Source organism: Tauraco erythrolophus, chromosome 3 (assembly GCF_009769465.1).
Source record: "Tauraco erythrolophus isolate bTauEry1 chromosome 3, bTauEry1.pri, whole genome shotgun sequence".
In the NCBI taxonomy this organism is placed as follows: Eukaryota; Metazoa; Chordata; class Aves; order Musophagiformes; family Musophagidae; genus Tauraco; species Tauraco erythrolophus.
Genome location: NC_141467.1, coordinates 85,189,292 through 85,333,470, shown reverse-complemented (window position 1 = coordinate 85,333,470; position 144,179 = coordinate 85,189,292). Strand labels below are relative to the sequence as shown.

At 40.4% G+C, this 144,179-nt stretch overlaps 2 protein-coding genes across 2 annotated transcripts in view; both read left to right on the top strand.

Moving 5' to 3' along the window:
• Positions 1-3,845, top strand: part of EIF3E (eukaryotic translation initiation factor 3 subunit E) — a 24,861-nt gene extending 21,016 nt beyond the window's left edge. Inside the window, exons 11-13 of the mRNA XM_086608786.1 lie at positions 2,110-2,212; positions 2,460-2,594; positions 3,680-3,845. Of these exons, the coding sequence (XP_086464912.1) occupies positions 2,110-2,212; positions 2,460-2,594; positions 3,680-3,718 (277 nt within the window). The 3' untranslated portion in view covers positions 3,719-3,845. The remainder of the gene's footprint in view (positions 1-2,109; positions 2,213-2,459; positions 2,595-3,679) is intronic.
• Positions 3,846-27,848: 24,003 nt separating this feature from the next.
• RSPO2 (R-spondin 2) lies at positions 27,849-138,927 on the top strand. Its single transcript, XM_086609514.1, has 5 exons — positions 27,849-27,942; positions 86,416-86,604; positions 98,092-98,235; positions 99,276-99,464; positions 138,818-138,927. Exons 1-5 carry the CDS (start codon positions 27,849-27,851, stop codon positions 138,925-138,927), a joined length of 726 nt encoding a protein of 241 aa, XP_086465640.1.
• The last annotated feature ends 5,252 nt before the right edge of the window (positions 138,928-144,179 follow it).

Sequence of the window (144,179 nt, the reverse complement as noted above, 5' to 3'; positions counted from 1 at the left end):
ACCGAATTACAGCTGAGCAGGACCCGCTGCAATGTTTCATTGTGCTGCTTAAGGCCTTATCTAGTTGTCTTGACTATTACCGAACATAGAGGTTCCATGCTTTAATACCAAAGGTAGATTGCTTAATCCCCAGTGTAGTGGCAGTAGCCATTCTTGTGATCATCTGGAGGAGGAACTATTTTATCGGAATCCTATTGATGCTTCTAAAAAAGAAATATGAGAATTCCCCTAATACACATACCCCTTAGGCCATGTTCTTTTGGTTTGAAATTTATTTAGTTTCAAGTCACATGCTTAACATCACTGATTCAAAGATAGAAAGCAATTTGTAGCTTATTCCTGTGGTAATACCTCTCTTATTCTGTCTAGATGACTGATGATTCCACAAGAATTTACATCCATCTTCTGTTCTCTTGTCTACCTTAACTCTCTACAATTGCTAATTCAACCACAGATTAACAGGTCTAGTGGAACAGTAGCAACCGTGGTTGGATTCTACTTCCCCTTGCTTTGCCAAACTCCAGATACTTTGTTGCCTGTTTGTTGTGTTGTTTCACTGCAGTGTGTTCAGTGTAAGTCCAATGTGTTGAGGGTGTTTTTTTTTTTTGCTGTTCACCTCACTTTGTGATGAAAAATGGAATTTACTTTTTATAGCTGGGAAAAGAGCAAGAGATCAAGAACGTAAGGAGAGAAGACTGTATAAGCTAGACTATAGATAGTCTAGCTAGGTGGGCGAGGTAATAATGGATATACAGTATTTGCTTAACACTAGTAATCATCAAGAGAGGAAAGAGCTCTTTCAGCTAGAGAAAAATATGTTGATGCAAGATGCTGTAAAATGGTGAGAAATTGACCTCTTGTGCAACTTGACATAGCCAGCTGTCTTTTTGGTCATATCTGTAGCCCTTACCTCATGTTTGTTACCTTATTCTGAAAGCTGATGGAATAATGAGCATTACAAATGTCCTGTATGAGCCAGCTGCCAGCAGGAAGCTAAAGGAGTTGGCTGCAAAGCCACAGGAAACACCATCAGAAGGAATTATTCCTGGACAAGAGTGCTTGTTTAATAATTTTTCTTTCTCTATCCTCCCTCACAATCCCTTCTTGAAATTGCAAGAAGCTTGAGCATAGTGTATGTGTCACATCTTCTATACTAAACTCTTGTCTCATGGCTCTTGTTCCTGAAACTTCAGGGTGAAGTTTATTGCAAAGTAAGCTACTGAGAGACACTTTCCTTGACTATTTAGTCTAAACTTTCATGACTGCTGACTGGATTTAAATAAGAGAGAGTTGGGGCTGTTCAGCCTGGAGAAGAGAAAGCTCCGGGGTGATCTTATAGCAGCTTTCCAGTACCTAAAGGGGGCCTACAGGAAAGCTGGAGAGGGACTTTTTACAAGGGTGTGTAGTGATAGGACAAGGGGCAATGGATTTAAACTGAAAGAGGGGACATTTAGATTAGACATAAGGAAGAAATTTTTCTCTCAGAGGGTGGTGAGGCAGTGGAACAGGTTGCCCAGAGAAGTTGTAGATGCCCCATCCCTGGAAGTGTTCAAGGCCAGATTGGATGAGGCTTTGGGCAAGCTGGTGTAGTGGAGGGTTTCCCTGCCCATGTCAGGGGGGTTGGAACTAGATGATCTTTAAGGTCCCTTCCAACCCTAACCATTCTATGATTCTATGATTCAGTTCATTTGTACTCTTTACAATGATGGCTGCTGTGTTATGTTGTAATGAGATCACTTGACTGACAAGTTTCCAAAGAGTGTTTATGGAGGCAAAGTTTAATAGGAATATATAAAAATTTTGAGGGTTGAGATTTAAGTGCAAGATGTAGTTCCAAACAACTAAGTATATACTTTCAGGACGTGAATTCCTAATTTACATTTTCCCAGCGTAAAGCAGTGGGGGTGGGAGATGTGCAGGAGTGCACATATGTAAGCTTTAGAGTCACTTCAGTCAAATGTAAGTGTGCTTCCCAGGTATGTGATATTATTGAATACAAGTCTTGGGCTGTGCTAAACTTGGTGTTGACTTAACTTGCATTCCCTAGTCATGTTTACCAACACCAGAGGGATTGTATTTCACCTTTTGATTAAGTCTGTTTTCTTTTAGCATGTTGGCAGATAAACTAAATATGACTCCTGAAGAAGCGGAAAGATGGATTGTCAATCTAATTCGAAATGCGCGATTAGATGCCAAACTGGATTCAAAGCTGGTAAGACTGTATAGATGGATCCAGGTGAATTGGTCACATTTTTCATTAAATTTATTTTACCTATTCAGGAACAGTGAATTCTAATTTTTGCTGTGTTTCTTTGCCCATAAAGTGTAGTAGACTTCATTTATTCTTTTTTGACCCTGTCTGTAAGATGATTTGTGAAAACTCGGAAAGCAGAGCATTAGATTAACAATCACTTAGAATGCATATGCCTTTAAATTTGCTGTATCTTTCCTATTTTTAGGGCCATGTAGTCATGGGCAACAATGCAGTTTCACCTTATCAACAAGTGATTGAAAAGACCAAAAGCCTCTCTTTTCGTAGTCAAATGTTGGCTATGAACATTGAGAAGAAATTGAATCAGAGCGGTAGATCTGAGGTTAGTATAAGTTATGTTTTATGAATTCCTACTACCTTTTTTTGTGGAAAAATATTTAAATAATTCTTAACCTGTTCCTTAATTCATCAAATGTACTTCTAGTTCTGGCACCAGCTATTAAATTAAAAAGATTTATTTTCTTATAGTGGGAATTAGACAGTGATTCTCGTCTTCTTGCATATCTTCTCATCACTAGATATTCCTTTTTTTGCGTGTGTAACTAAGTGTGTTTCTGTCATTATTTGATTCTCTAATTTCTTTAAATGATCCCCTTCACCACCTGAAAAGGGCTAGTTTTGAAGGGTGACACTCATAAAAGTAGTTGTATTACTCTTTTTCAAGTGGGTTGTACTTGAAAAGTCTATATATTATTGAGACAAGGATGAATGATGCTTAAGACTGGAACGTGAAGGAGGAGTTCTGCAAAACCCTGTTAAACCCATTTAATGAAATACTAGAGAATATAATTAGGTCAGCCAGAGACTTAAGTAGAGCTAGTGAAAATATGGAAGTTGGCAAGATCATCTGGTCTTGCCTCTGTCCACTTTACAACATGGGAAATTTTGTGAGAGAGAACAACAGTGTAAGGTAGATGACTCTGAGGTCCACTAAGGACCCAGCCATACATACTTAAAATGAAAAAAAACCAAAACATGCATTAAAAGAACTTAAAGTTTTACTAGGCTTCCTCACTGCTTGGCTGAAATATTAATAGAAGTTGGACACACAGTGGTGGATTAGTTTATTCTGTTAAAGGGAAGCCACGTGAAACTTATGTGATATTTTCCTTAAAAAAATACACCTGCCAAATTATATTTATTTTGGAGTCTTATGGAACTTTTCCTCTTTGAAACTGCTAACTTGGGGGACTGAGGTTGTACAACTTAATTACAGCATGTATTTCTGTTATATCAACACTTGCTTTAAACTTGTAGGGTATCCTTTACTGATTAACAATATTGCTGCTAATTAGCCATATATCAGTATTATAAATTTTTTGAGTAATTTCTCATAAGTTTCAGTAACCAACAGATAATATAGTAATTTCTCTTCTATTGATGCTTATTTATTTATTTATTCTTTAGGCACCTAACTGGGCTACTCAAGACTCTGGCTTCTACTGAGATACTTCTGCAGAGAGGGGGGAAATAAATTTTCATTTGACTGAAAAGCACATAAATATGTAACTTTTTTGAGGAAAGGTAATTGTGTTCCATGTAACATTATTTGAATAAAATTGGCTAATTTTAACAGTCTGTGCATCTCTAACTTTTTTTAGATACTTAATAATGTTGTATAGGGGCTTTTTAGCATAATGGGGTTCCGAAGCCTTTTGGATCACAGTTTGCAAAATTTAAAGTGTTGATTGTGTTAGATTTGTTTGTACTGAAAGATGCTGTTGCTCTCAGAGCTGTCTTGAGTTTGGGAATGTGGAGTTATGGTAATTTATTTCTATTGCAAATGTCAAGCATAAAACTAAAAGCAAATGGGACAAATGGTTCCCCACCAAACATTTGGCCAAACAGAAAACTTTTTCTTCACTTCATTGTTTTTGTTTGTCACAGAAGGAAGTTGGTAGAGTGAAGGCACGTGTAGCCTATGCCTTTTATGAAACCTAACATAACCTACATGTGTAATCTACATCTAGTTTGGGTAGACCTGTGTGCTTATGCTTCAGAATTTTTCCTATTCTAAATCTCATTTTTACTCTTGCCCAGTTTTGGAAGCTTTCTGGAGCAGAGTTTTTTGTTTCAGGGGGTGGGGGGGGTGGGAGGGAGAGTCTTTCCAAAGGTCTGGCTAATTTGCTGGGTATGGTTTAAAGCTTTTTATTTTGAAGTCTGAGGTTCTTAAGATTCACGATGCAAACATGAAGCAATAAAACCCTGTATTGTTCAACTATTGTAGTTTGAAGGGGTTTTTTTTTAGGTTTCTGGCTTTTTTCAGCCCATTTGTCATACATTCTGCAGTGCAAAGGTGCTAAGGAAACCCAGGGAATTATCATAGTACCTCTAAGCCCCATAACACTCCTCTTGTCCAAACACCTTGTGCTGCACAACTGTTTCTGCCTTTGAAGAACTGATCTTCTCATATTCACATTGTTTATTGTGCTTATTTTTAGTCTTACGACTGTCAAAACAGTTGTGCTGGCCTAGCAGATGGAATTTAAGAAGCGGTGGAAGCTACCAGTTAAAGGTAGATGGTTACTTGACTATCTACAACAATGCGAAAAGCTGGTCTACAGTACAAGGATTCACGTGTAGGTTTGGTTCCTATGATGGGAACAAAGAGACTGAATCAGAGCTGAAGTTAGCAAGTTGACTTTGGAGAGCAGAGTTTCCTAAGGCTGAGCATGCTTTTTATGCAATGTTTCTTATTGTTCCTCAAGCTTTCTCTCAAGAGATTATTCTAAAATGAGTGTTTTGGGGCTGTAATGACACAGAACAAATCTACAGTTTGCAATTTAGTCAATCTAGATTGTGTAATAACCACGTTCCCTGTTTGATAACACAGGGAATCACAGAAGTGCCGTTGTATAATAGTTAAAGAATTTTTAAATGAGACAAAATTGGAATGTTGTTTGTAAACAGCAGAGAACTGGCCTTTCCTTTTGACAGGAAGAATTTACTTAAATAGTCAGATCTCATCTCGGGGTCACAATACTGTTATCATAGCTTTCCATTCTGTTTTTCTGTTTTTTCATCTGTCAGGTACACACACATAGATACGTGCAGATTGTTCCACTGCTTAAATTCTGAGTAGTTTCCCTCAGATATTCATATAACAGATGTTTCACTGAACAGTTTTGAGGCTTGAGAATTTTTTTGCCATGTGCAAACCTTAAAGGAAAACTTCAGTTCAAAATGGTTACAGTACCTTCTGTAAATGGATTGTGCATCAAAATGTTGTGTTGTCCCTACACTTGATTCCTGCACTAACAGGCTACTTAAATTTTGTAATTACATCTTAATGGGCTCAGTTCAGCTCACAAAACCCCAGCACTTCTACATTCACATGCAGTAAATGATCATGACTCTTTTTTTTTTTTTTTTGATGCTTTCCTGGAAGTTCAAAGTGTGAAGTTTATTCAGCTTGTTGTAGATATAAAGCTAATGCTTTCATGGGTTAACTTTTGTTTCTTGGAGAGGGGTGGTAGATGAGGAGTGTCTTGGTTTTGCACTAGCATTTAAGTCCTGATACAGTGATCACTGGAGCCACTGACTTAAGTACCCAGTCAGATAGGTTTCGGAACAGGAGTTCAAAATGAGGATTCATAATGAATTTCCAGAAAAGACATTTGCTAGTCATTTCACTACAGTAGAAATCATAAAAATTCAGAGCTAACTATATTCACTGGTGATATCTCAGGTACCTGCAGGTATGTTGTGCGTAATGTTTCCAATTTTCTGAAATTCTGATTTCAGATAAGGGGTTTTTTTTAAACAAGTGATATATTATTATTTATTATGTTTGGAGAAGAGTGTGTGTGTTCTGAAGCCTATCTGCTGTTATGCAGTTAGGGTAACGTTGCTAAAATCATTCTATTAAATTGCACAGGTCTCACCTGGTTTTGATGGGTGAAAGGAGAATGCCTCATTCCAGTTGTTGTATCCTGTGGTCTATGAAGGGCTTTAGTTCCTGTTTGCTCTTTGCTGAAGTAAACCTACTGTGTGCTTTCAGTGGCCTAGTAAAAATTTAGTCCCCTATTTTTTTTTTTCTGTGTGTGCCAGCACTGCTATTCAGAGAGGAAAGTTTTGTTGACCCTAAATCTCAAAGTATGATCCCTCTCATGGGATGCACATGATGGTGCTGTGACAGTGCTCTGCCCTGCCGATGCTTGCCCAGTGGCTTTTCTGCATGGCTGCATGTGTGCTCAGCAGAGCCTGTTGCCATGGATATTGATAACATCCCGTCTTCCCTGCATGGTGAACCTAGGATGTCTTCACAAAATAACCAAGTTGCAATGCAATTACACAGGGAGGGGAGGGCAAAAGAGGAAAGGCAAAGCGTGTCCTCAGCTGAAGGATGATGCTGGCCAGAGAGTGAGTTTGCAGTAGGTTGGCAGAAGATGAAACTTCAAGAATGACAACTGTGAATTCTGTCATAACTTTCCATTGACTAAGCTTTAGCAATCTCATTAGTAGCAATATTCTATAAACATCCAAGAATAGTTGTTCTCCTTTTTAAATTACATGAAGATAAGATCCACTTTGTGCCTCTTGTTTTGGCTTTGCTTTTGCAAATATTTTCATAGTAACTGCTAAAAGAAGCCCTTGGAAAGGGGAGGGGAAGACTGTGAGGAAGACTGTTTTAAGACTTCCAACTTTCCCTTTTTTTTATTTTTCTTGGAAGGGAGAAAGACAAGAAAGGTGGAAGATGGGGAAATCTTGTACTTTCCCTGCTGCAAGAACTCTTTTTGAAGAATGTTGGCTTGTTTTTTTCAGTAAACTTGTTGAGCAGGTACAATGTTACATTGTCAAGTTTCCTTGTTTTGTAGAAAAATAAAGATTTTCTTTCTAAAGTTTAAAGAGAAAACTTGTTTAACATGTAAAGCTCTAATTCTCTGGGCATTAAAAAGTTTTGTTTCTATTCTTATTTAGATAAGATGTGGTGTTATGTTTGTAATTTTTTAAATAAAATTTTTAATAGTTTCAATAGATGTCTTCCCAATTCCTGTTCAAGAAACGCCATCAGAAGTTAAGCCTGCAACAGCCCTTCAAGGATCTTTAATTAAAAGAGGAGGGGAGTGGGAAGTGGAACTATGCTGGTTCTGGTAATGGGTTCCTTTTATAGCATGTACCAGTGGAAGAATGGTGTAAGGAACTCCTAATCTTCTCTGTAATTAGCTGATAATTAATTATGTGACCTTTAATATCCAAGAGGACAGCAAAATCAGATGCCTGTGAGCTGTATGTTAAAATAAAGGTTTAAACAAAATCCCACCAGCAGCTTGGAAAGGCAGATGTATTATTCTCTACTCCAAGTCATCCAAGACTGTGCTCTGTCAACAAAAAGCACTGACTGCTGGAGTTGTAAGTCAGAACCAGGAATAAGTGAATAGAGGAGGTCAGCGGAAAGCACTGAGAGCACAGCGTTGCTGAAAAGTGGACTTGGCTTTCCTTGATCCTTTTGTAGCTGTCAGCAGGGAATTTGGTATATGTACTGTCTTTGTAAATAAACAAGATGGCAACAGATGGATACCTACCTCCTTAGAGCAAAATGATGCAGCAAAGAAGTGCTCAAGGCCAGGTTGGATGAGGCTCTGAGCAACCTAGTGTAGTAGAAGGTGTCCCTGCCCATGGCAGGGAGGTTGGAACTAGGTGATCTCTGAGGTCCCTTCCAACCCTAACCATTCTATAACTTCTGAGGCCAGTGGGTAATGGCATGGTATGCTGATTAGTACTGGGAAAAGACTGCCAGTAAACTATACAGGAGATGCATATGAGCTCTCTGCAGCTGGATTCATGAATTCAGTGTCCATGGAAAGGATAATAAATGGCAGCAGGAGCAGAGTTGTGAAACTGATTAATTACCATGACTGAGCAGCCGGCTGATGGGCTGTAAAATAACTTTCTTTACTTGTATAATGCAGTCCTGATAAAGCAAAGGATGTGAAAATGCCAAACTGCAAGCCTCCTAATGAATGTTTTCATTTTGTAGGAGAGTGAGCAACGCTTTGCAAAGAGCAAAACCATCTTTGACTTATAGGTATCCAAAGACACTTGCATGAAGTCGTTCAAGTGGTTTCTTAGCAGCCTGGGCTAGGGAGTAAGCTGTGTCTCAGCATCTTCCTTGACTCCACACACACCTTTGCATTATTTGTTTCTTGCTCAATGTAACATCAGTGATAGGGCATTTTGAATTCAGGATTAGATTTTTGGAAAAGGAGAAATAATTTTTGTGTGTAATACAGGAAATCTTTGAGTTTTGAGCAGTATACAGAATAGAGAGTGACCTGTTTTTTTCTTTTCTGCAGGTTTATTTTTGACCTAACTAGTACTGTTCGTTCAGTGCCATGCCTTTCTTACTGTGTATGTAGGAAAAAGCTTGTTTCAACTTCTTTTCCTCTCCCTTCCTCGCTTCGTACCACCTTATCCCCCAAGGATCTGAAACTCTCTTAGGGCAGACAGCTTCCAAGGCTTTGAAAATGTTTATCGGAAATTACTAGTACAAAAAATACAATCCAGTACGTTGTATGATTTGAACATAAAGCAAGTGTTACCAAGAATGGGAAAAGTCAGAGAATTTCTGCAAGGCTACAGAAGGTTCAAATTAAGTTAGAAGAAACAAGGACACTCATCTATTTTGGCTTTCAGCATGATTAGATATTAGTTTCTTGTACAAATTTGATTAGTGTTTTTGAAGAATTTACAGTTTCAGCTAAAATTACTTGCACAGCTCAAAGGTACTAATAATTTGCAGCACCCTGCCCCACCAAGTAAACTGAATTTGTGAGAGGTTAAACGCTTGTGATTGTTGAGGTGTTACTGGTATGTCCAACTGTAGATTGAGGAACTTAATTTAGACAACCACATTTTTTCAAATCTTGGCTATGTTTTGCAAAGTGCCGTAGAAGCCTTTTGGCTAAAAGGTGCTTTATTTTGATAGTACAGTGAAGGAATACCCCTGATGTGAAATGAGCTTTCTGTGTTAACTTTACTCAATCTATCTAAAAAAACTATCCGACTACATCTTGTTATATAATTTATCTATCAATCCTGTCAAAAAGAAGAGCTTATGTTACTTGGAGGGCCTTCATGCCAATTCCGAAATGAAAAGCAATGCGCACTGCCAGTACAGCAATTGCCTGCAGGCTTATTGAATTTCGTTCTTCACTCCTACTCACCACCAAAACCAGCTCAGAAAATAAAGAAAAATCTCCAAAACGGAATTTCGGGGGGGGGGGAGGGGGGGAGTGGGAAAGTAAAATTATGTTAAAAATTATTAATGAGCTATACTATATGTGCTTTACTCATGTATAGAGCCACACTGAGAGGGACTGATGAACACGTAGGCAGAAGGAACCACAGAGAGATGTATGTTGTGTTTGTTTAAGCCCACGTATTCCAGTACCGCACCACATTCTCTTCATCTTCACTTGCTTTACAGATTCTGAGTTTATCCTGTGGAGAGAGCCAACACAGCCCTCCTCTCTTTCACCCCCTCCATGTGTTAACTCTACACTTGTGAGAAAAGTAAATAGGATGTAAAAGGATATCTATCAGCTGGCAGGATCCATCTGTTTAACTAACGGTGTCCATTGATTTGTGCAGGACGCATCAACTCAAAATCGCCAGTTCCAGAGCAGCGAGGAATCAGACACGGTATATTCCAACTCCCCCTCCATGAGTTTTTCCAACTCTATCATTCTCAAGCTGAGTATGGACTCATGTGAGGGAGTAAAGATAAAGGATGCGGAGGGAAGCCATGGAGGGAAGCTTCCACTCCAGGAGAATGTTTGAAAGGGATGTCCAAAGAAACAGGACATAGCAAGTGGAGGAGAAGCCTGGGGAAAGTACTAAGACTGTGTGAAACAACGTGAAGCATGTTACCGAAAGAGAGAGAAAAGTTGTCAGCTAAGAAGATCAAAAAGTACTAAGCAAAGTTAAGAGGAAGTTAGAGCAGAGGTGCAAACAAAATAAGAGTTGTTGATGGCAGTGAATATGGGGGAGAAGTGTTAAATTTGCATCCATGTATGAGACTTGTCAGCCAATGACACTGATTGAAATGTAATTTCTAAATATCTGTCGGTTTTAGTTAGTGGTAATGATGGGGATACGAGAGCTGGACAAAGCGTAGTGGGAAAAGAAAGAGGATAAAATAGGCTCTGATGTTTATCTCTTAATTTTATCTGTTTTCTGTGTGTTGGCTCATTAGGAATCCTGCCTGCCTGCCAAAAGAGAAACCATTTTGGGTTTGCATAGTTGCAGCCATATCGGGGAAAAGAGATACAGTGTCCTCCCTGAAAAATTTTGTTTTCTCTCTAATGTAAGATAAGATATTTTGGGCACACTGTGCTGTTTGCATGAAAATATTACAGTTGAGGAGTTAAATGGCAGAAATAGAAAAGGAATAATAAGCTTGAGGAAAGTAGTCTGGTTGGCAGCTTATTGGAGGTTTTGGTTAGTAGTTATAACAATCCAAAGGCTTCTAGTACCACAAGCGTCTTTATTTTCTTTTTGGTTTATTTGTGATGAGAGAAGAATGACAGAAAAGATCCAATTTTAAATTTCCAACATACTTACATTTTTTTTCTCTCGTGTTTGGAAGGATGATTTATTAAGTGACACTGAAGCAGGCCTGCCGCTGGGGGAATGGCACACTGCAGCTCTTGCTATCCATCGGACAAAGGCTCCAAGCTAGAATTTGCATAAGAGCTCTTATACAAAATGCCACAAATAAATAGCATGATATGGGGATGGCTGAGAGCAAGAAGTTGCAGCAGTCCAAACCCCCCAGAGCTAGGGGAGAAGTCTGGCTGAATGGGAAGAGAATACTTCCCATACTGGGGCAGCCTGCCAGGAACCATAAGAATCATTTTGTTATTTCTAGATTGATCTAAAATGAGGACAGAGCACAGTTGTTCCGAGCGCTATAGGTGGCTTCTGTGTCTTGATGCTGTCAAACGGCCTGGAATATTGAACTAGAAATGTAGCTGTTGTGTTAGGAGCTTCCAACCCCAGATCTGCTTTCAGGATCCTTCCACAAGCCCTTCCAGATGCATCTATCAAACTGGTGAATGGACAAGGTACAAAGTTCACTGAAGAATCAGCACCTTAAGCCAATTCTTTAGATCCATGTGATCTACCCATAAAACTTTTCGTAAATAGCTGTGCGTGAACAGGGCTTGGACAATCTAAAGCTTTCATGGAGCTAAGGATGTACTCCACAAAAGAGTTATGTGACCCGTACCAGCTGGAGTTACCTGATGTAGATACCAGTAGCAGTGAGGATGCTACGCTGCAGGACTTGGCGCAGATTAGGAATCTCAGGAAGGTCTCAGTGTCCTTAGCAGGTGTGCACAGCCCACGGTGAAGTCCGTATCATTGGTGCTCCTCTATTACCTGTCTGCTGGCTTGCACTTGCAGCTTCACTTGCAGCACAGGTTTAATGTGTGTGCTAAAAACTACAGCAGTGTTAGGATTGCCCTGTAAATATCAAAAAGGACATGCCATGGCTGCTACAGCAGTATTGTCCTGGCTTCACTGGGCGTTCTCAAAATTGTCTGTCTGGCTTTCAAGTGAACAGCATAGCTAATTTACCTTTACATCTGGCATCAAGTCTATGGGAGGTTTCCAGCAACGTTTCCTTGGATCCTCTAAGAATTAGAGTATGGTGTTTTCTTGACTTTTAATTTTTGTTTTCAACCATAACGCTATTGTTGAAGAAACCAGAAGGAAGAAATGTGTTAGTTAACACACGAGTGTTGGTTTAACAGGCAGAAATATGTAAGAACAGTCAGGATTCATCCATCTTTCTTTAGCAAGACAGTGCCATCACAGTAATCTGGGAATCTTTTTGATAACTGTTACACCATTTGTCACCAGTAGAATCCCTGTGTGATCCCACGGGATGTACTGGTGATAGAAATTCCTCCTTTTGCTTTCAGGTGCCTACATCTAAAATTTAAACCTGCAGTGGCTTCCACAGCTGCAATCTAACCCTTGAGACTTCTGAATTCCCCACGTGGCTTCTACACGTGTATATCTTTTGGGGGGTAGAATTTTCCCAATGTTGCGCATGCAGGCTGGGCTTTGCAAGAGCTGGCGGAGTGTTCCTTTGCCTGCTGTGCACTTGGCATCCATCCTGCGTGGTGGGCACTCTGAATGCACTGTGAGACCTGGTTAACAGGAAAACAAACAAAAGACGAAGAGGGATGTATATGTGCTGTATAGCCTGAGCACATGCCTGAGGCACTCAGCGGCAGGCTGAAGTCCCTCCTTTTCCTGATTTAGAACAAGGATTTGAACCTCAATATCTCTCCTCTTAAGAAAGCATCAGGGTGGCTTTTCCTTTTTCTGTTTTCATGCTTCCCAAATGACTTCTGGAGCAGGTCTGCCCCAGCAAGTTTGAGAGTTGTTCCCTTATAATTGATGTTGAAGTGCTTTATTCAAAGCAAACCAGCCATCTCTAGGAGAAAGGAGCCAGTAACCCAAAAGCGAATACTTTCTGTACCTCGAATAGAAAACAGTGCAGTTTATGGAGAGGTTTTGGTTTAACCAAAACTCCCCAGCAGTGTAAACAGAGTGACAAAGTGGATTTATTTTGACTGAGATATCAGCTAGTGGTATCTGAGACATATGAGATATCAGCAACGGGAATCGTTCTCAGCATAGCTATGCTAATCGCTGACTTCAGGTGCTTGGCTCAAAGAGTAGCTTTCTTCTACGATTTGTTTAAACAATTTACACAGTATTGCAGGATTTTTCTTATATGTCCACAGTCTCACGCTAGACATGTATGACATAGATAGTTTGGGGTTTTTTAATATATATACATGTATATATATATAGGGTTTTTTAACTAAAAATATTCAATTATTTTCATTAGCTGCTCTGGCATGTTTTATCTGTTAAGGTACTACTCGCTTTTATGAAAACTCTGTTTCCAGAGTATCTGGCTGGAAGATTTAAAAAGCAAATCATAAAACTCAATAAACTTCTCAGTCAATATTGTACATATTACAGCATCAAGTGCAAAAACAGTTGCAGACAATTTGGAATTTAATTCAAAATGCTGCAGCTACCTCAGCCAAATTTCTGATGTAGTATAAGCAGACTCTACCAGGTTAGGTGTTAAAATAATATTTGTCATGTAGTTTTGATATGGCCTCTGTTCTGCTGGATCTGGGATTGTATGTTCATGACGATTTATCAGCCTGATTAGATTGTCCACAACCAGGCCCAGATCTTTTGTCCTTGGAGTTCCTAAGCAGTCTCAGGCCTGTGTCCACTGCACTTGGCCTTTCTGTGCCAGCTTAGAACAAATACCATTCATTTCCTCAGTTTGAGAGAGGCATGGACTTATTGGAGTGAGTCCAGTGGAAGGCCATAAAGATGATTGAGGGACTGGAGTATCTCACGTAAAGGAGAGGCTGAGAGAGCTGAGACTCTTCAGCCTAGAGAAGAGAGAGCTCAGGAGGATCTTATTCGTGTGTATAAATGAATACCTGATGGGAGGGAATGAAGAAGAGGGAGCCATAATTCTCAGTAGTGCCCAGTGACAGGATGAGAGGCAATGGCACAAGATAAATTCAATCTGAACACAAAAAATCACTTTTTTACTCTGAGGAAGGTCAAATACTAGTGCAGGTTGCACAGAGAGTCTCCCTCCTTGGAGATATTCAAAAGCCATCTGGGCAACCAGCTCTAGGTGTCCCTGCTTGAGCAGGGGGCTTGGAGCAGATGACCTCCAGAGGTCCCTTCCAGCATCAACCATACTGCGATTTTGCCATAATCCCCTTGTACATGAGACAGCTGAATGGAAATGTGCCAGTACCAAACAGTGCAGCTTGTTCATATTTAATTAAAAAATACAACAGGACCATGCAGCTATGCCAGACCTAAAGTCAGAACTTTAGCCCCAGAACTTACTAGGAGTGCATTCTCCAAGTCTGGCATGATATGCTCTGTCTTGCCTTGGATGGAGGTCGAAGATCACCACTAGTACCAACCACCCACACAAGGACAATAGTTGGGAATGTCCAAAATAAATTGCTCCCAGCAACTACAATATGAGCATGATCAGGATCTGGCACAGGACTGGCCAATTCTGATGAAGGTCTAGAAGAAAGTTTGGTTTGATGGGTTCTCTGGAGACAGAGGACTATCCTACTTCTGTTGTGAACATCTGAGTCATACCCTGGGCATGAACATGAACGGAAGGGATTCTGAAGGAATCATCTTCATTCAAAGGTAGTTTGCATTTTGCATTTCTCAGGATGGAATCACAATATAAGAATGACATATGACCAGAGTGAGGGAGTGAGAAAACCATCAGTGCTATGGAGAGGTCAGCTCTTAACTCTTGCCAGCAGTTTCATGCTTTTACTCTATTGCTACTGTTATCACTGGTAAAAAAAGATGATTTGGTGTTTTCCCACCTCATGAGTTTAGGATAAGCTCTTCAAAAGCTCTCCTCCCTTTCCATATTCCTCTTTAACAATGGTTGATTTTACAGTTGTGAGTTGTGATTTTCCTTTCTTTCAAGTGCGCTGCTGCCGGCTGGGCAACAGCTCCTGCTCTGGGTGCCCTCCGCAGCCAACGCTGTTAGCCTTTCTCCAGGCCTCTTCCCAACAGGTGGTGAGCAGTTTGGATAAAAAGCAAGCAGGACAGCCTTTCCTGACAAAACTGGGTGTTGTGACCCTGTCAGCCTGGTCTCAGACCTCTTCTGTGCCCACTGCTTTGTGCTCCGGGCAGATCCCATCCAGGCACACGGTGGCAATCCTGAGAATTCAAATGCAGGCACAGACACAGCAAACATTTCTTATTACAAAAAGAAGAGTATGGGACAACTAACCTAGCTAGGCTGGTTTTATATGCCTCTCCCTGCCTTTCTTTTCCACCCTCTCCCTGCAGACGATCATAATTTAAGCATCAAACATCTGACAAAACACCTGGAGTGACAAATGTGAGTTTTAACCCACAGTAGCACAGCGGTGTCCACCTGACGTTTCGCAGAACAGCAGCCGCCTTGGCTGACCCAGCAAGCGGGCACTTTGCTGTATCCGTGTATCAAGTGATACTAGGGAAGCAGACACCAATGCAAAGCATTTCGGTCTGGGCGCCCTTCAGCTTGGCTGACGCGGTGATTTTCCTGTCCTGGGGGGTTCCGCCGCAGCCCGAGGCTGCCCAGGTGTGTCAGGGTGTGGGAACAAGGCTCAGCCAATGCTGCTAGTGCCCCTTTGCTTTCTGACTGTTTTCTCATGCTTGACTTGTGAAGGGCATTTTTTAAAAGTCATGAAAGGTTAGGTAGCTGCAAGCCAGCCATCCAGAGACCTCTGCTTCCCTCACAAATGCCCAGAAGCCGCCCTGTGTTTGATCAACGGAGCTTCTCAGGAAATTGCTGAAGGAGTCCCGGTGCAGGTCTCGGTTGCCTGCAGGTGACGTTAAGATCCAGGGTGGCAGGGAGGCAGTAACTGGTGAATGTACGTGTATATCTTTTGGGGGGTAGAAGCCAGAACCCGAGGCATGGCTCTTTCCTAGGCTGTGGGCTCCTTTCTTCTGCTTCTCTTTAGTCTAACAAATCCTGATTTCCTTCCTGCATGAGGGCCCAGCTGCCACGGGGATGGTATGGATCACCTCCTGCCCACCCTGCCTTCCCTTTCCGATTGCCTAGGATACATTGAGAGACATAGGTTATGGTATCGTCAGTCTAACGAGGGGTAATGCTCAGACGTTGAGTAGAATGAGCAAACTGTCACTGGCTGTATCTTCAACAAAGTCACTGCAGCTGTGTTTTGGAAGGAAACCATCCAGAGATTTTCTCAGGATGCGTCTGATAAATCACACTGACAAGGCTCGGAGGATAGGCTGAAAATACTGATACACGTTTCGTGCTTGTTTTAGATTTAAGTTTCAGAATGTTTCTGTCAGAGAGGGTCTTGGCTTTCCACATTTGTGGGTTTGAGGTAGAAGCAAAGCTCTGTTCCTCCAGGATCTTTGAAATCGAGGTAAATGATGCCAAATGATGAGTTCAAAGCCTCCAGGTGAGAAGCAAGCCAAGAGAGGTTTTTTTAATTATTGTTATTTTGTTTTGGATTTAGGTGCATCAATTTAGGTGAAATTTAGTTGCAGACGTTCAAATACGTTTCACTTGATTGATCTTTAAAGTTCTTCAGGGATTTAGCCCCTAGTTTCTATCCCATATATATATATGGTATAAGGTATCTTATCTTTTCCTAATATTGAAAAAACATCTCAAGTTTTGAAGGTGACGCTTTGCTCAGGGAACAGCAGTAGCACAAGATGAATTCACTTTTAAAAGTCCCTTGCCTGAAACCATCCCAGCCACATCCCTCAGGCTGGGCAGATAAAAATGTGGATTTTGATACCGCAACAATTGCTTACAGTGCAAGATGCTGTTCCCCAGAAGCACTAAGCAGTGGGGAGTGGACTTAGGCCCAGTGTTATTATTAGTTGTATGTACCAAGCCAGCTATCAGTCAGAAAGTATTCAGCTGACAGCTGTGGGCCAAACCAGGACTGGGGTGAAGGAAGGTTTGGGGGTGTCATGAGGGCATTGCAGATGATCAGTAGCTGTTTTCAGACTGAGTCATGTGATTTGTAATATTCCCTTTGTTAATTGTCATGCTGGCTAAAATCTCAAACCGTGTGTTTTCCCCAGAGAGAGGAGCTGACATTAAATAATGATGAAAATCATCACTGAGGTCCAACCAATCCGAAAATATCCATTAAAGTGATGATAAAAACTTCAGTGTTGAGTTGAGGGAAAGCAAAGTGAAATATATGTGTTTGGCATGGTCTCGCTTATCCTCCTGCTTTAAAGGGCTCAGTGGAGAAAACAAAAAGAGTCCAAAGGAAAGTAGAAATTAAAGGCGGACAATGTCTTCAAGATTACCATATGTATTATTCTGCCAGCACAGGACTGAGTCCTTTAATACTTATTTAAACCTCTCAGTCCCTGATGAGCATGATTTATGGGCTTTCTTCTGATCAACAGAAGATAGGCATGGTTAAAGTCTAAAGCTACTTACATACTGTGGTTCGTGCTTTTGGCTGCAGATGTCCCCTTCTCAGCCCCCGGGTATTGTTGAAATGGCAGGCATCACGGTTTCTCTGCCCGATTTTCTAACTTCATCTCACTCTGGAAAAATGATGAGTTTAAATTTGCACTTTTTTTTTCCCTTATGATTTAACTCTGTCTTACTATAAGAACAGAAATGAGTCAGGTTTTTGTTCCAGAAGAAAGGTATGATACATCTTTCCAAAACTTGCAATGAAGCAAAAGCTGGCAGTCAGTTTCCATCGTGATTAGCAGGGCATAGAGCCCAAGCAAAACAGGATTCTAGTGTGGCTTATGCACTTTTTGAAATTAAAAGCTGTATTTTGTGGCTCTCAAGTTCTGAAAATATGTCTTCAGATACATCTGTGCAATTCCTCTGACAAAACTGAATGTAAAATACTGTTTTCTGGTCCTTTCGCTGAAAACCTTCGTGTCGGTCCTTAGATGTTTGTTGCAAGACGATGAGCAGGGCTGGCATCCTGAGCGCAGTGAGATCATAGACCCGGTTCCTATTCGTGTCACTATCTGTTGCTCCTTTTGTGTAGGATTATCTACTGATTCAGGCTTCTTTCTGAGCTGGACTAAAGGAGGTGACAGTGTTTCAGAGAGAATTCTCAAGAGTTCTCTTTTAATTTGTTTTCCTGAGCTTTGTTTGTTGGATGTATATGACAATGTGTAATCAATGATGTGACAGTGGAGAAGCATAATATTCTGCAGATTATAAAAGTGTCTTGAACATATGCTTTTATATTAATGCAGGCAATTTTACTTCTGAAACTCTCTGTAGGTTAACTACACAAATTGTTAGGACTGTATCTGAGGATTCTTAGCTGTCCAAAATTCTTTTAAACTCATTTATTATCATTTGGCAGAGATACTTCTTGTATATTCCAACAAATATTGCAATAGCTTTATTGCTAAATAGATACGCAGGAGAAAGCATGTGCTTAACATCACAACAGTTAACACTTGGCCTTTATTAACGTTAAGTAGTAAATGTCCCTAAATTACACTTGGAAGACATCTCTAAAACCAGTTACTAAACTAGAAGGTTATTTAGACAAGATGTGGAATATAAAATATGTCTGTGCTGAACAATGCTTCTGTTACAAGAAAATACTCTGCAAATTCTGACAATTCAATTTAAGAGTTTCCATCATATCACTTTCCTCTTAATAAGGGATCATTTTGAGAGCCACTTTTGATTATCAGTGCTCATGGTGGTAACAGTTCTGTGTTTTCAGGTGCTCAATCATCTTTGCTCCTCTTTCCTTCTGTGATCAACAGAAACAGTGGGAAAACAAAGTAGGTGTCTCAAAGAGATAGGCCTAATTTTTTTAAAATACCTTATTTTCACTATCTTATGTGTAGGTGATAAAGAAACAGAGGAAGTGCAAAGCAGAAATAAAAGCTAAACATACATTTAAAATATAATATAAAATATAATATATATACCATATATAAGTATATATATGCAAATAAACATAGAAGTATATATATTCACTTATAAAAGGCAACCTATAAGAAGATGAGGTGCACAGAGAAAAGCCAAGGGACAATGGTGCAATGGTCGCAGTTTGCAATAAGGAAAGGTCTCTCTGGATATATGGAAAAAATTTTCACCGTGAGAGTGGACAAGAACTGGAAGAGGTCACCCAGAGAGGCTGTGGAATCTTCCGTCTTGAACATTTTCAAAACTCAGCTGGACAAGGCCCTCAGCAACCTGACCTAACTCTGAAGTTAGCTCTGCTTTAAGCAAGAAGTTGGACAGACGATCTTCCAAGGTCCCTTCCAAACTCAGTTACTGTATGATTTTGTGTGGGTGGGTTTGTGTGTGTATGAGAGATGAAGCAGTGATTGCGTAAAGCTTAGGGCAGAAGATGTAAAATCTGTGTAAAAGTATGTTAAAAGCTATGTAAAAACCAGTTCACGTTTCATCTTTGCATTCCACAGGTCCTTGTGAAGCTGCTTTTCTGAGGCCATATTAGACCAAATTTAAACTCATACATACGTGTTGCAAACCTCTACTCTACAGTTAAGAGTGCAATGAAAAGTAAAAAGAAAAAGCCTGAACTGAGTTGGTATACATTAATTTTTTAGTCATATTTTCATCCATATGGTGGCAAACTGAAATCACCCTTCTCCAAAAGAAGTGAGTTATCTGCAGCTGCCAAACTGGAGTTTGAACTCTCACCTTCAGAACATGACATCCACACATGAGCACACTGGCTCTTGCACACTCCAAGTGAAGTACGGTGTCCACAGCTGGCAGGCAGGCACTGGTTGTCTTGTGCCAGTCCAAATCGGGAGAGGAGGATACACGTAATTTGGAACACATTTTTCTTATTACTTTTTCTCTGTTTCTTTTTTTTTTTTTTTTTAACAGAAAGAACTGGAAATTAAACTCAAGAGAGCTACAAAAGTTATTTTAGAGATGTTACCCCTTCTTTCCATTTGCTTCTCTGAGCCCTTAATGAAAACACACAGCTTTAATGAATTTGTTCTTCTTCAGGCAAAATGCTCATGGATACTGCTGGAAATGTTGCATGAGCAAAGCCTGCACAAGCAGGTCAAAAGCTGAGGATTTTGATCATGTTTCAGAGAGGGAGGAGAGTCAGAAGGGAGACAATCTTTGATCCCCTACTCAATATGTAATATAATTTAGTTGGATTTGCTTCTAATCACAGTCTCTTAATATCTACAGTCTTCCTCCATAAGACATTGGGTATTTTTGCTGAGACAAGACATTTTTTAAAATTAGCCTAGTCTGAAATCTCTGTAGCCCAATAGAAGAATTCAGGATAGTCTCGCTTCATGGGTTTTACACAGATAATAATTTTTAAAGAACATCATAGCTTGAAATTAAAAATGGAACGATTGCTTCAATCATTTTATTGTTTCAAACCAGAGACAATTTTATGAGAGGTTTTTTGTGCACTGTGGATATTGCAGAGGTACTAGGTGGCCAGCCAGGGTTTGAAGGGAAGCTACATGGGTGCCTAAAAGGTGCACAGGGCAGCCTTCTCACCCTGTTTTGGGAGCTTATGGTTTTTATAGGGTTGCCAAATCATCCAGCTTGGCAGGGACCTTGGGAGGTCCCTAGTGTGACCTCTTGCTAAAAGCAAGATCAGCAGAGTTCAGAGCCAATTGTTCAAGGAAGGTGAGTCCACAGCTTCTCTGGGCAAACCTCTTCCAGTGATTATTCATCCTTACAGAGAAAATTATTTTCTTTATAGCCAGTGCAAACCTCTCCTGTTTCAGTGTATGCCCTCTGTAAGGGTCCTGGCTCCACCTGCTCAGTAACCTCCTTGTAGGACTGGGAAGGAGCTCTGAGGTCTCCCCAAAACCACCTCTTAAGGACAAACAAGCCCAGCTCCCTCAGCTTTGCCTCATAGGGCTAGTGCTCCAGCTCCCAAACACATTAGTGGCCGTCCAGTGGTCTTGCTCTGATTTTGGAGAGGCTCAAAACTGGGCACAATATTCTGGAATTAATATTATGATTTTAGATCAAATTAATGGATTAAGTGTATTTTAAGAATTTAAAGGAGGTAAAGATTGACTAGGAAATAAAGAGTTGGAAGCTGCATTGCGTATAAATTTAATTCTTTTTTGAAGCTTAGATATAAATCTTACCAGAATGTATCCTTTCTTTCACTGAAAATAAAGATACATCTTCTCTACTTCAGTGTAAAGCTACAAAAACTACATGTTATTGCTGAGACCCTGTGCTTAGGAAAGATAATGACTTCAGTCATTAAAGGAGATGAATTGCCCAGCTATAAGAATAGGGAGAAATTTATTTTAAAATAAACTTTGGTATTGTTCGTTTCAAAATGTGTCTCTGCTACACGATGAAGTTAGGACACTTACAGATCACATCCTGTGGAGCCCAATAAACAATGGAAAGGTTCAATTACTTCATATTGCAAAAGCAGTAGTGCTTTGGCTTTAACACAGCTGAAGTGTAGAAGGTAAGATCTTTTACAGTCAGTGAAACCTCTGTGGAGTATAACACATAAAACTGAATTTTCAATGAACAGAACTCTAGTTCTATAAAATAATATGTTTTCAGAACAGTGTATAATGAATCATCTCAGCATTGTTCAAGTGCATTAATTTGGCTGCTGAGACTTTTGAGTAACTTATCTAAACTACCCCCCTTCCCAGCTATCCACACAGCTAAAGCTGTTGCCCAGACTCTTATCATCTGGTATTTCAGTCATCACCACATCATCTTGTCAGGCCTGGACTAACGTGTTCTTTCTGTGACCATGTCCATCGAACACACTATTGCTCAGATAATTTTCCCAGTTCCTCACCTTGACAGAGTCCCCCCTAGAATGTGCTCAGTGTTCATTAGAGCCCAGGGCTGCACAACGGTACATGCCTACAGGGAATTCCTCTCTGTTGATTTCAGCAGGACTACTGAAGCTAAAAAGGTCTAGCACATCCTACAGAACTCATCCCAGTACTTTTCCTTCCTCTGCTCTTCAACCTCTCAAGCTCCCTGACTCTTTTCCCTCTGAGCGTAAACATGCTCTGGGCTCTGCACACGCTGTTTTGGTTTCTGAGCCACTGACACCATTCCCAAAATCTTTAACGACTTTTTCTTAATCATATCTCAAATTTACATTCGTTCTTCTTCAGTTTTCAACCATCGTAAACAGCTAGCTATGTGTTTGAATTCTTGTTCTCCATCAGCTCTGTGGTTCATCTTGTTCTTCTCAGCCTATTTTTTTTTTGTTGTTATCTTTCCTTCAGAATCTCACCCAAAGGTGATCCTCTGGTGAACCTCATTCACCTTCCAGCTGCCTGCCAGATGCTGGCTGGTCTCTTCAATGTACCCCTTCGTTCCTCCCTCTACCCTTGACCTCTGGGTAGTCTTCTCTGACAACACAAATTCAGATATTATCTTTGTAATGGTGACTAGTTATCATCTGAGACTTACCTGCAGATTTGATAACCAAACTATATCTAGTCTATACCTAGAAAGAAGATTCTTTCCATGTAGCCTACTTTAAAACATGAATTTTCCATCCACTGTAATGTCAAAACTGTCATCCAGATCCTTATTGCCAAATATCTTGCTTTTTCAACATCATATTTTGTGAATTTAAATCCAATCTAGCCTGCTATCTAGCATTGTATTTCTGGCCATTAAATTTGATTGTAATCATAGAATCATAGAATCATAGAATGGTTAGGGTTGGAAGGGACCTCAAAGATCATCTAGTTCCAACCCCCCTGACATGGGCAGGGAAATCCTCCACTACATCAAGTTGCCCAAAGCCTCATCCAACCTGGCCTTGAACACTTCCAGGGATGGGGCATCTACAACTTCTCTGGGCAACCTGTTCCAGTACCTCACCACCCTCAATGTAAAGAATTTCTTTCTTATATCTAACCTAAATCTGCCCTCTTTCAGTTTAAATCCATTGCCCCTTGTCCTATCACTACACACCCTTGTAAAAAGTCCCTCTCCAGCTTTCCTGTAGGCCCCCTTTAGGTACTGGAAAGCCGCTATAAGATCACCCCGGAGCCTTCTCTTCTCCAGGCTGAACAGCCCCAACTCTCTCAGCCTGTCTTCATAGCAGAGGTGCTCCAGCCCTCTGATCATCTTCGTGGCCCTCCTCTGGACTCGTTCCAGTAGCTCTATGTCCTTCTTATGTTGGGGACTCCAGAGCTGAACACAGTATTCCAGGTGGGGTCTCACGAGAGCAGAGTAGAGGGGCAGAATCACTTCCCTCGACCTGCTGGCCACACTCCTTCTGATACAGCCCAGGATACGGTTGGCTTTCTGGGCTGCCAGCGCACATTGCCGGCTCATGTTGAGCTTCTCATCCACCAGCACTCCCAAGTCCTTTTCCTCATGGCTGCTCTCAATCCATTCTCTGCCCAGCCTGTACTTGTGCATGGGATTGACCCAACCCATGTGCAGGACGTTGCACTTGGCCTTGTTGAACTTCATGAGGTTCTCACAGGCCCACCTCTCCAGCCTGTCAAGGTCCCTCTGGATGACATCCCTTCCCTCCAGTGTGTCCACAACACCACACAACTTGGTGTCATCTGCAAACTTGCTGAGGGTGCACTCAATCCCACTGTCCATGTCTCCAACAAAGATGTTAAATAGCACTGGTCCCAGTACCGACCCCTGAGGAACACCACTCGTCACTGGCCTCCATGTGGACATTGAACCATTGACCACAACTCTTTGAGAGCGACCATCCAGCCAATTCCTTATCCACCGAGTGGTCCATCCATCAAAACAACGTCTGTCCAGTTTAGAGATAAGGATGTTGTGTGGGACAGTATCAAATGCTTTGGATAAGTCCAGGTAGACAATGTCAGTTGCTCTTCCTCTATCCATCAATGCTGTAACCTCATCATAGAAGGCCACCAAATTAGTCAGGCAGGATTTGCCCTTAGTGAAGCCATGTTGGCTGTCACCAATCTCCTCCTTGTTTTCTATGTGCCTTAGCATAGTCGCCAGGAGGATCTGCTCCATGATCTTGCCAGGCACAGAGGTGAGACTGACTGGCCTGTAGTTCCCTGAATGCTCTTTTCCTTGCATACTTCCACTCATTTGTCCTCATAATAGGAAGCATAATGCGCTTGATTTCTCTTTGAAAGCACTTCTTGCCTATTGTACCTCGTGTGATACTGAGTTTACCTCCAATCGCCATTTGATCCAGGATGCAAGTCTCTATCATTCAAACTCTGGATCTTTCATACAAGTCATAGAAGTGCTTTCATACCATCTCCTTAACAGCCCATCATGCTTGGAAAGACCCCTTGATAGATACTCAAAAAACCCCGAATTATATACCTTTAAAATTGTCATAGCTGTGATTCCTACCGAAGTCTTGAAAATGCCACTTGCCCTCAGCCGCCGGCCTGTTACAGACCAATGAAGTCTCGCTGTCTGCAGATGTTCCCTGTCAGCTGTCTCCTGGTGTAAATCGCGTGAAGTAGTGCCAAGGAAGTAGCTGTGCCCTGTACTATGCAGCATGATAGGATGCTAACCCAGGGCTAGTGCTGCCAGATATTCCGTGGGCTGCCTGTGGATGGTCAAGTCTGACTGGCTCAAACTGGGTGTTGAAGTCCCAGTCAGCTCCTGAACTGTCGACTGCAGGCCGCAGAGCTGGCTCCCACCTGGGCTACTGCGTCTCTGGTTCCATATAGGAAAAACTCAGTGCTGAGGCTTACTCCTGCTGTCAAAGGCTAGGAATTTCACCTGGAAATGCTTTCCTCGTATTTATTTTCCAGGTCTGGGAGACCTACAAAGGAGCCCAGGCTACCCTTCCTTAAGAATTGAGGAAAGGTCCAAGACCTGTTTCCCCTGAAACTCAATACTACACTTTGAGGGACCTCAGTCACCTTTAGTGTCAGCAGGGCACCTGTGTGAAAGTCTCTTTATACTTTTACATATTTCAGACACAAACAAAAATGGAGATGTATTGATGGGGAGGTTCTGATATCACTATTTATGCAAAGGACTCCAAGACTCATCTCCAGATAACTGTTGTAGACTCAAAGCCCCATGACTATGGGTTTGTAGATGAGAAAACAGTAAAGGACATGAATTCCTGGGGTCCTCAAAAAGGTGTAGTTAACACCTCTGTTTGATTTCCCCTTCCTCTTGTAGTCTGGTATCTCACTCCCTTGCATTGTAGCGTGGGAGGATCTGAGGGGTGGTGGTACGCTTCTTATTTCTGCATCAAAAAATCATAACCACGTAGTCTAAAGATACTGCTAGTACAAAACGTCTCAGTCTCAGCTGTCTATGGCACACAATCTGCCACATGAAGTTAGAGTGGATATGGGGACTACATGTCTTGGAGAACTCCAGCTGCCAGTAAACATCCACCACTAAAATAAATTATGGCCTCTGTTGCAACAAGTTTTATATATATATCTCCTTTGGAAAGTTTCACTGCAAAAGTAGATTGGGGAAAATGAAGACCACAAACCACATATATACATGCCTGATTTTTTTCAGTCGTTCCCATAGAATCCACTCCAAATGCACTTGGAGACCACTGCCACTGAGCTAGAATGGCCTTGACTGACCTAGTCCTTAGGTCTGTGTTAATCAGTTCATAGGTCTCATCTCTGTAATTTTTAAATCATGACAACACTGAAAGGTACAGGTGCTCCGTGTAACACAGTGGGATCTCACACACTGTAACTCTATAATGATAGTTATAAAGATTTGACATCAGAAGATATTCTTATGTACTGTAATGTGACTTTAAAAAAGTATTTACATTTCATACTAGCAGTTAAACTAATATAGCACTACCACTGTACAGTAGATAAGGGTAAAGAACCCAGGGAGTAAAGCACTGTTCAAGAACTTGGGAAACTTAAGACCAGCTTTTGACACTGTTGCATACATCCCTTTTGGTTTCAGGAAAGTTATTTATTCTCTTTGTAATGTGGTATTCTGTCTGGACGCTGAGGACACTGATGCTTCTCTGCTTCAGGGGAACATTACACTGACAAATACAGTCAAAGGTTCTGAGTTCTCAGGATGGTACGGTAAACACCATACAGTGAGACTTCATTTATCTATGGTCAAATTGGCTGGGTCACGGATGAAAAGCCAGCTTGGATCTAACAAAATTTATTAGCTCAGGCACAGAGCCACGTGAATGCAGTTATGCTTTTTCTAGGGCCGGCTCTGCTCTGGAAGGAGTACATCTGCTTTTGTGAGAACCTAGCTGGCTCCATCCTGAGGCAGCTCAGGTATTTCAGCACCACATTCCCACAACCAGAAGTATCGGGAAGCGGAAAGGAGCAGAAACACCCAGCACAGAGCCAGCTTGCATCCAGCTGGGTTTATGAGACCCGGCTTTGCACCAGCTGTGCCAGACCCACGCTGGCTCCTAAGCTTTTGCACCTGCTCCGAAGTGCCCCAGGTCCTATGGGGCTCATTAGGTCTGGCACAGCAAGTCCAGCACCAGGAGCCATGGTCTGTCAGTACCTGCAGTGCTGGGGAGCAGGCTGTTAGTGAGGAGCAGAGAAATCAAATGCCTCTGTGAGGTCAGTGTAGCTGGTGCTATGAGGAATTAACAGACTGTCCTGCATCAGAGCTAAATTCACTTGGAACCTCTTGGGCGCTCCCTTGTTTCGTTCATTATCTGTACTATTATGGTTCCCGCGTTACCAGCTCTACAATGCCTTTGTCAAGCAGAAATGAGGCTAGAAATAGCTAAAAATCACTTACTAAAGTTATACTTTAGGACTTCAAGAGCCACCTTCCCAGGACAACGAAAGTGGCATTTCAAAGAAGAGGCTTTGGAACGTGCAAGATCAGATCTTCGGAAGGCAGAAGAAAACGCGTGAAAAATAAAAGGATCAAGGTCCTAAAGGTAGGAATGAAAGAAGGAAAGAGAGTTAATTATCAAACACTGCGAGAAGAAAGAAAAAAAAAAGGAAAAAAAAAAGGAAAAAAAGACAGAAGCGAGCAGGACAAGGTTTCCCAAGGCTAGAAGCAGTACAAAGAAACGACGAGGAGGCTTTGGGGGGAGACGGAGAAGCCCGCCGAGGAAGAGCCTTCTGGCAAAAGCCTCAGCGGCTCCCGGGGCGAGGGGCGCGGGGCGGGCGGGCGTTAGGGCCCGGCGGAGGCGGGGGCGCGGCGCCGGGCGGCGCTAGGGCCGGGCGGCGGGACAGCCCGGACCGCGGCACCACCTCCGTGCCGCGGCCCCGCGCCGCCGCGCATCCCCGCCGAGCCCGCACGGCACCGCTGCCAGCGCCGCCGCCGCTGCCCCCCGGCTGACAGCCCCCGCCCCGCCGCATAAAAGGAGCGGGCGGAGGTGGGCGGCTGGGGCAGCGGAGGGGACCGGCGCGGACATCGCCTGCATGTGGCCGGGAGCCTCCGCCGCCCGCCCCCCCGAGCCCGCGCCCCGGCCGCCGCCTGCCCGCGGCGCGGAGCCGCTTTCCGGACCCGGCGGCGGGGCGGGATGACCACGGGGTCGCGCCGCGGAAGGTAGCGGGGGGCGGCTTCGCCCCGCCGTGCCCGCGACCTGAGCGCCTGTGGGCGGGGTGCGCCCCTGCGCCGGGATAAATAGCGCTTTCCCTCGCCTGACAGCCCGTCCCCGGGGCGAGCGCGGATGCCGAGCGGCAGCGCTGCTCCGCTGCTCGCGGGAAAAAGTTGAGGCTCTCGGTGACTCTGCTCTGGGGCGCCGCTCCTGCCCCGACCGGGGCTTTTGATTTTTCTCTTTTTGTTTCCCGGGGAGAGCCGGAGAAGGGGGAGGACCAGGAAAGCCAGGAGCCCAGCTTTTCCCTCTCTGCCTCCCTGCAGCGCGGGGGAGATGCTGGAAGCGGCTGTGAGTTTGAAGCGCCCGAGAAGGGGAGCGAGAGGCGCGTGAGCTCCAGCCGGTCCCCGCGGCAGCCGCTGCCCCGCGGCGCTCCGCCGGCTCCCTCCTCGCCCGGGGCCGCTCGCCGCTCCGCACACAGCCGGCCGCCGCTCTCCGCCGCCGGAGGAGGCTGCCCAGCACAGCGGCCCAGGATGCAGTTTCGCCTCTTCTCCTTTGCCTTGATCATCCTGAACTGTATGGATTACGGCCACTGCCAAGCCGGCCGCTGGAGACGCAGCAAGCGAGGTGAGTAGCGCCGCCTGCTCAGCCGGGACACCCGCTCGGGGCAGCGAGCAGGAGCGCTTGCGGGGCAGAGCGGGGACTGCCGGAGGGCTGCGTGCCCGTCCGCTTCCCGCCGAGGAAGGGGAGCTCTCCGGCAGGTGAGCCGCCTCCGCGGCGGGGCTCGTGCCGGCTCCCCGCCCGCGGGCTACGGCGGGAACGTGGGGCGGCGGCGAGCCGGGGGCCTCAGGGCCGTGCCGGCGTGGCGACCCCTCCGCGGGGCTGCCCGCCGCCCTCCTGCTGGGGAGGCCGGGCCGGGAGCGGGAGGAGCGGCGTACACGTGAGCTCCGATGGGAAAGGACCGGCTGGAGCGGCGCGGCCGCTCCGCGACCCGCGTGGGGCTGCCGTGGACGCAGCCGTCGAGCGGTAGGTGCGAGCCCCAGCCCCCCGCCGCGGCGGGGTGCTCCTCTCCCGCGGGGCTGGCGGAGCCGGGGGTCTCGCCGGGAGCTGCCCGCCGCGGGACAGGCGTTGCCGGCAGCCGCCACCGGCTCCTCGGCCATTTCGGGGGCGCCCGGCCGGGCCGCAGCGAGCGGTGGGAGCCGCGGGTTCCGCCGTGGTACCTCGTCCCCGGTTCGGAGCAGCCAGGGGGTCGCCGTTAGCCCCGGTGGTACGGCTGGCGTGTCTGTGGGGCGGACTTTGAGGCTGCTTTTCCGTGGTCCATCCCTTGAGTGACCCTGTTTCCGAGGCAGAAAGGCGGCTTCTCCCCTTCCATCCCGCGGACGCCGGGCACCCCGGCCCCGCCGTGCCGCTCCCGCGGGGCTCGGGCGGCTCAGCCCGCGGAAGTGCCGCGGCGGCGGGGCGAACCGCGCCTTCCCCGGCGCCGAGGGGATTGCTGTGCCGCCAGCTTTTGCTCAAAGCTCGCAGATCCCTTTGGGGGGGCGGGGGGGGGAGGCGGGAAGAGAGAAACGGTGCGTTAGGGTTAGGTTGTTTTCCGAAGATGCTGTTGTCGGGATTACCGGAGTTCGGGAGTCGGAGCAGTGAAATGTACCAGTACAGCACCCATGTGGACGAAAAGGTTAGTGCAGCTCTTTTCCAGCTGTCAGGGTCGGCTGTAGTTTTTTGTTTGTTTGTTTCTTTTCTTTTTTTTTAGTAGTTTCAGTATAAAATGTTGTTATCCACGTACTCTGAATTATTTTGCTGTCCCTCTTTCTATTATTTTCTCGGCCATGTCTCCCCTCCCCATTTGTAAACTTAGCTGAAAATCAGGTGGCTCAGCTGCTGAGAAATTTCTATTTCTGAAAGAATTGCACTTTTGTTGCAATTATTTGGAAGGGGAGGGAGCTAACATCTCCAGTGTTAAGCCGGTACGAACAGTAATAAAACTGTGAAAGGAAAATAGCTTGCACTCCTGTGCATATGTCACCTTTGGAGTAGGTGCAAATAAACTTGTAAAGCAATTTAGTGTAGATGTTTTTTCAGCAGATGGTTTCCAGAATTTAATTTTTGCGTGTGTGACTAAAACGATAGCAGTCCTTTAAAGTGACCAGACTATCTGTGCTAACAAAGGGTATACTGTGTCTTTAATTAAATGTGGAACTACTTAGAGTGCTGGCTAGACAGCGGAGGGTGATAGTGGTATTTCTGCTTTACAACGGAGCTTAAGGATTGCATTGTGGGAGCACTGAAATGAATAGACATCTAACTCGAGTTGTGTGAATTGTCCTTCTACAAAAACTTAAGCTGGATTTAATTGATCTCATGTTCGCTGATTGATCTTAGACCAATTGTTGTGCTAGTTGAACAGTTGGCTTTTCCAAAGGAGATTGATTTAAATTAGTTTTTAGTTTAGTTATGGGATAAATAACGTCAGTATTGACAGTTGACTTACTGGCGCTGTTTTGTGCTATCACCTCAGGGTTTTGTTTTGTGCTTGGAAGAATGCAGTCTTTTTCATTTCATAAGTCTGAAGAAGTAAGCATAGCCAGTTCTAAGCATTGAAAGCAAAATCTAAGAATGCATTCGAATTATAATAGACATTTGCCATGACACATGCAGTCTGAAGTAATGCTTTCGTACAGGTCCCAAAATTCCAATAATTTCACAATTTTTCCATATCCCATCTGCAAATAATCAGGCACTCACTGTGGGGTACTGGCAGTTAAAATTTCTCTGGCATTCTGTTTTGTCTGTTACATGATCTCAGATGCTCCATAATATCATTTTCTTAATGAAATAAAATTTTTGGCATAGATTAAGTCTCCTGTGTGGTAAAAATCAATTGCATTCGGTCTGGAATTATGAGCAAATATCATGTGTAGATGATTTTTTTTCTTAAAGCAGCTAAATTTACAGTAAACTTTAAGTATATATGCCTGTAGAGGAGTTTGCATGGATTTGTAGCTGATATAGAATACTCTAGTAAACAAGAGTTTAGTAAATTTGCAGGGACGTTCCCTGATTTTTTTCATTCCCCTTCCGCTTTCAACCCTTTCCCAAACCAAGGTGTGCAACATTGCTGTAGAAGCATAACGAAAAATTAAGGGTTAGAATGTGGTTCCTACCTGGCATTGATTTGTGTGGTGTTAATGTCACTTCATTAAAAATTATGCAGTAAATGCATTACAATCAATAGATTCTGCTAACTCCAATGCTGCTCGTAGTTACTTTTGCAGCTCATTGACATATTGCTTTGCCTAGTTGGCTCAGAGCAGAACCTTACTCCCCTTGAAACACCCCAGCAACTTTTCCCTTTGGAAGTCTCTGTTCTGAGCAGGTAATTATGATTACTTGTATTTCCTTCAGAAGGTATTCTAAAACATATGTAAGGGTTACATAGCTTAAAGGTCATGGGTGGAATCTCACAGCTGCCTTAGCCTAATATCAAAGCACCTCCTTTCCGTTTCTTGTTTAATTGTATAACTTGATTTTTCATTTCTCTTGGATACCTACTTGCTCGTTTATTTCCATGAAAATTTTTATCTTTTCTTCGAATTTCTTTTTAGCAGTCAGTGTAAGATGAGCAGCTTCATGTCTTAGCATTTCACTGAATATCACAGGGTGCATGAAAGACCAGTGTTTTTCCCCTTGTCTTTGAGACATGATAAAATCAACTGTCCCAAAGAGCACCACAAATCAAAATGGGAGTATATAGAAATGAAGACTGTCAGGCTGGCTTACGAGGGGGAGTGACGATATTCTGCAAAAGCATTGACAGAAAAGAATACAGGGTTCACTGTAAACAGCCATCAAAAATTAGATGCTAACAGAATTCTCTGAGGTAAACAAAGTCACTGTGGCAGCAGTGCCTGCATCAATGGGAAGACTTAACCATAGTGTAGAGAGGCTCTCTGGGTTGGTGAGACCAATGTTGGAATAATGAGAGCTGTGAATGGGACACATTCGCACTGGGAAATTGGAAGTTACTTATATCCAAGAACTCAAATAAAAACTGGATGTGGAGTACTTGTCTTTCCATTGAGTTCATATTCAAGGAGTGTGACAAGAGCTGAGGTGCATAATCATCTCCTGGATGCTCACACTCTGTATTAGATGTACATAAAGAAAGGGGCAATATGTACATGAAGAAAGGGGGCAAAAAGGGTGGATGATCTACTTAGGGATATGGTTTAATGGGGGATTAGGGACGGCTGGACTGGATGATCTCTAAGGTCTTTTCCAACCTAGAAATCTATGAAATCTATGAAATATTTGTGTCAATGAGTGAATAGTAAGTGACAGTGGTGATGTCAAAATATCCACAGATGGAAATAGGAGGAGTGCCTGGGAAACGAAATTTCTCCAAGTGTTTCTCAGAGCTCACTGTAGCTCTGTGTATGGCCTTCATAGGAGTGTATGCATATATGGAGGAACATAGTGTTAAGGGAGTGGAGCATCTCCCTTATGAGGAAAGGCTGAGGGAGCTGGGTCTCTTTAGCTTGGAGAAGAGGAGACTGAGGGGGGACCTCATTAATATTTATAAATATGGAAAGGGTGACTGTCATGAGGATGGAGCCAGGCTCTTCTCAGCGGCATCCAATGATAGGACAAGGGGAAATGGATATAAGCTGGAACATAGGAGCTTCCGCTTAAACATGAGGAAGAACTTCTTCCCAGTAAGGATAATAACACTGGAACAGACTGCCCAGAGAGGTTGTGGAGTCTCCTTCTCTGGAGATGTTCAAAACCCGCCTGGACGTGTTCTTGTGTGATCTGATCTAGGTGGTCCTGCTCTGGCAGGGGGATTGGACTAGATGATCCTTTGAGGTCCCTTCCAATCCCTAACATTCTGTGATAGTAGCTAGAATTCAGATTTAATTGACATAATCTTCATGATAATGTAAGATGAGAATCTTGACCACAAACCAGTTATTAATATAGGAAGCTGTTACTTGGATTTTCAACTAGAAGAAAAACCTGTTTAGATATTTGGGATTGTGATTTCGCTTTCCTAACTAGACACTTGCCTGAGATGAGGCTAATCTTGAAAACTGGTTTCAGCTGGGTCGTGTGGTCAGGCTTTGGGAAAGACTGAGGATTTGCACATTAGGGAAAAAGAACCCGTGTTGGAAATACTTGATTGAAGTAAATGCCACATCTGCATGTACTGTATATACTGCAAGGACTGTATTAACTCCAAAAGAGTAATTTACTACCTCAAAACAAAAAAGTCATACTACAAAGAATATCTTTTAATTGTCAAAAAGTATGCAAATATTTTACCTCCTCTCTTTGAACTTGAACCATATTTTACATTTGGAGAACAGTTAACTTTGTCTGCTGTTTAAGGCTTAAAATCTTATGAGGAGTCTGTACTGCAATAAACTTGTTTTCCTCAGGTGCTACATTAAATGCTTGTAACAGAATTTGTAAAAGAACCAAGACATGTTAACACTTTCCGGAGTAATTTCCCAGGTACTTGTGATCAGTGGTAAAGCTTCGGAGTGTAGCTTCTGTTCCTCCACCCCTTACTACTTAGGATAGTTAGTTATTAAACATTCTTTTTATACATCTCATTACTACAGTAGTAAGAATATCCTAACACTGTAACCATTGAAAAGTCAAAACTTTTAAACTTTTGGCTACTTATGCTTTGTTATCTGGTAAGTCTGAGGAAGTTTCTTAAACAAAAATGTCAGCAGAAGTCAGAACTTCTGTGTGAGTGAATGACTGAATAGGGAACTTCCCAACGATGTGGTGTTACTGAGGACAATCGGTGCTCAAATGGAGCATGAAGATGCGCAGAAGAGATGCTCAAAATGCCAAGAGCAGGATTCAGCATGAAAACGGACACCTAAGTTTAGGTGCTTCATTCAGTTGCCTGATGGTAGGTTTCTAGTGCTGCTTATGATATTTAAAAGATCCTTTTGGGCCTGGCATGTACGTGACCTTCTTGAGCAACTGGAAGCCAGGCAGGATACCCTGCAGCAAGTCATATGCATCTGACACACTTAGGTGTCTCAAGGCCTTTTATGGTGGAAACTGAAAATGAGGAGCATGTGCTGGCACAGTGTTGCTCTATGTATGCTGCTCCTTTCCTGTATCCATTCCTAAGTTTCCATTACAGGTCACTTGGGGTTCGGATACTGGGCTAGATGGATGTATCTGTTCAGACCTTGAAGTCTATGCTTATATGCTTTTTGTGTTAAAACCCACAAGAAGATTTACATATTGATGAAGAACTTACATTTGTTTGCTTAATAAACTTGGCTTAGTTTTATGTTTCCCTTTTTTGAGGAAGGAGGGATGTATGTTTTCCAAAGCTTGGCTGAAAACTGTTACTAGAGCAGTTCAAAATGGATGACAAATAACAAAAGGGAGGTTGTACACTAACATAGGGAGACTATGATGATAACAGTAAGAATGCATTTTTTTTTTCTTCTATGTATTATTTACAGTATACAGGCCAGCATAATTACTATGATAAAGTATGTTGGCATGGTGATGTTTACATAAGCTGCTTTTAATGAAAAATATGACATTATTTAAAAGCTAGAAAGTGGAAGAGGTGTTCACTATCAAAATTCAAGGCAGAAAGAAATAAACAGTGGTCTTTGTATAGGCTGTTTCTTTGTTGTGTTTTGTTTTGGTTTTTTTCTCTTACTACTTCAGCCAAGAGCCTGATTTTTCCCATGAAGGTCTGCATTTCATTTCTGATCATCTAGGTTTTTTTAATACCCAAAAACTTTCGCTAACCATAGATTAGAGAGGCCTGTGTAGTCAAACCTGCAGACCATCACAGGCTGCAAACTTTTCCCAGTGCACTGTACATCAGACTCAGAAGCTTATAGCTGACCATAACCTCCCTTTCCAAAAATGCATCCTTGATTATATTATATATTAATTATATATAAGATAATTACATTAAATTATCCTGGGGTGGGATTTGGGTGACTGCATGTACTTATCTGCAATATAAATGTCTACATTTTCTTTTATAATTGATGTAGTGCTAGTGGGTACAGTCCATGGAGCTGTTGGTGCAATTTAACTCATCCTAGAGTAGGTGCCTGTCCCAAACTCAATAAATATAGACAGAGGTAATCAAGTCATCTTATTTTATAATTGAAGTGTAGCTCAGATCTACACAACTTCATTGTTAGCCCCTGAAGGAAGCTGAAATCAACCCCAAAGGAGAAGGGAACCACTACATCCAATCTTCTCAACTATATTAAAATTATCACAGAATCACAGAATGTTAGGGATTGGAAGGGACCTCAAAGGATCATCTAGTCCAATCCCCCTGCCAGAGCAGGACCACCTAGACAAGATCACACAAGAACGCGTCCAGACGGGTTTTGCACATCTCCAGAGAAGGAGACTCCACACCTCTCTGGGCAGCCTGTTCCAGTGTTCTGTTACCCTTACTGGGAAGAAGTTCTTCCTCATGTTTAAGCGGAAGCTACTGTGTTCCAGCTTATATCCATTTCCCCTTGTCCTATCATTGGATGCCGCTGAGAAGAGCCTGGCTCCATCCTCATGGCAGTCACCCTTTCCATATTTATAAACATTAATGAGATCCCCCCTCAGTCTCCTCCAAGCTAAAGAGACCCAGCTCCCTCAGCCTTTCCTCATAAGGGAGACGCTCCACTCCCTTAATCATCTTTGTGGCCCTGCGCTGGACTCTCTCAAGCAGTTCCTTGTCCTCCTTGAACTGAGAGGCCCAGAACTAGACACAGTATTCCAGATGTGGCCTCTCCAGGGCAGAGTAGAGGGGGAGGAGAACCTCTCTTGACCTACTAACCACACCCCTTAGTGTGTTACGTGTTGGTGCAGCTCTTAAATTTAACAAATATGGTCCCTGAAAGTTACACTTCCTCTTGTATTAGAGATTTATTTAGTTTGATGTATTTTTAATACTAAGTTAAGTTCCTCAGGCACGACCTCTCTTTTCACCTCAAATTTTTGTTCAGGCGCAGTTGGAGAACCTTCTGCATTTGTCTAGGCTCCAAGTATTTGCTAATCCTTTTCTGAGTGAAAAAGCATGACTTCATACATGTTGGCTGTTGATAATGCACAAATATAACAGCTTGATCCTTTCATCATCGACTGCTTTAGACACCAAAATTAGGTGCTGCCATGGTTTGTGTACTCATTGACTTGTAGTACTTGTTTAGCAGATGCAGTGATTTGAAATTATCAGTTGGGTGCTACAAAGTCATTTTGTGCATGCAGAGTAAATCTATCACTTTTTGGGACAGTTGTGTTGGGTTTACAGCCTGTTCCCAAGTAGGTTTTGGTGTAGAACGTGAAATAGGCTTGTGGTATGACTTTGTAACACCTGGATTCTGACTAATGCATCTTGTGAAGCGTCAAGGGGATCTTGCTTCCGAGTACCATCAGGCAGATGCAGAGTTTGGGTCACGCAGCTGTTTCTCCTCTCTACATGATGGCTTACTCCAGCCAGCTCCATACATAAAGGCCACTTATGCCGTGGATTGTAAGATGACTTGTGAGCCTGACTTGAAACATAGCTGCCTCGCTTCATTCTCCCTGCATCTGGCTGCTCTGGCTCTTGCAGGGTTTACTGTGCAGTGAACTGTCCTGTCTGGTTGCACTAATACTTTTTAAAAACTCTGAGGAGAAGTGAAGTCGAAAGGGATCAGGGTAATGATCTCTCCAGTGGATGTCCCAAAAAGGCAGGTTATGGTGCAACACAGTGTTGAACACGGGAAGAGTGAAAGAATGAGTCTGACACTCTAATGCCACCTTTCTAATACAGTTTCTGCAGTGGAGATGGGGTCAGAAAGAAGGAATTGCAAGCAATCGGTATTTGTACATAATCCTATTTCAAAATACTTAATTGATATGAAAGTTGATGTTCTGAGCATGGAATGGAGATGACGGCTGTAACCCGTCTAAAATGATGGAGTATTCATAGATTCATAGATTCATAGATTTCTAGGTTGGAAAAGACCTTAGAGATCATCGAGTCCAACCATCCTTAATCCCCATTAAACCATATCCTCAAGTAGCTCATCCACCCTATTCTTAAACACATCCAGGGATGGGGACTCAACCACTTCCCTGGGCAGCTTATTCCAGTGGCTGACAACCCTTTCAGAGAAGAAATACTTCCTAACATCCAACCTGAATCTCCCCTGACTAAGCTTATGCCCATTTCCTCTTGTTCTATCTCCCATCACTAATGTAAAGAGCCCTTCCCCTACCTCCCCACCATCTTTTCTCAAGTATTTATAGGCCGTAATCAGGTCTCCCCTCAGCCTCCTCTTCTCCAGGCTAAACAGCCCCAACTCCCTCAGCCGCTCCTCATAAGTTTTATTTTCCAGCCCCTTGACCAGTTTAGTTGCCCTTCTTTGGACTCGCTCCAGGAGCTCAATATCTCTCTTAAAGCGAGGGGCCCAAAACTGGACACAATATTCCAGGTGCGGCCTCACCAGTGCCGAGTACAGGGGCAGGATCACTTCCCTGCTCCTGCTGGTCACACTATTCTTGATACATGCCAGTATCCCATTGGCCTTTTTGGCCACCTGGGCACACTGCTGGCTCATATCAAGCCGGTAGTCAACCAACACCCCCAGGTCCTTCTCCACCAGGCAGCTCTCCAGCCACTCCTCCCCGAGCCTATAGCGATGCTTGGGGTTTTTATACCCCAAGTGAAGGACTCTGCACTTGGCCTTATTAAAGCTCATGCCATTGGCCTCAGCCCAACGATCCAGTCTGTTCAAATCCCTCTGAAGGGCCTCCCTACCCTCGAGCAGATCGACACAGCCTCCCAGCTTGGTGTCGTCCGCAAATTTACTGAGGGTACATTCAATCCCCTCATCCAGGTCATTGATAAAGATGTTAAACAGAACTGGACCCAGCACTGAGCCCTGGGGAACCCCACTGGTGACCGGCCTCCAGCCGGATTTAGCCCCATTTACCACCACTCTTTGGGCCCGGCCATCCAGCCAGTTTTTAACCCAAAGGAGGGTGTGCCTATCCAGGCCAGCACTTACCAGTTTCTCCACCAGAACACTATGAGAAACTGTATCAAAGGCTTTACTGAGGTCCAGGAAAACTACATCCACAGCCCTTCCCTCGTCAACCAGGCGGGTCACCCTGTCATAGAAGGTGATCAGGTTTGATTGGCAAGACCTGCCTTTCATAAACCCATGTTGACTGGGCCTGATCACCCGGTTAACCTGTATGTGCTCATTAATAGCACTCAAGATAATACTATTATCTTAATACTATCTTAATACTAAATTACTAAATTATCTTAATACTATCTTAATACTAAATATTATAATACTTTCTTCTGTAGATCTTCCTCTGAGACTACAAGGGTTTGAGACCTTAATCGAATGTCTTTACTTTTGGATTGTTCCATCTTAGAACCTTGATTTTGAAGCTATGCACCTCTCTGATCTTCATCTATCAAACTGTGGTCCATGGAGCAGGTGCTAGCTTTTTCTGGACATGTACAGGTCACACTGCTTCATCCTTGTGTTTGTACTTAAACACTCTGGAATGCAACATTCTGATGAATGTACGTTTTATGCTTTGATTGTACTCTGTTTTGAAGCAATTACTTATTGCTTAAATGTGAAGTTGTCACTTCAGATTTCTTTTTAGGTGATAGCACGTCAAAGATTGGTGATTAAATTTCCTGGCCTTTCCTCTTGTTTATGAACTTGAATGCCCTTAACAAGGCAAAATGCTGGGTCCTGCACTTGGGTCACAACAACCCCATGCAATGCTACAGGCTTGGGAAGGAGTGGCTGGAAAGTTGCCTGGTGGAAAAAGACTTGAGGGTGCTGGTCAACAGTCAGCTGAATGTGCCACCATTGTGCCCAGGTGGCCAAGAGGGCCAATAGCATCCTGGCTTGTATCAGAAACAGTGTGGCCAGCAGGACCAGGGAAGTGATTGTCCCCCTCTACTCAGAACTGGTGAGGCTGCATCTCAAATACTTTGTTCAGCTTTGGGCTCCTCACTACAAGAGAGACATTGAGGTGCTGGAGCGTGTCCAGAGAAGGGCAACGAAGCTGGTGAAGGGTCCAGAGCACAAGTCTTATGAGGAGCAGCTGAGGGGAACTGGGATTGTTTAGCCTGGAGAAGAGGAGGCTGAGGGGACACCTTATCACTTCTTACAACTACCTGAAAGGAGGTCGTAGTGAGGTGGGTGTTGGTCTCTTCTCCCAAGTAACAAGTGATAGAACTAGAGGAAATGGCCTCAAGTTGTTCTGGGGGAGCTTTAGATTGAAGATTAGGAAAAATTTCTTCACCGAAAGGATTGTCAAGCATTGGAATAGGCTGCCCAGGGAAGTGGTTGAGTCGCCATCCCTGGAGGTATTTAAAAGCTGTGTATATGTGGCGCTTCGAGATATGGTTCAGTGGTGGATTTGCCAGTGTTAAATTTGCGATTGGACTTGATGATTTTAAAGGTCCTTTCCAACCTAAACTACTGTATGATTCTATGTGCAAACTGTGAAGAGTGAAAGAACATACATAAAAGAATTAAATTGTGGAATGGTCGGAAAGAGATTATTTTTATTTTCTTTTAAGGGAAAGCAGAAAAGCAACTGGTATTCTAGGTACCTTGATTATGTAGATTGCAAAGCAAGGGGAGGTTCTTAAGATCCCATCTGCCAAGATGTAGTGAGCAGTGAAAAAAATGTTCATGCTCTCTGTCTCACTGTAATGAGAGAAACATCCTTTGATAGCAGTCAGTTTGCAGATCTTGGCATCCGGTAAATAATCAGTTATGTGTTTTGATTTGAAATACCAACAAGTACTTGATGTATTTGTAAGACTTTGTCCTTCTATAAGGGAATGAAATTTATTCTATTCACTCTCATTCCTTTTTCTTGTTGTTTTTATGGGATGTTTGTATGACTACCGAGGAAAGAGTAAGTAATTACAAGTAATATTTAGAAAACGTAGAGTTCTGTAACTATGTTTCAAAATAAACACTTTTAATTGAATTCTGAAGTTATTTGAAGAGGGTAAGAGCAAATCTCATTTATGATTAACATAGATGGAAAATACTATGAAAATTCTTCTAGTACGATTTTCTGTTTGTAAAAAAATTTTTGCTCTTTAGGATTTTAAAAATGTAAATTTAAAAATAATCCAGAGTATATGGTTTAGGGATTATGAGTCTCTAATTTACCTTGCAGAAACTTTTGTCTATTTTTTTTGAGAATTCTCAAGATTTTCTCCCATCTTGATCAAAAACAGACCCAAACATAGATGTAGTGAGATGGAGAAAGGGACCTAAAAAATAGTGTTTGTGATGTTGGCTTTTAGGTACTGCCTTAATTGGTGCTTTTTTAATCACTGCGTGGTTGCGTGAACACAAACTCCCAAGTGGACCATGTGCAGCAATGAAGACAACGTCTATGCCTTTTCATATATTGGGAAAAACTTGTACAGATTTACACTGCAAAGGGACAACAGTATTTGTGTCAGAGAATTGCAGTGATGCGACAAAATATAAACTTCCTGATCCAGACACATTGTTTTCTTTTTTTGAGTTGAAACGCTGGCGAAATATGTTACACACAAATATATGCTCTGCGCTAATGTACGTTCTTTTCAGCCGTATGGTTGCCATCTTTGAAATACCAGAAACCCCTCAAACTAGCCACATCAGACAAATGGCTGTTGTGCATGCACAGATTAATCTGCACATGGATAACAGCGCTGACAACACCCAACGCGTCCGTACTAAAACTTGTTGGGCAAGGTGGAAAGCACTGAAACAGCAACTGTGCTTAGCAAAGATAGGTGTTACTGAGCTTCTCTTGCTTCTTTCTTGAATTACTACAAAAAAATTTGGTAGATAGATATATTTTTCCTATAAACCTGCCAATTTACCTGTTGAATCCACTGGCAAACATGTAGTAGCTAAGTCTCTTTTGAAAGGGAATTAAAATTTCATCATCTGCCACTTTATCTATATTGAGATAGTACTTAAGGCTCCCAACTGAGGTGAGATCCTGTAGCGCTGGCCCTGCTTAGACAATAACCTCTGAATTAAGGCTGCTAGAGCAGCATCTGTTCTGGATTTCCCTCCGCTAGTGGAAATGTTCTTTGGCTTTTCATTACAGTTAGTTCAGACCTGTTTTAGGTCTCATTTTACACAGCACGTGCTAATAACGTGATGGTTATGGATTCAGTTTTGACTCGGAAAGAGTAACTGTAACTCAGCAGGATCACTGCAACGCACCCCAGGCACGTGAGGTTGCCTTCACAGCACAGCAATGCAGCAGCTAACTTGTTTTTAGTTTGTTTAAAACTATTGCCAGTTATGGCAAAAGGCTTACAAATGGCCTCTGATCTGAGATGCTTCACTCTTGCAAGGGACCTAAAACCAAAGAACATTTTGTAGAGGGTTTGCTTATTTACCTGTTCTTGTAGAATAACATGTTTTAAGACTTTCATCAGGAATGTTCTCAGGAGATGGTTTTACCTCTAAATTTGGTCTCTCCTGTCCTCTCCAAAACAGTCAATCTTCTCTCCTCTACTTTATTGAATGGTCATTTGTGAGGAAAGTTGACTTTGAGGGATATTCGAGGGACGGCACCTTTTGGAGTAGAGCAGTTGTGTGTCTTTGCTGTTGTGATGTATTCCTGTGGCAATAGCTGATGACGGGACTCTTCTTCAACTTAGGATCCTTGCTTGGGCCATCAAGAATATACCTGACCTGCATGCGTCTCTCCTGGTGATTTTTAAGATTTCAGAAAATACTGATTGCACGTGGGCAGATTGCCTGTTTTGTGTCTGTGTTGTGTGCCTGACACGGTTCAGCGCTGGGAAGTCTGCCTTGCTGCTGAGAGGGCACTTCAGGAAGTCAAAGGGATTGCTTTCGTTGTTAGTCTTTCCACGTATAAAACTTTGGATTAATACTTGTATGCATCAATGGTAATAGAAAATAAATCCATGTTTTATGTAAATGCTAAGCAGCATTCGAGTGTGAAATGTTAGTATTATGGCAGTATGAGAGTTAATAATGGAAGCATTTAATTGAAATCATAGAATCATGGAATCGTTAGGGCTGGAAGGGACCTTCAAAGGTCATCTAGTCCAACCCCCCTGCAAGGAACAGGGCTATCTCCAACTAGATCAGGTTGCTCAGGGCCTCATCCAACCGGGCCTTGAACGTCTCCAGGGATGGAGCATCCACCACCTCTCTGGGCAACCTGTTCCAGTGTTCTACAACTCTCATGGTAAAAAATTTTTTCCTAATATCCAACCTGAATCTACCTCCCTCTATTTTAAAACCATTACCCCTTGTCCTATCACAACTGGCCCTCCTGAACAGCCTCTCCCCATCTTTCTTGTAGGCCCCCTTGAGGTACTGGAAGACCGCTATAAGGTCACCCCGGAGCCTCCTCTTCTCCAGGCTGAACAGCCCCAACTCTTTCAGCCTGTCAAAATGGTGCTTCTCAACAGGTGCTTTGCTTCCAGCTGTGTTTCTCTCAGCACTACTGCGGTATGACGGACTGCAGCGACTTCACTGACGCTGAGATGACAGTGAATCATGGTTTTGGTTTTTTGTTTGTTTTCAGCTAATGAAACTGCAGAATTACAAATGCTTATTGTAACTCAGATTTTGCTGAACTTCATCTGACGCACTTGGCCTTCAAGGTTTTTTTTGGGAGTTGGGTTTTAGGAAACTGTAGTTGGAAATCAAAATGAGAAAAATCCTCAACGTCTTTGTAGCATTTAAAGTAACTTTCTTTTCTTGGTAAAGCTTACTTTGATTCTAATTATTGTGGTTTGTGTGGGTTTTTTAATACAGATTGTAGAAACAGAAAACTATGAACCGCTTCAATGCGTGTGCTGTGAAATCGAGAAGCAAAATCTTCTGTTTACGTGAATAGAGCCTGTAGGCCACCTAGTGCCACTCAGTGTGTATCTCTACTGCTGTACAGATGTGTAGTAGTAAAAATACATACTTCTTTTGAAGGTTTCAATTAAGCAAAACTGATACAGGGTGGAAGAGGAAAAGGAACAGAGAATAACTTTGTGATTAACAGTCTGAGACAGAGTTGGGTATTTGATCTCCAGTTTTGGTTCTTAGACTTGTCCATGTTCACTGGATTATGTAGCCCCTCTGCATTGTGGACATGCACTAACACAAAAAAGTATTCCCTCCGCTTCAAATAGCAGAATTCAGCCTCATCTATGTCTCTATCAGCAAGAAAGTCAGCAATTATTCTGTTATCTTCCAGGTTGTGCTGTATATGCTCTATCCATCTCTTTTGCATAATCTCTGTAACCCAATGCAGAGATTTCTATATTGTGGCCAAGGGAATCTAGTTTTGCTCAATTTTGGGTACAGGGAGAAGAGGATACTGTCTGTTATTATGCTAAAAATGTCTTGTTTGCATTTTGCGCCAGCAGTGTTCTGGAAATCCCTCCCAATCTAGGGAGAACTCGACAGGCTAGAGAACTAGGCTGACAGAAACCTCATGAAGTTCAGCAGGGAGAAGTGTGAAGTCCTGCAGCTGGGGAGGAACAACCTCATGCACTGTTATGTCGGGGCTGCCCAGCTGGAAAACAGTTTAGCAGAAAAGGACCTGCAGGTCCTGGTGGACGCCAAGTTGAACATGAGCTAGAAATGTGCTGTTACAGCAAAGGCGGCCAACAGTGTCCTGGGCTGAATTGGGAGGAGTGTTGCTAGCAGGTGGAGGGAGGTGATCCTTTCCCTCTACTCAGCACTGAGGAAGCCACACCTGGAATACTGTGTCCATCTCTGGGCTCCTCAGTACAGGAGAGAATTGGACATACTGGAGAGAGTCTAATGAAGGGTGATGAAGATACTGAGGGACTGGACCATCTCTCATATGACAAAAGGCTGAGAGAGCTGGGGGTGTTCAGCCTGGAGAAGGGATCTCATCAGTGTAGCTGAAGGGAGGGTGCAAAGAGGACAGAGCCAGGCTCTTTTCAGTGGTTGCTCAGTGACAGGACAAGTAGCTATGGGCACAAACTGAAACACAGGAGGTTCCCTTTGATTGTCAAGAAACACTTCTTTTACTATAAAGATGACTGAGCACTGGCACCGATTGCCCAGGGTGTTTGTGATGTCTCCCTCCTTGGAGATATCCAAAAGTCATCTGGACATGGTCCTGGGCAACTGTGTCTAGGGCTTGAGCAGGGGTGTTAGACCAAATGACCTCCAGAGGTCCCTTCCAAACTCACCCATCTGCAAAAGGTGGTTTGGAAAAACACCAGGTACCCAGCTTGTGCCTGCTTGGTTTTAATAATAGTCAGCTGTGGAGAGGAAACATGGAGAGTCAAGTCCCTTTAGGAATCCCTGGGATACATGGCCTGAATTGTGATCACCTTAACTTTGTGGGACTACTGAGATCAACTCAGAGGATCTTCCTGGTACTCAGCAGTGACACAGGACTTCCCAGCTCTGTCACTTTCCCTCAACAAGACTCCCAGTTTACCTGAAGTCTTGAAATGGCCTCTGCTCCACCTCTTACTTCCCTTCTCCCTCCTATGGACACTTCCATGCAAAAAATGCTGGTGTCAATGCACAGTGGAAATGAAAGGTAAGAGGCGAAATCAAAGAGAAGATGTAAAACTAAGTTTGTCTGGGTGATCTGAGCCATTTAAAGTTATCATAAAAATAAAGTCTTTATCATGTTAATTTTGTATCATATGAGTTCCTTGCTCCCACAATTTTTTTCTTTCTGAATATTTACAAATCCCAAAGAGTGCATTGTGAATGGAATGATTAAGATAGTAGACTTAACTCTAGTCTTGCTCATTTTGTTGTAAATCTGGGAGTAATGTCAATCTGTCTTGGGTATAGTGTATATTTCTGAAGTGGTGCTTGCTCTGATATATTGTTGTCTTTTGCAATATTACTGTCAGATCCTACAGAAAAACAAAGTCAGGCACTTTTTTTTTTTTTAAGAGCTGTAGCTCATGCTGTATTTGAGAACTCCAACTCTTTTTTGTTACTTTCAGTTCTTTCCATCAGACTCCTGGAAAAAGTCTTGCTGCTTCCAACTTTTATTTCAGTTATTGTAACATTAGCAGTGGCATCAAGACGTAGGGTTTGTTCAGCTTTTGGAAAAGGGTTGAAATGTGACTCCGTTAAACCTGAATCTGAAGACAGACTTGGTTTCATATTGTTTTCTCTTAATAGCTTTCCAAGCAGCCGCTAAGTGAAACTACTGCATATTGAGCCTGGTGTAACATGAGGCTCATTGGGTAAAATAACATTAGTCTGTGCTACTTAAACACACTCTGGAAGGCTTAAGGAGGAGGAGAGGAAGGAAAAATATTTGAAGAGATCAACTGGATGTGGTCGAATACAAGTAATGTCACCTGAGGAGGATTAGAATTTGCCAAAGCTTGACCTGAATGAAGACCTCCATTTAGGGCTTGTGTTCCTACCAGATCAGCTGCGGCAGTTTTTCCATGCACGGTTTTCTACCAGCAGTCATATAGTGAAAGAGTCCAGTGATTTACTTGGCCTCTGTGTCTCAGCTGCAGTAAAGTTTAGAGAAAAAAAAAATAAAAAATAAAAAAAAAATCCCAGTTTAACATTCCTTCTCCTTATTAGCTGCAGCTGGCTTTTTGTAATTATTGAAGTCTTAACATTTTTTCTTCTATGTTCTGTTGCTTTTATCCTCACTGGGAGCTCAGTGTACACACTCTTGCTGATGAACAGCTACACATGTAGTTCATATCCTTAGATGTGGACAGCTTCAAAAAATACACGCACTGACACTTCAAAATCCAGGAGAAGACCCAGTGAAGTGGTTTGTAGCAATGGTACTTCATCCACCATAGTCTGATCATGTGGGGTTAGCGAACCCAGTGGTCCCATATTCTTAATAACATGCCTACTGTGATGGTGTCTTTGAAAATCATTTGTTGTTCTGTTTTGTGATTGTGTTTTGGAGTGCCCAGGACTTTCCCAAGCACCTCTCTGAAGTAAGGAGTGTTTCTTACAGGTGTAGCAATTGACTTCTGGGGTTATAAAGGCCTGAGTTCCTCCATAAAGTAAAAGAGAATGAGGATTGGGGATGGTTAGCACCTCTGAAAAAAACAAGTCACAAGTGATTTTTAAATTTTTAAAATATTTTCTTTTTTTTCAACCCTGATAGGAATTTGAATAGGAGTATATGAATCAGGAAAGGAGTAGAATAAAACAAAATGATTGATAGGACAAGGGGCAATGGCTTTAAACTGAAGGAGGATAGATTTCGATTAGATATAAGGAAGAAATTTTTTACATTGAAGGTCGTGAAGCATTGTAGCAGGTTGCCCAGAGAAGTTGTGGATGCCCCATCCCTGGAAGTGTTCAAGGCCAGGTTGAATGAGGCTTTGAGCAACCTGGTGTAGTGGAGGGTTTCCCTGCCCATGGCAGGGGGGTTGGAACTAGATGGTCTTTGAGGTCCCCTCCAACTCAAACTAATCTATGATTCTATGATTGCACTCCCATGTGACTGGGAGGATGTTGACCACAGCAGGCCGCTATAGCCATTCCTGCTAAATCTGAGATTTGACAGTTGCAGAATAAAGTAGGAAATACTTTTATATGGAAATAATAATAATAAAAAAGCTTATTTAGATTAGGGTTTTTCAGAGGAACTACTTAATCTCATGCCTTTAGGTTTAGACTTGAATATCACAGAGTGGGAATACTCTTAATGTGGAGGCGAATTTGACTTTACCAACAACAGGTTTCTTATACCTTTCTCTAGAGCATTATTGACTGCTGCTGGAGTGAACAATGCTTTTGCTCAGAATATCAACTTCCATATAAAACTTTCATTACAAAATTTTTACAGAAAATGGTAATTGATTCTTTGGTTCAGCATCGCATGTGCCTTTTTCTTAAAAATTCCTGAAGTCACAGTTGAGCCCTGGCAGATATGTAATGAGAAAAAGCACATAACAAAGTGCAGTGCTGTGGAGGAATAGCATGTCTCTCAAGAGGCTTGTACTGAAATGATTTAATGGTGGAACTATTTGGTGTTATCTTTCTTTTGCATTTACATCTCACACTGCTAACTTATGAAATTGTGACCAAGCGTTAACCATTTTGTTTAGCCACAAGCATAGTTGACTTGTTTTTCATCACTGCCTGTAACTGTGCTGATTTATTTCTTGACTTTTGTCATTCATGCTCAGTTTGTGACAGAAACACTATCTTCTCTCTCCTTGTAGTAACCATGTAGAGATCCCCATGATATTCTACTGTATGGAATAATTTCTCTTTTGTTTACGTATGTTTAGCCAAGGAGAGATCAGATTAGCTGAACGCTCTTGATAGTATTCAGGTACATCCTAGAGCTTTGCATTTGCTGTTTGATGTTCCATTTTACAGCTTTACTGAAATGCTCTGCAGGGATTGTGGTTTAGTGGTGACAGCATGAAATTTGAATCCAAGGTGCCTGGTTCTCTTACCAACAGAGCTGGTTGGTATGTTTAAAACCAGATTCTTCTAACCCACCACCCCCGTAATGGATTTTTGCATGCGTGTCTGCAAAGGAGCTTTTTTGTTCTCTCTTTCTTAAACGTCCACAGCTTAAGCAGGCACTGCAAGCCTTGCTCTCACTTCTGTGCCTCAGTTCCTCTGGCACAGAGGGCAATGTTTTATCAGAGTACAGTTTAAATTATATCAGTGATTTGCATGGCTAAGATGTCTTAGAGTGTTAATCTCTAGGCATGTATATGGTTATTATGAAGGATGATAAGCACATAAATGAATTTCCTGCCTTCAAGCTTGTTGCCTGAACAAACACTGCATGTAGAACATTGGATCCGTGGAATGATCTAAGAGATTTAGAAAGTGTTGGCTCCGTCTGACGTGAAGTCTTCTGCATTCTCATGTCTGCTGGAGATGAGATAGCAAAACTCTGTGACTCTGCATCACTGCTCTGTAGTGTGCAGAAATTACTGCTGGTTTTTTTATGACGAGGTATGTGTTTGAAAAAGTGTTTAAATGGGGTTTTATCCTGACGTATTTTATTAACTTTCAGACACAATGGATGGAGCTCTTCATATGCAAGTAGCTATTGACAATAGTCTGACTTAATTGCTGTAAGAACAATTTATATATTCGTAAAAAATGTTTATTACATACCAAAATAAGATAATTATCAGATTTCAAAAATGACAAGAAGCTTGAAGCACCTCAGACTTGGGCTGTGAAATGATCTTTCAAAGAGGCTTGCATTTAGAGTTACTTAGTTGAACACCTTACTGGCTTACTTAGAAGGAAAATGAAAGCATAGCTTAAAAAATTTAGGGCATTCTCAAAATTAAGAAATGTATATTTCTCATACTAAGAATAGAACCGCGTGCATATACGATATTTACTTTTACCCCCTCCGAGCTGCCAGTGTATTTCCTTTAATTATAGAGATCCTTATTATTCATATTACAAACCTCATCTATGTAATGTGAACCAAGAGGCTTTTAGGTTTTTATAAACATATGACTTGTCTATTTTTAAGTCTGTGTTTACATTTCCACAGAATAACCAAAGAAATTCAGTAGCCCGTTGCCAAATACTAATTTTAATTTCTGCTTGAAATGTGCTGAATACTAAGCAACTAGAGTGCACAGGTAAATTTAATATGTTTTTATTTTTTATCGTCTTTATGAGGCCATTCCGATTTGGATTACAAAAAGCCCTGTAGTCATTAAGTGTCATTCTTTCTGGATGAGACCCAGCCTGCTGTGATTTAAGTGGATCTGAAATACAGAAGCTACTTCATTTAATTTCATTTTTTTAATGGTATTCCTGCAAGATGAGGAGATAAAGCTATACATATCTGAAGAGCAAATGAGCTCCATCTGTTCTAGTTCAAGATTTCTAAGTTTGGTCCATCATCATTGTTTGATGTCTCAAACTCTGATGTCTTGGCCTGACAACAGGGAGGATGACCGAAGATTTGGTGGATGTTTTGAATGTGCTAAGTACATGCAGGATGTAATGCGCAGTTCTGTTGGACTGAATTAGAGTGACCTTGTGCAGCTAAGTGTGTATTTGTGTAGTGTGGAAACAGTGAGAGTTTGAGTTGTTTTTTCCATACATCTATCTGTGACTCAGGTTCATTCATATGTGGTAATATATGCATATATCCAGAGTTAAAATTATCCTATCTAGTGTTTCTCCACTATGTTTATAGACGCCTATTCTGCTCTTCTACCTTCCTAATTTCTAATTAGATGGTTTTGCTGCTCCTCCTCTCAGTCATATGCGGCTTTAGCATATTTTTTAACACCTATTCTTTTGCCATGTTTTTTCCAAGTTTCCATAAGCCCTTTTGTCTTATGTTGAAATCCTTCATTTTCTCTCTGAGCTTACACTTCCATATTTATGGAAGTATCACCTTCTTCCTGTCCCACAACGTCTAAAAAAAACCCCTGTCTTTATTGAAAAAGGTTTTATCGGCTTGTTTTTGTTTTGGAAGAAAACTTTGTAGGAAGATTTGAAGTCTTTTAAAATTTAGTAATTCGAATTTTTTTAAGAGCTCTATGAATTATGGTTTTGCACTAATGTTCAGTTTTACTAAAGATTTAGAACAGGAAGACTGCAATGATGAGCTGTGTCAGGATGCAGAACTATTTTTCACTTTCTGACTCTCAGCCTGTGTGACCTTGGTGAGCTGTTCAGTCCATCTTCTGTCTCCATCTTTCTTCATCTGGAAGATGGGACTACACATTTGCTCTTGACACAGACTTGTAACAGTGCTATAATGGTGAAGGCTTTGTGCATCTCTTAAAAGAAATAAATTCAATTCTGCTATCTAGGTGTCTGTTTCTACTTGCATTCTGCTACATACATCTTTTTGTTCTGATATTTGTAACTTGGAAGACCTGTTCCTTAGCATTCATTATTTTCAGCTTTTAGTGCCTTTATCCAACGTATTCTTTGCAAGCTTTCTCCATAAACAGCAACATGATGGTCAAAACCTCATGCTTGGGCTTTGAAGCAGTGTACTGTTATTTGTTTAAACTGCTCTGTACGTTCTTTAAGACAAAGATATAGGGAGATTCCTGACCCTATGAAATGAATGGCACATCTTCCATTGGCTTGTGTGGAATGAGACAATGACCACTGGTTCACAAGTACCAGGTGAAATGCTGTGACAGTTAGATATGTCTGTGAACAAGCTTTGCTTATGCAGAGATTTTCCTGGCTTCTAGTAGGTCTGTGTTCCTTTACCTGTTTGTAAAGTACATGTAAAATATAATGGGGCCGTAGGTACCTTAAGTAGCTGAGGCGAGCTGGAAAACTGTTTCCAGTACAGAGCCAAGCTTGTTACTAATGCTCAATAAAAATAAGAGAAGAGGATTTCCTTTAGGTTTTAAAATTGTATTTATTCAGTGTAGTCTTAGCATGTGAAATCTTGTGGGCATGAATGAGATTTAGTAACGTATGCTCTTGTTAGCATTGTTTCAGACTTGGTAATAAACAAACTGTGCCCTTTCCAGCCTCTCCGTAGATAAATGCTTCATATTTTATTAGAACAATTTGGCTCCTGACATGAACTGTAGGCCAATTAATCCTGTAAAATAGTGAATAAGATTGGAAAAATACAGGATGTAAATATGTTCTTCATTATGCACTTTAATGCCAACCAGATATATATTTTGCATTCTAGAACATGGTAGTCAGAGTGTACTAAGCAACTAGCAAATTGTTGACAAGGCTCATCTGCTATTGGTTTATTCTGGGATTAAGAGCAAAAAGCCTTAAGAAATGTCAACTGTTTGACATTATATGTTGATGCCTATCACATCTTGCTGGACATGGCTTAAATAGATAGGGCCAGTGGCTTTTCTACCTTCAGCTCAGTATTCTTCATCGAATCCAGAAACAAGATAACATAAAGAATATGTGAATTGTTCTTCAGTAAGTCTTACAGAAGAAAAACACTCCTCAATTATAAGAATACTTACATTTTTACATTGGGGATAATAATAAAAATAATTTGGGTCAAAGAAGCGGTAAATCCAGGCTGTTCTGTTTTACTGTGATCTTTTAATTTGGGACTGGTTTTCCTTTCCAAACTTAAACTGAGAGTTACTCAGATCACTTAAGTAGGAAAGAACAAATTCATATTGATACCACAGCATGTACTACAAGGATGTTAGGAGTGATGATCATAAAGGTCTCTGTGGCCATACATTCAGTAAATTAGTTGATGTTTCTCAGTGGGGAAAATGGACCTCCAAACACTGGGCTCCAAACCGGAAAGCGTACTCTAGCGAACAGCCTGTGTATCTTACCTGTAGCTCATCTATGAGGAGCATGCAAGTGGAAGGGAAGCTTGAAGGCCTTTGAATATGGTTTTAATTTTCCTGTGCAGTCTTTTCCTGTTGTATTGGCATTAGCACTGTAAAGGTCCAGATTTCTGCTTGAAATTTGTGAAGGACAGAATATTGATCAAGGGCCTTCATTATATGTGATGTTTGTAAAGTTTTTGAAGTCTGTAATTCCAGAAATGGACCCACTCTGTACTTCAGAGTTCCATGTTGCTTCTGTTGAAAGCCAACATGTGTTTTATAAAGTTTCCCTTTCTTCCGCATGGAGTTCATCCTGAAGATGTTTCAATGTGTCAACTAGTCTATCCAGGGTAGACAGACTTTTCAGTACATTTGTGTAAATGAGAGGGCGGTTCCTTTAGAAGGGGAAAACAGATATTCTTTTCGGACCACCTAATTAATGCTTAATTAATTACTTATATATTAATGCTGCAAAACTCTGATATTGCATTAGTGTGCTGCCATATTACTTCCTTCCTCTCCTTATGAGACAGCATAGCAGAAATTTCAGATCTTCAATAATGGCATTTGTAAGAACAAGTCAAGTTGCAGGACACTGGCAACTGAGCAGCAAAAGATGCAGTGAAAGAGAATTTGTAGCCTTGCTTTGTCTCTTAAGCCTCAGACTTTTCCTTAGGACTGTGATCCCTATGCTTCCACAGCAGAGAGATGCTAATTTGGAAGAAGGAGCAAAGGAACTGGTGTATTTGGTGGAGAAAACCAAAGAAGTGTTTTCCAGTGGTGGGGAATGTTGAGCAGAGAAATAGGGAAAAAAACAAACAAACCTTTTTCATAAAAAGCAGACGCCTTTCATAGAAAGTATAATTTAGTAAAAAGAAAAATAATGGCCAAACAAGACGTCAGTGTAGAAGTGTACAAGCAGCCACAGAAAACAGTCTCTAATACGTTGGTATGGGATTTTTGGGGTGCAGTTTTTATTGGGTCTGAGAAAGTGCCTTGTGATCTCTTTGGAATGAAACTTCATGGAAATATACTAACAGCCTGTGCACAGATTCAGAAAACATTCCTGTATTTGAAGTGGTTTAGCAAAATTCATTTATCCATTAAATCAAGAATTGTGTTTAGGCTGCAGGACCTGATGGCCCACATAATGTGCACCGGGCTCCTAGCAGTCATATGTAAACTGTCTAATCACTCTCAGCTGTGTTATAACAAATAATTGGAAACTTAATATCTACCAGCAGTGGTACCTGTATCTGTAACAGTAGTAGACATTCCTCTTACAGTTCCTTAAAAAAAGATGAGATACCTCAGAAAAAGTTGTTTAGATTTATTTTTATTTTTTTTTTTTACTGCTACTCTTAAAAGCTGCTGTTACAACTTGGCTGCCTGTTGTCCATGTTGCATTGTTTTCTTTGAATGAAAGCCAGTCCTTTTTTTGGCAAGTACTTTGCCATTTGAACGACTGTCAGTAGGGAGAGATGCATTTCTATGTTGATACAATGATGATTTTAACAGGTCGCTAATGCAGTTGGGGACGCTCCAGAAACATTCCTGGATACAGAGGTCCTTGCTATGAACCGTGCATTGTGAATCTCAAGGCATTGTACAGTGGGCAACTGTCCTGTCCACTATGTTGGCTTTCATATTTATTAAAAGTCCTGTAAGCTCTTTTGCAGTAGCATTTGATATTACTCCTTGCTCACTACTTGTGTGTGGGATGCAAAAGCAATGAAAAAAATTGCACCCTGTGTTCTGTATAAAGATTGTTTCTGTTTTTGTAACTCTACTAGATTTATTGGAATTTTCCAGATATTGAAATGAGGAACTCAAATCTGCTCAAATGTATGATAAGACCTGGGAGAGTAACCTGAAGGTAGGGTTGTAGTGTTAGGTGATACAGCTGTGCAGTCCTCTTGAAAACACAAAAGACATATTTATGTGAAAAACTGAATAGTTGAAGCAAAGTTGTAATGAGATCTCTTGAAAACGATCATTATGAACACTTTCATTTTAACTCAAACATGAAATAAGAAATTTTTTATTTTCCTTAATGGCCATGTCCGAGCAGATGTAACAATTTTGGTGTTCTATAGTTAGCCTAGTAATTAGCTGATGATTGCTTGGCAGAGAAGCCACGAATCAAGACTATAAAGAGTACAGTGATTCATCTGAGAACATTTGCTATGTGTTATATTTGATTGTTAATTCTTAGTTATATGATTGCTGTATGAAGTATTCAAGGATTTATGAGCACGGAAAGAGGATAAAATGTAAGAGCTGGTTTTCAAAGGAAAGTATTTTCCTGGGTTCACGTGGAGATGATATTTCTCTTTTCCATTCAGAATAAAGCCAGTGAGGCCAAAATAGGAAGGAAAAAGCTGCAATAGTGCTGTTGTAAAGTTGCAAGTGATGGTATCTGGTTGACGAAGTATTTAACTGAGAACCTGACACTGACCTAAGTCTAGCTTCAGCTTTGTTTCTAACATTTAACAGATGCTGATAAGTATTAACTGCCAGCATCTTCCAGCATATGATCACTCACCTCCTCTTGATGTCCTCCTGAGCTGAACCATGCTGGTGATGGGCTCAATGAGACACAGGTCTGCTCAACAAAGAACCTTGCATGTCCTTGTGGCCTTGTAACACTTCACAGTCTGAAGGCTGACATGTGAGGAGAGCACACAGTCTGAAATGGATGGTCCTTTCTTCCCTCCCATTTTCTTCAGTGTATCTACTTCCAATGCCCAGCATGTGTGTGAGATACTGTATTTGGGGACTGCTAGATTGCCTTAGAACTCATGGAAAAAGCTCAGATTTTTTGATACTACATATTATTATGTTAAATTGAATGTGGTGGTCATATGGACTTGAAAATTTGAAGTTTTCAGTGAGAGAAGGGAGTTATAGTTCCTTTACTCTCATTTGTGTCTTTGAAAATCTTCCTTCTTAACTATTTGAGAAGTTTACTAAACCTGGTGTTTTTTGTATTTTAACTGCATTTCTCAGCAGTACAGGGACGAACGTGTGAAGATAAATGAGCTTTCCTGTGTTGCTTACTTTTAGTCAGTCTCTGCTGTGAAGTTTTTGACTGACAGTCCATGTATGCGTAAGTATGTGTGCAAGTGCAATGCAGCCGAGTTTTTCTAAGTATCTCTTAAGCTTTGCTTCCTTGCTGTTTGTTATTTGGCTAGGATGTTTTGCAAAAAGATAGTCGCTTGAACCTTGAGCGCACGCCCTGGTCCTTGCCTCTTGGGATCTTCTATCTCTTGCCCTGATCATGAAGTAAGATACGTGCAAAGGATTTTGTAGGTTCGTAATGAACTCCAGTGAATTCAGGAACCACATGTAAGACTGAGGTTGAACTGCTTTAATCAGGAGGTCCAAAAAAGCATAAATAAAGAAGGGAAGGTGGGAAAAGGTGATGCTGGTGTAAGAGGGCAGAATGTGGCACCAAGAAGTGAAGAAGGTAGTTTTTATTACAGAAAGGAGATCAGCTGAGTTGATTAGTTTCATGTGTGGGATTCTTTTTTGAAATACTTGTTTATAGAGTTAAATGTAAATTCCTTACTTGAGAATATTGTCATTGAGTATAGTTATGCATGTGTGACAGAGGATAGCAAAGACAAATCATTCAAAATATCAGGAGATTTACAGGAGAAGCACCTCTTCCTTGGCTTTAACAGCAGCTACATTGTGTGTCCCTGACTTACTTAGTGTTGAAGTTACTCAGCTCTCATCACATTAATCTTCTATTTGTTACAGTTAGCTGAAATACAGTTCTTGACATTGTTTCAGTTTTAGGTGCTGATGACAAAGTTTGTGTGTCTTATAAATTGCATGCAATATGTAGAACTCTTATTAATTGGTGGTGGAAGTTACAATCCATATTTTAAAGAAGTAGCATAATACAGCCATTCAGAATTACACCACAAAAAAGAGAGGGATTTAATGGACTCCATATGTCTGCTTTTAGAACTGGTTGAGTAAAACTTTGCTATACCACATAATGGTAAACCATCAGTGCTATAATGTCTTTGGGGTCTTTTAAGTACCTTCTTTATAGACACTCTTCTGACAAAGATTAATTCATTAATGGATTCAAGCCAACAGTATTATGGTTTATAGTGTTAAAATAAGCAGGTATCAGTGTTGGTTGCATTGTCCCTTTAAATACCTGAAAATTGAAATGCAATATCCCTGCTCTTGAGGAAGAACTAATTTTGAACAACGAGCAGCTTTAAGTACATCGCTTGCACTTTAAATATAATATAATTCATATCTTAGTTTATGCTCTTTCAGAATGAAGACTGAAAGGTAGAAGTAGTAGTATGTAGTAGTAGTATTAGTATATAGGAAAATACGAATATAGGATGCAATCTTCCTGCATCAGTGATAATGTTTTATACAGAAATGTTAATAACTAGTTCTTAGAAGTTGTTTCATGACTGAACATTTAAATAAAGCAGATCTATTTATATTTTTTGAGAAACTAGTGCTTAGGGTAGCTGGCCTCGGACCACAGTATGAAAGTAGTCTGATTGCTGGCTTCTCCTTCCCCACTCAAAACTAGCGCTTATGCTTGGTAGTATTCCAAACTCACCGACCCTACCTGTGTGCTGCCTGGCCTAACCACTCCTTTCAGAGTGATGATTAGATCCCTGGATTCTGTATCAACGTTCCTGTGAAGGGAGCATGTTTAAAAAATCTGTAGCAATCCCTCCTTCGCTTCCACCCCTTAGGCACAGGCTGGCAAGGAATGTGTGTACCCTCATCGTGGCTGAGGGTTGCAGCTTCCCCAGGCAGACCCGACTGGGTCTGCTGCTGCGTCAGTCAAAACTGCAGAGTGCCATGGAGACATCTGCAGAGGGGGGACAAACTATCCACGGACTGTGAGACGGGAATTCTGGACATTTGCATGAGTGTACCTTAATGAGACAAGCATGTTCTGGTAGAAAACAAAAGCCATGGATCTATTAAAAGGGCACAGGTAGGAATCTAGTCTTCTGGATTTTCATTATATGTCTTAAAATGACTCGTGTGGTTCAGAAAAGTGTGTGTAAATGTGTGTGTTTAAGTTGTGTGAGAGCATGTAGAGGAATTAACCCATACTGTTGAAGTTCTTACTAAGTTCTGTCTAGGTGTCATAAATCAAAATTTTACAAAATACATACAAAAATGGCCTTTTCCAAGATTTTTTTAAAAAACTAGTAAATTTCAACCTTTCCATTACTTTAATTTTTTTCGTATTGAATTACTAGTTCCTTGAACTGTTTAGATTTGCTTAAAAAAGTAGACTGACTTTGAAAGGAGCTGTTTCACCACCTCCTTTGAGGTCACCCCCTTAAAGTCATATTCAGAGCAGTTAGTTCTTCTGTTCAAAGCAGCACACACATTCAGGGGCATCTCCCACTTCCATAGTCCACATGGATATTCACACTTCACCTCTGGTATTTCTATAAAGCAAGGGAGATAAAGCAAAAATTAAAAGTTCTCCATGGTCTGTGAAGTAGTTCATGCATTTCAAGGCTGTTGTACAGACTGACTGCAAACTCAGACAGACACTTCTGCTTCTATTTTTTCTTTTCAGATTTTTTTTTTTTTCCTTAGGAAGAAAATCCCATTGTTCGCTCTTTTATTTATCAGAGGAATTCAGGACCTGGGTGTTTGGGATCCTATTCTCCCACGTGTTAAGTGTTGGCAGTGCCACCTTTGGAGGCTTTGCTCTTTGGCATCAGCCCTTTTTTAAATGGCAACTGGAATTAATTAATCTACTAGGGCTCGTCCACCCATGCGTTTCACCAGAAAACCAGATTGCTCCTGGAAAGAAGGGAGCGATACAGCTGTCAGAGAAGGAAAGGAGTGCTCTCGCCTCATGGCAGTTTATTTTCAAGTCCTCCTTTCTGTTTTCTTAAAAGGCTGATAATTAATTAATTCAGTTGCTTGTCGGCCCACATTTGATAGAGAGGCAGTTACTGTAGAAACAAACATCCGTTCGTTGTTTCAGATGTTGGGATTTAATACATGCTTGCAGTTGCCTCCTGCACATATGTGATACATTCTAGCTTTTTATAAGACTGTTGGTTACAAATAGCTTTGAAATAACTACCATGCCTTCCAGCTATAAAATCCCATAATAATTATTCATTATATCACCATCATTTTTATTATGCTAAAAGGGATTCCTCCACACCCCCTCCCACAGCAGAATAATGTTGTAAAAGGGATTTCATTTCCCCGCATTAATTCAGGATTGTTCAACACGGCGATACAGCTGTATCATCTTTGTTTTAGGGGAAATGGAATGGAGTGCGACAGCTGCTCCATGAAACTTCAGTAATTGGATTCATGTTTAAATAACGTGTGGGCAAAAAAACCCTTCAGCTTCCTAGCTTAATTCTTTTTATTATCTGCATGTAATCTGAGTAGGTTCTAACTAGAAGTTCTCTAAGAATTAGGCTAGCTGGCTTTATAGCTATAATTTAGGCATAGTTGTACATACCTCTGACAATTCCCACTTCCTGCTACATATTCAGAACATAAAAGACAGAGATGTTGAGATGGTAATTTGTTTCTGAAAGTGAACTCTGCTTCTTTTTCTTTTAAGCCCTCTTTCCCCAAATCTTACAAATATTTCTGGAGCTTAGGGCCATTTATTTTTGTGTGTAGTGGGTTTTTTTGTTATTTTTTTTTCCTTTTTTTACATTTAAAACTGCCAGAATAAAGTCTGATTATAACTTAATTTCAGTGTGGTGTGTGCTGTTATAACATCCAACTGCTTAAACATATTTTAGGCTTTAAAATGCACTCATTTAAACTGCTTTGGTTCCAGAGCATCTGATTTAGATACTTGTGCATTCGCTTCTTAAATAAAGTGAAAGCATATTGTGTCATACAAGATACTTTTTTTTCTTCATTATCTGATCCTTATGCATTTGAACTTGGGCTTCTGTGACAAAGACACAGTTGTTTGTCTGCTGATTGAATTTAACAAGAAGCTGGTGTTCTCCAAGTACGAGTGCCTCGTTTCCTATAGCGTAACAGTATGGTAATGCTAAATGCACGTATGTACGAAAAAGCATTAAACCCCAGAAAATCCCCTTCAATCTCAAAGCTGGAAATTCAACCGCTGAAAGGTAAATGTACTGAAATTTAAGCCAAAAGTAATATTCTTATGTGGTTAAGGAGTTTCAAATGTAATAAATAAACTGTGATAAAAGGGATCTTTAGAGGCAACCTCAAGGAGATGGTATGAATTCATGTGCACTGAGTGATCATTTCCAGCCAAATGTACAGCAAAAAGATATTTTCAAGCCTCTTCTGAAATAATAGGCAAATAAACCTCATTTTACTGCAGCTTCTCAATTCTTTGTTAGATATCTATGTAAATGATATATTTTTTTGATGTTGCTGCCTAGCAAACATACTCCTGGCAAGCATCTGGCTGCCTACGCCAGAAGTGTAGCTCCCTTGCATTACAGAGGTTGTTACAGTAAACAGCATACAAGAATGTTGTAGATTGAAGTTTAGAGGCAGACCCGTTTCACTTAGTTTTAGCTGTCTGAAGTTTAGATTCAGTCTGACCTAACCGTTAGTCAGAGAAATGAAATGAAATTGGCACCTGCGCAGGGATGTTCAGCCCACTTAACTTCTAATTTCTTCTGTAGTCAATGGAAGAGGATGAGCATCTTGGAGAGCAATTTGTCTTGTCCCAAGGGGCTGACCTAAGAGTGACTCCTTAAAGCTTTAGCTGGTGAGTTTAGGTGAGGTGAATTCCATCCTTAGCTTACTGAATATTGTAGCTTGAGCATGCTCACTTATGACTTGAGAATGGTCCAGGGTGTCTGTGGTGGAAATTAAATCACGTTTGTTATGAACTCTAGTAAAGCAGAGCATTTGTTTTAATGTCGTTGAGCAAAACAACATTTTGAGTTGTGAATTTGTGAAACGAAATATCTTTGTCAAGACTCAGAATCCCCTCAGGTGGGCTCTGGTCTGGAAGTTCTGGTAGAGTCTGAAGACTGAAATTTCTGTGAATTTTTTTGAAACATCATTCCATTACGGAATGGTAGCAGAAGGGATTACGGTAGAAAAATGCTTTTAAGATGGAACTTAAAAGGATTATGACTAGTATTTTACATTGTACAACCTGCACAGGTCTTTTTCCCTTCTGTATTCCTTGTCTTCACAAAAGTAGATTGGAGTCCGTGTATCCTGCAAATCTGCGTGCACAAAGCTAACACAGTTCCTATGGATGACACCCTTATTGTCACAACTGTCAATGAGTTGATGGAAATTCTGAATAAAGAAATCTGCTTATCTCCAATTCTGTTAAAGCAGCTTAAAAGTCGAAACTTTTTCAGCAATTGTGTTCGTGGAGAGTCTTGCCATGGTAGGTGGAATTTCAGGATGGCCTAGAAGGCACGTGAGGATGTTCTGCCAAGCTCCTAATCTTGGTATGTTCACTTCCCTAGCAATATTAACCTCTCCATAGTATTCTGTATATGTAAATAGGTTATTGTTTTCCTCTGGTTCTTGTCTGGCTTTGCATAGTTACCATCCTGGGCTTTTTTTTTTGGGAGGGGGTGGGTGAGTGGAGCTGTGGTTTGGCTCTTAAATTGTTTTGCTTTTTGGCACTGATGCTTGACTGGCTTCTGCCTTCTGTTTAGTTCCTAAATATTTTTTTTTGTCTGCATTGTAGTTACTGATCTTTATCTCTAACACTTATATTTGCGGTGATGTGTTTGTTTTAGAGTTTCCACAGTGTGCTAGAATTTGTTCTTCGTATTGTTGCATATGTTCACTTACTGACTTGGAGACCAAAGAGGAAAAAGGAATAAAAATAAAAAAGGAGAAGTATATGTATTTTTTTCCAACATTTGCAGTCAACACAAAGTACATTGTGGAAAACACAGTTGTTTCAACAGACTCTCAAAGCTGAGACCTGGGTAAAGTTTATAGTTTCAATGGGACTCAAGGGAACGTGCATTTTCTGCCAACTCTAAAAGAACTTGAAAATGTGTTGAAATCTTATATGTATTGTATTTGTTTTGTCTGTGTAAGCAAGTGCTTCTGTGTGGCCCCTGCTTTTCTTGATATTCTCTACAGCTGACCTTGGAGGTGGGTTTTATGTCTCCGGTGTCGATCAAAGGGAGTTTGTAAAGTGCTTTTTAAAAGTGCTTTAAGAGTTGGTCTGACTCATGTTTCATGAGTTGGAAGGATTTATTGAGAATATGTTCAGCAAATAAATTTTTTTTTTTCAATGAGTAATATAAATTCAGTTTCTCGAGTGCTTAGATTTATTTTTTCCCTCTCTACTACAAAAAATAGGGTTTTCCTAAGGTATCTATGTCTTATTTAGATAGAAAACAGATAATTTCAGTTTTATTCTCTGCTTCCTTATGACTGTCTAATTTTTCTCATGGTAAAGTTACTGGCCATGTGCAGGTGAAAATCCTGGACTTGTATGCATCTGTACATTAAGGTAGGATTTTGAGTGATATGTATGGTCTTGCAACTTCTAGCCTCTCATTATTTCATTTGTGCTTGTCTTTTTTTGTTGCTGTAAGTCTTTTTATTCTATTTCAACAAACACCTATTACTGTTGGATCAGACTCAGTGTATCTGGAGAAGGGTTAGGGATTCTCTTGTGCGGCTTCAGCTGGCAAGGAGAGAACAGATACTTGCTGTTTAATGTCAAGTGAAAGAATAGTTCTTGATCTCTGGGGCATGGCTTGATTGATTGATTAATTGTCCCAAGCATGCTTGTTTGGTACCACATATTGTCTAGACTCCTCTATCATTTCACTTTGAAAGTTACTTTCCATACTCAACGTTTCCAAACAAATTCAAATTTGTACAGAGGTAACTGATTTTAAATATCTAGTCAGATGATGCTGGTTTCAACAACATTGCAAGTAAGGAGTACCAATATGCTTTCCACTTGTGACTAAGGTGCAACTGTTTCCACAGAGTTGCTTAGTGAGGTTGATTAAGCTGGCAATGATTCCTGTCACTACAAGTGGAGCTGAGCAGAATTCAGCCTTGTCTTTCCACGACAGTGTCTTCTCCAGAAGGGTTTTGTTCTTAGTCTGTGAAAATACTATGCACAGTAAATATGTAAAGATGGGAGATCTCACAAGAACATATTTGAAGCTGCACCACGTTTGTAAGCAGATGTTATTTTGTGGTTTATAAAGATTAACTTTATTTTTTTCCCCCAGCTGTATGCCAGAATCTTACATTTGTGCATTTTCTGCATATGGTCAGGAGTTGATGTATCAGTTTAGCAAAAAACGGTCTGTTCTCTCATATATTTGTGCCTAGTGTTGCCAAAGACACTTAGATACATTTGGATGAGCTTTTTCACTTTTGGATGCATTTTTATTTGTTAGTTTTGACACGTGGTGTTTTGAGATCGCATGTGTCTGCAAGAGCAGCAGCCAGAAGGAGATGAGACTAATCCATAGTGTAAACAGACCAAGGACTAAACTGTTACAGTATTGTTTTTAGAATGTCCAAACTGTTTTACTAAAATCATATATTTAACTGTCTCCTTATTTTAATAAATGCATTTTTATTTAATCATCATCTCTATTTGAGAGAGGAGAAATTGGAGAAAGAAGTGCTTTGGGGGATTACAGTGGGAGTTGATGTCAGTCTGGGCTGATCTCTGCCTTTATTTTTTTCTTTTTAGTCTTATTGAGTCATGGTCTCATTTTTTTCTCGTAGCAAATGCTGGAGCTGTTCAGCTACAATGATCAAGTGTGTGTGTGTACATATACAATGTTACTTGAAATTCTGCTTCCACTCCAAAAGAAGCTTAGGATCCTAAGAATAAGAGTGAAAAAGCCACCCCCGTCCCAGCAGTGCTGGATGGCTTTCCTTTCTTGGTGTTATTTTCTGGAATTTGTATTAATTCTTGTTTCTGAGGAACAGAGGTACTTTTCCTCACTCTCTTGCATTGCGGTGTCAAAACATTCCTACCAGCAGGTGGAGAAGGATTAAGAAAGGCAAATGGACAGAATGATCACTGCCCTTTGTGAAAGGTGACCTTTTCAGAGGTTTTCACGATATCTAACTTGATTTTTCCTGTTCTAAATCCCACTTCAGCACATCCCATTAATTTCTGTTGGCTGGACAGTGTATGTAGAAACGGGCATTTGAAGGGAGATTTCCTGAGCCACAGGAACCTTTGAGGAAAAGCTGATGAATGGGTAGAGATGTTAGAGCTGCCCAGCAGGACTCCAGTAACGCTCTCTGTGCCTGGGAGAGCCGGGCGGTTCCCTGTCCTCCTATCTGAGTTTCCCATGGGAACCTTCCCCACAGGGATGAAAAGCCTGTGAGACTTCTCAGAGCCCTGCTAAGAGTGATCTGTCCCTTCAGGTACATCAAACTGACAATTCCTACTGCTAAGCGAGAGGGAAGGTTTGGGATCAGCACATTTTGCAGCTCATAGTTTCAGCCTTTCTGGTCTGGTTCCAAAAACCTTTTTTTGGTCTTCTATTTTGAGGACTTTAGAGGTAACATGCCACAGGAGATCTGATGGTTATGTTTTATTTAGCCAATGGTGGTCTGGTCTTAACCACCGAATGTGTGAACTGGGTGTCAGTTTTGGGTTTCTTCCTGGGAGACAGCAGCAGCAGCAGAAGCTCTGGGCATCCTGGAGCTGTGTTGGAGGCCGACCTCTTCCGCTCCTGTCTCCTTTCCCCCTCCGATAAACAGCAGCTTGCATTTCTGCTGACTCCTCTTTCTGCCGCCCTTGAGGAAAGCTGCAGTGTGGAGATTTCTGCGGGGCAGTGATGTCGTGGGGCGGCGGGTGCTCCAGATCCAGCTGTGTGCGAGGCAGCCAGCTGGGCACAGCTGGCTGCTTTGCATCCCTCAGGGAAAAGGCGCTGAGCCAGATTCAGCTTGTGAACTTCCAGCCGGATCTTACGAGCTGGTCTGTCCCGGCAGCGTGTGGAACTGGCAGCTGACATCTAGGAGGTGAGCATGGAACTGCGAACTGTTAGACAACAGAAGAAATGTGAAATGTCTCTTAAAGTATTGACTGGACTTTTGTATTATGCAGAATTTATCCAGTAATCAGTTGTCAATTCTGCATCTGCAACCGAGATGACTGGGACTTGAAATCTGCCAGCACCATGAAACAGTATTAACAAACGCCGTTGCTGGCTTTACCTTGGTGTTTATTTTCCTTTTCCTTTCCCACGAGAGCTTTGTTCTTCAGCCGCTCCTCTGCACACCACCTTCTCCAAGAACCTTTCCTTGAAGCCTGAGGAAGTGGTTTAACATTGGATACAGATGCAGGCACACAGACACACACAAGCGTAACATCCCATCGTTAGAAAAGGCGTGTGACTTCCTGTCCACAGCGGGATCGATGGAGGTGGGAATGGCACAGTTGCTAAAACGCAAGTGGCAGAAAGGCAGTCCCCAAACAATACAAAATTCCTATAACTTCAATGACTAAATCAGCTGAATGCTGGTCAGTGTTCCACTGGTTCAGTACAGGGTCTAAACGCATAACCCGCAGCCTTTCTGACAGCCAAACTTGGGCTGCGGAGGCAAGCAAAAAGAACGAGGGGATAGGTAGTGAAAGAAGATAGTAGGAATGGTTTTAAGCATCTTACTACTCAAAACTAATTGCCTCTTTACTGTTGACTAGAAGTAAAGATGGGGAACCTAGCTGCAGCATGAAGAATTTCTTTGAAACGTAACTGAGGCTTCCTTGTTACTGGATCTCTGCTTCTGGTTGGTAATGTGCATCTCGTACAGTAAAGAACTGAAGAGCCCAAGTCAAATGCATCCTGGTCTGGAGTAAGGTTGCTTGTGGTACTTTTTTCTCTGATAAAAGATGTGGAATAGCATGAAAATGATGTGAATGTAGTGGACTCATTTTCCTTTTTTGGACCTTTTCTTGTCTATTCTTCCCCCATATGTGTTCTCCCTCTGTAAAACGGTGTTGCACTCTAATCTCCTTGCAAACTTGTTGAAATGCCTTGTGTATGCCCTTAATGTTCCTACGTGCCCTCAGACCAGCCTAGCTTGTGGCCCTATGGGCTAAAAAGTTAATGTGACCTGCTTCTCTGCTACAGGACACATTTAATTAGATACTTGGTCACATATACTGGAGCATCTCAGTTCCTAACTGAGGTGTTCTTAATTTTCTCTGCACCTGATCAGAGAATGTAGGTCTTTCCACAGAGGTCATGCCATGTTAGGTGGTAGTATAGGGGCTGCAGGAGGACCCAGTAAGACAGCATTTGCTTGGAACTTTCCTTTATGAAGAGAGGAAAAGGTTAAGCTGATGGTAGTACAACAAAGAGTTTTCTGATGGATCAGTTGAAGGCCTTAGAGATCTTTGTTCCTGCAGCAAACTCTGGTGGTACCTGGGCCTTCAGTAGCAACAAAGCTAGAAAGACCTCTTTAAATAGAAAAGGAAAGGGAGATATCAGCTTGATCATGATCAGCTGGATGAACCCAGAAAAACACTTCAGCCTACTTATTGCCAACCAAAATGCTTCTTACTTCTCCACTATTTATGGGGAAGAAATCTATTCCTGAAAAGTGGCATCGAAATGACCATCGCTATCTGAGACCTCTTCTGTGTCTTGTGGTGATGCAGACTTCTAAAAGTACAACTTGGACTGAAAGAGTTACGAAGTCTTTCTTTCTCTCCTAACCACCACACTATCCAAAAAGACTACCCCAGTAAACACATTGTTCTGTATTCCTTTTCTCTTGTGCTTTTGAATATGATAAACTGTTTTACCCATAGATAACCTTGTGTGCCTACAAAATTTTATTTAGATGTCCATGTTCCTAAAAATAGCACATGAATGAAGTGTTCCAAGCAGCAAACCGCAGCTTCCTGAGGTAGCAGTAGCTGGAGTGCAGTTTCTAGTTCAAAGATTTTGTTTCGTAAGTGATATAAAATTGCAGACCCTGCATCCAGTTTTACAGCATTGCTTCGCTGTGTGCTGTTTGTTCATGTTCCTTTAATGATACTTGGATGCAAAGCACGTGTCATGAGTTGGCTAATGTAACAGAAGATTGCTAAGGCATATGTTTTGTGGTTGTGTGCCCACCCCACTACCTAACAAGGCTGTTCAGCCTATGTGTTGTTTCTAGCCTGCAATGACCAAAATAATCCCCACGTGTTTTAGTCATATTTTATCACTTATATACTGAAAGTGCACTTACTCTCAAAGAATATATTTAAAACTGAAAGTTTGAGTTTAGTACCGTGTCTCTTGGTACAAATTGTTTTCCTGGTGTCTAAAGCCCTGCTTGCTCAAACAAACTCTTTGGTAAAAGGGGATCTGGCTGGGATTCGGTTGCCAAATGTGTTTAGAAAAGGCATCGTAAATGATAAATAATGATTTCAAGTTCATTTGGCTGAGACAAATCCAAGCACGATAGGTGTTATATTCCAAAATTAATTCAGCAAAATAAGATGGGAGGAAGTAGAGGGGAAAGAGTGAAATGGTCATTTAGCAATACCAAATTACTTAATTTTCTTGTCAGAGTTTTTAATATTTTAAAACTTTTCCATCTTTTAGACAGAAACCATACACTCTCTAATTACTGGCAATAAAACTAAGTAAAGGATTTAAGACCTATGAATGTTACAGTTGGAGGAAACTATAACTAAGGCTAGCAAGACTCTGTTTCCTTAAGGAAACAGAGAGTTCAGACAGCTTTTAAAGGGAGATGGTAATTATTTTTCCCATTGAACTTCTATGTATTAATAAATGCGTGTTCTCCAGTCCCCAACAGTAAGGTAAGCAGCAAAGTATATCCTAAGTAACTTCTTAATTTGTGTTTCCGAATGTGCTGGTTTAGATCTAGGATGATTTATCTAATAATAGTTCTAGTTTCTCCTGACTGTAAATCGGAATTCTTCTATTCTGTATCTTATATGTTCTGCATCTTATATCTTCTGCTGAGAAAGTGAGGTGTAGAACAAATTCAAATTTAATGGATATGTTTACAAAGTAAGCTGGTTCCAAAATACTGCACTGTGTATGTAGTTACATGCATGCTCATGTAGTTACATGCATGCTCTTGTAGTCTGTCTGCTTCCAGTGAGCCAGGGAGACTCTGTTACTCCTGAATAAAATAGCAGGAAGATTGTTAGTTGTGAAATAAATGTGGGTACATGTAAGGATTGCCAGTTGGCAGGTCATTACATGCAGCAAAGTCTGGACCTTTGTGGAGTCACTGCAGAAACCACTGGCATATAAATCCCTCTTAGCCCAGTGGGCTCCCCTGGTGTGGTGTTTCATAGCCAGGAGATGCTGCGGGGGCTGAAGCCTGGGGGTGCTGTTTGCTGCAGCTCCTGAGCTCTGGGGCTTCCAGTTTACTGCAATATTCCAGCACTGTCAGGACTGTGGCTGCCCCAGTCACTTCCCAGGCACTGTGGGAAGAGCAGACTGGTGTGCCTTGGTGCTCACGTGTTGGGTTGGCGTGGCAAGGTTTTGGCAGCAGAGGGGCTACAGGGGTGGCTTCTGTGAGAAACTGCTAGAAGCTTCTCCCATGTCTCACAGAGCCAATGCCAGCTGGACCAAGACAGTCCTTCTGCTGGCCAAGGCTGAGCCCATTGGTGACGGTGGTAGCCTTTGTGATAGCATATTTAAGAAGGGCAAAAAAACTGCTGCAGAAACAACGGTGGTGAGAGGAGAATATGTGAGAGAAACAACTCTGCAGACACCCAGGTCAGTGAAGAAGGAAGGGCAGGAGGTGCTCCAGGCACTGGAGCAGAGATTCCCCTGCAGCCTGTGGTGAAGACCATGGTAAGGCAGGCTGTCCCCCTGCAGCCCATGGAGGCTCACAGTGGAGCAGAGATCCACTTGCAGCCCATGGAGGACCCCACACTGGAGCAGGTGGATGCCCAAAGGAGGCTGTGACCCTGTGGGAGCCCATGCTGGAGCAGTCTATTCCTGAAGGACTGCACCCCATGGAAAGGACCCATGCCAGAGCAGTTAATGAAGAACTGCACCCTGTGGGAAGAACTCACATCGGCAAAGTTCATGGACCCTACGCTGGAGCAGAGGGAGAGTGTGAAGAGTCCTTCCCCTGAGGAGGAAGGAGCAGCAGAAACAACGTGTGATGAATCACCGCAACCCCCATTCTCCATCCCCCTGTGCCACTGGCAGGGAGGAGGTAGAGAATTCAGGAGTGAAGTTAAGCCTGGGAAGAAGAGAGGGGTGGGAGGAAGGTGCTCTAAGACTTGGTTTCATTTCGCATTACCATACTCTGATTTGACTGTTAGTAAATTAAAATAATTTCCACAAGTTGAGTCTGTTTTACCTGTGACTATGAAAGGGTGTGAGTAGCTGGGAAGCCCTGGGGATACCAGTTCTCAAGTGCCCGTGTTCCTGCTCCTGTGGCAATGAAATACTCTTGTCAAGTGGGCAGCGTCAGAACTTGGCTTATCTTTGAAATACTTATTCCTATTTTATTCTGCACAGGAATGAAAACTGATTTTTAAAATAGCAAGGTCTTCTATGTTGTGGAGTTTCGTTTTTCCATACATCCCTGCAAATGACAAGGATCATTTTATATCGGGGATTTTAAACCATTAGGTGGATTCAGGTGAAGAGCTATACAGTTAGGGAACAAAGTATTTAACCTGTATGTGAAAAGTCATCATACAACTAGTGTTGTGGAAGTATAGCATGACATACAAAATTCCCTTCTACTTTATATAATTTTTCTAATCAACTCCCTTTTTCCACGATTGTTACTGGATTGGCAGTTTAATTGTTTAAAGAGTCAAACATTGGTGGTGACTTTATTTGACTTCTAATGAGGCAGAGTTCATGGCTCTGGCATGTAACCAGTTCATTTTGTAAGCGAGTGAGTTTGTGTAACCAGATCATTTTGGATGTGACAGAGTTTGTCTTTGAGCCAACTTCGTCAGAAACTGGTTGTCTCTTGTTAGAACTGTGTGCAGGTAAATGGCTTGCTGCAGTGCTGTGGAAAGAATGTGTAATGTGTTCATGCATGCTTCTGTCTGTTTCTTCAGATATGAATTAAATCATTTTTAAAAGCTAAATTAAAATGAATGTGTTTTGCAGTGCTTGCAACAAAGCAGAGCTAAGTATAGCACAATGTTTTCCTGCAGGTGTATCATGGTTTGGGTTGGAAGGGGCCTCAGAGATCTTCTAGTTCCAATCCCCCTGTCATGGGCAGGGAAACCCTCCACTACACCAGATTGCCCAAAGCCTCATTCAACCTGGCCTTGAACACTTCCAGGGATGACACATCGACAACTTCTCTGGGAAACCTTTTCCAGTGCCTCACCACCCTCAGAGTGAAGAATTTCTTCCTTATATCTAATCTAAATCTCCCCTCTTTCAGTTTAAAGCTTGTACCGCTTGTCCTATCACTGCACACCTTTGCAAAAAGTCCCTCTCCAGTAACATATGGCACAATTATGTTTTTCTCTCCTTCTTTGGAGACAGAGGAGACAGCTGTTCAACAAGGACGGTGGAGAGCAAGGAAAATCTGCATTTTTGGCATCTGGAATTCTTTTTCAGTTTCTAATTTTCACATGAAACCAGCCTTACAAAGGCACACAAAACATTAAAGCACAAAGTGTTAAAAATTACTTTCCAGGTCACAGGTTACATTTTCAACCAGACTCATGTTGTTATGGTTCCTGCTAATATTTCTGGAGTTAGAAACCTGTCAGTGTTTCCATTTGGAGAGAGGAAGCTATAACGGTCTATAAAAATACGTTCCCAGCCAAAGCATGCCATGTGAGGTCGTTGCTGGAAAGCAATTAGAATCTGGCAACTTTGAAATTAGAGGAACGTGAACGAGACTGGGAAATCTGCTGCTTTCTGACTGTGCTGCGCTCCTAAAAGGAAGCCAGGAAACGTTCAACGATAGGTGTGTATGGGGACTGTTTGGGGTCTGCTTTTATGGGTCACTGCAGAGAATCGGGTCTGGATGGATGATTTTAGTTTGTGTAGATGCCTTTAGTGTTAGGTTTTTATTATGCTCTGGATGTCATTTCACAAATTACACTCTCAATGGATATTTTAACACCTTCTATCAATTTCCTAAATGTTTTGTGCAATTGGTCCTTTTCCTCTGGTTCACCACAGCCTTAAGTAGCTCCAGCACACTATTCCAATTTACAACATCTCCTTGGCTCGCCAGCTGGACTCCACACATAGCCTTGGTGCTCCAGGAAGGAAGACTTGGCATCAAGTGAGTCTGGGGTTAATGAAAGCCTGGAGTGGGAGGTTATAAAAATCAGATGGTTATAGCAACTGTAAGGGGCTATACGTTGAGTTTAATAGCTCCACAGGGAATGGTGATATATGAGGAGTGTAGGAGGAGAGAATGGGCATAGGAAGGTGCCATTATATATATATATATACATCTATATATATATGTATCTTTCCCCTCCCCTTTCATTCCCTCTTTGCAGGATATTTTATATCTTTTCACCAGAACCCTAGTCTGACCTGACTGCACTGCATCATCAAACAATCCCTACAGAAAGCTTGCAGAGAGGGGAGACTGCCTCCAAGATCCAGTCCTCTCCTCTGGCTGCAATGAAATGTCTAAGTCTGATAATCACACGTGATTCTCTCTCCTTCCTTTTCCATGGTGATTCTAAATCATCTGCTTTATCTTTTATCTTGATCAGATACTTATCTGTTTCATTTTATGTTCAGGCAGATGTAAAACAAGTGGTTTTTTTGAAGGAAAAGAGCCACAAAGTTAAAGCCACCTTGTATTTTGGTGTGCCCTGATTTCAGGGTCAGAGTCACACAGGCCAATGTTCCTGCTCAAGAGGAAAGAGGGAGTAGCTGGAGACAGGTCTGCTGTGAAGGGTTGACTGTAATCACAAACTTACCATCACTGGCTGCCTATGGTGACCAGTGTGGAGGCAGTCATGGTAAGCCAGGAGTTCACAGCTCCACATGGAAACACTGGCTGTGGCTGTATGTACAGGGCTTGGTGCTCCCATCCCTCACTGTTTGCAAAGGTGATGCCAGGTCCTTGACCTTAGCGAGCTGGACCATTGTGTCTTGTCCCATGACCCTGACTGTAAGGAGACTGTGATGTTATTTTATAATGAACATCAAAACTTTTGACATAAAAAGACACTAACATTAGGAGCTTCCTCATATTTAGAATTGTGCTATATCTGGATGATTGTAACCCTAGTTGCTGAAGATGGGTGTTCAGAAAACAGCTAATAGTACTACACTGAGATGTGAGGATTGTATTTTGAATTTAAAAATAGATAAAATATCTTAAAAATGAAAAACTCTTCTGTGAAATAAATTCGTTTCCCTGGGACTATTTTGCATGTGTTCCCTGTCATTCTGGCTTCATAGAGTTGAAAGGTGCTTGCTTGTCTTGTTGACTTTGCAAAGCCAAAGCAAATTGACAAAAAATGCTTGTATATCTAAAGAATAATGGAATAAAATTGCACTGGCAACCTAAATTCTGCCTTTATTTACATCTCCTTTTTATTATGAAGGCCATGTTTTCTATGTAGTTCAACAGAAAGCACAATGAGTGCAAAATCTTTGAGGGAGATACAAGCACCTTCCATGTTATGGTTTGATTAGTTGTTTTGTAGGGGTGGTTTTGGCAGGGAATATGTGTGGGTGTGTATATGTGTGCATACACACACTTATGTGTGTGCAGCTCCTAATGTGAGCAAACCTTTTTCTGGAAATCCTTCAGGCACAAGTGTGGAATGCCACAATGTTGGTTTTGCAGTTATGTTTTGGAGAGGAGCTTTACTTTGAAGAATATGCTGAATGCATAATTTAGTCCATTATTCCATTTATTACATTAAAATGCTTCTGTACTTCGGGTTAGGAAAGCCTGTTTTCTGTATGCTTCACAATGTCAGAAAATAAGAAAATCAAACAAACGAAAAACCAACACCATAGAGATTATGCTAGTAGCTCAAGGTTTCAGTTGAAGTAGCTGAGTGTTTAAATATCAATTTAAATATAAATGTATTTAAAGATATTTTTTTCAGAGGCAAAAGTAAAATGTCATAACTTCCTTGAAATTTGCCTCTGGTAGAGATGAAAATATGCTTATGATTCTCAGCTGCAGCTTTATGTGTTAAAAATATCTCTCCAAAATCTTAAGGAATTATAAACTCAGGTAAATCTGGGATATGAAGTGAGAGATACATTTAAATATTTTGCTTTCTTCCTATGAAATAACTATGTGAAGAAAACAGGTGCATTAGGGGATTATTTGCATGTACTCTCCTTCTCAGCCTATGTGCTTCCATTCATATATGCAGTCAAGTAAATTTGTTCTCAGTCATTTTCACTTCTCATTTTAGAGCCCAGACCTGCCCATGCTAAGGCTTCTTTTTACAGATGATTGTGTGAATGAAGATTTAGTTTTGGGTTTGTTTTGGTCTTTTTTTTTGAGGTCCTAGTTTGTGACTTTGGACAGATATATATGAGAGTATGTTTAGCACCGCTAGTTTTTAGGTGGCTCTTGTTAAATCACAGTATGGCTAGTATTTTTGTTACTCAGATTATGCTGTTTGAGCTCTCTGTGGGCTTTCCTAATAGTCAAAGAGCTTTTGCCTGTCTTTTCAGAAAACTCGTATCATCTGTTTCCAGTGGGAAGATATGTTTTCTTTCATCCAGTTAATTACTTCAAGTCAAAAATCTAATAACGAGAGCTGTAATCGTGATATGAATTAGCAGGCTGCGTTAAAGACCACAGTTGTGCCAAGGCTGCACTACACAGTCTTTCCTCTCTGGAAAACTGTCAACAAATATTTATCATTCAGAAAATGGTACCAGGAGACTCATAATTGAAGTGGTCCTGGCTCCTACTGACTTATTTCAAGTAATTGGAGTCTGTTCATGTACAGCAATGTCTAAAGTAAAAACCTGTTTCAATATCAAAGTATTGATTTAGCTGTCAGCTTTTAAGGGCCTCATTTGAAAATACTGATCTGCGTTTTTCAGTGGCTTACATAGTTTTCACCTTTGGGTGGTCTCTAGGATGGAGTGTTTTGAGAATTCAAAGTAAGGAAAGCTAAGTTACTTGCCCAAGTCATGAAAACAACTGTGACTGAATTATGACATGAACCTAGATGTCATGACATGAACCTAGGAACTACTCCTAAGCTGGGAGCTCCCTTGAGTAGTTCATTCCTCCTCTCAGAGATACAGCCTCTATAATAAAAGGGAATAAAAAACGTACAAATTTATTTAGCATATCTTCATTTGTTTTTTTCAAGACCAGGTAGAACTGTTACTATAATACATTGCCAACTATTATTACCTTTTACTCAGATGTATATAGGCTAAAGACTCAAACTGGCAGAAAGCACCTCAATTCACACAATGCTAAACTATGTGTCACAGACCACAGCAGTGTGACCAAGCAGCTGCAAAACACTTAAGGTCCTTGGAAAGGTGAGACATTAACTAAATGAAAATTGCCCAGACAGTCCCAGCAGGTAAACTGTGCCACATGCTGCAAGTCTGTGCTGATTTGATGGAAGAAAATTCCTTTCTGAATGTAATCTAATAACTATCTTGACTCTGAGTTTATGGGGCACATATACAAATTGGACACTGGTTTTGATCAACCATCTTACAGCAGCCTTCCAATACCTAAAGAGGGCCTACAAGAAAGCTTGAGAGGGACTTTTTACAAGGGTGTGATAGGGCAAGGGACAAGGGCTTTAAACTGAAAGAGAGTAGATTTAGATTAGATCTAAGGAAGAAATGCTTCACTCCGAGGATGGTGAAACATTGGACCAGGTTGCCCAGAGAAGTTGTAGATGCCCCATCCCTGGAAGTGTTCAAGGCCAGGTTAGATGAGGCTTTGTGCAACCTGGTGTAGTGGACGGTTTCCCTGCCCATGGCAGGGGGTTGGAACTAGATGATCTTTATAGTCCCTTCCAGCCCAAACCATTCTATGATTCTATGTTACTTGTCCCTAGTTATGGCCAGTCTCTGATCATTCAGAGGAAGAAAAATAGTTTTCCCTCATTCTTAGGAAACTGCATCTGCCGGTTGCATGTTAAAGTCAACCTTTTCAGTTTACTGGCTGGGCTTTGAAGTATGAGACTTTGTGATTTATAGCTAATGTCTTAACAAGCATGAGACTACTGAGTGCAATCTGGGCATTTTTTTCCTATCTGGGATTTCTGATTTCTTAATACAGCGTACATTTAGAGATTAGTCAGTGAGGTGGGTTTTAAAATCAAATGTCATGTTGTACTAAGATGACTTGAAGAAATTAAAGTATAGCTCACCAAGTTTGCTTTTCTTCCATGCTTATAGAAACAGTTTATTTTTATCTAAACCCATGCTTATTCTATTTATCTGTCCATCTATTACATATGTGTGTATAGATATATTTAGTATCTACTTCTCAATGATGCAACAGTTTCTTGAAAATTCCATTATTTTTTTTTTCCTTGAAATTGGTGTCAGGTGAATCAGTCTGTAGTTCCCTGCTTGGTACATAGGCTGTCCTCCGAGCTGTTGGGCTTTCCTCAGTCTTCAAACATTTATTAAAATAAAATAAAATTTTAATTCTAGAGGGAAACATGAAGCTAATGCATTTAGCAGTTGACTGACAGTGATAGTTGTTTAATTTTTTTTCTCTTTGGCAAACGGTCTTGCATAGCTTCCTTTTGTAGGCAAACAAAAAGTTTGATGGCAAACTTTTGATTACAGCTGTGTTATCACTTTGGGCGGATACATCCTGCTTTATTCCAAAGATGAGATGTAGCTGTTACGCTCTTTTGCTTTCTCTCTGTCTGTTATTTTAAGTGTTAGAAATATGGTTTGTTATTCTGGTCTCTATTCACTGTTGAGTTTTGGGATTTGAGGGCTTAGAGGGGTGGGGTTGGCTTTTTTGGTTGGTTTTTTTGCATCTCTTTAGGTTATTTGTCAATTATCTCCATTTTTTAACTTACATTATTTGCTATTTATGTCTTGTTTTTCCATCCTTTGAAGCCATGCTTTGATACCACTTCCACTTTTTTTTTTTGAGTCAGAATGGTCTTTTTTGCTCTACATCTTTTTTGTTTTGGTATTTGTGGTACTATGGCTTGTTGTTCAGCCAGCAGAATATCCTTAAACGATTACCAATTTTAACTCTTCCTAGTGTCTAATTTTTGTTTCTAGTCAATTATGCCAACAAGTAATTTAAGCTTGACAAATTTGGCCCTTGCAAAGTTTCAAATAATCACATTTTTGGCTTATGCTATGTATTGCTTGTACAGTGGAAATGTAGCCAGTCCAAAACTCAGTTATGTTGTCAACTGCTAATTTTTGATTAGGGTTGCCTATTTTTTGTCTTAAAAGTTAATCTGATATTATGGGGTAATTTAAAAAACACTTGAAGGTAGTGCTTTTTATAAGTACAAAAAGACCTTATCTTATTAAAGAAACTCTAGATACATTTCTTTAAATGCTTATATCAGACATATTTCATTTCTCCAATGCCAATGTTTCCTGAGATGCCGTTTTTCTTTTCTGATAACTGATGACTAAGAATTTATCCTGATATTTTGGGAGGGCTGGAAGTCCACCTGCACTAACATTTTAGTCTTGTGAATAAGGTTTATAGGCCATGGAGTTGCTGTCCTTCTGTGTGTGGGACACTAAAAGGTAATGGTTTGTCCAATGCAGAATACTGCCCCATCACCGCTTTTTAGAGTCTCACCTCTGGGAACGAGGAGGTGTGGGTAGGATTTTCAGCATTTGAATGTACAGCCCTTTCTCCTCAGTCTTGGTAATACAAAGTGGGTATCCATATCTAATCATTTTAGGAGTGCGATGATGAAACCTCGATGCTGGTGTTGGAGTAGGGCAGGGTGGCTTATGCTCGTGGGGAGGTCCTCTGCTTGCAGGAGGCAGGAAGCTGCCACCTGTTCTTCTGGAACATCTCTTCTCTCTTCAAAAGAAAGGGATCTCTGGGGGGAACTTTCAGGGGTTTTTGGCCAATGGTGGATGTTGTCTTGTGCTTTCCTGAATTTCATCTGGTTTGATCTGAGCTGCATTGCTACCTATGGTCTTCTCCTCTGGTGAGTTTTTTTCTCTTAAGATAGCTCACTTTGTATGGGAAAGAATAATTCCATCTGTGAAGATATCCTTTAGATTCTTTCATTTGCAATTACAGCACGTTTCCAGAATGTTTTGTTTCCATTTCATTGATACTTGTTGCCTCCCTCCATGGGATCTCCTCTGAAACAGAATATGTCTGGGCATCCAGAAAACTTTGCATATCTGTGTGTGCTATGTGACCTGTTCCTTCTTCATCAGAAGTATGTTGCACATCAGGTAGCTCAAGCTGTTTTCTTCTTCCAGATAGAATTGAAATCTCATACTTCAGATGCAGGTGATAGGACCATAGTCAGTCTGAGAGAAACCTCCCATGCAGGAGATTGGACCTCCCTTACCAATCTCCTGTTCAAAGCAAGGTCAGGTGTGAGGCAGACCAGGTTAGTTGGGGCTTTATCCACTTGTGGCTTCCTTTACCTGTTCAGGAGTGTTGTGATGCCACTTGGAGTCCTGGACTTACTGACACTGGGTAGCCGCTGGAGTAACAGCAACATCCATCTAGCTTTGAATTTCGTTCTTGGGCAAGGAGAAAACAGTATCTCCTCTCTGCCTAGTGCTTCAATAGAGTTGAAATGGATTCAGCCCAAGTGCCCAACCTGGTCTATATCAATTTTCTGGTGCAAACATGATCATTAACTACTCTGTCAGCTGCTGTAGCTGAGGAAAGGCAGTGCTGTGTCTACCCAGATGAGTTTCTCTACAGACGTGTCATATCTACCTGGAGACTACCAGCCTAGTCCTCTGCAATACTGTGGGGAGCAATCTTACTTCAGTGTGGTGCAAGCTTCATCCTCAATCTAATGCCTAACCTGAAACACAGGTTGCCTCCATCAGGCTTGGACGCCTGGCGAATCTGCTTGTGCAGACCCTCACTGAAGCTTTGCTCAGCACTAGCTTTTGCTCAGTGTAAGGACCTGTACAATCATTTCTTCTGCAAAATTTATGATACTGTGAGTATAACCTTACAGGCATTTTAAAGTTTCCTACTTAGCTCCTTATGTCTAAGGCCATTAAATCTTCCAGACTATTCCCAACTATCTAAACTTTACATTTCTTCATTCTTAGAGAGTACTATTTTCTTACCTTTTGGTTTAGAAATATTCCTTTGCTTTTTTAAAAAGAAAAAAAAATGCTCCATTTACATGCTGTTCAACACTTCAGAATTTTGGTATTTATGAAACACTAACCAGTGTGTTCACTGCTTTATAAACTGGAGAAATACGGCATATTCTTCACTGTTACAGGTTTACAATCACAGTCAAATATTTATTTATTTGACGTTTCTTTCACATGCCAGTTCCTGTTGCACAATAAAATGTGATAGTAAACAATAGTTAAGCATGTAGTCATTAGTTTAGTGGTGCCTGATATAACAATGAAAATAACTATGTAGTCTTTTCCTCTGTTTATTTCTGTTAGAATTGCTGTATGGATTATCTAGCTTCAGAGTCCAGATTTGATATCTATCACTTTTGAAATATGTTGAATTTAATCTTTCTGGAAGTGAAAAGAAAGACATAGGTTCCTTTTCTAACTACCTTTTTTCTGTTCCTCAATCTTTTCTACCTTTTTAGGAGTTGTAAAAGTATGAAAAGATAAAGTGAAATATCATGCATCGTACACAAAGTCTTCTTGTATGTCATTATACTTTGTGTCTTAAGCAGAGGGTTCTGGATCTTCACCTCTTTAGCTTTAGCGCTTCCAATAATGTTTTGTCTTCGTCGGTTTGGGTGGATCTGGGTTTAGATCTGTGTTTTTGTTGGAACGCCTCTATGTTGGGTCCCTGCAGCTTTCAGTGCTTGGAAAAGTTATAACTTACAATAGAAGGCAAAGTAAACACACCATCAAAGGGGAAAAAATTAAATCTCTGTTTATTCACCTGCACGCTAGAGATGAATCTTATTCACAGCAGCTAGCTGAAATATTCTAGATATTAAAAGGCTTGGAAAAAAAAAGAATTTGTTTAAATGCCTGGGACTTCGTTCTAGTAGGATTTGTGTCCCAGATGTTGATTTGCAGCAGCAGTACGCTAGATGAAGTTTGCTGTCAAATGTGCCATCAGATAGTGGCACACAAAATATGTGCATGGGGAAAATGCATTCCTGTGCATTTCTGTGCCATTTTGTAATTAAGAAATAGGCTGTGACAGGCTGCACATTTCTAGATGACCGTAGTATGGGACCTTGAAAGAGAAAGATCTGAGACTGGTGTCCAAATGACTTTTGACCACCTGAGAGGTGGAAATACACTGCCTTATGGACTCCACTGACAGGCCTCCCCACCAGCAGGGTGTTATGAAGAAAGTAAAGGAGTGCTTATTTTTGTTTCTCTTCACAGCTTCCACATTAACGCCATATATGAAGAGTCGATCCAAGGTATAGTAAGTCTCTGGAAGGAGTATGACTATTTCTTCTGTATTAGAAATGGAACTACCAGCTTCTGTTTGAACATCTGCTCATACTTCCCAATACAATTTCTTTTCAATGGAAAGCAAATAAACTTCCCACTTGAACTAAGCTGGGGAACGTGAGGGTTGTCACATACTATCTTCCCTGCTTTCCTCTTCCTACATACAAAGCCTAGAAGGAGCTCCTGCGCCTCATATGTAGGTGAGATATAGGAGATACAAGTGAAAAAGAGATAAAGCCTTAGTTAAGGAATGTGATTTTCAGACGCCTGTTTGGGAGGACACAGCGATTGGGTTTTGAAAATTCCCGATTCCTGCTGTAGATGGTTTAAGGTTGGCTCTGTGCCGGTGCAGTCCCTGTGCTGGGCAGTGGGCTGCTCGGTATTCACACCATTTATACTGTACTGTCTGCAGAAGAGCTGTGACTGGTGAGTGATAGAGTGGTCACCTGGTGGAGGGAGCTGTAGACATCCCTTCATTGAAACCAGCCCGCTGTGCCAGTGAGGCAGAAGAGCCCCACCACTGCATGAAGGGCATGCCAGGGAGAGACCCACATTGGGGTAGATCCAAGGAGTAGAGCGGACTGGGGATCTGGGCTCTGTCCTGTCAACTGATTTATGCAGTTTTCATCAGATGTAATTAATCTGTGCTGTCGCCAAAGGTAATGACTTGCCTCCATGTCTGAATTGCTGGGGTTTAGAGAACAACCCAGAATCTCAGATGTGATCATCTTTTTAAGTAGTGGCTTTGGGAGATTTCTATGATTTACTCTATAGACCTGTAAAAAGCTGAAAGTGGAATTAATGTAAAATCTAAATAAGATAAATTGGAAGACAAGTTATCCTTCAAAAGTATTGCATGTTAAAAATCCTCTTGGGTTTTATGATTGGAGTTTCTTGAGATTACCATACGTGAAACTACCAGCATTTAATCAAATTATCTGGGGCTTATAAAGTATCCTAAATCATAAAACTACCTGATGGAAGTTTATTTAAAGCTTATATCATGGATATTTGTACAGAGACTGAAGATGCCAGATAAGATAAAGAATTTTGAGATTAGGAGTAGACAAAACTACCTACAGCTGTGCAAACAGTACAGCGATGGGCATGTATTATTGGCCATGTTTCGTTACTGCGAGACTACAGGGTTCCTAAAAAAGCATCATTCTACCAACTCATAAACAAATGACACAAAGGTCATCTTGGAGGGATTCTTCAGTGTGATAACAACTGAGACAGCCACCTTGCAAATCAACAACTTGAATGGATTAAAGGAAACTGTTGGTCCATTTGTTAGTGTAATGTAATCTCTTACTATATCTGAAATAGATTGGCCTATAAATTAAAACTCAGAAGTGGGACTGGCAACATGCACGTGAACATGAATCATGTAAGGCTTTTGAACACCAAATGTAAGTATTCGGAGGGGCTAGGCTACAAGGTAGATGACCTGTGAGTAGTATTTGTGAAACAGTTGATTCATAAGGCTTGGTTGTTCATTGTTTTTATTTTTCTGAACAGACTGTGTAGCTGACCTGTATGCACGAACACAGGGGAAGAAGTTTTTTTCACTATATTTTATTTTACCTTTTTTTTGTCTCTGTATGCACTTTGTGGCTGTGATGCTTAGACCTTTTATCCACAGTGTTTCAAGTGTGAGTGTTGAATTGCTTTCTGTCAGTGACAGCAGGAAGACCTGGGATAAAACTGGTGAATCTATGAACAGCAAACAGCAATAAAAGCTATTATTTCCTAGGGCATTTGAACAGGGAGTAGAACACTTTCCTCTCTGTCTATTTCTGTACTTCATTTTTAGGATGGCAGGTGATGGAGTGATGTTTGCGACCTGCAATAGATGTTGCATGTTTTTTTTTTCCATCCGGTAGCCAGAAAGGACTTCCTTTGCGTAAAATGTAAATTGTTGACTGCACTGGATTTTTGGACTGGAATGACGAGTACCGTCACTGGGGAACACTGGGGAAATGGAAGAGGTATGAGCAACCAAACTGAGGAAACATCGCTGCTCTACTTTCATGAAGAGAGCAAATGTGCCCCAAGGAACTGAACAGAGAGAAATTGTGGAGGGGGATTCACATCAGGAGTAGAAGGAGGAAGCAGCGTTCAGTAGAGTTGAAGGCAAATGAGGACTGGTAGGCTGTGAACAACAGACAGAAGAGGACAAGAGGAGTTAAATGTTTCAAGTTGATAGCAGGTATCCAGAAAGTAAACTCTGAGATGCCTTTAAAATCTCTAGATGGTTGAATGAAAAAAGATAGCTGGGATACCTCGGTCATTGGCAGTTCAGCCCAGCTGGAAATTAAGTTGGTAATATTCTCAAAATATCTAAGAAACCAAGGCATCCTGAAACCAACATACGTGTCATTTTATTGGTAAAGTAAAATATTTAGCAATATTGCTAAATTTGGTAGTCAATATGTAATGCTGATAATGCCTATAGTCACTAAATATTTCAAAGTATCTCAACATGTAGGTGATTTCTTGATACTTGCCAGTGTACTAAAGGAGAATGATATTTAACTGATCTTCACAGTGATTCTCCTTACCATGGTGGTGGGGAAAACAGTACAGTAAATTCTGGAAGTATTCACCTGGATAGCCCTGTAGTAAAAGTAAAATGTTTTGATTTGGAAGTGGAATAAAAGTCCATTGTCTTTTGAATATAGATGGAATGAAGACAAGTCTTCTGAGGCCTAAAACAGAATAATCAGAAGAACATTATATCAATAATGAGAGAATGAAATGAGCTGACAAATGATAGTAGTTTAAGCATAAAATTATGATATTGAAAAAAAATTAAGACTTCGAAAGGAAGTGAAGAAATGGTTTCATAATAAGCAGACAAAATCGTTCACTTAGGAGCATGAATTTGGTGAGATTTGTACCAAACTCATAGACGTGAAATGTCACCCTACAGTTAGTCTATCTTCAGAGGAAGAGTGGGGAACATGTGGGTTTTGTGAGTTGTGGACAACCTCAGAGAAAATAATCCCAAGTGGTTAAGGCCCAGCATTCTGAGACAGATAGCACTGGATGGTCTCCTGCATAGCTCCAAGAAATGTCTGCTTCCTACCCAGAGCAGCGTTGTACTTGGGAAACAGTGTCTTTGTGGTCCAAAAAACTTACATAACGCATTAATGTTTTGGGAGAGCAATATCTAGGAAAAGTAGAGAAGTTATATCACTTCTGTATTTGGCATTGGTACAATCGCTTTTCCATTGCTGAGCTCTTTTTTTTTGGTGTCCATAAGCCTGTTGATAAAATGGTAAGGGATTGATCAAAGGACTGGATGCTTTGCCTTGCGGTGAGACATTCTGGAATCTTGCTCTGTTTATCTTACCCATGAGAAGGCTAAGACTTGACCTGATCAGAGTGTCTGCATTGGGGAAAAAAACATTGAAAAACTGTTAACAATCTGGCAGGCGAAGATATAAAAAGGTCCAGTGGTTGCTATTTGAAGTTGAAAATTCCACTGCAGATTTTGAACAGTGAGAATGATTAGCCCCCATGATATCTTAACAAAGGTTGTGGTGGTTTCCTTACCGCTGACAGTTTAAAAATCAAGATTGAATGGTTTCTTAAATGATATGTTTCAGTAAAGCACAAGTTCTGTGGCTTTTTTGTACAGGGCATTGGGCTAATTGTTCATAAAAATCCCCTTTGACCTTGAATCTCTTATTCTCTTAAAGACAATGGCTAGTGTCAAGCTAGTCACTTTTTTCTTTTTTTTTTTTTTCTTTTTTTTTGTTATCGAAATTTTCTATCCAAAACTTACTTTTGCTTTTACACAGCTCTGGTGAAAAATAGGTATTTTTCTTGGCCAGCTTCTGTTCATAGCCCGTCAGATTGTTTTTAACTTTAGTGACCTTGCAGTCGTACAGTGTTAGTGCATTAGTATACTATGTGACATTGGTGTATCTGTAAGGCTCTATTCTTTATTCTGTTCTTTGGTACCCTGAAGACATATGCCAAGCATGAGCGTATTTTAGTTGGCTTTGTTGAGATATGTATGGGATATCTTTATAGCATTAATTGAATTCAGGATTAAGAAATCTACTCTTTCTGCAATAAGTGCAGCTCGTAGTAGTCTTTTAGTTGCTTCCCTCCTCCGAGTCCCATCTGCACACCTCATGTTTACAGTGATAAGTGTCTTGGAAACATTCCTGCTAGATCTAAACTAAAATCCAATTACCAGCATTTGTGTGATTGCAATCCCAGTTAGGACAAGAGTGCCAGTAAGCTGGCCGTTGTGCCAGTAAGCCCGGTTTCTGACTTCTGAGAGTTCAAAAGACTAAAGACTGCCGACTAGTGACACAATGACCAGGCAGCTAGTGATATTAGGAACATAATGACCATGTTAGCCTGGCCCTCTAAAGTAATGATGTTTAAGTAATGACTTTTTCTACTGCTTGTTTCTCTGCCAGACCCTCTTCTTTCTCCAATTGGTTTTGGATTCATTTGTCCATTTCAGTCTGTTTTTTACAAAAGTGTAAAAGTACTAGGTTCTTGTGGTAAGCTGAAGCACCAGGTTCAAAAGAGGTTTGTGTCACCTAACAAATGGGTATACAAGAAAGACACAAATTAGTAGCAGTTGTTGTGGTATGGGTTGCAAGACAGTAAGATCATAGGAAATCAATTGCTCTCAGTTCTCTTGCTTACAGAACAACTTGTATTCTTGTTGGGAACAGGCTAGACTCGTTTTGCACGTTGATTCTCTTGTGATTTCAAATAGTCATAACAATTCACTTAAACCTGCTTCAGCAATGTGGCTTAAATACATTTGATCCAGACAAGAGTTAAAGTAATTAGCTGACATTTGATTTTACTTGATATGGATCCAAACCATGAAACTTTGAACACCCTTAGAGTTCAGAAGTGTTTCATTCAGTGTTTGGGTACTAGTCTGTGTTCTCAAGTAACCTTTTTGAAAACTTGGCAATTTTCATCCCAGATTTAAAATAAAATAGTCACATAGGGAATCAAGTCTATAAATGCTTTTTCTTTAAATATAGAGATGCTCTAGAGTGTAGTTGTAGAAGCAGCAGGCAGAAGGAATAGAAAATGTGTTATCTGTATAAAGGTGTGTGTGTTTGTGTGTGGTGTTCACACTGGTGTACGTATTTACGTGGCTCTACAAAACATTGTTCCTGCTGCAAGGACCTTCCAAGTTTAACAGACAGCCAGGGCAATCATGCGCTTTGAGACCCAGAGGACGATGCTAACTTAGAGCATGTGTGCATTTTCAGTTTTATGATGTGACGACAGCAGTGCTCTGACACTGGTTAACATTTGTGGGTCTTGTGGAAGGAGCAAGTTTCCATGAGGGATTTGACTGGAGGAAGCCTGCCTGCCTGGCACACGGAGTTGAGGAGGGTGTTCCAGGCAGGATCGAAATAGAGATGAGTAGCGTGATGTTTGACAGTGAGTCTAATGCAGCTGGTAATTTGGAATGTGATTGACCATGTTATGTAAGCTCATTAATTGTTCTCACAGCCTAATACAGGAGGAAAAAGAAGAGGTTATGAAGAAACTCAAAAGGAAGTGTATAGATGTTTCTACTGAACACAGAGGCGTTTGCTTCCTCCTTCAAAGAGCAATTATATGAGAACTGAAAAAGCTATATGTGATAAGAATACATTGTATTTGCTATATTAAGAAAACAAGATGGAAAGGGAAGACTTTGGGGCAGGGGAAATTTTGTGGGATTTAATTTTAGCCTGTGTACATAGGGGCAAAGAGAGAAAGTTAAGTTGGTGTCTTCAAGATGGTATGCCTATGTGACACCAAAACCAGTGCTACAGTATTTGATTTGTTAAAGTATATGTTCGGTGTCCAAATAATTTGGCCGTAAAGCGTATCATCATTTCCCCTGCTTTGGGACAAGTTAAACTGACAGAAAGATTGCAGAAGTCAGTATGCTTCCCATGAAGCTCTGAAAATAATATAAGCCACGACAACATGGAAGAACACTGATTCTGTGATACACCCATCACAATAACTTACTGTATGCAAAATACCTGGAAATTATTCAGTTTGACACCTAAGCAGCACAGTGGGAAGTTTTCAGATTCTTTCATGAGGTTTACTCACTGTATTACAGCATACAAATGATGCTATCTCCCTGTACCATTGTATATTCTTCAGTGGTTTTTTGTTTTTTTTTTTTTTTGCTTAATGTGGTAAAGGAAGAAAAGAAAAATATCTGATGCTCTTTTAGTTTTTTATTATAACTTAGTAACTAGGAGAGCAACAGGGAAGGTCATCACTGTGTGACCATTAATTATGTGACCGTCTTGAACTGTTATCCAAATTCAATGTGTGAGTTTAATAATCATTCATTTAAGTAACAAAACATGTGTCACATCTATAATACCTCATATCTGAGGATTTCAGAGCAGTTTACAAGTTTCGATGAACTGAATCTCACAAAGTTTCTATAAGAGGGGAAAAAAATACAGTCATAGAAATTACAAATTGTTTATTAAGGCTGATCAGGAAATAAAGAAGGAGAGTCTCGATGTCATAGTTTGGGGAACCTGCACACAACTTAAAAATTACTGTGTTATTGAACTCTTTCATATATCTTATGTTGACCTTCAGCTGTGAAAGATGTGTCATCTGTCTGCTAAATAAAGGATAGCACAGGAAAATGGAGGATCACTTTATGCTGTTAGCTCGTTTTCACGTGACAGTATGTTAGGATAGAGCTATGGCTGAAGCCCAGAGAAGTCAGCATAATTAAATTTGTCTGCGGAACAAGGGGTTATCAGCAAAGACATCTTACCAGAAAGAGAAAAAAGAGGTACTTGAGGAGAGTAACACGTGAGCAGTCACAGACAAAGGAAGGTTGGACAGTAGAGTCAAACTGAGACACATTTTGTAGCCAAGAAGTCTGAATTGTAATGGGGATCAATGGGGGAAGGCAGACATGAGACCTGCATGGACACTACAAATTTATCTGCTCCAGAGCCTAATCCCTGCTCCTCAAGCCACACTATTGAGAATAGTAGCCTTTAGGTAGATCCGTGCTGTTCAGCGATTGGCCTGGCCCTAAGTCATAATCATATACATGCTGTTTATGAGATCCTGACTTGAGCTGATTCAAACTCCGAAAAACACTTTGAGTGGTGAATAAATTCAGGCATCTTGCATCTTTATTTTTGCTTTACTCCATTTAATTCTTTTGTTAGAGTACTGGCTTCTCTGAGGAACCTTGAACAAGCTGGAGGTACAGATTTACTGAGAGTGAGATGCAAGGAGACTAAAATGGAATTCAGAAGTCTGCAGGATTGCCCACCATGTGTTAAGCAACAAGTGCTTTAGAGTACGTGGTCACACATTATTTGATGTGGTTACAGATAGGCAATCCCTGCTGACAGTGAGATGAGGGATGCCCCAGGCTTAGCTCATCATCTTTTTGTTGCTTTTCTTGTAGGTCTTTGGAGATGTGGATTGTGAATGAGAATAGTTGCAAGGTGAACGGTAGGAAAAGTTATATCTGAGGTCTGGTGGGCAACAGGAGATGGGAACTGGTTCAGGGGTATAAGGCAGTTGGTCTAGTAGGGTGTGTCAGTACAAAAGGGTTAACAGAGAGCCAAAGAATCATACATACACCATGGAGGGTAAGGATGCTGTTCCCATCAAGAGGATCTCACCAGGTGAGCCTGGTGCCAGAGGACTCCACCACTCGAAGTGTCCCACTGACTGAGCTATTTCACATTGGATCGCTTGGCTTCTCATCCTGTCTCCCACCCACTAGGATTATTTTGTACAGATCGGAGTTGAATGCTGTCATGCTGAACTTGGTGAGGCATGTGTGGGGGATGGGAGCAGAGAAGGAGTGGGAATGTGGTGTGCAGATGTGTGAAGGTGAGAGTAAAGCTTATCAGCTACTGGATCCAGAGCGTGGTGGGCTTTTCCTTTTTTCTTTTCCTGGCTCTGTTGGTGAAGTCATGCATTGAACAACCTCAATTATCCATCCATCCATCCATCCATCCATCCATCCATCCATCCATCCAAGATAAAAGTGCCAGAGTACTATGCTAGAGTGTGAATACTTTAAACATTTAAAAAATATGACAATTAAGCATAGTCCTTGCCCTTTTGGCCAGCTGCTCTCAGGGTGGCCTCTATTAAACAGCTTTGAGACCCCAAAGACACTTTTTTTTCTGTTGCATGTTTTTCTTTTGTTTCCAGTAAACCAGGCTTGAACTGGCAAATTTCTGTGAAGTCCTGTAGCCAATTTAGTATTTTAAACAGACCTGTTAAGTAAAGCTGTTTTCAGGAATGTCTTGAGCTATCCTGCCTCTGCTAACCTGCTGTGATGACTTGGTGCCTGAGAAGGAGTTGTAAGTCCATGGGGACGGAGAAGTGTTCTGCAACCCTGCAGAAAGACAGGATAATAAAAGCTCATAAGGGCAAAGAGTGATGCAGCTAAGTTTTGTGTTTATCAGTCAAGTAATTTAGAAGAAAAAAAAAAAAAAAAAAAAAAACCCAGAGAACAGAATTGAAGGGACAGCAGCTGGTGACATGAAATGGTAATATGCACTAAATACCCTCCTTTGGTAACGTTTGTGAATATGATTTTCAGCTCATTTTGGGTAGAAACTTGTAGGAAAAGGCTCTTAGAAGTTTAAACTGCTACTCTATTATTTTGGAAATAATTGTCTTGACATTCTCATTAGAAAGACCAGGAAGGGAATGCGAGAAGACAGTTGTTCTAGGACCCTGAGAGCTATGGGACAGCACGCATTGCTAGTGCTGTACCTGTTTCGTAGCATTCTCTACTCTTAACAGTGCTTTCTTCACGAGTCAGAAATTGCATTGGTGTGATTGATGGATTTCCATGGACATACCATTCCAGGTGCATATATCAGGATGCCGATGTTCTTATACTTTGTTGCTGTTGTGTGCTTATGTCCCCAGCTTCAAACTAGAATTCACCAGCTGGGTTTTACTTACGTTACGCTGGTGAACTTTATGTAGCTTGCTCTCTGCTTACCTATACCTTTATTTCCAATGTTTGTAAATTCATTAAATTGCCCTACATAAAATTAAAAATAAAGAGATTGTGTTTCTTTCTATTCACTTGCCAATGCAGATGTATGAGAGTGAATGTGCTTTCAGAATGCTTCTTTCAAAACTACTTTTGCACGGTCGATAAGTAACACTTGAGAGGGAAGAAGACCTCCAGCCAAAATAATTTCCAAATGATCTTAAAGTGTAATTTATCTTCTTATTTTGCAGCTAGCTATGGACCAAATCCAATTTGCAAAGGCTGTTTATCTTGTTCAAAGGATAATGGGTGCATCAGATGCCAACACAAGTTATTCTTCTTCCTACGAAGAGAAGGAATGAGACAATATGGTGAATGCTTGCATTCCTGCCCATCGGGGTACTACGGACTCCGAACGCCAGATATGAACAGATGTTCAAGTGAGTTTTTTTGAACCCTTACATTCACTTTTGTAGGAAGACCATAATTCACACTCATTTTTTAAGATGATATGTTGTGGAACATGGTGATATTTTCACAGATGTCTCAAGATCATCATAAAACTTCTTTGCTAAAGAATGTCCCAGCTCATTCCAAGATATGTAACATTCAGCAGATCAAATAGTTGATGGATTAACCTAGTTTTTATTGTTGTTATTTTTATTGTTGTTATTGCTTTTATTGTTACTATTGCTTTATGTAGAAGGGTCACCGCCACAATTTTGGGTTTTTTGATAGTGAGATGGCCTATACGGCACCAGGCTTGCTGGTGTCAGATGGGATTCGCCTTGATCAAAGGGAAGAGATTCTTTGCTTATGAGCTAGTGGGGCTATTGACAGGGCTTTAAACTTGACTTGAAGGGGGAGGAGGATAGTATCAAGCTTGCCTGTGACAAGCTGTGGGATGACACACCAAGGTTAGAGGGACCGAGTGCTAGTGAGGGCCCTCAGCCTCTGTTGCTCTGAGAGGTGCTGGCTACACTGGAGCACAGTTGAAGTCTTAAGGAGATGAGCCAGGGGCTAGTGAGGTAATAGAAGCCAACAGGCAAACACCAGTGAAATACCTCAAAGGAATTAAGGGATGTTCCTCCAAGAGCCCAGCTGAAGTGCCTCTACAGCAACGCACGCAGCATGGACAACAAACAGGAGGAGGTGGAAGCCACTGTGCTGCTAGAAAGCTATGACCTAGTTGCCATTATGGAAACTTGGTGGGATGAATCCCATGACTGGAGTGTGGCTATTGATGGCTACAGGCTGTTCCGAAGGAACATGCGAGGAAGGAGGGGCAGAGGCGTTGCACTCTACATCAGGAAATGGATAGAGTGTGAAGAGTTGTCTCTGAAGAACAGCCATGATCAGGTTGAAAGCTTACAGATAAGAATTGGAGATCTAGACAACAAAGGGAACCTTGTGGTTAGGTGTCTACTACAGGCTGCCTGATCAAGGGGAGCCTATTGATGAAGCGTTCTTACTCCAGCTACAGGAGGCATCGCGCTTGCGGGCTCTCATCCTGCTGGGGACTTCAACCACCCGACATCCTCTGGAAAAGTAGCACAGTGAGTTGTAGGCAATCCAGGAGACTCCTGGAGTGCAGTGATGATAACTTCTTACGTCAAGTAATGGACAGCTCTACCAGAGGGGATGTGATAGTGGACCTGATGGTCACCAACCCAAGTGAGCTACTCAGTGATGTCAAGATTGGAGGCAGTGTGAGCTGCAGTGATCACGCACTGGTGGAATTTGCAGTCCTGAGGGATATGGGTCAGGCAAAGAGTAAAGTCAGAACTCAGAATTTTAGGAAAGCAAACTTCCAGATGTCCAAGGAATTAGTCAATAGGACCCATGGGAAACTGCCCTCAGGGACAAGAGCTGGTGGATCTTTAAGGATGCTTTCCACAGAGCACAAGAGCTCCCGATCCCCACATGTAAAAAATCAGGCAAGGAAGGCAAGAGACTGACAAGGCTGTGTTGAGACCTGCTGGTCAAACTAGAGGGCAAGAGGGGAAGGCACAGGCAGTGAAAGCAGGGACACGTATCTTGGGAAGAGTATAGGGACGCTGTCTGGCTGTGGAAGGATGGGGCCAGGAAGGCCAAGGCACAGATGGAGCTGAACTTGTCAAGGACTGGGGGAGCAAAGTCCCTCGTACTGTAAGAGAAGATCAAGTTTGTGACCGCATGAGGAACCTGAACATAAGTCTATGGGACCTGATGAGATACATCCAAGAGTCCTGAGGGAATTGGCTGATGTAGTTGCCAAGCCATTCTCCGTGATATTTGAAAAGTCATGGCAGTCAGGTGAAGTCCCTGGTGAATGGAAAAAGGGAAACATCGCACCCATTTTAAAAAATGATAGAAAGGAGGGCCCTGGGAACTAGTGACCTGTTAGTCTCACCTCTTGTGTCTGGGAAGATTGTGGAACAAATCCTCCCAGTAGCTATGCTAAGGCACATGGAGGACAGGGAGATGATTTGAGATAGCCAGCATCACCAAGGGTAAGTACTGCCTGACTGACCTAGTGGCCTTTTGTGATGGAGTGACTACATCAGTGGATAAGGGAAGAGCTATGGATGTCGTCTATTTGGACTTCTGTAAAGCCTTTGACATGGTAACTCACAACATCCTTCTCTCTAAATTGGAGAGAGATGGTTTTGATGGGTGGACTATTCGGTGCATGAGGAATTGGTTGGATGGTCGCATCCAGAGGGTAGAGGTCAATGGCTCCATGTCTGGATGGAGACTGGTGACAAGTGATGTCACTTGGTAACGGGACCAGTACTGTTTAGTATCTTCATCAATGACCTAGGCAGTGGGATTGAGTGCACCCTCAGCAAGTTTGCAGACAACACCAAGTGAGTGGTGCAGTTGAGATGCCTGATGGGATGACATGCCATCCAGACAGACCTGGACAAGCTCAAGAAATAGGCCTGTGTGAACCTCATGAGGTTCAACAAGCTGAAGTGCAAGGTCCTGAACCTGGATTGGGGCCACTCCGGTGTCAATACAGGCTGGGAGAGGAAGGGATTGAGAGCAGCCCTGAGGAGAAGGACTTGGGAGTATTGGTGGTTGAAAAGCTGGACATAAGGTGGCAATGTGTGCTCGCAGCCCAGAAAGTCAACTGTGTCTTGGGCTGCATCAAAAGAAGTGTGGACAGCAGGTCGAGGGAGGTGATTCTGCCCCTCTGCTCTGGTAAGACCCCCACCTGAAGTACTGCATCCAGCTCTGGAGTCCTCAGCGCAGGAAAGACATGGACCTGTTGGAGTGGGTCCAGAGGAGAGCCACAAAAATGATCTGAGGGATGGAGCACCTCTCCTTTGAAGACAGGCTGAGAGAGTTGGGGTTGTTCAGCCTGGAGAAGAGAAGGCTCCAGGGAGACCTTATTGCAGACTTTCAGTACTTAAAGGGGGTCTGTAAGAAAGATGAGGAAAAACTTTTTAGCAGGGTCTGTTATGATAGTACAAGGGGTAGTGGTTTTAAACTAAAAGAGGGTAGATTTAGACTAGATATAAGGAAGAAATTTTTTACGATGAGTGCGGTGAAACACCAAGACAGGTCTCCCAGAGTGGTGGTAGATGCCCCATCCCTGGAAACATTCAAGGTCAGGTTGGACAGGGCTCTGAGCAATGTAATCTAGTTGAAAATGTCCCTGCTCACTGCAGGGCAGTTGGACTAGATGACCTTTAAAGGTCCCTTCCAACCCAGACTACTCTATGATTCTGTTAAATTTAGGAAAGAATGATGATTTAAGCAGATACTCCTAGTTTTAAAAAACATTCCCATTATATGAAAATAAAAAGCATTAAACATGAATTTAACAGTGCCTCATGTAGGTATTAGTCAGTATAGGCACTGATACATGGGTGGGCTTCTTGTCATGCTTTTTGTTCCCACACAAATTTCAGGTGACCAGACACCTCACACCAGACATGCTTTAATATGTAAGTGTTGCTATTTTAATAAAGCAGATGTACTATTAAAAACAAACAAACAACCTTTCACTTTTAGTACTACGTTTTATTTGGAAATTTACTACCTGCTAATGTGCAACAAGATTCCCTGTTTGCATGTTTGTGCCTAGAAGCACAACTGTTAAAACCACCGAGTGCTCTGGTATCTCTACGCATTGTTTCACCACTGTCTGGCAGTTGTGCTGATTTGTGTCGAGTTTTCCGTATGCTCATATGTGGATTATTAGCCATATGGATTTTTAATCATTGCCTTTACCTCTTATTCGTATTTATTGGCCGTTTTTTTTTTGTGTATGGGTGTCATAGTCTAACCAGAATTAGGTCACTGAACTTAAGAACCTGAAGTGAGAAATAGCTATTTTTTTTTTTTTTCTGGAGTAATCAAGTGTCCGTCAGTACTGCGGCATGTCTCTGGGACACACTGCATTGTGAGAAGGCGGGTGCTGACTTTCACATCACACATAATCTTGAGACCCATGTGAGGTCACCCCGTGGCAGTCCTTGGACCCGTCCCAGCCCGTGCAATGACATCTCACCTCTTTCTCCTCGTTCCCTGTGTGGGCTCCCTGGATATGGTATTCTTCACGTTGTATTCCCAACTGCTGTGTAATATTGCCGAGTGCTGCCTAATCTATACCAGGTGGCTAAGTTTTGATGAAAAATTAAATGAGATCGGTGTATGGTTTATGTATCCCTTCTGTAAAGTTATTGAGGATCTTGGCCTTAACTTCCGTAACACGCTTGTGAATTCAGCGACTTGTCCACTTTAAAGCTTTCAAAACTGGGCTGTAATAACTTGCCCGTGTAAAAATGTTTCTGACTATAGTTAGAGTTTTGGGAAATAGATGAATTTATCTATATTAGCCCATGCTATGCTTGTGAGATAGGAAATGTAGTTCATATTGGCAATCTTTCTTTACCTTCTTAAAAAGAAAAAAAGTTGTTTGCAGAAGGCAGATGGTCAATTCGAATAACTTTTTTCATTTTTACCACTTACAGAAAGTGGCCTTTGTCCCTGAATTACAGGATTGGTTTTGAAAAGCATAAATGCAAGTTGTGTCCAACCCATATTGGCGTGTGTTGAGCGCTGGATATTTAACTCGCCCTCATGACTTTGGCGGTCTCCCTCTGTGAGAATAATGAGACAGTTGCATTTACCAACCAGTCCTGGTTCCCCTCCAGTGATTTTTGTATTGTATATTTTTATTTTGTTGTAACTGCCAGCTGGTGTGTTTATAAATCACATCTTCATTTTTGTTCTCGATTTGGTGATCTTGCATGGCACATACATTGCATTGTGGACATACAGACGTTTTGTGGATTGAAGTTGAGTTAAAATAAACATTCTTAAAAAATAGAACAGGTTTCTTCCTACTTGATGTTAGATACTTTTAGGTATGCTTCGTTGCAGACTCCATTGCTCAGATGGTATTATCTCAGCTAAAAATAATAAAAATTCTGGCTATGTTAAAATCCTTCTGGGAGTTGCAGGGCTTGAATTACATGAGTTGAAATTATTTCTGCCCTGTTAATGTCTTTATAGACACAAAAGCTGTTCAACATTTTATTACTGGAACACTTGCCCATTTTTGTTAGAGAAGCTATAGAACACATTTTTATGGAAAATGTTGACACGATTTTAAAAGCCAAACATAGTTAGTGCCAAGCGTAACACAATAAATACCACAGCCAAGTGCAGCAGCTCTAAAATAATGGAAATTTTGAATTTCAAGACTCATTTTCTTTTCTACATGTAAGCATTATGTGTGTCTCAAATTTGCTAAGTGGTTCTAGACTGTTTTTCTAGTAACAGTGAATCATGTAATTTTGAGACTGCTTGTCTCTAGAAATTGATGGAGAGTTTCCTGCAGGAGATGATTTTCATCTTGAATACTGCAGTATGAGAATGCGGTACATTTGGACATAAAATTGGAAAGTGTTGAGCCTCTTCTGTAGAAGAATGCTCAGGAGAAGAGCTACACTTTGTTAATTTTCCAAGAAATTTTAATAATTAATGACTTTGAACTCAACTGCCCCAACAAGAAATAATCTCATGAGAAAAAAACAAAACCGACTTAAAGAATAAGATGAAATATATCACCTGGGTGGCTGATTTAACATTGGTCTGATTAATGGATCAAGCCTATCTTGAACCTTTCAACTTAGTCTGTATCCATAGTAACCTCTACAATTTTAGGGGGAGGAATCACTCAAAGTTTAGAAAATACAGCTCCCTTCAGCTTTGGTTGGCTACTCCATTTGTTTAGGTTCACCTTCTTTCTCACAGGAGGGCCCAGCATTGCTAAAATTGTAATCACCCCTTCCATGAGCCTTCAGGAAAAACAAGATAGAGAAGCTTTTAAATAGATTAAGCATTCATTAAACGTGTAGTTAATTCATTGTATTAAGAAAGGTAATGATTTTTTTTGAACTTTATTACAGAATAGGAAGACATCATTAATATATCATGGCTTGACTATTTCTTATGTAGTATAGCAGAGCGTATGACCTTCTGAGACTGTTGTAGTCAGTGCAATTAGAACAGTCTGTCAGGGGGTTCAGTTACCACAGGGGCAGCACTATTTGCTTTAAATGAAATAGTTTTTCTGACTTTTTAGAAATAGTTTCCATTACTTTTGTGTTTGTTTCCTTCAAATATGGCTTTATCTTTTAAAAATAAGCTTAATATAGCATTTGGGATTTGGAAAATGAAGTTGGATGGCCAGAAATTGGTGTCTTCCTATCATTATTTTGTAAGCTTTTTTCTTCCCTGCTCTCTTGCACTTTCTTTTCCTCCTTCAAATGGATTTTGATTTTTTTTTTTTTAATTTGGAATTTTTTCATTTTTTGCCTTAGTTTGTATTTTGATGGAAGAGTTTTGTTCCATTTGTCTGGCAACAAAAATCATCATAGTGCTTTGAATTAAGATTTATTAACTCTGTAGTCAATTTAGATTTAATAAGGTAATTGTATATTTGTAAATTACTAATTGAAAACACTGTGGTTTGGCATTTGTTTAAAAGATTTCAACTAATAATGAATCAAGATTAGAACATACTGGAAATGTACTGCTAAGTGTTTATTAAGTAAATTTATTATTATTTAAGTAAATTTACTAATTAAATTTATTTTAAATAATATCATCACTATAGTAATTTATAAATAGAAATATGAAATATAATTTATAATTAGCATGTTGTATTCCAAGCATGAATCTACATGAAATAGTAGACCTGTACTAAACTTCAGGAACTGTTACGGTCAAGTGGCTGTGTGTATCATTTTCTAGCACTCATGTTTCATCCCCTGCTGAAGTTGTAGCTTAAAAATTTTTACTTGAGCTGTATCTGTCTAGGAGATTAAATATCTCCTTGTAGGCTAAAGCTCCTTTGCTTATGGTTTTCCTCCTTTCCTTACTGTCTCCTCAATATCTTTCCTGAAAGTTTTGGTGTCTCTTCTCTTTCCATTGGTTGTCCAACTGATTCTCTGTCCTTTACAAGAACTACTCACATCATAGCTGTCTTCAGCTCCTTGCCTCTGTCTCCTGTTCTTGTTAGCACCAGCACAGTCTTTGTCCCTTGAGTGCCCTTGTGTCCTCAGGGTGAGTTATGAAATGTGTGGTCTGCCTGGATTTTTGAAGTCTCTCCCAGCTCAGGAAATGCGGGAGAGGATTAGCACAGAAGGTGGCATGGGTCGATGGCAGATTGGTGTGGAGTGAGAACGGACACGTCAGGATGGCAGTGTGAAGTTAAGTCTGTAGCTCCAATGCTGTTGTACTGAGCAGCAGAGGGATGGGAGCAGGAGTTGGAAGGAGTGAGTGTGATGGGCACGAGAACAGTCTGGGGATAGGTGAAGTTAGGAGATTCTGGGTTGGAAGAGGCAGAGAGATCTAAAGCAAGAAGAGTATGGAGCTGTGAGTCAGAGCTCAGTGTGAAAGAGCGAAGTAGGTGCTTTGAACTCAGCAGCAGTTTGTCACACCCTAGGATTACCGACCTCACAAGTTACGGGCCCAGGGGCTCTCTTAGAATGATGCCTTAATGGAAAGACTGATTTTGACCTTTGAAAGGAAAACCCTGACTGTAGTGAATCTTCATCTCCTATTACTTTGTCATCTTAAAAGCAAGGTGACACCTCAAGTAAGAACCCGATTTCAGTGCAAAGACTACCAAGTCCTTCAATTTAGGAATGCCACATTTCCTTCCCCAGCTTAAGTCTGCAGCTTCCCTTTGCAAAATACAGAATCATAGAATGGTTTGGGTTGGAAGGGACCTTAAAGACCATGATCACTATCTCTCAGTCTTGAAGGTATTCCTTACACTTCAGTTCAATTCTCTTTCCTACACTGCTGGTTGCTGGTTTCCACTCATGCAGGTCCTCTCATGTTCTCACTTCCCTTTGCTCTACTCAACAGCTCTTCACTGATGTCTGTGTTTCATGCGGAGCAGAACTTACTGTGAATTGTTGTTGTTAACATTGCTAGGAGTTGACCAGCTGTCTTTTCCACTATGGGTGCTATAAAATATCTCTGTTATGAAGGGAGTTATGGATGGATATTAAATCATATTGATTGTGTTTGGAAAGGGGCAGTGCAACAATGGAAACACTGCAGAATATGGAACTTTCACAAAGGCAAAATAAGGCTCGTGTAAAATTTTCAAGATTATGCATATCAGTAAAAATGATTTACAAATGAGTGACTACTTTTCACAGATGAGACATGCATCTTTTGACCTTTAAATTCGTTGCATTGCACTTTGTATGAGAAACAAAGTAAACTTTCTTCTTATGTTAAAATATGAAGCATATGCATCTCAATATAGAGCATTTTGTGCTTCATTTTGAACTTCAGAGGTATTATTTCAGCTTATTCTGCATCACCTTATAAGCTGATAATAAATTTACTATGAAAGGATAGTATTTGTTTTGGTAATGTCATGCTCTCTAATTATAGCACAGAATGAAGCTGTTTACCAAAGCACATACACCTTTTTTTTTTTTTACAATAATAGGTATATGCACCTGGCTCTAAATTTAATTCAATATCTGAATTTGTATTTTGAATTCCTGGGCTTTGATTTCTTCTCTAAAATCATAGATTTTAGATGTATGTCTAAATGTAAGTCTATCAATTCTTTAATGCTTATTTTAAACAAGAATCAGCAGGAGTGGCTTACCATGACTATCAGGAAGCCAAAGCAGGTCAGGAAAATCTTTTGATATCACTGTGGTTCATCTGCTTAAAATGTATCAGTAATTTGGGCATAATTTGCAATCTGGGCTTTCTCCTTCCAGTGTTCTTTAATGCACCATTTATCAGTTTTCTATAAATATTGGAAGCTTCCACGTTAATCAATTTTGGTTTTTTATAATGCTCAAGTAAATGGCAGAGGAATGTTTGGGTTGATATACCTAACATTATAAAGCCTAAATACAAATATTTTATTGCTGGCTAGCTAAATGACTTCTTGTACCGGATTGTTTGCCCTGACCTTGACTAAAACATGGTTCATAGCTATTATATTTTTTTTTTTAATCTGTTATGTGTGCAAAAGCAATTCAGAAGAAAATTATTTCTGAACTACCATGGGGTGCTAGAGTTCACTGAAAATTAAGGAAAAGGGGACTTTGGGTCCTAAGTCCTGTACATAACTTATGTTTTTCCAATTTGTTTCAGTAAGCAAACTCTAAAATGTTTTACACTTCTGTCTTCAGATTTTTTTTTTTCTGACAATGGCCTTTTTGCTGGAGATATCGCGATCCTTTTTCTTTTTCTCCTCTGAAGAACAAAGAACCTCCATTTTGCTAGATTTCCTTGCCATTGGCTGAGGAGTGGCTCATGTTAGCTCAGAGTAATGTTTCTTTCTTGAGCGTATTCCGTAACTGCTCTCAAACATGGAAGCGCTTTTACATACTATAAAATCTGCCCTTGTGCTGCACTGAACTGTCGGTTATTGAAGTTCTTACTCTCTTGTCAGCCTAAATTAAGATTGCCCAGTATCAGTAGACCTTCCATGAGAGAAGGTATATATCTTGTCCCATAAAAAAATTTTGGAGCTCTGTTGAAGGGAAAAGTTTTTGCTTTGTTTTGTCTAAATGCCAAAGATACTTGAGCAAAGTGCTTCTGTCTAATTTCAGCCCAGCTTAGCTTCACCAAAGTAGTGACTTCTTTTCCACCCTTTCCCCTGAGAGGTGAAGTCATGGAGCTGTGAATTTGTAACCACTCCTGTGACAGCTTGTGATTGAAAATAGGCTTCTAGAAATTAGCTTTTCTAACTTTTGGAGTACTACTCTTCTTCAGTTCTCACTTTTCGCTCTATAAATACGTATTTATCAAGAACAATTAGATCTCTTTAGGAGTTTTAGTCTTATATTTGCCCATTAAGGTCTTTACAGTGGGCTCTGGTCTGTCTGATGGGATAAGAAAGTTATTAATTTAAAGCTGTCCTTGCTGAAGCAATTAGGACCTTTACCATGGATTTCAGTGAGGTCAGAATGTTGTTCTTTCAGCACTTACATACAACTCTTGAGGGAAGTGTGGTGTAACATTTTAAAAGATGTCATCTGTTTAGAAATAAGCTGTGCTAATCAGACATACCAGCAGATTTCTCTGGGCCTCCCTCAGTGCTTTTTGAAGTCCAGTTATGTGATGGTGGTACCAGAGGACGATATGTGGTCTTCAGATGGGGGTGGCTTTAAAGGGCGTTTTATACCTTTCACGTGGGAGGACAGCAGCCAATACTTGACTTTCTGACTTTCCCAAGATAGAAACACTGGAAAAAAACCCCATGAGATTGTGCTAGAAGAGCTGTGGTAATGATCAGTCCGAGAGCTCCTGGCTACAAGTAGAGTGTAGTAGGGCCACTGGGATATAAGGAGACTTGATGCTGAGCAGAAATAGAAGGGATTTGAGGTCTGGTAGGAAGCAGACCCTTGATGATACACTGCAAATTGAATAATAGGGAAAGAAGAGGTAGGGACTTCCAAGTGTCTGCTCCTAACCTACAGACCTCTTGTTGCAGCAGCAATGAAGCACCTTTTACTTCTTCACTCAGGTTCTGAAGATTAGGTTTCCAACATTGTCATTGTTTCCCTGCAAGTATGGTAGGCCTGCCAAAGGTATGTGATTGCTCTTTGAGGTTCTTCTGCATGACTGAATTTCTCAACTCTTTATCCCCTCAGCACCAATCTTAGCTTTCCCTGTGCCTCCAAAGCTCCCACTTCTAGTCAGTCACTCTTGCCTATCTGGAAACCTCTAGTGGAAACCATTTTCTGTTTATTTTTACAGCAAAAAAAAAAAGACATTTCTGAAGAACTCTGTGGGTTATGCATTATCTATTTCTTACCTCTGAGGAGCTCCTTGGGTCTAAAATCTTAGCTATACTCAAGTATTTCAGTCTTGTTTCCTTTGTTGTTATTTTTTTTTTATGTTATAAATTAGGTAATCTTTTAAGTGGAATAAAAAGAGTACACTAACAGCATGGTTTAGCTCCTGAAATTATACAGAAAATGAAACCACTAAACTGGTGAGAAAAACAATTGGATCTATGGCTAGTAAATTGAAATAATATAATTGCTTTTGACAAGAACCTTCTCCAGATGAAAAAAGAATCTCTTATATCAGTAAGCTAACTAATTGATTTAAAAGGACTTTAAAAGGATTTAGATAGGGATTTTTAAAAGTAGGAAAGAATTTGCTTTCCTTCTCCAGAGTAAGACATAAGATGCTGAGGTTTTATCTACAGTTATGATTAAAAAAAAAAAAAAAGGATTAAAAGGATGTAGGGGAAAATGTGGTAAATAATGAGTTAACTGCAATTTCTCTTATCTGATAGATTTCAGGATGACAGTATTGCTCATTATAGCACTTCTGGTTCTGCTATTTTATTGCTATATAAGTCCTTTCATTTTTAGTCTCACCCTAACTTAGCTGTCTCATTGTTCCTTGTGATCCTTTCGATTCAGGATGCAGAATAGAAAACTGCGACTCCTGCTTTAGCAGAGACTTTTGTACCAAATGCAAAACTGGCTTCTACTCGCACAGAGGCCGCTGCTTCCGAGGATGTCCCCCTGGATTTGCAGCCTTGGAAGAGCTTATGGAGTGTGTGGGTGAGTCTTCTAGCACAGCAATGCTGCTGAAGCAGCTCTTTTGCCAGGTGGCAAGGTTCAAATGTGGCACTATTTTTAAGCTGATGCTTAGCATTTCCTATGAAGAAATATTCACTAATGAATTGTGTTTGAATTTCTTTACCCCTTATTATCATTATTGTTATTTACTTTTTTCCAAACTTTGAAATATTGCATTATTGGGAATGCTACTCTGTTCTGCATGAGAAAGTTCTGACCTCTGAACTGTTAATCACCTTGTATGATGATTTATAACTCAGAATTTGTAAGATTTCAGGAAGGCCAGTTTTTGCATTAGAACTTTAAGTCAGTGAAGTACCTGTTGGATTCTTGCCCTCGTAAAACTACCTGCTCATTTTTCCTTTTACCAAGACCAGAACCCAGGGGCAGAGCAGATTGAATTCCTATAACATCTGGGCTTCAAATTCACTTTTAGTTTCTCTGCCGCTCTTCTCTTTTCCATTAGCGAGTAAAAAGTATAAACCACCAAATAAGTGTTTTTAGTAGAAATTTACTGTATAACTGTGCCAGCATTGGCAGTTCTTATAATATTTTTCAAGTCTCACAATTTAGTGATTTGTCTTGAAGCTGGGGAATTTTGTCAGAACAGACTGTTTCTTTCAAGAGTATTCCTTGCATTTCATGATGGAGAAGACCTGGAAATGTCAGCTCTTGAGCTTTGCAAATCCAGGTGACAGCCAAATAGGATTTACTTATTAAAAGAGAAAAATTCAAATAAATCTCATGATTTTAGGAGAGTTTTTTAATATTTGGGACTAACATGATATCTACACATACAGATTGATAGTCTAGTGGTTTGATGCTCAGGTTGATGTTGGCTAAACAGATTATTTCAGGTTCTGTAAGAGATTTTAATTTTTGTTTCTAAGTTTTTGCCTGTTAACAGTAAAACTTTCAAGTGGTGCTTTCTAATAATATATTCTTATTAAAAAGAAATAAAAAAAAAGAGAAAAAAAACAAACAGAAGAATTGCTAACTTGGGGTTTTCTTTGCTTTATCAGAAGGCTGTGAAGTGGGTCAGTGGAGTGAGTGGGGAACTTGCAGCAGAAATAACAAAACATGTGGATTTAAGTGGGGCCTGGAAACAAGAACAAGACAAATTGTGAAGAAGCCAGCGAAAGACACGATACCGTGCCCAACCATTGCAGAATCCAGACGGTGTAAAATGGCCATGAGGCATTGTCCAGGAGGTAAGCGTAGTCCATGCCGCAAAAATCTTTATGAGCTTTCCTTAACTGAAATCTTATTTCTAACTTGAAAAAAAGAGCTGTTTCTTCCCAGCTGAAGGGGAAATCCTGTCTCTACTCTGCCAGCCAAGACTGAAAGGCAGTAGTACTACAGCAGTCCTAATTTGTGCAGCAAGACTCTAGGGAAAGACTCAGCGTGGGAGTGATCAGTCTCTCAGTAGACTGTGAAACTGTATTTTTCCTGGTGTGGTACTGAGGCTTTTTCAAAGAGGTGCCTCGTGGAAGAACCATAACAGGTTGCAGTTTGTGCTTCAGCATGAAAACGATAGTGATGGTGGAATAACTAATTGCTTTGTGCATGGCAGGAAAGATGATGGTTCTAAACCGCTCTGCAGGCAGCACGTCAAGTGCTGGTATGATAGGTATTTAAATTAAATGAACTTAGTTACATGTGGTATTGTTAGCTAGAACTGTTAGCTGGAATCTGTTACTTGCTCTGAATGTTGTAGACCAGGGCCAAACTGTGCTAAATGTGGTACAAGCAGAATAGTGATAGATATTGAGCTTTTCCAGCATGAGACCAGCTTATGGCAATTACCACAAGTAGATAAAAGACATAGACAAATTTCTTTATTGTGGCATTCTAAGACTTAAGTAGCCATGCTGATTTGAAAAAGGAAATGAAGTTTCAAATTTGTGTTCAGTTTCACAGCCCCCGGAGTGGAGACGTCATACGTAGAGAGGAGTTTTTGCTATCAGTTAAATAGAAATGATTAACTTTTCTCTTGTGCAGACTGAACGTTTACAGAGTTTTCAGAATTTGTAGGAGTGGTGAGCAATCAACAGGTGATAAAGATGCCATTCCTTTTGGAATCATAGGATTAAAGAAAGATTCAGGCTTGAAGGGGCTTCAAGAGGTCCAACCTCCTGCTGCATGCCAGGTCAACCATTGAGACCAGACATCATAGAATCATAGAATGGTTAGGGTTGGGAGGAACCTCAAAGATCATCTGGTTCTAACTCCCCTGCCATGGACAGGGCCACCCTCCACTACACCAGGTTGCCCAAAGCCTCATCCAACCTGGCCTTGAACACTTCCAGGGATGGGGCATCTACAACTTCTCTGGGCAACCCGTTCCAGTACCTCACCATCCTCTGAGTGAAAAATTTCTTCCTTATATCCAATGTAAATCTGCCCTCTTTCAGTTTAAATCCATTGCTCCTTGTCCTATCACTACATCCCCTTGTAAAAAGTCCCTCTCCAGATTCCCTTTAAGTACTGGAAAGCTGCTATAAGATCAGCCCAGAGCCTTCTCTTCTCCAGGCTGAACAGCCCCAACTCTCTCAGCTTGTCTTCATAGGAGAGGTGCTCCAGCCCTCGGATCATCTTTGTGACCCTCCTCTGGACCCGAATGGTTACAGAGTCCTGAGAAAAGCTGTAACTTGATGAATAAGCTAAAACTGAAATAATTTGAGTATAGGTACATAAATAAGTATGTTTTGTGTTCTGGGATTGTTGAATGTGTCTCTCTCGGTTTTAACATACTGCCCACCAGCATGTGTGAAAATTATACATAAAGTTTTAGCTTACAGATTAAATCTGTGCAAGCTTTATTTTTGTCTTTAGGACTCTGACACAACCTGGAAGAGAAAATAAAGTTGATTTTCTGTTATCCAGGTAACTGGGTCTGTTTATTCAGTCTTCCTCCTGGTCCTGCTTCCTATGCTCATACGCATGTGCATGCACACCTAGTGCATAGTCATAGTGGTGCTGGGGTGTGTTGTACAGCACAGGTAATCTGCAGCCTAAACAAACTTCTCAAAGACATTGAAGAGTAGAAGCTCCAAAATGTCCAGCTTCTATATAAACTCCTGGCTAGTAGAAATTTTCAGGTGTGGGTTTATTCTTGATAGTTTAGTCAAGTTACAAATTATTCAGATTGTTGTAAATAGTTTGAGAAGTGTGCATAAGTGGACCACAATATTTATGAATGCTGTAGCATGCTCATGTAACTGTGGTCATCTGGAGCTATTGAATATGCATATCTTTTTTGTGGCGGATTCTCTTAGGTTGTTTCAGATTTCCTTGTCCAGCAATTCAGGTCTTTGATTAAACGTTTACCTTGCAAATTTTATCATTTGCAAAGGCACAGTAGTGGGCTTTCCTAAGAGGAAATTTATTGCCTGCGCTATATCAAGATCTTTGACCAAATCTCTGTATTTTTTTTCAGTACATATCAGGAAAATTGTTGCTGCAAATACGAATTCATTGTGAAAGACTTGTAGTACTATTCTATAACCATGGGTTCCAGTAAATCCTAAGGATTAGAGCCCTTTCCTGTCCTCCCACGGCATGGAATTCCCTGCCTATATTTTCAAAGACAAAAATAAATATGTACAAAACTGCAGGTTTGAACTCTCTACATTGAATCCTGATGCTTAATACTACTTCTGTGCAATCATATAAAACACTATTCAGAGTACAAACTCTTTTCTCTCTCCCAAGAAACACTTGAGAGAGGGTGTGTTAGTGATATTTTAACTGCCTGGGGTGAATTTTCCCCAGGCTGGTTTACCTCAGTAGGTGAGGAAGCCACAGAGATTGTCCTATTAGAAACTCCTACTTCATAGTATGTTTTAATGATTATATACATGGCTGGTCTAAGATCCCATCCCTTTTTCATATTTAATTTAGTTAGCAGGTTGCCCCATTAGACACTCAAAATGTTTCATCGCTTATTTAATCACTGTGAAGTAGCAGTAGACAGAGACATTGGTTACAAAGAAGTTGAAATCGAGCAGATCCTGGCTGCTAAGGAAGAGATTCTGCATTTTTAAAAACGTGGTGTTTTCCTAATGTTAGAAATTTTGTAATTGAATTTTTAAACAACACAAGAAGGACATGGAGCTGCTGGAATGAGTCCAGAGGAGGGTCACGAAGATGATCCGAGGGCTGGAGCACCTCTCCTATAAAGACAGGCTGAGAGAGTTGGGGCTGTTCAGCCTGGAGAAGAGAAGGCTCCGGGCTGATCTTATAGCAGCTTTCCAGTACTTAAAGGGAATCTGGAGAGGGACTTTTTACAAGGGGATGTAGTGATAGGACAAGGGGCAATGGCTTTAAACTGAAAGAGGTCAGATTTACATTGGATATAAGGAAGAAATTTTTCACTCAGAGGATGGTGAGGTACTGGAACAGATTGCCCAGAGAAGTTGTAGATGCCCCATCCCTGGAAGTGTTCAAGGCCAGGCTGGATGAGGCTTTGGGCAACCTGGTGTAGTGGAGGGTGTCCCTGTCCATGGCAGGGGGGTTGGAACTAAATGATCTTTGAGGTCCCTTCCAACCCAAACTGTTCAATGATTCTATGAAGTAGGAGAAGATGTAAGGTTCGCACTACCGGGGGACTGAAGGACCATAATCCCTGTAAATGTTGGTTGAGAAGCTGTTAATAAATCCTTTCTTCCTAATGTTCTCATTACATAAACTCACACAAATGTGTAAGATAAGTATTGGATTATACTGCTAAAATGGTTATAGATTGTGATGGATTAAATTGAGCACAGGAAGCAAGGATATTTTTGGTAGAACAAGGTCAAATAAAGTGCTTTTGACACATGCTTTCTACTTCTGTGCATTTTACAGTTACTATTTATGGTCCATATTACAGAAAAACTTCCGAAACAGATTTTTACATATTTGCAGAAGTGGAGTTAAATTCAATTTTCCTACTAAGTACTTCAGTTCCATATTTATGGGGAATTGTGATGTTACCCATCTGGCCATATGGCTGTGGTACAAATCTAGTTGAAGAAGAATAATTCTTTATCATTTTTCCAGCATTTCCAGAGTTGTAGAGATTCAAGCTGGAATGCAAGTGAAAGATGATTTCTCTTCTTTCCTACTGAAGCCAGCAACATAAAAGGATACTCTACTTGACTTCAAATGTTATTCAGTGATATTTTCTTACTGACAGTGCTAATTGATATAACTGTTATTACCAGATGGGAATGCCACATTTGTTTATCTGTTCATGTTATGTTACCCTTGTGGCTCGAGTTTAATATGATTTGTACTATGAGAGGTTAGACTTAGAAAAAGATGGCTTGGATGTTCAGGCCACTTCCCACCTGTGCTGTTACCTTCCTGATAGGGAAGCTCAAAAAGAAAGAAAAAAAAAAAATTAAAAAAGAGCTGTTGTGTTACAAATGATGGGGAAATTAGCGGGCAGAAATGTTCTGTGGGCTCATACAGCTTGCTGTCTGGAATTTTTCCCATATATTTATCATAAATATTCTCTTTTACCTCTTATTTTCACGTGTTTCCCGTGTTCATGTCAGCAAATTACTCTTCTCTTGTTTGTACCCTGGAGGTGCTTAGAGATTGCTCTAATGTTTTGTATTATTACAAAGGGAAGCAAAGCACAGCTCTACTTCTTTCAGTCTTATATCAGACTGCGGTTCTTCAAGCTGTCTGATCCACGATATTACTCTATGCCAAACTCTATTATTACTAGAAAAATCACAAAGTCATTGGTGAATGCTTATTTCAGACACAAAGAAAGAGAGATGAAAATAGGATATATGTTTGCATTAATATTCTGAACTCAAAAGTGGGAAGACAGCAGGACAGGTCATGAGACTACAGTGGGATACAGTTCTTTCCTTGACATGGACATGTAGTTGGATGGACTTCATGCTGCTTGACTGGACTTTGGAGGCTTTTTATGCAGTAGTCTTTTTTTCTGTTGCTGCAATAGAATTTAAGACTTCTGAAGAAACAACAGTAAAAAGACCCAATCGGACTTTCTGTCCTTATACTTCAGTTACATTCCATTTTTAATATTCAGAAATTATGACTGAAAATATTAAAAGATTAAAGAATATATACTTAGATACAGAAAACAAATAAATATGCAAAGCTGTAAAATGCATGTTTTTTTAACCTGATAAGATACTAGTGATATGGCAAACAGGGAGTTAACGATCCCAGTTTGCCAAAATATTATAGGTAGGATAAACAATATTTAGAGTAAAACTCTACATATACTTTGGTGAAGACACTAGCTATACACTTAAAGCATACTAAACTAGCATAATATCACCAAGCAGGCTTGCCTCCTTGCTTTATTTTGTGAACACCAATTACTCTCTGACCAAGGCTTGGCCTTAGCTTGTCTGAAAGTATAACCCATAATTTTCAGTTACAAAGCATGACTCAAAGCTTCTGAAGGAAAAAAGGAAAAAACATTTCAGCATCAGCAGCGAGTTTACAAGAAGTAAACTCCACTAAAGACACTTATTTGCACAGTGCAGGCTGGGAAAGCAACAGTAGTGAGCAAATATTTTTGTGAGTATTTTAGTTCGTGTGCCATTCTGCACATTTTGTGAAGGAGCTAGGAAGTGGGAGCAAGAAGAGACAAGATGAACACAGCTTTCCAGAAAACAGGAACTGTTTTATAGCGTGGCTTAACCCTCGGAGCCTGGCATGCTTGTTAGTACGTTTGTTAGGAAACAAGTTATTGTCAGCTGCAGAATCTGCTTGTCTGGATTGTCAACATCTGCTTTGTACAGAGAATGTTGTGCTGAGAGTATTAAAATGGGCTTTTTTGACCCTTTAGCTGATCATATCAGAAGAGACTGCTGCAGGTGAAAACTAATAGTGAAGGAAATCTAAACGCTAAGCAAAATGAAACCCATAATTTTGTTCATTTCAATGAGAGTGCTGCAACTAGACTTCAACTATTTCAAATTAAGGCACATAGGCAAGAGGTATAGTTATAACAGTCAATAAGTTTATGCCAACTTCTAAAAAATGCACAAAGGGTTGTCATCATTGTTTGGGAATAATAAAAAAAAAATCAAAATTGAATCGTAAGTAGTTCAGGTTGCAAAGGACCTTAGAAGGTCATCTAGTCCAGCCTCCTGCTCAAGTCACATCACTGTGAGAAAACCAGGATTAGCTATTTCTCTGACAGTCCACAGAGATTAAATATTTTCTGTTTTTCAGTCATAGCTGTGTTCCCCTTCTTATGGTTGTTTGTGAGATGATGATTTATAAATTATATATTATAGGAAAGAGGGTGGTGTTTTTATTTGTTTCTAAGTGAAAAATATAAAAATGCACAGCAAATTTGAAATTACATTTTTATATTTGCATTTGTAACCGATTCAAAGGATTCCTATGCACAAAGCTTACCCAACACTCGATTTTTATGGAAAAACACAACAGTATTTATTGTACTGTCATAGCCTTGCAAAAAGCAGCTACTAGCAAAAGCACAACAGTAGTTAGTGCTCTGGTATAGCCTTGCAGAAGCAGTTATTAGCATATGGTTTCCCCTTCTGAGAGTCTTACCACCCTGACTACGCCGGAGACTCTGCCAAGCCAGGAGGGTGTCAATCAGTGGGGTCATTGCAGAGAAGGGAGGCTGACACAGCACCTTCAGGGCATCCCCTGTCTGTTTGTAGAGTGTGCACTGAGTTAGTCAGTGTACGTCTCAGCTGATGGGATATTAAAAAGTAACTGAAATATAGCAAGAAACTCTGATCTTTTTTCTTTTCTGCATTAAGCCATTGCAACTCAATTTATGGTATATTTTCTTAGAAACAAAACCCGATAGTAGTATTTCTTATGTTTGTCATCTTCCCCCACCCTGCCGCAGGGATAGGAAAATTAGGAATCTGTTGATGGAGGAGCGTTCTTTTCCATACTTTCATATCACAGCAGTGAAGAAAACTAAGTTTTGTTAAAGATGAAAGGTGTGCAGATGTCCTCTTTCCTTAGGGCTGACCAATAATAAATCTGCTAGCTCCTGACAACCCAATGTGACATGTTGATGTTGACAGCTATAGGATAGAGATATAGAAAAATTAATATAAATATTATTTTTCATTCAATGCAATTTGTGAGTTATTTGGGCATATGAAAGAGGAAGTATGTGATTGACCAAATCTATGAGTTCCTGTTGACTCATCCTCCTTCACTTTCTATGTGTTTTAAATAAGGTCAGTTAAATTAAGCAGCTGAGCAATTAAATGCTCTGAAAAATAGCAACCAACATTTACTGAAAATAATCCTTCCAAGATTTAGGTAATTTAGGTAACTGTTCAGTTTTCAGGTTGGTATTTTCCTTGAAATTGGTATGGTGGATCTTGCATGGGAGTTGAGGCAGCTTGATATTGAGTCACAGTGCTCCTACAAAACTTTGCTGTTTTAGTCCAGATAAATATCACTATGGGTTACAATAGTAATTATTAAAATTTTTGAGTTTGAGTGAATATAGTGAAATAATACATCATTTGTATGATGATGTATGAGCTCTGAGTGGGGTTCCCCAGGGCTCAGTGCTGGGTCCGGTTCTGTTTAACATCTTTATCAGTGACCTGGATGAGGGAATTGAATGTACCCTCAGTAAGTTTGCGGACGACACCAAGCTGGGAGGCTGTGTTGACCTGCTTGAGGGTAGGGAGGCCCTTCAGAGGGATTTGAACAGACTGGATCGCTGGGCTGAGGCCAATGGCATGAGCTTTAATAAGGCCAAGTGCAGAGTCCTTCACTTGGGGTATAAAAACCCCAAGCATCGCTATAGGCTCGGGGAAGAGTGGCTGGAGAGCTGCCTGGCGGAGAAGGACCTGGGGGTGGTGGTTGACTACCAGCTTGATATGAGCCAGCAGTGTTCCCAGGTGGCCAAGAAGGCCAATGGGATACTGGCGTGTATCAAGAATAGTGTGACCAGCAGGAACAGGGAAGTGATCCTGCCCCTGTACTCGGCACTGGTGAGGCCGCACCTGGAATATTGTGTCCAGTTTTGGGCCCCTCGCTTTAAGAGAGATATTGAGCTCCTGGAGCGAGTCCAAAGAAGGGCGACTAAACTGGTCAAGGGGCTGGAAAATAAAACTCATGAGGAGCGTCTGAGGGAGTTGGGGCTGTTTAGCCTGGAGAAGAGGAGGCTGAGGGGAGACCTGATTACAGCCTACAAATACTTGAGAAGGGATGGTGGGGAGGTGGGGAAGGACTCTTTACATTAGTGATGGGTGATAGAACAAGAGGAAATGGGTATAAGCTTAGTCAGGGGAGGTTCAGGTTGGATGTTAGAAAGAATTTCTTCTCTGAAAGGGTTGTCAGCCACTGGAATAAGCTGCCCAGCGAGGTGGTTGAGTCCCCATCCCTGGATGTGTTCAAGAAAAGGGTGGATGAACTACTTAGGGATATGGTTTAATGAGGGATTAGGGACGGTTGGACTGGATCATCTCTAAGGTCTTTTCCAATCTAGAAATTCTGTGAAATTCTATTTATATTGAAACATGTAACTTAGCTTAGATAGATATAAGTAGCCTAAATTTCCTTGTAGTGCTGTGTGGTTTTGGTTTGTTTGCTTATTGAACTGATAGGTCAGGTTTTAAAGGGTTTTCAGAGGCTTAGCTCTGTTTGTCTTAAGCAGAATTTAAAAATGCGTGGTTCTTTTTAAGACTAGAAATAAAATCTGTCTGAAGTGATCTTTAGAGGGCACTTTTCACAACATTAGCAGAACCCTTTTGTGGAAAAGAGTTGTTGTCACCTGATTTCGGTTTTACTTTTCCTTCTTCAGTACCACGGCCCAAAGCACATCTTGAAATGGACTATATAAACCTGAGTGCAAGATTTTAGTTCTATATACCTTATGAGGACAATTCAGCCTGTGGAATTTTATGTATCATTTTATCATATTGCAGCAGGATACAGTTTCAACTTATTTTCAGAGGATTATCAGGGAATTACTAGCCATGCAGAAGAGCCAACTCCAATGCATTTTCCCCTTCCTTCTGAATATAAATTATCCTTTAATCCTCCTTTTTAGTTAAAGTAATAGGAAATATTTTCTTGGGAATACTTTCATATAGTTTTTCCAATCATAAAAGGTTGTATGCACAATTTATTTATTGCCATTATTATGTCTTAGACCAGATAAGTACTTTCAACATGTGTGTTTCCTTAAGTGTATTGCATTTCAGAAGTAGCGTGAGTATCACATGATGCAGTATCTCCTATGGGAGTTATCTGTTTTTAATGAATAACTGAGTAAGTACCAGAGTGTAAATCCTCATAAATGACCAGCATGAGTTAAAACCGTCCCATGGCAATTATACAGTTCAGCGTTGTTTAAAAATGCTGAAGGAGAGCCAGCTGCTAATCCACGTGGAAATACAAATACTGAAAAGAGCTGTAACTGATCCAAGCACACAGATTGAATTTGTCCATAAAAGGTACTTGACAAATTTTATTGTGCATGCCTTTATGAAGTAACTCCTGTTGATTTTTCTTTTGCTCATTCTGAAACTACAATCCACCTGTAGGAAGAAAAGCCATATACTTACTCATTTTTGATTCTCAACCAGAGAGCTATTTTTTGTACAATATAACGTCAGCCGTTTCAGTCACAGCAGAGAAACCAGCAAACACTCACCTACCTGAGGTTATATTTTCCTTCCTGAGGACTGATCCGTAAGTCACACTTCTATGCATATCCTCTCCCAAACCACAGCCTGGATATGGCAGGTCTGGAGAGCCATCTGCTTCAGGTGTGACGCTACTAGAGAACAATCAGCTTTGCTCAATTTTAAGGATTCAGTAAGGTTTTCCTTGCACAGAACTCTTTTCTCGAGTACTAAGCTTGTTAGGCTATACAGATATTATTGGTTTTCACAACAGTGATACAAGGGCCACATCCAGCTGTGCTCCTGGTAGAATTTTTGATTGGGTGTTTCTGATACTCCTCATCTTTTGTACTGTTCATTTCTCCAGCAGAACATGTACTAACAATGGCAGTGTTTGGATATTGGAAGTTATTCCATAAATAATGGTGACTGTGACTGAAGCAGGAAGACTTCACCAGACTATAATATTTAGAAAATGTGCAGGGTTTGTGTGTGATATTTGGATTTTTATCTGCCTTATCATCATTTAGGATGCTATAAGGAAATGTGAACGATTCTGAATGTTGAACCTTGCTGTGCAGGACTGGCTTGGTAATCTCTAACCAGCTGTGATAGAAATGAGATTCTTTGGATGCACATGTGATTACCAACAGTTAAATTATCAGTTCAAGTAGATAAAGCTTTTCAGCTGTGACATAACTGAGTGCATCCTCCTTGCATAGTACCAATGGAACATAAGTTAAGTATACATCAGCCTCCAACTTGCAGTAGGCTGGCCATGTACGGGCAGCTAATTACAGCTGCTTGGCTGTTAAGCTAGGAACTCATTACACTGCTGTAACTTGATTGATTGTGATGTCCTGTCTGTACCCTTTATAATAGCTTTCTTCTGGAGAATCATTTTGAATGCTCTGCAGCCTGCTTGCTTGATAGCTAGTGGCAACCTAAGGCAGCCTAAGACAGAAGCCTCGTGGATTCAGGCTGAATTCAGCAGAAATTGTTTGCTCCTATCCCACAAGCAGACAGGGCAAATCTGGAAAGTGAAGAATCCAGCAAAAAGGAGGAGAGAGAGAAGAATATGAGAAATAGACCGTTATGGCTTCTTCCTGTTCTTTGGCTCTTTAGACAGAAAAAAAATCATGTAGGGACATTTGAGTCCTAATTAATGGCTTTGTTAGCTGAGTGCAAAAGGTAAAGCTTCTCCACACATGCTGCTTCATTGCCTGGTTTCCGATGCCTTTTAAAATCTCACACACAATGGGCACGTCTACAGTGACATGTACTTCTGAGGCTCCCGAGGAGGTGCTGCTCACAAAACGGAAACAGTTTAAAAGTGTCAGCATAATGCAGTGCAAGAGTTAATTACCCCTGCTGAGAGACAAGATTTACTAGATCTGGCACAGTGCTCTGCAGATATAATGTTTTCAGGCCATGAGGTACTATATTTGTGTATAAAGAGCTGTGATTTGCTGTATGGGTGCATAGCTCACGAGTGCTGACTTGGGGGACACATTCTCTTGTGAGGTTTATTCCTGTCCAATAGTTATCACAGAGGGGCTCACAAAAATTCTGGAAAAAGACATTGCTCAAGTCATAAATGTAGCAGCTTCCAGTACTCTGCTGTAGGCAAGATTTAATTTGATTAGCTTGCACCAGCTGGCTACAGGAGTCAAGGGGGAATGCCAACAGGGAATAGGTGGAGGAGCAGTTTCCCCAGCTGCCCTCACTTGATCGAGTCCTGCCAGTGTTAGAACTAGGCTGGAGTCAACTGCACTGATTTTTAAGGGTGTGCTGTGAAAATCTTTCATAGAGAGCTTCTAGATATGTCCACATCTTTGCCTCTCATGAGCAACACAGAAGGAGGGGAATGGAGGAAAAGATCTGTTGGTTTGTTGTTTGTTGGTTTTTTTTTTTTAATTATTGCTTGTATTTGTTTGTTTCTTTTTTCTTTTTTTAGAGCTTTCTGAGATAATTTGAGCTAATTTTACCTCAGATTGGAAAGCTTGAACACCACTGATTCCCATAGTACTTTTTGCTTTACATCTCAGAGGTGAATGAAAAGAACTTCCTCTTGGTCAGTTTGAATTCTAGGTTTATTCTGAAGAACTGCAAACATGACTGCAGGTTTGTAGTGGAATGAGTGGGGATATGAGCGGAGAAAAAGAGCAAGAGAAAGCAAGAGCTGCTCATGATGAACAGGATGTTCCTACTCTGCATTGGTTTTACATGGTCTCGCATTAAAAATGGATATATTTAAATAATTTTCTAGGCACAGTCCTAAGAATGAATTAGCCTGAAATGAGTAGTAACATGTAAAATAACAATGCAATACCCTAGACGTAACTCAGTACTGTACCTGTGTCAGTAAAACATCTGTACCAGATGATCAAGCACAGAAGCAATGTTAATTATGATGGACACAGTATTGCACCAATTTGTTTAGTTTCAAAAGGGGATTGGTTATGCCTTTATGCAATAAGTCCTCTCTCTTAAACATATTGAGCATGTAGCCGTGGCACTTAAGGCTCTGGTTTAGTAGGACTTCTCAGCGCTAAGTTTACAGTTGAACTTGATGATCTTAAAGGTCTTTTCGAACCTAAATAATTCCATGATTCTGTGATTCTATATTTATTTTGTGTGTCTAAACTGGCACAGCTTAGATTCTGAAGGGACTCCAAAAGTCTAATGTAAAATGTCCTCCACTGAATTAGAATCTTACGTCATCTTTGCTATTTAATCATAGAATCATAGAATGGCATAGGCTGGAAGGGACCTCAGAGATCATCTAATCCAACCACCCTGTCATGGGCAGGGACGCCTCTCAACTAGATCAGGCTACTCAAGGCTCCGTCCAACCTGGCCTTGAACACCTCCAGAGAGGGGGCATCCACAACTTCTCTGGGCAATTTATTCCAAAGTCTTACCACCCTCGTACTGAAGAATTTCTTCCTAAGATCTAATCTAAATCTGTTCTCCTTCACCTTAAACCCATTTCCCCTTGTCCTATCAGTGAATGCTCTTGTAAAAAGTCCCTCCCCAGCCTTCCTGTAAGTTCCCTTCAGGTATTGGAAGGCAGCTATTAGGTCCCCCTGAAGTCTTCTCTTTTCAAGGCTGAACAATCCCAGCTCCTGCAACCTGTCCTTGTAGCAGAGGTGCTCCAGCCCCTGGATCATCTTTGTGGCCCTCCTCTGAACATGCTCCAACAGATCTGTCTCTCTTATGGTGGGGACACCAGAACTGGATGCAGTATTCGAGGTGGGGTCTCACAAGAGCAGAGTAGAGGGGGAGAATCACCTCTCTTGACCTGCTGACCATGCTTCTCTTGATACATCCCAGGATGCGGTTGGCCTTCTGGGTCGCATGAGCGCACTGCCGGCTCATGTTGAGCTTCTCATTTACAAACACTCCCAAATCCTTCTCTTCAGGGCTACTCTCAACCCACTCTGTGCCCAGTTTGTATTTGTGCCTAGGATTGGCCCGACCCAGATGAAGGACCTTGCATTTTGACTTGTTGAAGCTCATGCAGTTAGCACTGGCCCATTTCTCAAGCCTATCAAGGTCCCTCTGGATGGCATCTCTTCCCTCAGGTGAGTCCACGGCACCACACAACTTGTTGTCATTGGCAAAATTACTGAGGGTGCACTGAATGCTGTCATCCATGTCGCTGACAAAGATGTTGAAGAGCACTGGACCCAGAACAGACCCCTGAGGGACACCGCTTGACACTGGTCTCCATGGAGACATCGCACCATTGACCACAACTCTTTGAGTGCGACCATCCAGCCAGTTCTTTATCCACCGAGTGGTCCATCTGTCAAATCCGTGTCTCACCATTTTAGAGACAAGGATGTCATGTGGGACAGTGTCAAACGCCTTGCACAAGTCCCGGAAAATGACATCCGTTGCTTTACCCACGTCAACCAGCACTGTAGCTTTGTCGTAGAAGGCCACTAAATCAGTCAGGTGAGTTATTATCAGTTTATGTTTCTTTATACAGTGTGAATCAGGAAGAAGTATTTGAAGTCAAGTGAAGGCTGATTTTACACAGCCTTACGTATCACCTCCAAGTTTGACACGTCCATTTTATGTCGTGCATATCTATTTACTACATATAAATATTGCAGACACAGTAGCAAACTGTTAACTCATCTTTTAAGACTATTCGAGATCTTTCTTCTTGCAGAATCTGGTTAGCTTGGCTGTTCATTTATTTATCCATTTTAAGCCTTTTTACTCAAATTATAATTTATTGGTTTCCTATGAGCATTCCTTGGGATGCTTAGGTGATCAGACACATAAGTCTGATAACTTCTGGGAACCTGGTACCACGTCAGACTCTGTGGGAGGGCAGAGAAGCATGAAGATATCTAGTTGTAAAGAGCAGCAGTAGTGGGACATCAATAAGAGCAGATGCTTTCCAGCATGTCAGATTTATTGACAACTTTGTTTAAGAAGTTCAAACAAGGGGCATGACTTTCAAGCCCCTATGTTTGAGTTGCACTAATGTGTAGCATAAAGATCACAGGTATTTCCAATGACATTAATATCCCATGATAACACCATAGCTTACACTATAGTGAGCTCCTGGTGAAAATGACAGCCACCTCTTAAATTCTTCAGCTTCTGTCAGCCACAAACATGAGCATCTTGAATGGGTTGCCAACTATACAGAGAATTCAGTGCAGTAGAAAGAGTACTGTAAAAACTGTCAAACTGTTTTGCTTAATTCTTTGCTTTTAAAGTTGCACAATGAAACTTTAGATGTTGACTAGATGCAAGTGCCAGGCAGCTTTGATGAGATCTAGCATAACTGTCTTGAATCTAGATTGCGTTTAGCTTCAATACTGTAGTATTTTCGATATTGATGAAAATACTACATTTATCTGCTACTTGAAATGACAAATGCCTAAAAGATTTCTAAAACAAAGCTAGTTAAAAACTACCACAAAGATGGTTAAATTCCAGCCTTGTATTTTTGCTCTGAATTTATGGACCAGTTTATTTTGTTACGTCCTGATTTACCATCTGTTCCTTAGAACATCTAAACCAGAAGAAAGAACTTTTCCGAGGCCTAGCAAAGAAAAGCCGCAATTTGGCACAATATAGAGAATAAATTTTAAGCATTGCAAAAGACTGGGCAGGAGAGATGCACTAAAAATCAGTTCATGACTCTGCCATATAGCATCTGGAGTAATATATGAGTAGGACTCTTTGAGCGTACTTACAACAGAAGAAAAGAGATTGTATTTGATAACTGATGGCTGAAGAAATTTCTGGGCCATAAAAACTCCACAGTTATAAAAGATCTTCTGAGAAAGTCCTGTGTCAAGCTTCAAGTCATTGCTCTGGTTAGACAGCTAGAATAGATGATGGATGGTTTCCAGCTTAAAGAAAGCACCGTGGCAGAATATAGTAGAATAAGTCTCGAAGCAAAAGGAAGCTGGTTTCAAGGTCATTATGACTGTGTCAGTTTTATAATACAAAATACTGACATTCTGATGTAATGCTCAGAATCAATTTTTCATAATCATTGAAGGTGATTAAATATATATTCGATGCTATCAGCTGTAATTCGCAGCACTCAGTACATGATTATTCTGCCACCAGACTTTCTTAATCAGCTCTGCAATCCAATGCCAGCATGAGCGTAGGCTGCAGTAATACCTCTTTGGAGAGCAGGGAAAGCCAGTGGATCATGAATCCTAGACATATAAATGGAAAATCCTGGGAGATAAGGTTCATTTTTTTCTTGCAGCTGTGGCAAGAAAAAGGAGCAGAGGGATTTATCAGTTCTGTAGAACTCAGTAATAAGGATGGCCCAAAAAACAGCAAAGTGTTTCATAAGAAGTTTTATAACATGCTGAATATTTCTTTCAACTAGAAGTTTTTTATTAAATAAGTAATTGTCCTTAAAATTTCAAGCTCTAAAAAGAGTTGATTCATACAACTTTTCCAGAATAATGGTTTTTGGGTGGAGTATGTTGTGAAAGAATAATATATTACTTTTCTCGTACTTTTCTTCCAACCATCTGAATTATATTTTCAGGGAGATAAAAGAAATTCCATTTCTTTGGAGGGGAACATCCCCCTCCCGCCTTTTATTACAGTGTCATAGGTTTACAGTGTCTCAAACTGTGTCTCAAGCTTATAAAGCGTTCACATCCTAGTTCTTTGGGTGAGATACTTACCTGGAATAGGTCAGTGCTGTTCTGTAGATGAGTTCCAATTGATCTCTCATAGCATTGATGAGCATGAGCTTCTTGATGGTTGTTGCCAAAAGTACAAAGTTTCGTCAAAGCCAGCAAAGTTTCATTGCTTGTCTGGTTTAAACGAGAAGCAAATCTGGTTGTTTTGTAATCATTACTTGTTCCACGAAGTAACAGGATCACAGAACTTAAAAGTGAGCTTAAAATGGGAGCCAGAATATAACTACAGTCCTTCTCACTTCATTGAGCAATTTTGGAACCTCTGTCTAATTCAGGGAAGGCTGTCCTAGAAGAAATTATTAAAAAAAACCCACCCCAAACCCAAACAAACACTTCCCCAACCAGTTGAGGATAGAATAAGAGTTTAAATAGTGTTACTGGAGTTGGAGTTATAACTGGCTGCATCAGAGTGTGTGCTTCAAAGCTGGGAGCGACATGTTGCAAAAGAACTGCTTAAAATTTATTTATTATTATTTTTTTAAGAGAGTTTTCAAAGTCAGCATCTCGGTATCATCTTTCAAGATTATTAAAACAGGGTGTGGATCTATTGATAAGAGGGTGTTTTATTTTTCTGTGCTAACCAAAATTTCGTCTAATTATACAGTTAACTGTGTAAACTCTCTAGAACTGTTCAGTATGTGGTAAAGACAGCTCACTGGCAATTGAATTGTTTTGTCTGTCTTTTATACCACTTAAAATAATTTTTCTAATGGTTTTGTTCTAAGACAGTAATAAGAGAAAAGGGAAAAGCCTTTTTACTGAGAACAGTGTGATGGGGAAACTTTGGGCTTCTGCTTCAATCAAAAATGACTGATTTTGGAAAGACAATTTTTCAGAAAATGACACACTGATACTGTCAGCATTGCAATGCTCCAGCTGCCGAAGGCAAGGTACATTGTCTCAGTAGTGGGATCCCTTAAAATCTGTAAGAGTACTCATCCCCTGTGGATACTTGGAGAAAACTCTAGTGCTTTCTTGAGCAGAACCCTGCAAGCAATCAAAGTCACTGTGCATCACTTGCAGGAATTGTTATAAAAAGGCTTCACCTTATTACTTCCTAAGATGATTCACTGAAGAGAATCAAGTAGTAATGAGGACATTGATGGGAGTTCCCTATATTGCTTTCTCATGTGATTTTTTTTTTTTTTTTTGTCATCAGTTTCCTGATTTCTTAAAGCTCAGCTGCTGAAACCACCGCATAACAGTTTTCATGTTTTAACGATTTTTCCAGTCTTTGTAGCTGCAGGCAAAAGTCTGAAAACACAGACACCCTGAATGTTTCAACACCAGAAACGGAATAAAAAAGCACTGAAAATTAATTATTGCTTTAAAATCTAGTGGTTTTAAATTTTACTTGTGACTGGCTCATGATTTTTGACTCAATGCGGTTGTCAAACTTGTACCTGACATTCAACCCCGAAAGGAACGTGTTTAAAGATGCTGGTTTAGAGTTTTCAATATTTGCTAAAACTGTGTCTCCTTTAGGTATTCATATGAAAAGTCTGATATATTCCTATAGGAAAACAATTGGCATATAATCTGTGTGGAAGAGAATGTTGTCATGTAGGACCTTAGATTTGGCATATTTCCAAAAATCTTACTTTCATGGTATTTACATAAAACCAAGTCAGCAGCAAAAAATCAAGTGTTATTAGTGAAGGAGCACTTCAATGCAATGATCTAGCATGCTAATTTGAGGAGATTAGAAATTCACATTCTAGTTTAGGCTCCGAAAATGAGCTAGCGCAATGCGTTGTGACCGAGCAAAATAATAGCTGGTAATTTACTTCCTTGGTTCCCATCAGCGGTTTCATTTGTGTTGAATAGGTATAATTGTGTGTCCTCAGAGATTGCACTAAACCCGGTTATGATATAGTCAGACTTTCCAAATCCTTTATTAAGCACAGCAATTTCCTGCTACAGATAAAAATACTTCAGCCTTTAGTTATATTTACATTCTGCTAGTAAAAAGTAGCTTTCTCTTAAAAATGTTGTTACTTATGGTATTCAAAATTGAATTATGTTCTTACATTAGTATTCGTGTGAATATGGTGTTCAGCTGAACCAAATTTAAAATAAAAAAAGCACCTTTCTAGAGGCCGTTGAATGGTAGTGATGCCACCATGCTACTCCAGGTATTAGATTTTGAAAGCGAGCACTTTCTGATTGTCTAGCAGTCCAGAGTAGTCACAAGAGGAAAGTGTGGCAGATTTCAAGCCTGATCCAGTTTACAGAAAATGAAGTGATAATAGTTACTGCCGTTAGCCATATGACTCAGTAGTAATTTGGAGAAAAATTGTTTATGCTTGGCAGCACTTAATACTAAACAAGCTGCATAATCTCATTTTTGCTAGCAAACATATTTTGCCTTTGAAAAGGAGCTAAAATGTACTTATGGTGATCTTACACTTTGGAAGATAAGTGCAAGAGGTACTTTGTCTAGTTTGGAAGTTTTGGAGTGTTTTTCTGCCATATTAAAAAAAAAATAATAATCAGATCTGGATCTGCCTTGCTTGAAGCTTCATACAGTGTTTATTACAGTCTAGCTACAGAAAAATAGCAGGAAATTGAGTATTTAGTTGTGTATATAATGTTAAAATTTGGAAACATTTTTGTTTGAGTTACTGTAGTTCAAGAGCCAACACTTATTATTCTGCTTTGATTTTTATAACTCTCAACACATTTGGCTAAGATATGGAACCTTTGGTTTGGTGTGTGCTTAATTTTTTTCTAAATAGTTTGACATCTCTCATGTTTTTCATTTATACCTAAAACTTACCATGTTATCCCCAAAAGCTAATGCTGCACATTAGAGAGATTGGGACAACAGTTGTTTGCTTATATGTAATACAAATATTAACATGCATGCATGGAAATAAAAGTGTTTATATGCTTCCAGGCTTGCTAGTATTTCCTAAATCCAGAAGATATTCGCAGCTAGAATAGTTTGAATGTTTAGCTATTGGTGGTACTTTTAATACACAGCTGTTGTTCAGGGTTTCAAAAATGTGTTTGATAACAGTTTTGTTATTAGCAGGTCCTGCCATGTGCTGGGCACTTCTGAACATTTGCTACTGCAGAGTATTCTTTCAGAAGGCATGAGTGTGTTTTAAGAGATTCCTCCGTCTTTTTCAAAATGCCTTACTGGATTCCAGTTGGACTTGCTGAATCCCTTGGGGGTTTGTGAAAGTGCCCATCATAAAGTTAGTCTTTTTCTGCTCCAAGTAATGGTATTGTAGATCGTGCTGTGGGATTTTTGCAGTTTTGTATTTCTCCATACTAAAATTCAAGATTGTAAAATGCTACGTTACAAATAGTCCCATAGAATCATGTTTGCTTTTTGTTTTCCAGAAACAGTGACCTAATTTATGAAATATTTCTGACTGTGTTGCAGTTACACTTATTAACACAAATGGGACAAAATAGTGTAGTGGTTACATGTGCTGAACGCTCCTCAAGGAGCCCTCCATGACTTTGGTTTAGAAATGGAGTTTGAAACAGTTTGGCAATAAAACTTGTTTTGTGCTATTGGAATTGCCTAGTATTGGTGAAAATATACTTAATTTATTTTCAAATATTTAAAATTTTATTTTTACAAGAGCTAAATCAAGGGGTGGAATAATGAAAGGAAGAGATTTCTTCAAGGTAGCTACCTATGAATTACTTATTAGTTTGGAATAATGATAGTGCAGTATGTCTTTGCATGCAATCCGGATATTAACCCACATGCCTAGAATCCTAACCGTGACTTCAAAAATATTTAACTTTTTATATCATTACAAAATTTCTTGACTGTCCTTTAATTCATTGTACCCTTAAAAAGGGATATAAAATCTCTCCTTGAAATCGTGCCATAAGAACAGTCTTTCTTCCAGTCTTTTGGAGCTTTCAGTACTGGCTAAAAGTAGGCATTGCAGAAGCATATGAAAATATTCAAATTGTGGTTAATGGATTGTGTTTTGTTTTGTACAATTATATTGTTATTGTACTGTGTATAATTGTGTTACTTGATATACAGCTATTCTTCTAAATGTCAAGATGTGGCTAGTAAATAACCTTAAAACTCCGTTTCATGATTACTACAATAAATGAATTTCAATGGAATAATGCAGTTTGGAGAGCAGACATAGCTGTTGTGCACACTGTGCATTTTTGTTGGGACATTTCTACTTCTGTTTTGTTTTGTTTTTTGGTTTTTTTTTTAGTTCTCTAACATAGCCACAAAAAATTTGATGGTTTTTGTAAGTCACTTGAGGGGGAAAAAGAAAAGTCTGATAGTATTTCATAATGTTCTGTTCAAATCTTATGCATAATTTGTCAGTCCTGTATTGAGACAAGATTTGATGTTCTTGTTTGATGGAGCGACTCTGCGCTCAGGATGCTCGTCCAAAGACAGATCTGCTCTTTGACAGGTGCTTACATAGTGTGTATTGAAAATCACAACTCCAGGTACACATCAAACCGTAGTAGCTTTACCAAAAACTGAATTTTCAAAGCTGCTGAGCTTAGCAGACAGGCATGACACTATCAGTTTTTTGCTCTCCCATAAAATAAATACAATACTTTATTTTAAAAGTAGTAGGTTAAATAAGAAATTGCTTCATTTTGAGGGTGGTTACAAAAAGCATCGCTTAACATAAATTCACCAAAACGTCCTACATGTCATTTCCTCTGCCTTTGGTTATGCCTACTGACTACCAGGCTCCTAGCACATTTCAAAACTATTTTCGGATATCTCCAGTTCCCCTGTGTGCTTTCTTCTTCCTTCTGTCTTTGACACAGTTCTCTCTGTTTAACTATATTCCTCTGGACTTCCCTGGTTTCCTTCTGCTTCCTATGCCTGCATTTTTATTTTTTTTTTTTTTATAACCAGAGGTTTCCACTCTGTATGCCTCTTCTGTTTACTCATTCATGCTATATTTTGCTCTTTCAATTTTATAAACTATCTTTCTGTGTGAAATAAATTCATTGATGTAATTAATTTTGACTGATAATATCCTTTTTATCAGCCTATCAGATACTTTTGATGTTTCATGATGATGCTATTTAATGTTTAATAGGTAATCTAAGTAAATGGGATATATTTGTACAACCTTTAAGTAAGAAATCTCAATATATTTATAGATTTGAGCCGGCAATGTGCCATTACAGCAACGAAGGCTAACAGTGTTTTGGGCTGCATTAGGAGTACTGTTGCCAGCAGGTTGAGGGAGATCCTTCCCCTCCACTCAGCACTGGGAAGGCCACACCTGGAATACTGTGTCCACCTTTGAGCTCCTCAGTACAAGAGAGACATGGATATATGTAGAGGGGAGATTTTGATTAGATATAAGGAAGAAATTTTTTACATTGAGGGTGGTGAGGCAGTGGAACAGGTTCCCCAGAGAAGTTGTGGATGCCCCATCCCTGGAAGTGTTCAAGGCCAGGTTGGATGAGGCTTTGGGCAACCTGGTGTAGTGGAGGATTTCTCTGCCCATGGCAGGGGGCTTGGAACTAGATGATCTTTAAGGTCCCTTCCAACTCTAACCATTCTATGATTCTATATACTGGAGAGAGTTCAACAAAGGGCCACAAAGACAATTAAAGGGACTGGAGCATCTCTCCTATGAGGGAAAGATGGGAGAGCAGGCTCTGTTCAGCCTGGAGTAGAGAAGGTTCAGGGGGATCTTACTAATGTGTGTAAATACCTGGAGGGAGGGTGCAAAGAGGATGGAGTCAGGCTCTTATCAGTGGTGTCCAGTGACAGGACCAGAGGCAATGGGCACAAACTGAAACACAAGAGGTTCCCTCTGAACATCAGGAAACACTTTCTTACTGTGAAGGTGACCAAACAGTTACACAGGTTGCCCAAGGAGGTTGTGGAGTCTGCCACCTTGGAGACAGTCAAAAGCCACCTGGACATAGTCATGGGTAAATGGCTCTATGTGCTCCTGCTTGAGCAGGAGGGGTTAGACCAGATGACCTCCAGAGATCCCTTCCAACTTCAACCATTCTCTGATAGGCATAGTTTGATTTCAAAATGCAACTTGAAGTGATGGTAAACTAACCATAAATTATTATATTATCTGTCTTTAAAAGCAAGAATGTTACCAGAGGTAGGAAGTGGGGTTTTTTTTAATTAATTATATGATTCTTCATTAATAAGAGATGCAACGTGTCTTGGCGCTATGTAGTTTAAAGCACCTGCTGTTTTAGTCCAGACTAAAGTTTAGACTAGATGGGTGATGGGAAGCTATACACATCACTGGAACATTGAGGGTGATTGTGGAGAAAATTTCTGAAACCTGTGGAGCAAGATGGAAAAAAGTTTTAGTGAGAACTTACCTATGATGCAGTAATGCCAGCAAAATATCTGCAGCGTATTTGATGTTATCTGAAGGTGGAATATCAGTCTTCATTACACTGTCAATGCTCTTTCCTTACAACTGAGACACTAGCATCATTTTTATCTCTTTTTTTTCTGTCCTAAAATTCTTCCTCTATTTTACAGTCACTCTATCAATTTCTCTCTTTTTGTAACAGTGATGATAATAATCAATATAATAGGTGACTGTAGAACGTAAAAAGATTCCTTCTGCCTTGAAATTTCAATATTAAAGCCTGAAATCCATTAGCCACTTTGATTTCTGGGTCGCTCTACATCTTAATCGTCTCAAAATAACATTTACAGCTGAAAGTTTGCATTTTCGGTGGCTGAGGCTGGGGACATGCACAGGAAGGCGCTGTGCTTTAATTTCTCTTTACAATGCTTATTGAACCCACCATCATCTTCTGTGTCTAGTTTCTTACTGCAGAAAGCCCAGATGATTTGGCTGCCTTATCTTCAGCTGTACATCTGCAACAAACTGTTATCATTTGCATTAGCACAGTAGTTGGCTGAATAAGTTTGCCTCAATGCAGAATATTAACAGATGCCTTTCTGTTTTCTGACTCCATTTAAGCACAGGAAGAATAATTTTCTGTTTCCTTTCCCAAAAATGATAGAGCTTTTACTTCTGAGTGTTGTCTGATGTAGAGAGCTTGTAAGAGAGGGAATCTTAACCAGACGTTTTATTAGAAATTAGTGTCTCCACATGCTTTCATCTTTTGTAACTACTATTCTGGGGCAGTCTTGGAAGCCTTATGTACAAATAATCACAGAATCACAGAATGTTAAAGATTGGAAGGGACCTCAAAGGATCATCCAGTCCAATCCCCCTGCCAGAGCAGGACCACCTAGATCAGATCACATAAGAACGCATCCAATGCAATTGCTTTCTAAAGTAGTAAACCTAGAATAACTGAAACACAGGCTTTATGTGCCTAATTTGCAAGGCGTTTAAATTAGAAGTGGAGTGATGCATGCATTTTTGGATGATATATTATGAACTTCCAAGTTTTTCAGTGGCATTCTCTATGACTACATGAATGCTGTAGGTTGGCATTGCAAAAGGAAGAGTCATGTCTACCTGACGTGCGGGGCCATAAGATAACAGATATCCTGATTTTAGCGTGAAAGCGCTGTTATGGTCAGCTGTAACTCCGTTCTTTCTTCCACTCTCTGTTAGTCTCATCTCATCAGCAGTTCAGATTTTCCTTTATTGTTTTTGGTCTCTCATACCTCAGGCAGTACACGTGAGACTCGCAGGTTCAATGCACATCTCATGCTTTTCCCCCTGACAAGCCTAGATTTCATGCATTTTCAGTGTCATGCAAATTCTTCTGTCACTTCTGTGCGAAGGAATTTCGACCTGATTTATTATCAGCTGAAAAACGATGAGCCAAAATGTCAGTCGCATGATCCTAACTAGCTTTGCAGGATTAGGATCATGAAACAGAAAAGAAGTTACTGAGTGGCAGAAGGGCAGACAGTGGGGATTTCACTTACAAGGGTTCTGCCGAAAAATACGTTCTCCAGCAAATCCTGTTTGGCACTGCTTCTGCAATCAGTGCCTCTTTACGGCCACGTACATGCCAACCCTCAGGCGTGGTAGCAAAGTTTCTTGTAAAGAGGAGCGTATATTTTTTGTCCCAGTCTTATACAGTTACTGACATGTTGGTTTTGGGCTACAGTTACAATAGTGGTTTTGGTGGATCTTTGGTTGACCCAGAGCAGCTGCTTTCATCTTTTTGTGTTCTGATGCTACCAGCTGACTATGCATGATGTTGCAGGCTGAGATACAGGCTTTTAAGGGTTTGTGAAATCAGAGGGTCAGCGCATTGTTCGAGACTTATGGCCAGCATGGAATGAAAAAAATTCTGCTAGTGATAGTAACTTGTATCTGATCTGTTGCTTGAAAGCTCAATTATGTTCCCAAGCAGTAATCCTTGCACGTAAGAAGAGAATAAATCAGTTCTTCAAAGATGACCCTATTTTCATTGCCAGATGAAATTTCAGAACAGAATCACTTACCAAAACAATGTTTTTTGAGAAATGGTGAGATCAGGCCAGTTAAGTTGTTCTTTATGTAAATTATGGATTGAAATCAATCCCATCTATTATAATTTAGAAAAGAAAAAAAAAACTGTCTTCCCACTTTGTGACATATTGTATTGTTCAGTGTTAGTTTTAGCTTCTGTTCTTGGCCTGTTCATAGATCTGCGGCCCATTACAGTGGCGCCTGTTAGAGCAAATACTGTGAAAGTTTTGCCAGTTTTTCTATGATAAACCGTGTTTTCCAGGAATTCATACTTAATCGTATAAAGTCCCTTGCAGTTGAAACTTGTCTTGGAAAGTCTTGATTCACAAGGATTTCATTTGTATATTTATCCAGATTTTCAAAAATAAATCGGTCATCTGATTTATTAAGTCAGAGGTATTTCAAGTTAATGTATTGTTTAAAGATCATAGAATTGTATTTGTTGGAAACAAATAATATTATGATCACTTAATCTAAATAGACACATTTCCTGACAATGAATAATTGCTTTGTTGCTCTAACCTCACAAATCACTCTTAAATGTTTCTGTGTGTTTTGTCTGTTGGGTAGATGCATGCAGAAACTGATAAGTACTTTAAAATGGTCAATTTATTTTCAGTATTCTAGAAATACTCAAATTACGAAGGTATTTTCTTTTGGAAAGCTAACTGTATATCAATGCAAATTTAACTGTATAAATAACTAACTTATGGTATGATGTTGATATTACATCCTAACGTGCATTTTAAAACTTATTTTTTCTATATGGCGTACTTATTTTATAGGTGGCAGGATTTTTCCATTGCGTTAATTACATGTAAATAACTATAAATGCACGTTGTGAATGTTCATGATGGGGATACAAGAGTTAATCTGCTTTGTGTCTCTTGTCTAGGATGTCTCCATAGTTCTGATAGTGACAAACTATAATAATAATGGCAATTTCTAACTAATAATCCATATAATCGTACAGATTTTAATTGTCTGCATAGACAGGCAAACCAGGGAATAATGCTTATTCTGTATTACAAACATTTCTTTTCGACTGCAGATTAGAATTTTACATTTCCTGTTGAAATCAGGCCTGGGGAAAGAGCTATAATCTAAAGTTCATTTACACAGAAATTAACAACAACAGACATCACATGTTCGCAGCCCGTATGTGTGGGAAGAAGTTTTAAAGAAGAATAACTGGATCGCGTTAGGGAGTAATTAATTATTCAGCTACACAGAAGGAAACTGAAAGATGTTAAGCATGACTGGAAGGAGAATTGATTCAAACAGGATTTTGAAAGGAATCGCCTCAAGTCAACAAATGACAAAAAGAAAATGCTACCTTTCAGTTTGAGTTAGGGAGAAGGAAAGTGGCTATAATAGTGGATTAATTGTCTCAGTAGAGAAAATAAACGGTTGAGTAGATACTTATAACTAATTTGATAAGTTTGTCACACCCTAAATGATCCAGTTGTTACCCATGATTAATCTTATAGGACAGTTTAAATCAACACGTGGAACAGATTGTGATGAAGGCACTGGCCAAGAAATGAGTATTTGCTAACATGATGAACTAATTAGCATTCAGTAGAGATCAACCACACTTCAGTGTGAGAGGCTGGTAATAACTTAGCTGAGCTTGGTTCAAATAAATACTTTCTTCCAGCATTCAAAACAGTATCAGCCAGCCCAAGTTTGTGGCCAGAGTTATACGCTTGCGTATCTAGTCTTTAGGTCCATGTGTTCCAGCCCAGGGGCTTATCAAGTATGCGTCTAAAATCAGAACTGAGAAAATTGTCCAGCTTGAAAAACAGCTGCTGATTTGAAATTAGTGGAGTCTAAACGTTTCAGTTAAATGTTTCTTTCATAATCTCTTGATCTTCTGCAAAGAATATACAGACAGGAATGTACCATTCTTGGGAGAAGTACTGGTTGGCACAAGCCAGAAACGTGCCAGGAAACCTGCTAGTGTTTCAGGACAGCATTCAAACCTGTGCTCTGGCTCTTTTTATTTTATTCATAAGATGTAGCCCTTGCAGCTGGCCACCAGTTTGGCAAGGACTATGGTTTGTGCGACCGTACCCGCTGTACCATATTGCAGGATGGGCTGTCTGTGACTGCCAGCCTCATTATCTACTGGTGGAAATACCTCTGGCCCACAAAGAATTGTTAGCATCAGGCACTTCTAAGCAAAAAATAAAGAGATTGTGAACAATTTCAATTATTGAGTCTTTAAGCTAATACTGTCACAAAATAACGAAGCCAAGATCTCATATCCATTAGATGCTCACCCAAAGTAGCCATAAGAATGTGATGATGTGGAGCAGAAATACCATATACATTTATATTTTTCATGTGGTTAATTAAACCCATAGAATCATTCTGTACATACTAAGGTTTTATTGGTATTAGAATAAAGAATTTCTTTTTTTGAAAAAAAAACCTGATAATTACTTCGCTCTGTGCTTCTAATCAACAGTCTTTGATGTACATCTGCTTTTTAAGTACATCTGTAACTTCCAGTCAGGAAAAGCCTTTTATGGCAAGTAGCCTTTAAGCTACATGCTGTCTTTATTTCTTATATTCTTCTTCCTTTTCTTCTTAAGAGAGCTTCCACATATTTTTCTTCAACTTTATCAGTAAATATATACTTTAAAACTTTTTATACAGAAAAAACCCTTTAGTTTTCCATTTAGTTTAGACTGGCTGTTTAAACTAATGGTGAAGATTATAGTGCTTTCTTTCTTGCAGATGTATATCAGAATAAGAAGAGAACCTAATTTGTCCACTCTGCATGTGTTATTAGACACCACATTATACTGCTTTTTATATCATATGATGCCAAGGCTCTATCCAGCTGCTGGGTGTGTGAGGGGGGAAGACAGCCCGCTGTGGTGCTGAGAGCATCTGCAGCAACAGGCTGGCGTAGCAGAGGTGCTGCAGACCATTCATTCCCTTGGAAAATCAGTGTTTCTTACTTCTGGGAAGGGAAAAAAAGTATTTTTGTTGTTGTTGTTCTTCAGGTCAGTGCTAAATATAAAAAAAACACATGGTTTTAAATACAATGTGTTTAAACACTGATGCACTTACAGTTGAAATATGTTCTTGTTATCCAGTAGGAGGCTGGCTGAGCCCTCCTGCAGGCAAGATTTTGTACTTTGGTGGATTAGGAATTGTTAATACAGCTTCTTCTGCCTGCAAAGCTGTGGCTGGTAACTGCCAGGTGGTGGGCACTGAGGAACAGCTGGGGAAAAAGTGTCCTCAGTTGCTCCGGTTGGATCCAGAAAAGGGGCATTTCCCATAACTACAGTAATATTGATTTTGTTCTGGATATACACTCTATTCAGGCTTCTCATGGCTCTTCCTAGACATAGGTTTTTATGATAAAGTTGAATAACAAGTCTAGGCTCTATGGCACTCCCCTGCTAGATCACAGTTTGTTATTTGCTTATTCCAGCTTTTGATGTAAAATTTGTTAGAGGCATATGGTTAAGTCCAGCTCAGGTTGAGGTGTTTTTTTTGTTCGTTTTGTCTACCATCAGCAAATAAGTTTATCCAAACAGAATAGAATATCCAAACAAGTAGAATTTCTTTGTGAGAGGACTAACTTCTCAGAAAGATGATGAGCAGAGATTTATCTGCATAAAGGGAAAAGTCTGATTGAGGAGAGAAAGGCATAATAAGAAAAAAATAGCTGGATATTAAAATTTAAGTTAGGAATTGGGCAGATATTTCTGACAGTGAAATTACTCTTGGGACAGTTACCAGAGGAAGTGGTGGATCCTCTGTCTGGTCGTTTCTTCAGATCAAGACTGGATGCATTTCTCCAAGAAATTATAAGCATATAGAATAATGTTTGATTTCTCATGTTTGTGGAAGAGATCTCACTAGAGGTTCTCCTGACCCCACCTCTCACCTTCAATCAGTGCATCTTCTTAAGTTTTAAGGAATAAAACATGTTTTCAATTACATTAATATACAGTGTAAGCATTCTTAGAGATATGCTTTATCTAATTTTTCTATCTACGTATTTATTATTTAATCTACAGTCTTTGAAAAGCTGTGCAAGTTTGAGATAATCTTGATGCAGTGAAATTCAGATAAGAACAGGTTCAGCTGGCTTCAAGGCAAACAAGACACTTCAAGTTATAACATCTAAAAATAAATTTTGAGAAATCACCGGTTGTTTGGCTTGTGGCTTGTCCTTACTATGCTCCCATGTGCATCTGCAGTAAGATTTAATATAGGACACATTAGATATAATGCTGCTATTACATGCAGACTTGAATTTATTTGGAAAAGTAGAGCATAATTTAAGGAAAATACAGCATAATTTTTTTTCTGCATGAATTTCCTTTTCAAATAACCATAACTTTGAAACCGCCTCATTTATTTCCTTGAAATGTGACTCTTTCACTATGAAACTCTCCAAGCATATCAGATTGAATTTTCTGCTTTTGACTGTTTTACACTATATTCTGATTAACATTAAAAAATGCGCATCAATATCTCAATATCTTACAGTATACAGAACACTGGAACAGGCTGCCCAGAGAGGTTGTGGAGTCTCCTTCTCTGGAGATGTTCAAAACCTGCACGGACGTGTTCTTGTGTGATCTTATCTAGGTGGTCCTGCTCCGGCAGGGGGATTGGACAAGATGATCCTTTGAGGTCCCTTCCAATCCCTAACATTCTGTGATTCTGTGAGGTAGGGAGAAAACCATATTTTTCCCTGGAGTGCTGAAACTCATCCTTTAGTCCAACTGTTCCTTTCCACAACTCTGTCCTTGGTGTGTTTGCAGTGGGGAAAAAAGTAGCATCAACATCCTGGGAGAGCTGTGCTGTGACTTCTCACAGAGGCAGCGGGTGGCCTCAGGTACAGCATGACCATGTGACAGAGGGACCATTGTCCTGATGCTTTTTCACTTCCTTGCAGAACTCCTCATACACTCCTTTTCCAAAGATAATAGCAGAGCTTTGAAAACTGGTCCCAGATCATAGTTAACAGAATCCAGTTGGGTGACTTTATGTTCCTAACTTCATTGTAAAGTAGACTCCATGTAAACAACAGACTTCCGAAAAAGTTCCATGGGCCATAAAGCTGTTTCTAAAGTTGTGACAGTGGTTTGATGACGCTAGTAGACAAATAAAAGCTTTAGCAAGCTAAAGTGCCATATTGGATACTGTATGTATCCATTTTTCATGAATGGCTGTGCCATAACAATTTTAATATCTGTAAAAAACTGATGTGTGACTATTGGGAAACAAGTAAGATTTAGAGTGTAAAATGCCCTTTATTCAGCTTCTGATAATGAATAAACCTCCTGTAGCTATATGATGTGGAATTAGCTGGTTACGGCATAAATCATCCTGGTATGAATGAGTATTATTAGGTCCTTCTAGGCAGTCTTGGGAAAGTGCTTCTCTTTAAGCCAGCAAGAAAGCTACTGTAATACATATAGGGAGAAAGCCACCTGACTCAGGACAGCTTTTAAATTCTGACTGGCCACAGCTTAAAAATAGTGACTATCTCTATAGTAGTTAACTAAAGGTGCTGGGATGTTGTCTGGCACTGCATTGAGTGGACAGGTCGGTCCACATCCATATTGCTCTGCTCAGAGGTCCCAAGCCAGAGACATGCCAGGAGGAGCAGCCCTGGCCTATGCTGTGTCCCTGGGAAGAGCAGGGGCTGCCCCAGGTCTAAACATGACAGACGATTGAGGTACAGTATTTGAGGATGTTCTCTAACGCTCGCTCCTGGAGCGAGTCCAAAAAAGGGCGACTAAACTGGTCAAGGGTCTGGAAGATAAAACTTATGGGGAGCGGCTGAGGGAGTTGGGGCTGTTTAGCCTGGAGAAGAGGAGGCTGAGGGGAAACCTGATTACAGCCTACAAATACTTGAGAAGGGATGGTGGGGAGGTGGGGGAAGGGCTCTTTACATTAGTGATGGGTGATAGAACAAGAGGAAATGGGTATAAACTTAGTCAGGGGAGATTCAGGTTGGATGTTAGGAAGTATTTCTTCTCTGAAAGGGTTTTCAGCCACTGGAATAGATTGCCCAGGGAGGTGGTTGAGTCCCTATCCCTGGATGTGTTTAAGAAAAGGGTGGATGAACTGCTTAGGGATATGGTTTAATGGGGATTAGGGACGGTTGGACTGGATGATCTGTAAGGTCTTTTCCAACCTAGAAATCTATGAAATCTAACACTTTTCTATTTAGTGATGCAGGTGTAGCATTACTATGGAGAAGTCTGTGCCCGTAGTGTGTGGGGTGTACGGGTAAAGAGAAGTCCTGAAAACTAAATTTAGATCTTTAGGTATAAAGAATGTGTTACACTGTATCAGCAGAGGAGAAATATCAGAAGAGATAATATCCTAACTAGAAAGACAGCAAATCCATTGTGACCACAGTACAGATAGTAAAAGCTGTACTAGATGGAGTGAAGTTCTGATTGTGGATTTGGTGAAGAAAAAAAGTGTGTGTGCTTCATCTTACTGCACCAGAAAAATTTCTGAGGAAAAGGTAAAAGTGTACACGGTATACACCAATGTAGTTATGGATAAACAGAGACTAACCTGACCAAATTTAGGTCGTCAGTGTGAATACCTTCTGTTTTATCCACTTCTTGACTATAAACCAAATGAATATCAGTGAACAATGCAGGCGCAGCACTTAGTCTGGTACACCATTCCTGATGAGCAGACTGCGGTCTTCATTTTGCATCATATTATTAGAAACAATACATTCATCTTCACTTTCAGTTGTTATTCTATAGGAGTCTTCCTACTGGATCATACTTTATTCCATCATCGAGGGTTCAATTTAGCTTCTTTTCTTACTGAACTTCAATAGAATTACCTATGCATTACTAGAAAAGAGGCAGAAGTGATAATTAAAACTGTTTTTTGAACTGTTTCATTAAAAAAAAATAAAATCCTGGAACAAAATTGTTCCCCAGTTCTTGACCAGAATCCCTAAAGGGAATTAAAAAAGACAAACCCTTTGCAACTAAATAGTATTTCACAGAAGAAAAAAATCTCTAAAAAAAAATATTAACTTCCCAATGTAATATCTCTCTCTGTAAGAAACTCTTAATTGAACAAAATGCAATCTCCAGTATGAAATTAAGCATTGCAGGTGCTACAAACAAATGTTCTTTCAATAGAATTTATTTTCTACTCCCTGTACAATGAGATAAAAATAAAATTAATTAAATTGGCTAGAAAGAGGAGAAATGGAAGAAGAATAAAGAATCTGTTCTGAAATACTGGACAGAGGGAGTTTTAAGTCAGATTACTGTCCAGTCAAACCTAGAGAAGTTCAAAGCCAGCTAGTTCTTAGCTATGATTGTTGCCTATAGAGTTAAAATATATTTACACATGTATGTGTACTCTTGACTGTGTATAAATATTTTTTTATTATTTTGAAATTTGCTTTATATTGCACTGTGAAAGGAAGGAAAATAAACAAACCAAAGCCTTTCACTGGAAATATTTTGCTTGGCTCTGCTTGCAAAGCATCTGATCTGACATGGTGTTGACTAAGATAAGAATAGTGAGTGCCCTGCATGCAAGTGATACTCATGTAATTTGAATTCTGAGCTAAATCTAAGTTAGATAAACATTTTGTCTGCCATGGAGACCCACCTGTTTTCACACTGTGACTGAAAGGACCATGGGATCCAAAATTTGAGAATCTATGCTGTTCAGTTAAATGTAGGCCTTCTATCAGAGTTTTTTGAGAGTTTCTGTGTCACCTGGAGTTTCCTAGTTTTCCTCTTCCCTAGTATGCTTTCTTTTGCCTTCTCTAAGAGTCCATATGTGTGAATTTTTATTTTTTACACTTTTTATATTCATTGATGAATAGAATGGCTTATGTTCTAGGCAGAGTAGAAAAATGAGTGTTCTTTGAAATGATGGAAGTGGAAGCCAGTTTTCAGTTAATATTTCACTGCCATCTACTGTAGACATTGGAAACCTTCACTGTAGGACATGCATTGCGTTTCAGCAAGGTAACATGACTCTTTTCCCAGTGAATTTGCTGTAAATTTGAGAAAAGAAATCCACCGAAGTCTCAATAGGCTGTGACATGTAAATTCCATTCTTTGTAGAGGAATCAGTATTTCTTAAACAGATGACAATGTCTGATGATACTCAATATTTTCCAGAAGGAAAGAACATCAGATTTTAGTATGGCTTAGTTTTTATTCAGGCCAGATGAAAAGTAGATGTGTACTTTAGGAGAAAAAAAAGAGTACCTCACTTTGCTTATTCTTGCCCTAAATAGTAAAACCTTGAATTTCTTAGTGGATGTATAAAACCAAAAAAAGCTAGTGAGATTAAGATACAGAAAGTTGGGATAATTTGATATTTCTTTTAGTTGAGGAATTATTCTGTGATTCTTTTAAATTAGCTTTTGATGTCTGATGTACACAAATACCAAGTATATAGAATGTAATTGTTAGTTGGGATATAATAATTTACCCAAAGTTCTGAAATTATTAAGTTGAAAATAAAATATCGGGATTCCGTCTGCCAGGGACTGAATAAGGTGTCGCGCAGGTTAGCTCTGTGCTACCAGTGCCTTTGTAATAATTTGTGTAGAAATTACAAAGTTTACTCAAGACAAAATTTTCCTTGATTTTCATCAGGAAAGCTAACATCAAATAGACAAGGATGTGTGAAAAACATCAAACTGTACATTTGCATAAGGCAACTCATTTTCATAGTCTATTATAATTTCAATCGGTCAAGAATACTTGTCATTTATACCATTAGCTGTTAGTATTGCACCAAAAAGTATGAAAGAAGACCAGTAAGCTTGCAAACTCAAGCACTTCAAAGCTGAAGAAGTGCCTTAATTTGCTCCTTCTTTGTCTCATTTGTGATAAAGTCTATAATTATGGTATGTTTCTTTATACTTTTATTCAGCAATTGTTCCACACTATTTGACCCTTGCGAAGAAGAAAAAATGATAGTCATTAATGACTTTTCTATGGTGTCCAGTTACCGTGTTCCAGTGCTTTGCAAACATTGATTAGCCCACCTTTACGAATTCTGGTATTTTGGGATTTGAAATGGTCTTGTGGGCAGCTGGTGCACTCAATGTGATCATACCATCCCTTTTGTTGTCTTCAGAGGCAAATATGAATGAATTTGGTAGCAGGTGACATTGGCAGAGATGCCAGCGGCGTGCGGTTTGCTAAGTTATTAAAGCTTTTTACATCCTCTTCCTGTGGGCCACTTGTCAGCGTTGGTTTGTAACTCATGCTTTAGGAAGAGGTTGACTTTGTAGCAGTGGGGAAATTTTTTCTTTCATTGCATGTGTGTTTATAAGATTTCTTAACAATTTGTGCATTTCTCTGGCAGTTTCAGTATCCAAAACTTTTAACCCTACTGAAAGCCCCGGGAAATAAATTACCTCTGGGGGATAATTTCTGGACTGAATCCTTTGTTTGCTTGGTTGTTGGATTTTTGCAGTCACTGTTTATGTGTCATTTGATGTGTGGTGCAAATGGGGAGTAAATTATGAGGTATCCATGGATCTGTGCAGGACAGCAGTTGTCCTGCCAGAGAGGGCTTCTCCAGAACCTTATATCTGCTGTCTTTCTCTTGAGTTGATGGGACTAGTTAATCATTGAGTGTCTCTATCATCTTTCCACTGCTGTCATTAGTTCCCCAGTGTCTGCCATTCTTCAGTGGTATGATTTGAGTGCAAGAACTTTTCTCGTTTACCTTGTGGATGAGATGCTGCCACGTGCGGCGTCTATGATAGAACTGCAGCCCTAGGAGAGTGATGTACAGGTGCGCAATTTTGAGCTCCTGAAAGGACAAATGAAAGAGAAGAAAAGATTAAAAGGTGTATTTAGCAAGATCTGCTGTTATCCCAGGATACCATTGTGCCTTTGCTGCTAGCAGTGAATGTTCTGCGTATGAAAATCCAGGGAAGGGAAACAGGCGGATACCTGTAAGTCCCATTATTCAGTAATCATTGATAGAAGAGAAAAATGTTTTAAATAAAGAAGAGAGTATTAAACGTTCTGATAGCTCTAAAATAATAATTTGTATATGAGAACACTGTGAAATAAAGCTGCAGATAGTTGTTGCTTTTTTTTATTTATTAAACATTTTAAATTTAAGTCCTTGCTGCCCTCATGTGGATGTATACTGTGTTTCCTCCGTCTGCTGAAACCAGCGATGGGCAGATTTTGTTAGGAGAGCAGTAGGTACAACAGTATTTATATAGCAGATGAAGGACAATTCAGATGTTGAACTGATGCTGTCTGCCTGAGCCAAGGATCTCGAGCAATGTGGCTGGGAGTCCCTGTGAATGCATTTGATGCATTTTAGTTCTGGGGAACCAGGAGTACCCTGAGTAATCTCTGTCTGGAGAAAGCTGCCTTTGCAGCTGACAGAAGGTGATGAAGGCTCCTTCTGAGCCAGGTGATGCATATCCCGATTTGACAAGGTGGGTCCCTTCAGAAGGAACATGGAGTATTTCCAAACACCTTTCAACTCAGGGTATGAGACAAACCAGAGAACTGAGCACAAGTCTCTTAACGCACCAGCGTGCAGCAGCTGTGGGCGCAACACTGATAAAATGGTACAAAAACAACCAAAAAGGAAGAAAAATAGTCCAGCAAGAGCCAAGTTAAATAATTATTTTAATAGCTGTTACTTTCTGGTGTACGGACGATTGGTGTGTATATTAACACAAATAATGTTCTTTCAAGAATTCATGTGGGAATTGCGTTATTACCTATATGTTATTGTATCATTACCTATAGGTTATCATACCATTAGAAGTCATGGTACATTGTTAGCTAACAATAATGTTTCATTGCATAACGTATTAGTTGCCCATCTACTTACCAGAAAATATTGGTCCAAAAAATCTTTAATGAATAACTGTAAAGATACCAACCATAAGGATAAGTTACTTAGAAAATGAGGACTTACTCATTGGTAATTTATAAAGCAAATAGAAAAACAGAATTTTATAACATTGCAAGAAAGGATTTGAATGACTGACTTTGCCAATCTTGCTTCTGTGGAATAACCTGAGCAAAAATATGAGATACAGAATGATAGATAAGCTTTTAAGGCTTTTATTTGCTAGATAATTGAACACTGAATCCAGCTAAGTTTCAGGTCTTTCTTAGGCCTCCTACATTTCAGTGGATACACATGACTTTACAGAGTATTAAACAAATTCTGTAAATTATGTTCAGAGCTGACTCTGATAATTAAAATTGAGGAGCCCGTTTTTAGACAGTCAGAGATGAAAAATGCTTTTCAAGGAAAAGTTAGTTATCTAGTTAGTATGTAAGGGAAAATGCAATCAAAATAAAAACAGGAATACAGTAACCTGAACAAATGCTCAGATATCCTGCTCTTTGCGTGAATTATTTGTATTTGCTCGCATTGCTGTTAACACCAAAGACTTTCAAAAATAGATTGTCTGCCGTTGTAAAATAAAGATTGAAGAAGAGACCTGATGTGGAGGCCTGTATCCCGGAGAAGCAAGGCGGGTGGCTATCTGCCAGATGACAAGCAGGCGAGTTACCGCTAGGAAGAATGCAATGTCCCTTCAAGAGCAGTACTGGCTATGGATCCCAGGAGGCTGTGCTGGACGATTTTCTCACTTGGATGCTGTTTCTGATCACGAGGTGTTTATAGGCTAGGTGGATCAGGCTTCCTATATCAGATATTGTCACTTTCTGGCTCCCTGCAGACAAGGTTCCCCACACCCCACCCATGGCACCAAGCAGAGGCAGCTGCTGCCATCTCAGCCTCAGTGGAGCGCCTCCTCCATCCGCTGTCCTCACCCCACTGCCCTCCAGCTGGGAAACTGGGAGAGTTTGGCTCCCGGATCCTCTTTGAGGATCTACTTTCTGCATCAGAAATGTCATGTTCTTCAAAAGACATCTGTAGCAAGATGTTCAGAAGTTACTTCTGTTCGCTGTGCTTCTGCTGACAAAGTAAGCACTGAAACTGAAATCTGAATTTAATAAAAGTTCTCATGCGTGGGGACTTCAGTAGCAGACTTTGTTTGAACTTTGCAGTCTTTACAGTCACTTTCTTCTTGCTAATCTCTAATCTCTCTTGCTTTCTAGTAGCAATATGGGAACTGATGGTTAGTCAAGAAATACCTTTTATATTCAGTTTTACGTTTAAAAAGACAGTTGGAGTTTGGGACTCTGTTAGCGTCCCCAGCCATCTGGATTTTCTCTGTATGGTTTAATATTGTCCTGGAAATAATGGAATTTATTCTGTACAACAGGGCATTTGGAAATACAGTAAGCAGCCAAAGAGCTCACTAACAGGAGAACAAGTTATCACGTATCAAGGGCTCAGTGGTACCGCCTCGCACGGGTCAATACTTCATGGCACGTATAAAAGAAGGTGATTTGCCTTTGGTGTGCCATGGGGCAAAAGCAGGTATGGGGATGATTGCTGCAGAGCAGCAGAAGCACCGTCATGTGGCTGTTGCACAACGCCATGTCAAATCGCAGTAATCTAGTCCGGTTCATTTCTATTTTAAGGATATCGTATGGAGAGCGTGCTGGCAATTTGATTTGATGCTTATGTTACAGCAGCTACTTTGTAAGGCTCAGACAAATAGGTTCCAAGTAACATTACAGTAAGCATTGCAGTGGCAGTACAGTAAGATTTACTCTAGTTCTCTGGAGGAGGTCGTAGAGAAAACGAGATGTGGCGCTGACTGGAGTTTATATTTCTTTTACTGGTCGATCTGTACAGTGAAAAGCCTCAGAAAGTAAGGTCACTGAGCAAACAGGATAGCAAAACTCCAATAAAGCTCTAGTTGGTTCTATCGATCTTCTGGCAAGCAACGTTATCACTCATTTCAAATTGTTTCCTTTCATCTACTCCTTCCTCAACAAGTATTTCAAAGCTTCAGGTTAAAAAATTTAGAATATTTGAAATGCAAGATAGATTAATGTTCAACTATACGTTCATCCCGGTTCTGATGCCTTACAGTATACCAACCAGTAGAATCACATAATAAAATTTTGATATAGAAATTTATGTAATTGAAACCATCTTGTTGTAATGCCACTTTGTGTCATATATTCCTTCCCTCTGACCTCATTAGGTGTGCCCAGTCATTATATACAGTGTTACTAAAGAGTTTTAACTTAAAAGCTGCTTTGATTAATGATTGGTTGGACTGAGGTTTTACTGTGTAGGATTAACTAGATTTAAAAATGGCAAAATGCCATAGTAGCGTTAATGCCAGACTTTAATAAGAAGCAGAAGCGAACTCCAAGGACCCTTATGATTCTAATATGGACTAAACTCATGTGCTCATTACCTTAATGTCCTGTCCTATTTTATATACAAGTACTCCAATAATTCCTGGAGAATAGTAGCCCAGACAGCATATTACAAATATGTAATCTCAAGTATATAACTCTACATTTTTAATGAATCATAAATTTTGATATTTTTAACATAAGATTTATTCAATTTTATTATCAAATAGAGAAATATTCTTCTTACTGGTTTGGGCGGCTTTAGTTGAAAACAATACGGAAGTAAGACAAAGTCAGACTGGCAAATATTCCTCCCTATTAATAATGTACTGACATTGTAGCTGAAAAACATATTCACATTTTTGTGTCATCTGCTACTTGAGCTTTCTTTTTCTGTCTTCTTAAGTTAATTTAGTTCACCTGAAAGTTTACAAAGTTGGCACCTTTAGAGATTAATAACCTTTTTTTTTTACCATTGATCACATATTTCAGTATATGACTGTCGTGGGTTAGGCTGACCCTCCCACACAGCCGGTCACTCCCCCTCCCCCACCCCCAGGAATGAGGGAGAGAATTAAAGGATAAACGGGAAACCCGTGGGTTGAGATAAGAACAATTTAATACAGATGATTTAATACACAGTGTAGGTGCTCACCACCCCCTCGTATGCGAAGCCCGTCTCGTCCCGACACTGCAATCCCGGACGAACATGAGGCCCTGAAATAGAGAGGGGCAGAGAGAGAGAGACAGTATTCCAAGAGTGGGAGTACTGGAAGAGAGAGAAAAAGAAAGAAAAACAATAGAGCAAAAGCGCAGCAAGGGCAAAAGAGCAAAAGCGGCGAAAGAGCCAAAGCGCAAAAGTCCTTCTGTCCGGCTGACCCTCACTTTTACACTGGGCATGACACTGCATGATATGGAATACTAATTGGCCAGTTTGGCCCTCAGTCTTAAGTTCCACCACAAATCACAAGGGGAATAGTGTCCCCCTTGTCCCAGCTATGCTCCCCCTTATCCCGCCGTGCTTCTGCACTCCGGCACACTGAAAAGTCCTTGGAGTTTCACGTCCAACCACAAACATCAACTTGCTATCAGCGTTCTTCTCAGAGCGAGCCTCTGAGTAAAACCAAAACACGGAGCTCTTCTAGCTGCTAAAAAGAAGAGCTAACCCGGTCCCAGCTAAAACTGGGACAATGACACTGTCAAGAAAACCCAGACTGTCCTCACTATAGACAGCATTCGGTTGTCTCCTTAAATCCTACTAGATTTGGTAGGATTTTAGCATATACTTAAAAGGTAATGCATTGCTGAACGAGGGCCTTTGTATCTAGCTTTTTTTCAGTCCATGATATCTTTGCTGAGATAATCAAAGGGCACTGATTTATTAATAGAGCTGAACAGGAAAAAACTTTCCCATCCCAGGAGTTTGAGAATTTTTTTTCCTGCATTGATCCTAATTTCCCAATTTTCGTTATTTTTCAAGTGAACTTCCGATAGCAAGAGGTGTTTAACCAAATTTTTGTTTCGGTAGAGTGCACTAATAAGCAATAACAACAGTTCATCGCAGAGGCAGCACTGTTTCTGCCAAAGCATGTAGGATGACATCCAACCAAATACTTGGGCTGTAATGCCTAATTTCTCATCGAAATCACGGATGTATTAGACTTGACTTAAATAGGATTACTCACTCAAGCAAATTTACGCAAGGGTCTAAGGCACTTATCCAGGTTTCAGTAAGTTAGGAGTCTACGTACTGGTTTGGCTCTGGGCCCCAGGCACTTGCATAACGTTGCTTGCGTGAGTTACCCTGCCGAAAATAAGACTTACATCGACATGGTTACTCATACCAGCAAAATAGTGCCTGTGGACAAGCGATGACAGTCAGGGATCCTGCTTCCTCTTGCACCATATTGGAAACTTCAATATGGTTTCACTGATGATCAAAGCTCATTAGCCACCATCACCTTCGCAGTCCTCACCAGTAACTTCTGTGCCACTGAGTTTGTCGACTACAGTCGAATATCACTTTTGAATTCTTAATTGACTATTGATATTGTTTTTCCTTTTCTTAGGAAGAAGGCCAACAAAAACAAAGGACAAGAAAAAGAAGAAAAAGAATTTGATGGAAAGGGCTCAGAAGCAGCACAGCATCTTTTTAGCGACAGATAAAACAAGCCAGTAAAGACTTGGTTTTCTTTAATATATTTTTTTTTGCAAAGTGCACAAAAGCTGCTATATGCTCCTGCCCGTGGATGCACTACGATTCAGCTGCTTTGACAGTATTGGTGGCAAATAACTTGTGAAAAAAAAAAAATCCCACGAGCTTGTTTGTTTATTTATATATTTTTTATTTTATTTTTTCCTCTCATTTTTGACCTGAAGACTTCAAGGTCAGGAGCACACTGAGTTGAATCAGTGGAAGTGGTGCTGAAGTGCGTCAAAGATTTTGTCCTGAGTGCCTGGTCAACATGTTGACACAGAAGGGAAGCAGGAAAGAAACCTATGTATCAGCATTATGTGGACTTGTGCATATTTAAATAAAAAAGGAAGTCTTGGAGGTGTAGGTACTATTGCATTTATGGCCTTTGTCTCCTATATTTGTACATTTCAAGAGTAAATGGATATGACTTACCTATTTAGCATTAATGTATGTTGTTCTCAGCACCTGCTACATTGAAATAGTTGTATAATAAAACTGCTTTAAGAGAATATACCACAGGAATTACTGCTTAGAGTTCCAGAAGCACAACAGACCCTATGTGTACATATTACTCTGTCTGTGTGTAAATGAACATATTTACTGTACATCTATGCATTTTTATGTATAATACTTTATACATGTTTAACATTGTCCTGTTGGTTCTAGTAATATACTTTAAAATTATACAGTAAATATTTACTTTTTGCTATGTTTTAACTATCTTCTCATATTTCTCAATAGTTGCAAACTGGATTTTTTTTTTCTCATTTGTAAAGCACATTCAGATGGCTAAACTACCTTGTTCTGACCCTCGCAATGGAGTGCCAGCTCTGAAATGTACTTGCCAGACTAGTAAACCATGAGTCTTTTCTGCTATTCTGTACTCCTATTTCAGCCCTGGTGTACTTTGTCTCAGAAAAAGAAGTGTAACTTTTTTTAAGATGAGGCACAATATGATAGATGTTTTGAGTGTCAGGAAAGAAATTATATGGAAAATTCTTGGTATCTAAGATTGTTTGTGCAGGTTTTTTTTGATTATAATGCACAGTGTTTTATTTCTGTTAGTGAGGATCCAATCAGATACAGCAAACTAATACCTGGATAGAGGAGAAACAAAAGAAAAAATTGCATAAGTTCAATCATTCAAAAGTATAGCAAACCCCAGTCAATGTCCCAGTATTGCCAGTTATTTGTAGAAGTTTAGCAAATTTAATATGCATCTATTGTTTTGTTTGTTTGTTTTTTTCTGAGAGGAGAGAATTTTGTGTGTAGGAATTAAAAATGGCTCAGGATGTATAATTTGGTAGCCTTGCATTATTGAGCTTGCATTCAAGGAGATTTTTTTAATATCTGCTGGGAAAAGCTCACACAAAAATGGCTGTCATTTTTGCAGTCACTTAGAAAAGTTATTCCAGTTCTAGAACTAAAACTTGCATCATGACCTACACAAACCAAGGAAAAGGTGAAACAGACCCCAGACCCCTACAAAACTCTTTATGACATATACTTTAGAAAAATCCCAGAAATCTTGGTTTTAGTTTTATGGGTTATATGCTTTACAAATAAACTAGGGAAATAAAGTATCTATAAGCACAAATATATCCATATATTTAGCTAGGACAAGTGTTGCTACAACAATGTGCGGTAGTTAGGCACTTGTGAATGTTCCAGGAAACTGTTTGTGGACTTCCACTTAACCATGAGGTTTTCACCTTCTCTCATTTAGAATATGTTCGTATTTACCTAGAACATAATAATATTAAAGACAGTAAGATTGTTCTGGTCCTGGGCTGCTATTTTGGACATTAAATGCTCATATTAAAAAAAAAAAAAAAAAAAAAAAGGACAATAAGAACTGTAGCTGCCTGTTTGCTTACTGGTTATCAAATTTGGCTGTAAGTGCAGTGAATGCCCTCGTACAGTCCTTTTAGTAGTGGTTATGAATATTGTATTAGGCATGTCATGGGAAGAATGCTACAAAATACAATAAAATGATGTCAGAAGCTTCAGAGTAAACCATTTTGGGTCTTTTTTAATTCAAGGAGTGTACTCACTTGGAATAGCATGCACACCGAAGAACTGGAGAAGGTATGCAGATGCAGATTTTCTCCCAGTGGAGTGGAGAACCTGGGGATTTTCCAAACAGATATTTTGTTGATACTTACAACATGTTTGAAAAGGATACAGGCACTGTACATTAGATATGCATTCATTTCTCTTATCCTAGTCATCTTCATATTCAGAGTTTCCTTGAGAGTGTAGACACAAAAAAAATCCTTAAATAGCAACTGCTACCTGTGCTTTTCGCTACCAAGAAACGCGAAATTTCTTCTTTGTCCTAGACATCTCTTTTTCATAGAATCGTACAATCATCTGATTGGAAGAGACCGTCAAGATCACCGAGTCCAACCATTCAACCTGCACTGTCAGGGTCCCTAAACCATGTTACTCAACACCGAATCCACACGGATTTTAAACACCTCCAGGGATGGGGACTCCACCACCTCCCTGGGCAGCCTGTTCCAATACTTCACAACCCTCTCTGTAAAGAAATTTTTCCTGATATCTAACCTAAATTTCCCCTGGCGTAACTTGAGGCCATTCCCTCTCGTCCTGTCATTCATAACATGGGAGAAGAGACAGACCCCCATCTTCCTACATCTCCCTATTCCTTTCAGTTAATTGTAGAGAGCGATAAGATACTCCCGAGCCTCCTCTTCTCTAGACTGAACAGTCCCAGCTCCCTCAGCTGCTCCTCATAGGACAAGTTCTCTAGACCCTTCACTAGTTTCGTTGCTCTTCTCTGAACCCGCTCCAGCACCTCAACATCCTTCTTGAAGTGAGGGGCCCAAAACTGGACACAGTACTCAAGGTGTGGCCTCACCAGTGCTGAGTATAGGAGCACAATCACTTCCCTGCTCCTGCTGGCCGCACTGTTTCTGATACATGCCAGGATTCCGTTGGCTTTCTTGGCTGCTTGGGCACACTGCTGGCTCATGTTCAATCGGCGGTTGACCAGCACCCCCAGGTCCTTCTCTGCTGTGCAGCTTTCCAGCCACACTTCCCCAAGCCTGTAACGCTGCAGGGGGTTGTTGTGGCCCAAGTACAGGACCCGGCACTTGGTCTTGTTGAGTTTCATACAGTTAGCCTCAGCCCATCGATCCAGTCTGTCCAGGTCCGTCTGTAGAGCCTCCCGACCCTCAGGCAGATCAACACTCCCACCCAATTTAGTGTCATCTGCAAACTTGCTGAGGGTGCACTCGATCCCCTCATCCAGATCATTGATAAAGATGTTAAAGAGAACAGGCCCCAACACTGAGCCCTGCGGAACACCACTGGTGACTGGCCGCCAGCTGGTTTTAACTCCATTCACCACCACTCTCTGGGCCCGGCCAACCAGCCAGTTTTTGATCCAGCGAAGTGTACACCCGTCCGTCCTGCCTTTGCATGGTGGACTGTATCAATGTATTCATAGCACTGCAGTTTTCATAGGATCATACTTCTGAAGTTGGGAAGGACCTCAAGTTTCTGCTTGAAACAGGGCTAACCTCAAAGGTAAATCAGATCTGCCTGAGGTGGAAGATTTCAAAACCTCTCCATTCTGTGTTTCAGTGTTTGACCACCTTCACAGGGAATTTTGTTTTCCTTTTTCCAATCACAGTTTTACTATTGCACTCCATATCCTTTGCTCCGTGTCCTTTTGCTGTGCCATTCTGAGAAGAGTTGGGCTCGATCTTCTCTGTAAGCCCTGTTGAGGTAGCTGAGGACTGCCGCTAGATTTCTCTTTAGCCTCCTCTTCTCCAGGTGAAACCCTCACAGTGCCTTTGGCCTCTCTTTGGATGTTTTGTGCTCCAGCCCCCTAACTAGTTTAGTGACTCTCCACTGGACTTACTCAATTTCTCCCTCATACCTAGTACCCAAAACTGGGCACGGTACACCGGTGGTGGCCCCCTGAGTGCTAAGCAGAGGAGGTACAACCTGTCCCAAACTACTTCTCCCTTTTGGGATTCCACAGATGATCCTTACAATGGTGGCTGAGATGCTGAGAGAACTGGGGATGGCTCTGGGAGAGGTCTGGATTACGCTACTGCTTCAGGATCTTCAAACAGATATTATTGCTTGGTAAAGTGAAGAACAGATTTTCAAAGCTGGATATCACAAAAAGAGCCTATGCCACTCCACTGCCTATTTCCCTTAAATTTGATCAGAAGCAATCATATAAAGGTCTGTCTTCTTTTCTGATAAGCAGCTGACCAGGTACAGATGCCGCCTTTTTCCCCTCTCAGCAGGGAATTTCTAACCATTTCCCTCATACAGTGAAAGGATTCAGGGCAGTGGAACTTCCGTCTTCTCCATGTTTTTATGCCTCTAGTTTAACTATTAGCTATTGGGAATTTGTTTAAAACTGGAAAATATTCAAGTCAGTAGGATAAAGAACTTTTTATGCTCTAATCATCGGTTAAAAAAAAGTGTTACATTGCAATGATGTGCAAAAAGTTATTTTTTGAAAGCATACATTCTTTTATATCTTATTCACCTGTCCCAGAAGTGACAATTGCACAGCCCCACTCTGCATTTAGGATCTCTCTATCCTCAGTGTGCCTTACTTTATCTTGACCTCCTAGCATCTGTCCCTTTAAATGAAAAGAATCCAAAACCCGCAAAAAAGCAGGTGCAAGTTTAACGCAATTATTTTGTGGCTAACTGGTCTTTAATGCATTTCAGCTGTTCTTGCTAGTGAGAAATTATTGTTACTTGTGCCTTTTCTTATTCCTGGTGAAAAAAAAAGAAGAAGTTGTATTCCACATTTTGGCAATGTAAACCTGCCATATTACATGTCAGTATTAGGAAGTTATTCTCCTCTTACGCCTATATGCTTAACATACAGATGTCTGTCAAAGGAAAGTGAATACTTGTAGAACTTACCTGATGTGTCTTCCTTTATCAATATGAGTTCACAGTACAGAAAACTGCAGAGCAGAAAAAAATATAAAGCAGATTTTCATTTGTGAGCTAAAAATAAAACAAAAACCAATTAAATGCCATGTTAACTTTATTATTTTTAATGAAATAAAAAATATTGATAGTATCTTGATTGAAAGGTTCTAAATTGACAAGACTTTTCCAGATGAACAAAGATCAAAGTTAGTGCTTCAACTTTGTTATGCTGATGAAATGGAATATAGAATAAAATTAACTGGATACTACTGGCACAAGTGCCACGCTTTTTTAAA

What these genes read in the sequence shown, in the direction of transcription:
- RSPO2 (XM_086609514.1), top strand. Translation starts at nt 27,849, where the DNA reads ATGCAGTTTCGCCTCTTCTCCTTTGCCTTGATCATCCTGAACTGTATG. An exon ending in CTGGAGACGCAGCAAGCGAG is followed by an intron (nt 27,943 to 86,415) that starts GTGAGTAGCGCC and finishes CTTATTTTGCAG; the next exon opens with CTAGCTATGGACCAAATCCA. An exon ending in AGATATGAACAGATGTTCAA is followed by an intron (nt 86,605 to 98,091) that starts GTGAGTTTTTTT and finishes CTTTCGATTCAG; the next exon opens with GATGCAGAATAGAAAACTGC.